The sequence below is a fragment of the Bolinopsis microptera genome, chromosome 10 (assembly GCF_026151205.1).
Source record: "Bolinopsis microptera isolate Bmic1 chromosome 10, MBARI_Bmic_1.0, whole genome shotgun sequence".
NCBI classification, from domain to species: domain Eukaryota; kingdom Metazoa; phylum Ctenophora; class Tentaculata; order Lobata; family Bolinopsidae; genus Bolinopsis; species Bolinopsis microptera.
Window position 1 is genome coordinate 2,117,275 of NC_087081.1, and position 113,728 is coordinate 2,231,002.

The 113,728-nt window shown below is 37.5% G+C and overlaps 3 protein-coding genes and 2 long non-coding RNA genes across 6 annotated transcripts; 3 read left to right on the top strand and 2 right to left on the bottom strand.

Annotated features, from left to right (window-relative positions):
• The first annotated feature begins 2,980 nt into the window (after positions 1-2,980).
• On the top strand, positions 2,981-16,800 carry LOC134821977 (carbohydrate sulfotransferase 15-like). The gene is made up of 13 exons (XM_063832812.1): positions 2,981-3,049; positions 6,212-6,284; positions 6,505-6,701; positions 8,633-8,792; positions 12,904-12,991; positions 13,203-13,366; positions 13,501-13,629; positions 13,971-14,069; positions 14,228-14,387; positions 14,597-14,771; positions 14,952-15,099; positions 15,233-15,371; positions 15,550-16,800. The coding sequence occupies exons 1-13, from the start codon at positions 3,026-3,028 to the stop codon at positions 15,602-15,604; spliced, it is 1,611 nt and encodes a 536-aa protein (XP_063688882.1). The 5' UTR covers positions 2,981-3,025; the 3' UTR covers positions 15,605-16,800.
• A 12,528-nt stretch (positions 16,801-29,328) lies between these two features.
• LOC134821772 (uncharacterized) lies at positions 29,329-81,306 on the top strand. The gene is made up of 11 exons (XM_063832538.1): positions 29,329-29,460; positions 29,606-29,700; positions 29,890-30,020; positions 30,309-30,444; positions 30,657-30,824; positions 67,432-67,506; positions 72,723-72,761; positions 74,002-74,108; positions 79,101-79,194; positions 79,609-79,750; positions 79,926-81,306. Exons 1-11 carry the CDS (start codon positions 29,334-29,336, stop codon positions 79,991-79,993), a joined length of 1,182 nt encoding a protein of 393 aa, XP_063688608.1. The 5' UTR covers positions 29,329-29,333; the 3' UTR covers positions 79,994-81,306.
• LOC134822293 (uncharacterized) lies at positions 58,097-59,089 on the bottom strand. Its single transcript, XR_010161164.1, has 3 exons — positions 58,776-59,089; positions 58,400-58,562; positions 58,097-58,145 (listed from the first exon to the last, which is right to left on the bottom strand). It is a non-coding gene; the product is annotated as an uncharacterized LOC134822293 (long non-coding RNA).
• LOC134821773 (uncharacterized) lies at positions 59,988-90,604 on the bottom strand. 2 transcript variants are annotated; one of them, XR_010161050.1, is made up of 4 exons: positions 90,581-90,604; positions 60,956-61,022; positions 60,595-60,800; positions 59,988-60,393 (listed from the first exon to the last, which is right to left on the bottom strand). It is a non-coding gene; the product is annotated as an uncharacterized LOC134821773 (long non-coding RNA). The 2 variants fall into 2 exon arrangements; XR_010161049.1 differs by having other exon boundaries at positions 60,595-61,022.
• Positions 90,605-94,331: 3,727 nt separating this feature from the next.
• Positions 94,332-99,108, top strand: LOC134821848 (uncharacterized). Its single transcript, XM_063832662.1, has 4 exons — positions 94,332-94,500; positions 94,834-94,946; positions 97,197-97,323; positions 97,851-99,108. Exons 1-4 carry the CDS (start codon positions 94,332-94,334, stop codon positions 97,985-97,987), a joined length of 546 nt encoding a protein of 181 aa, XP_063688732.1. The 3' UTR covers positions 97,988-99,108.
• The last annotated feature ends 14,620 nt before the right edge of the window (positions 99,109-113,728 follow it).

Here is a 113,728-nt window from a genome sequence, read left to right on the forward strand (position 1 = left end):
GCATAAATTTTACTAAAATTAAATATTAATACATATTATAAAGCAGTTTTGCCTCATTAAATATTATGTAATATGTTTTCTGATATAATTTATTAACATTATTTTAATCTGCTAGTTGATACTCGTGGGTTTAAAGCCAAAAGTCCAAAACTAGTTTAGTACGCCTCACGAGATACAGTAAAACCCCGATTTACCGCGCCCTATTTAGAGGGAAGAAGATGTCTGCGGTAAATCGGGGCGTGGTAAATTGGGGTTTTACTGTACGTTGTTTCATGATCACCCTCAATCTTAAGATCCTACACAGGTTTATCTTGGGGTGACAGCAGCTTAATACCATCATTACTGACTTGTAGACTTCATACTTAACGTCAGCTAAGTACGCTCATCATAATTATAAATATATAAAGCAGTATAAGACATAAATTCATCACATAATGTTAACCTTACACCTGCTTTCAACCGCAGTATAAATCTATGCTTATTTTAGCGAATAAATAGTTAGAATTTAGCGAATATTTCATCTACACTGACGTCTGACAGTGAAATGTGATGCTTTACTGAGCGTTACTGGTACTATTTCATGATTTCATTCTTATATTCGATGATTCTATTCAAAACTTTACATTCCTATCCAGTACTTGATTTTGAAACTCGTCTCTTAATCGATCTGAATGTAAAACTTCAGTTTTGCCGCCCTCCATGAATTCATATATATAATATGCGTCTCGTTCCTTACTGAGTTACTGTTTCTCTACTTGTACAACATCTGTGCGATCTGTGATTTTAAATTGTGTACGAATGACTCTATAAATAGGGGGACTCTACAAAAAGGGACTCTATGACAGATGGAGTTGTAGTCGAGGAGGGCCCAATTATCACGTGCATGTCCCCCATTATCACGTGCATGTCCCCCATTATCACGTGCATGTCCCCCATTATCACGTGCATGTCCCCCATTATCACGTGCATGTCCCCCATTATCAAACATACTTCTTTCCTACCACCCACTACGGCCGCCGTAACACTGCCATTATACTATAAGGTTTCATTTCATTATTATATTCGCGATCGCTCAGTTGTACTTGTATGTGGTGTATTAATAGAATATTACTTTAGGTTGTGGTATATATGCATGGAATTTTTATTACTTTGGTAGGTTTGAAAGTGCCTCACCCGTTTCATTAATTGTACGGTATAGTTGTAGTGGTATATATGTGCTGAAAGTGCTTTCAGTCTCACCTCCTGTCTGGCTAATTCAGCTCTGGTTTTGTTTTAAAGAAAGGTTGTTTTTAATAATATTGACGTGTTAAAATTCAGACCCTAAGAATTTCCCCAGTAATATTAATAATTCTCAGCTAGTGTGGTGACAGATTATATCACGACCGTAATATTTGTTGAGAGCTGAAAAAAGTAGGGCCGAGCTTCTGTACGGTATTTTCGCTACCACATTGTGGGAGGGGAAATCTTCCATTTGTATTTTGTTGATAAAACATTCGACAAAAGACCCGTATTTCTTGCCTAATTTTCGCGAACAATGGTTTTTGATAGCTTTTTAAACAATCTTGATGCGATTATATTTGTGATTTAATTTTAAACGTGGAAGAGCCACATTTTATATGTTTTAAAATGAAATGTCGTATATATAATGCTGGCGAGTAAGAATTATCAACTTATTGTTGTATTGGTGTCCATGTCTGAGTGGAAGTTTCCCTGGACATTAGCACTGCAGACGGTGGTATCAACACATAACACTTGTAGATTTGTACGACAAGTGCATTGTACGTGTGTTTGTTCAGCATACTAAAATAAACCGTTGGTATGCACTTTTTACAGTGATCTCTGTTATAAAGCAGCTTTGTTGTTTAATTTATCAAGACTTTCCAGACTGAAGCTTTAGTAAAGAGCGAGTAGTAAACCTTCTCGGACTTCATATCTTCATAAATTTTCCAAAATATGCATAAATTGCATCATTATAACGATTTCAGTAGAAACTGTCAGGATTAATGTAAACTTAGAGAGCTAAAGTTAAGCTAATCACAAGCATGGGTTCCTCTCACGTGACTTGTTGCCTAGCTCGCAATTGGTTCTTTTGGAACTCGCATAATCATAAATTGTTTCTGACTACTTTTGTGGCGTGCTGAAATAGTTCTGATTTGATCCATGTTTAATTATTGAAGTGCTAATATAGAATTATTTATAAAAATGTTGCAGATGGCATGTAAAGCGCAATAATCCTCTCTATCTTGAATCTTTCTATTTCGAGCATGTATAAGCTAATTGCAAAAATGAAATTTGTAATGAGAATTTTAAATATAAGTGGACATAATCTTTCGATAGTGTTTCGATTGTATTTCGTGCTCTGAAAGCAACAAAAGCTGGAAAAGACAAGCTCAAACCCGCTGTTATTCAGTTTTTAGCCCTGAAAAAACAGTACAAGGATTTGACAGGATTTGATGCACCTGCAGGAAGTTATCCAAAAATGGTTTGATACCCATATTAAAGCTATGGGTGTTACAAACTATTACTTCCCAATGTTCGTGTCCCATGCTGCACTTGAAAAAGAGAAGGCTCGCATTGCTGACTTTACCCCAGAGGTTGCCTTGGTTACGAAGTCTGGTGACAGCGAGCTGACTGAACCAATTGCAATTCCCAGTGAAACTACGATGTACCCATACTACGCTACCTAGGTGCAATCCCGCCGTTAACTACCCATCAAGCTCAACGTTGTGAGATGGGTATTCAAGCACCCCCCCCCTCCCCCAGTCCAGGGAGTTCCTCTGGCAGGAGGGTCACAGCGCTTTTGCTACTCAGAAGGAGGCTATAGTTACCATTTTTAACTATTTTTCGTGATTTAAATAATTCAATTTTATGAGTAATATTGTTTCACCATGGGAGTACTGTACAGAAATATAATGGTTTCTTTTTAAATCCACAAATTAACAATCAAACTAATTAATCTATTAAATTAATAATTAATTTTATAACTTATTTTAGTGCTCCAGGAGTTCGATGGTTGGTCTACCTAATGATACGCAGACCACGCAATGTTGTAAGTACTTACTTTACTTTTACTTGATTAGATACTTTAAACAATATTATATTTATTTTATATTTATGTTATATTTAACAATAAAATACTTTAAACAATATAACAATACAATATTTTATTCTATAATTTCCTTATGAATAAGAGATATGCATAAAGTCAAATTTTAAACAGCAATTTAATAAATATTTGTGTCAGTTATATAAGGAGCTATAGAAGGTCGCATTTCAAATTCGGCTGAATTGTAACAGTTGACCATGGCATGGAGGTGTTAATGCAAGCTGTTTCGGACAGTTTGTACGCGACATAGTTTGTTTGTTTGGGGCTGGCTTTTACACCAGTCAATGTTTACTCAAAATATATAATAGTTGTAATAATCAATGCACTGAAATTATATTAAATGTGCTATTCGTATCCAGTCGTATTTTTGTCGTATTATGTACGCGTATTTAGTAGAAAGAGCTGTCGTGCGGACCTAATATAAAATGATTTCCCATTTTGGTTTAAGGCATAACTTGTCAGCTACTAACATTCTATTTTGTGGCATAAAAAGTTGAAAAGCTAAGCTGTGGCCTGTGACAAAAATTTGTAGGCTTCAAAGGATGTCTCAGTAAGTCTTCTTGAGCCTTTTTGCAAAAACTCGAAAATCTGCATTTGGTATTTACCGTGATTGTGAGGATTCTTGGAATGTGAACCTCAGCTTTTTAAAGTAGAGACTTTATCGGTGGCACAGTCCGGCCAGTTTGCATTTCGTTAACTGAAATGGATAAACAGTGACGTCAATAAAAATTAACTGTATGTTTAATGGTGGCAGTCAAGCTTTTCTCCCTTCATTTGACAGGCACGTGCGTTGTGGATTTCTCGGAACACGTGCATATCTCGGAGCACGTGCTACTAAAACATTAGTTAACTGCTTTATAACCTTTTAGCTGAACATAGCGGGAACCACTCTGATCATCACCTGGTTGAACTTTTCTTTGCAAATTAATCAACGTAATATAACTCGTAAACTGTTTAATGGTAGTTTACTGGCTGAAAACGTCAAAATGGATCTCACATTTGATGGCCATGATATTTAAACGCGTGATCAGGTTCCCGTTCCGTTAATACACAATTTGAGGTGCTCACTCGGCAACTGCAATTTCTCTGGTTCAGCGTCTGACAATGTCAAACAGACGTGTTTTTATATCACTTGCATCGTTTTGAAATTAATTAATTTTGTTAAACTTGCAAAGTTTACCAAGCACCCTCTCTCCTGTCAACTAGATCTGATCGTTCCGATTTTTTTGCAAGCTCAGCTCTTATTGTTACACCATCTTAAAACTATGAAATGTTGACGAACTTTTTGCCTATCTGAATTTTAAAAAGTGTGGTTTCAGGGTGGTCTTAGATCTGGGTTATCCAGTGTAAGGGCAATACTTTTGATTGGATTTAGAACTCAGTGGATCGATGTTAAAACATCATTGTGGTGTGAACCAGTGGCGTAACGTTGCCTGTTGGCGCCCCCCGCCGAAAAGGCACCCCCCCTGTTGGCGCCCCCTCCCCTTTTGGTGCCCCTCCCTAAAATTGAACAAATTAGGTGATTTTAGAGGATACGCCGGTAAAATCTCTAAAAAAGTGTGTATCTAGAGCAAAACGCGCAGTTTTGCTAGTACTTTAGTTAAGTTTTCGAAATTGTCCCACATTCAAACGACGATTTGGCGCCCCCCTAAGACGGCGCCCCCCTACACAGCGGGGTCAGCTGGGCCCTTCGTTACGCCACTGGTATGAACATTTCTTTGAATCTCCAATTATAACAATTATCTAAGAATATATTCCAGCCTTCATCGTATTCAAGGAGGTGGTACCGTACTCAGTACACGCCTACATTGTGTACTGCCTACAACTTGTACTACTTAGCTTGTTTGCTCAACTGCTCATGCTGCCTCCCCACAAAGGACTTGTCCTCATGGAATAGTTTCCATTAAGCTAATCGAATTGCCACTCACGTTTCTGTTGTTACCTTTTTATACAAAGCTAATTAGCTTTGCATAAGATAAAGATATACTAGATAAGTTATCTAGTAGACCTGAATCAGAACAGTTCTAATCTTCGGTCTACAATTGTTTAAGTTGCTCCGCCTTCATTTGCTCCAGAACTTTCCATGGTGTCCAGTAGACGTTTTCTTCAGGTAAAATGTTAGAATGTACAAATATTTCATCTTCCCAATTTCTCGTTCGAATTCCTTAAAAGACCAATATTTAATTGTTCACGAATGATATACAGTAGTTCAGTTATATCCTTATATAAATAATATACAGTAGTTCAGTTATAGCCTTATATAAATAATATACAGTAGTTCAGTTATAGCCTTATATGAATAATATACAGTAGTTCAGTTATAGCCTTATATAAATAATATACAGTAGTTCAGTTATAGCCTTATATGAATAATATACAGTAGTTCAGTTATAACCTTAATATAAGAGGCGTGTTCAAACCATGCAAACTATAATCCACATGTACCTTCCACATATTAATCTAGAATCTAGATAATAAATATTACTGTTAGAGCTTCTGCCTCTTTCACACTAAGCCGTCCTTTCATCAGCTGTTCTTTTATCTAACCGTTTAAGTAAAAAGGACAGGCTCTCGGGCTGGACAAAAAGCTCATTGTTAGGGCCTATTGTTAGTCACCCATTGGCATGTAACGCAACACGGCCTCCCTCCAATAAGTACACTTTTTAGTTGTTCCATAGTTCCTTGTCCCCTTATTATGTTTTGTACAGTTTGGTTGGTTTAGTCTCTTTTTAATGCATTTACCGTTAGGAAAACTTTTGAACAAGGTAAGAACCATCTCCCAATCTTCAAGCTTTAGCTCGATATATTTAGGGTAATATATTTAGGGTAATATATTTACTATTTAGGGTAATTAACACCGACCTCTAATGATATAGTGTTTAGTAGCCATAGTGATGATTGTTTACCGGCTGTAAACAATGTTTTCAGCGAGTGTGCTGATATAGTCGGACGACTACAGCTTTGGGGCAATAATTCATCTTGTTAATCACACAAGGGACCATGATATTAAACCTTAAAATTAACATTTTGTGCGAAGGAGTATAACCCGATCATTTAGGTTGGTACTATTAGTATTAACTTTCTAACACATTTCCATATTTTCAGGTTATTCTTGTATTGGTTCTACTTGCAGGCTTCCATCTAATTCTCTTTGTATCTCAAAACTATCGTCTTACCAGTAAGTACAACTGTACAGTGTACATTATATTTTACTATTTTATACCTCTGCCTTCATACGAGCAGGTAACATGAGATGAATCTGCTGTTCAAAAGAATTTGTTTATAAAATTATTTTGGCTTCTCATCGTACGATTTGCCCATTTTATTTTAGGCAACAACTAAGTTAACACATTTTTCTCCAATTAATTTTCAAACTTAACGTGATTTTTTCTTTCTAGTTAGCACTGGAGATCAACAAGCCAGTCCTAAATGGGAAGACAACCTCTCCTTCCCCACCTTCACAGCACACGATGACAACGAGCACACTGTTCAGACTCTAACAGAGTACGAACAGGAGGCTGTCACTAGAGACAAGGTGTCTGGTACTTCTCCTGAAGATAAGGAGGAGGAGGAGGAGCCGTCTAGTGATTATCATGTAGGTTCCACTGTTAAATACATGTTGGTTCCATTGTTAAATACCTGTTGGTACCACTGTTAAATACATGTTGGTACTGATTAAATACCTGTTCAACTCGATAATATTAATGTTATCGAGTTGAAAACCTTAAAGATGAAATATTTACTATTATAATTTCAATGAAGCGCAATTACCGTAACAGTTAAGAACTTCTCAAGTAGAAATGTTATCTTGTAATCTAGCACATTCTCTTGTAATCTAGCACATTCTCTCTTGTAATCTAGCACATTCTTTCTTGTAATCTAGCACATTCTCTCTTGTAATCTAGCACATTCTCTCTTGTAATCTAGCACATTCCCTCTTGTAATCTAGCACATTCTCTCTTGTAATCTAGCACATTCCCTCTTGTAATCTAGCACATTCCCTCTTGTAATCTAGCACATTCTCTCTTGTAATCTAGCACATTCTCTCTTGTAATCTAGCACATTCTCTCTTGTAATATAGCACATTCTCTCTTGTAATATAGCACATTCCCTCTTGTAATCTAGCACATTCCCTCTTGTAATCTAGCACATTCCCTCTTGTAATCTAGCACATTCTCTCTTGTAATCTAGCACATTCTCTCTTGTAATCTAGCACATTCTCTCTTGTAATCTAGCACATTCTCTCTTGTAATCTAGCACATTCTCTCTTGTAATCTAGCACATTCTCTCTTGTAATCTAGCACATTCTCTCTTGTAATCTAGCACATTCTCTCTTGTAATCTAGCACATTCTCTCTTGTAATCTAGCACATTCCCTCTTGTAATCTAGCACATTCTCTCTTGTAATCTAGCACATTCTCTCTTGTAATCTAGCACATTCTCTCTTGTAATCTAGCACATTCTCTCTTGTAATCTAGCACATTCCCTCTTGTAATCTAGCACATTCCCTCTTGTAATCTAGCACATTCTCTCTTGTAATCTAGCACATTCTCTCTTGTAATCTAGCACATTCTCTCTTGTAATCTAGCACATTCTCTCTTGTAATCTAGCACATTCCCTCTTGTAATCTAGCACATTCTCTCTTGTAATCTAGCACATTCTCTCTTGTAATCTAGCACATTCTCTCTTGTAATCTAGCACATTCTCTCTTGTAATCTAGCACATTCTCTCTTGTAATCTAGCACATTCTCTCTTGTAATCTAGCACATTCCCTCTTGTAATCTAGCACATTCTCAGAGTTGAGACACAGTTAATAAACTGCGGAGTGACTAAAATGCTATACAGCAAAAACAGAAGGCTCCAACCAAACACTCCACCTACTGATCCTAACCACCCTAACAACTCTCAAGCTCTCTCTCTTCAACCCTCATTCCCTCACTCCTCTTGGTGCACAAAACCATTCTAACCTATGTATGTCCCCCTTACGGGTTCCACAAGCCCAACGGTACATAGTTAGACGAAAAACAGAGAAGCCTTGATTGCCAGATCAAGGACTGCATCAGTAGCAGCGAAATACGGATATACCTTCTCCCTTACAGTCAGCGAGCTGACAACTATCTGACTGTGTCTTTTAGGCCTTGCCACACCACCTTCGCTATTGCATCCGCTCGCCCGTATTCACTGACACATGCCACACCTGGGTTTAGTATGAAGATGTACGCATATTCACCCAAGATGCGGAGATGCCTCAGTTTAGCGAGTTGAGATACAACAGCAAACTCACAGGAGCATAGATCAGAATCATCAGTTACCAACCTGACACCGTTTCGGGGCTTTAATCGCAATACGGTTGTAATCTAGCACATTCTCTCTTGTAATCTAGCACATTCCCTCTTGTAATCTAGCACATTCTCTCTTGTAATCTAGCACATTCTCTCTTGTAATCTAGCACATTCTCTCTTGTAATCTAGCACATTCCCTCTTGTAATCTAGCACATTCCCTCTTGTAATCTAGCACATTTTTCAGGAGCATAAGTTCGAACGTCCTCCTGATAACACAGTTGAGGAAGTGTTCGGAAGCGATATAATTAAAGACGAAAAGAGCAACTATTTAATTCAGAAACCCTACCTCAAGAAAGGGGTTAACCCGTATGATGGTCGACCTGAACTTCTTCCCAGAAGCGAAGGTAAGAATTTTTCTTTATTATCATACTCTGTGTATAAAACTTTATTTCTTCTTCTTCGTTGAGTTCATCCGTGGAGCCGGAAGGGTCATCAGATATCTGACCACCTGGATGGCGAGTAGTCGACCAGTGAGTTTGACCAACTGCAGCTGTAGCCGGCGACCGGAGGGTTGTCCGGTATCAAAGCAAGAAAGTTCGACAAACTACACTTAAACATGTCAAAGGATGAATCAGCCTTTACTGTGTGAGGCACTTTGTTCCACAGCTTCGGTCCTTGAACTGCAAAAGACCTGTCGTACAGTGACTGGTTGCGTAAGGAACTTGACTTTGACAATGAGGGTATGACAGCTACATCCCCGTGTCTTGGGGTCACCTTGAATTTGATATCACAGCAGTTTGGTACCACATTATGGAGAATCTTCCACATCATCAGGATGATATGCCTCTCCCGTCTGCGCTGTAGAGACATCAATTTAAGCTGTACGAGTCTTTCCCAATAGTTGAGATGTTGAAGACCGCCAATACGACTGGTGAAAGTTCTTTGCACCCCCTCTATCAGCTGTATTTCAGTCACCTTGGTAGGGCTCCAGAGTGGGCAGCAATACTCTAGTAAGCTTCTTACTAGTGACTTGTAGAGAGTAGTCATTACGGTCTTGTCGCGAGTTTTGAACACACTGAATACCCAAGATAGTGTGCTCCTTGCTTTGGGTACCATGTTGCCGATGTGTGTCGACCAGCTAAGATCACTTGAAACCATAACTCCAAGATCTCGGACATTTTCGACAGGATAAAGTATGTCCTGACTGGATACTTTGTAACGCAGTGTTTCGGCAAAGAAGGGTAGTTCGGGGAATGAGCTCTTACTGTTATGGAGGTGATTTAACAGCTCGAACTTCTGCTCGTGAAGCTTCATGTTGTTGCTACGTGACCAGTCAAGAATCTTATAGATATCTTCTTGTAACAACTGACAGTCTTCAAAACAGCCAATCTGTTTGGAGACTCTAGTATCATCGGCGAAAAAACTCACCCTAGATGAGTCCACTACTTGTTCTAGATCATTGATGAACAAGATAAAGAGAAGCGGCCCCAAAACGCTTCCCTGGGGAACACAACTTAAAACCTTTGCGATAACCGAGTGAACTCCATTAAGCACCACGACTTGTTCGCGATCAAAGAGAAAGGACTTTATCCACTCTATGAGCTTGCCATGAAACCCATATTTTTTCAGCTTGTGGATGAGAAGATTTAAGTCGACTTTATCGAACGCCTTAGCGTAATCCAGATATATAGAATCTGTATCTTCACCACGAGTAAACCCTTCGTAGATGTCGTCAAAATGGCCGAGCATTTGAGTCAAGCAGCTCCTATTCGCTCTGAAACCATGCTGCTTATCGGTCAAGAGACTGTTGGCTTCCAAATACTCCACCATATGTTTTCTTATCACTCTTTCATACACTTTTACAACGTGGGAGGTCAAAGTGACAGGTCTGTAGTTTCCAGCTTCACATCTACTGCCTTTCTTGAAAAGTGGCGAAACATAACCCGTCTTGTAGAAGCTTGGCACTATACCAGATGACATGGACTCTGGCCACATAAGATAAATCGGGACACTAAGGCTGGTAGCACACCTTTTGAGAAGAATAGCTGGTATTCCATCGGGTCCAGGCGCAGAGTCTAGCTTAATTTCAGATATAGCTTCCATGATACTATCAGGTGTTAACACAATGTCATTGTCTCTACTGATAAGGGGTGGTACCGCAAATGTAGGGACTGCTGTGTCGGGACAGTTAGGGTCGCTGAAAACGGAGCAGAACTGTTGTTGAAGGATGTTGGCGAGTTCTTTCCGTTCAGTGACTAGTTCCTTATTGTCGTTCAGGAGGGTAGAAATGTTGTGTTTCACTTTGGAGAATGATTTGGCATAGGAGAAGAAATATTTGGGGTTACTTTTGATCCGCTCAACCGCTCTCCTCTCACCTTGGTCGAGATGGTTGACTATGGCCTCCTTTATCTCATTATATCACTCATCTTTTTAGAATTCAATCTAATCATCTATCATTATCAGCCAAAATTCACAATCTCACAAGAATCCTAAGCATGGAGCAGAACTTTTTGTTGGGGACTGGCCCGTGGTACCAGCCAATGTTTACTCAAAAAATATATATAATATCAATGGTAATAAGAAATTAATCCCCGTGGGGCACATGCTTAAATATAAAATGTAAAGGAAATCTCAAACTATTTAATTTAGACTCTACCGGTAAAGTATGCAATGAAGGTTTATAAGTATAACTTTAAGTTTTATTTTTTCAATGGTGAAAAAGTAAAACAAGACTGAGCACTTCAAAATTTGTAGAATTGAGATAATTTCAAGAATTTACTTAGTTTTCCAAATTATTGTTAAAATGGACGGAGTGTTTGTAACTTGATTTGAAATACGCGGCGATATTAAGGAATGTTCAATGTTGGCAGTGTAATTGATGAGATATGCAAGTTTATTGAGTGATGCTTAAGTGTGTGCATATAATAATACTGCATATAATAATACTGCATATAAGATGTTATAGAGACAAGGTTATTATCGGTATTTTGGTTTATGTTACGCTTTGATTTTCTTAGTCCTGTTATACAAAATAACATGAAATTAGGCCATTCGTCTTCGATGTTTTCATTTTGCTGATCGATGAGCATAGTTTTTATACAAGCTTTATAAATGTCCAGGTTAAATAGACTAGGTGGGGAAGTTGCTGCAACATTATATCGGTTTATTGCTAATAATGGACCTTTAAAAAATACTGAGTTGTTGTAAGGGTGTTGACCATACTTTTCTGACCATTGTGTAGTGAGAATAGAATCCGGGTTATTATTAAATAATGGTGCGCTTTTAGGAATTGTTTTCTTGAGAGACAATGGTACTAGATTTGGAAAGTTTTTCAATTTATGCATTAAAATGAGTGTGTTCTTTACAATGATACTGTGTAACTACTATCAATATTTTATGTGAATAAAAGCCAGACTTGGTACTTGCTGGGGGGATACCGTCCTTGTACCAGTGATTTACGAAACCAGGTAATACTGCTCGAAGGCCCATTTTCTGTTTTACAAAAAGTGATTCAATATGAGACTTGGCAGCAAAACCCCATACAAGGCTGCAATAATTAAGGTGTGACTGCACAAAACTTTGATAAATTTGAAGGCGTGCTTCGAGAGGCAGATATTTTTAAGTTTGTACATGACTCCTATGTATCTGGACATTTTCATTTTCATGGCAGAAATATGATAGGACCAGTTTAGTTTATCATCTATCATAACTCGTAACAAACGGGCTTCTGTTTTTCTCTCAATTGTGACACCAGATATTGCCACATCACGATAATTAAGATTTCTTTGTAGAGAGAAGATCATTATTATATGGTAACGGTAAGGATTGTCTGTGTATGTCATAATCATCTGCATGTTATCGTCTCGTTTTTTATTTGTATCCATATCATGTTCTGTGTACAATAATTTCAACAGCTGTTACAAAAATACCCATTCACTTTTCAGAATTCAATCAATCACTGTCAGCCAAAACTCACAATATCACAAGAATTCAAATCATGGCCATGCATGGGGCGCAAAGGTATGTCTCATATCATTACGTAGGTTAAACGCTAGTTTTGTACAAATCCCCTCAGTTTATTGCAGCTCATCATTAAATCAGGATTAAGTACACATTTAAATACCGGCCCAGTAACTTTCAACCTTATTTCTTTATTTGGAATTTTTGAGACGCTTCAAAGCGATTTTTCTGATCCAATTAATCTCGGTTAATCTTTGTAGCCGTGTTTCTCATGTCGAGAACTAGAGTTGTACAAGTTTTCATTTAAATTCTCAAGGAGATATTGCAACTTTTTAAGCCAAAGGTGCGAAATATTTAAGATTTTTTGATGTTTTGCCAGCTTTACATTTTTACCCTGACTGCAACTTTTTGAGGTCCCACTTCTCACTTAAACTTATCCTCATAAACACACACGCACTCATGTCCCATAATATAATATGAATTATGAAGGTATTCAAAGACCACCGCCACTATCTAAGTGCATATCAATTTTAAGGTGTAACATTTCATCTTCAGGTATCAACAAATACACCGCATTTGGAAACCCTGATAAGCTATACTGCGATGCTGAATACTGCTACGCTAATGAAAGAAAAATTAAAAAGTAAGATTTTTTAGAGATCAAATTATTTTTTATCAATTTAATTTGGATATGTTTGTTGAAACTTAAAATTGAAAATTGCGTACTTTCCCCATCGAATTCTGCGATGGTGATCGCTATCTAAATTTACTATTCAGCATTTTTCAACATGTCTAGTACATGATATTTATATCTCCCTTAAATTCAACTCTTAATAATCACGTAATTCCCTCAGAGAGATAATTAAAGAGACACCGGAAGATATGTTCACATTCCTACCTCCCCAGAAACAGTTCATGAAGGAGTTCCGTAACCCTTGCTGGAAAGGGAAAGACCTTCTGGGCGAAGATAAATTATTTTGTATTCCCTACTTCTATATTATCGGCTTCACTAAGTGTGGTTAGTGATTGAAATTTTTGTTTGACCGCATATTTTCCTCACTTTTTTAATCCTTCCAGCAATTTGGTGCGTTTAGTTCTCTTTGGATGTCAACTTATTCGGCCGATGGCTTAACAGTACAACTATAACACTAGGAACCACTGACCTATTTGCGATACTGAAAAACCACACTCACGTTTCCTCACGATCTGGAAAAGAGACCCACTACTTTGACAGACTCCGAAGAGGACGCATTATTAGGATGAACAGAAAACCAACCAGACGTGAGTAACATTTAAAATTCTTGAAGGAGCCTATTTAAATTTTTGAAGGAGCCTTTTTACATTTTTAAAGGAGCCTATTCACATTCCGTATTATCAGATCTGGACTTTGACGTTGATTTTCAAGAAACGCCCGTTTGATTAGATCTCTTCTAATTTGTAAATGTCACTTGTTGACAGGAATTTAATCACATTCTCACGGTTGCCTATCATAAATATTATTCTCGACCATCCGAGGAGATTGCAATCAATACATACGATACACCATAAAAATTGTCTTAAATATATACCGGATATCTCATATCTGGAGTCTGGGATGATTTGTAACATATCTCTTCCTCCAGTTCCCGTGTCGTTCCTTTCGTGGACAAACGGGGGAAAATTCAGACAGAACCTCCTTTCTACTTACAGAAAAGATAACGACAGTGACGTCCTGTTTCATGGTATGTAGTGACGTCATGGTGACGTCACAGACAATAAATGCCGCCGGGCGAGACAGCTGTAACTCCTCCACTGTTCATAATATAATGTTTGTTAAATCCTCCGCTTATCTTTTGATTTTCATTAATTTCAAAGTTTTAAAAGAAAATCTCCCCGCTAGGAATCACGATGGACGCAACCCCCTCAGCAGTTTGGGATAACGAGTTTTGGGAGGTGTTTCATCCTGGATACAGGGAACCTCCGGTTACTAACCCTGATGTTATTGCCACTATTAACCCTGACACTAGAATTATATTATCCCTCAGAAACCCAATTAGCAGGTACAGTTTATGGTTTGTTCTTGAATTATTAATTATTGTTCGTTCTATATGTCGTTCTGTCCTCCGTGTTTGAGTTGTTGATTTTTACATAATATATTTTCTAATTGCTGTTAAATTTTTTTCATTTTTTAATCTATTCGAACAAGAGAATATGATCTGTTATATTTGATCTCAATTTTTTAAACATCTTCACCAAATCACTATTTCAGAATGCAGTCCGCGTACCAGTTTTTCTGCGCGTTCCGTGTGTACGCATGTGACAAGCCGGTCACACCGGAGAAATTCCACAATTTAGTGGGAGAAGCAGTTAAAATGTTCCGCGATTGCCGGAAGACTAACACAGATCGAGGCTGCGTGTACAGCACCGAATCTCATCAACTTGCGGTAATTACATTTTTAGAATCATTCCTTAGCCAATAAATGATAATGGGAAAAATAAAGATACTAAGTATTACGTTACTCATCGCCATTAATTTAATTGTAGATATTTCAAAGATTTTGTGAAAAGTACTAGATGATCTTTATTACCAAAGTTCTCAAAATCTAATTCTGATAACTGTTCAGACTCATCTATACGCGAGTATTTACTCCGTGTACGTTGCTGACTGGCTGAAAGTCTTCCCACGGGAACAGATTCACGTTATGATGTTCGAGGAGCATATTAGTGACGAGATCGCTTCTATTAATGGCGTCTGTGATTTCTTAGGAATATGTAAGTTGAATTTTATTTTATTTTTGTTGAAGAAATGTACTAAAACAACCTTGTGTACGGAAAAATATGCCAACAATCGACTTGAATAATTAAGTTGTAAGTTATCTTTTTTTTAATTTTCCTTATTTTTCAGCACGGTTCCCAGTGGACTACATGAAGACCTACCTCGAGCAGCATAAAGTCAGAAATTCACTCCGCGACTCCGCTCGAATACCCTATATACTCCCTGAAACTAAAAATCTTCTCAAAGATTTCTTTAAGCCGTTCTTAGAGTAAGTTAATACAAATCGTTCAATCGTTATTTTAAAGATGAGCAAGATGGTTTCCTTTATAATCAGATACTCTAAGAATAATTTATATCTTGATATTACGTTGAACTGAAGCGTCTGACTTGGAGCCAGTAAATTGTTAAACTCCCACGAAACTTATCTGATAATATTAATCTCCCAGCGATCTGGTGGAAATGTTAGGAGATAAGAAATGGTACTGGAAACTCTACGAGTAACATTCCAGAACCTTCCACCACCACCAGCTCCCTTTTTATCACAGTCCAGCAACACAGTCTAACAGTCCGTATGACTGTATGAGTCCTGAAACCTGACTAGGATAGGTACCGCTGCAGTTATTGTTTTTTGCCGCTGGGCGGCTCAACTAAAGTTTTGGTTACCAAATAAGTGTGGACTTCACGACTGATGTCATCTCTCCTGGTGCATTGTGTGGTCGCCCTTAGTTGCCGTGGTAACATCTGTATCCCTTTGTTGACTACAAGAACAAGGCCCTCGTTCAGTTTATCAGATTAAATGTTAATCAAACTGGCCTATTGCTGTTTCGGGGATATATTATAATTATGTACTAAATGCTTTTTTTTCGATTCTTTAATCATTTCTGTTTATTTTTCTACGGGTTATTTCAGCCATATTTCAAACAAATTCCTTTTCTATAGCCGAGAAGGCGAGAAACACTCTATTTATTCTGAAAGCTAGAGATGTAAATAATTTGATAAGGTGACTTGATTTTAACCAACTTTGTTATTTAAGTCTAAAGCTAAAATTTCTTGATCGACGATTTGGGTGCATGCAATGATTAAACAAGAGTGAAGAGATTGGTGGTTGATTTCCGCTTTAGTTTGTTAACTTTTTGCGGTTATCTTTGTGCGAAAACGTAGGTCACGGGAAATATTTATCAATTTGAAAATTGATGCTTATTTAATTAACACTAATAAAAGGGACCGTTCACATAAATCGTCTGAATCCTAGCGGGTCAAGAGGTTCGAGTTGGCAGACATTTTGATGCTAATATAATTTTTACAGAACATGTAGGTGTACGCTTGCTGAAGGGCGGGAGTCTAAGATATTCAAAATCTCACTGAAGTAATACGTGAACGGTTTCTTATTGGAAAAACATAAACTTCATTATTTATCATTTATACTCCTAGTTTTAGTTTAGTTGTAACTGTTTCTGTAAATTTAAGCTGTACAACGATTTTTTTACAAAGTTAGTTGAAATGTGGAAGATTTTAAAATGCTGCTTTCTAGCTAACATTAAATTAGGTGTTAGGGGTGATTTCATTTCTTAATGCTAGGTTATGTTTCGCAATTCAGCCATTGAATAATGAATAATGGATGATGGAATAATTTTATTTCTATTTCAATTGCTGATTTGTGAAAAGCATAATATTTCAATTTGGTTTATACTTGAAGACGAATTTGTCGTTTCTTATACGATCTAACGAAATTTGGATCTGCATGGGCGAACTTAATTGTTGATCGTAATATTATATTGCGCAGCAGAGCTGTGTCATTCTTACCTGGGGATACCAGGCTTCAGAGATTTGGCGGAATGACAGACTGAGCGCCGCCCAGTTGCCAGTAATGTCATTCGTGATGTATGATCGAGCCAACATGTGCTCAGCTAATTAATCGTCATACGTTGTAAGACCCGCCGCGCACGGGTGCGCGGCTCCCCCTGTATCGTTAAAACTCTACAGTGAAGCGACAGTGGGGGTCACCACGTGATACAACTAATTAACGGGTGACACTCGTGAAATATATGTTCCAAGACCGTCGGCGGGTTCTGGTAGGTTATAAACTGACAGTCATCTAACAAATCTGAAAATATAAAATGAACTAAATATCTTGCTTGTAGCACGATGCGTTACTTTGCCGCGCCGCGCACTCAATGGGGCTTCTCACATCGACCTCGCTAGATCGGCGAGATGCGCTTCTGTGCTGCGCCGAGCTGCGATGAATTGACATCTTCAATTAAATATCTTGCATGCAATAATGAATAAATTTTTGCCTTCGCGTACTAATTACATGCAATAAATAAGTACGCAAAGGCAAAATTTCTTCCTATATCGAAGTTACGCAAGCGTGCGGCCGTGCGCCGGGACACTGGACAGCCCATTAACAATGGATAACACATTCATATAGTATTCAGTATTAGTCATGAGTCTAGGTCATAGGATGACACGATTAATCACTCTACACTCGACTGTCACGTGACTTTTTCAACTTGTTCTCTAGCTGGTCTTGAGCGACTTATCGAAATCTTAACCCTCTTATATATAAATCTGATCCCAACCCTAACCCTAACCAAATCCTTAACAAAAGCATTATAATTTATATGCTAAAATCCTAACCCTATAATTATATAACGATAAATTAGACTAACTTCCTTGTACGGTCACTGGTTTCAGCTCCCCCTGTGCACGTGATCAAGACAGTCTTTCGCCAATATCTCGTCAGGGGAGCATTTTAACTTTATGCCATGGGGGTGATTCGGAATCAGCGTCCGAAATTAAAATACATTGATCATCGATTGAAATAGGTTTCAACTTTTTTTTATTGAAATCTTTCAAATCGATCAATTACATACAAATTTACACAATGAATGAACAACATTAAATTTTCTCAAAAGTATAAGACTCCGATAAAATCAGATTTTCTAGGACAAAATGTATGTAATCAAAGGACCTGAGGGTCACCAAAACACAAATGTTGAGAGCAAAATGCACCTCCTGCACAAGTATGGGCCCACGAAAATCTTAAATTTTAAATAGAATTTCAAATAGAAACACACAAAAATATCAAAAGCAATCAAATCATATAATAAAGTGAAATCCATGATGTGATGACATGCACTAAAATGAGAAATGAGAAATACAGACAACAGGGATTTAAGCTCCTTATGAACATATTGTTAGCTTTAGGTAAACTGCTTCACATCTCTGTCTCGAGGGAAAACTCTAGATCATAATCAAAGTCCTCCGGCATAATTTTATCCCACATGTAGGAGGTCAATTTGCTTTTGAACTCAGAAATAGTCTCTATCTCACGTATATCTAGAGGAATATGATTCCATTTGGAATGGGTCCTAAAGTAAAAGTTCTTAGCAAAAGCGTTAGAGCTTGCTCGTGGTAAGATCGAGCTTACAAAACATAAGGGGTCCATGTGGCTATTTCTTAACCTTGAGTGGCCTTGATATGGTTGCAAATATGAGGGTAAAGTGACAGGAATATGTTGCTTCACAATTTTAAAGAAGAAAATAAGGTCAAGAAAGTCGAAGCGGTCTTCTATGGGCATAATCTTAAGCTGTCTGCATTTCTGAATGTATGTGGATGGTGGATAACTCATATACTCCTCGCGAAGAATCCACTTAATAGCACGCTTTTGGAGGCCCTCCAGCTTGCTTATCTGGGATTTTGTGACCGGTCTCCATATAACTGAGCAATGCTCAAATTGACTTCTCATTAAAGTGAGATACAGTACTCTACGACGATTTACATCTTGAACAAAATAGCAATTTCTCCTTACCATGCCTAATTTTTGGTTGGCCTTTGAGAGGACTTTAGAGCACTGGTCTTGCCAGTCGAGATTCTTGGTCACAAAAACACCCAAATCCTTTTCATGATCGACATAGTCAAGTGCGATTCTTCCCATGGAGTATACAAAGTTAAAGAGTGGTAGGACACTAAGGAGGGAAACTGTTTCGGATATCCTTCCTGCGACGGTGAGGACCTTACATTTGTCGGGATGAAATCTCATTTTATTAGAAAGTGACCAGTCATGGAGATAATCAATGTCCTTCTGCAGTCGCAGGATATCAGACTCCGAAACAATCTCACGCCAAATTTTAGTATCATCGGCATACAGTGACAGTTGTGTGCCAGGTGAAATCCCCACTGATATATCATCAATGAACATAATGAACAACAAAGGTCCCAAAATTGACCCTTGTGGTACACCAGATTGGGCGTTTCTCATGGAAGAAAACTTACCACTTATCAAGACCTGTTGTTGCCTGTCTCTTAGATAATCAGTGATGAATTTCAGTAGCCTCCCATCAATACCAAATTTGCTCTTTAGCTTAAATAATATAAGATCATGGTTAACTGAGTCGAAAGCTTTGGCAAAATCAAAGTAGACTACATCTGTTCTCATATTTTCATTCAGTGAGAGAGCTAGGCTGTCACATAGACCTACAAGATTAGTTGCACATGATCTTTCAGCTCGAAAACCGTGTTGTTTATCGTTGATCATGCCGTTAGTAAGTGCAAGTAACTCATCTTTAATTATGCGTTCAAGAACTTTGGTGATTAAGCATGTAAGGGATATTGGCCTATAATTTGAAACCTCGTGTTTATCACCTTTTTTATATATGGGTACAACGTGTCCCAGTTTCCACTCCCTAGGTAATGTCCCAATGTTGTAACATGAATGAAATAATAGTGATAATGGGTATGCAAGCCCAACAGCACAGTTTTTCAAAAGTTTCCCATGAATACCGTCAGGCCCATAAGCTTTGTTAGGGTTAATATTGGAAAGGATTTTTCGAACCCTTTGGTGGTCAAATGCAATATCAAAGCGCCAATCGTTTGAATAATCAATATCTATGTCGTATAATGATGCTTCAGAGAACTGCTCAAAGAAAAAGCCATTAAATAAGTTGGCCTGGTCCTCTGGGCAGTTGCGGACAATGCCTTTGTAGCTTACAAACTCAGGAATTCTTTGACTAGCTGTTTTTGATTTTACATATGACCAGAATTTTTTTGTTACAAGAGCGCTATCATCTGATTCATTTAATGTTTCTCGCATTTTTTGAGCAACCACATTTTTGAAGTTTTTCCTGGCAAGGGAGAATGCTATTTGGGCTCTATCGCTTTTATGTCTATCTTTATGAAGTTTTATTTTCTTGCGCCATGCATCATAGCACTCTGAGTCAAACCATGGATCTTGTCCATCTGTCTTAACTGAGCATTTCTTGATGAATTTGTCAGTGATATTAAAAAGTTTTTCTTTAATTTTTTTTTTTTTTTCGGGGGCCCTTTTAGAACAATCTCGGAGATCGACTTTTTCGGCGGGGGCGCCAATAGGCAACGTTACGCGACGGCACTGCTTGGATGGGCCTATTTTATTGACCATTGTTATAATGCTATAATTGTCTGGCCCGTCGTGTACTACTTCGTAGCATTTGCAGTCGGGCCATTTCGAGAAGAAAGCGGCGCGCGCTACTTAAAAAAGCGGCGCGCGCTAAGAAATCTAGACAAGTAGGCTTTTACTAAATCGCTCGCCCAAAAATTTCACGTGACTTAGGTTTTTTTGGTTTTGCAGCCGTACAAAACGGTTTTACGTAAACCCTAATCCCAACCCTAACCCTAAACATAACCCCGAAGCTATCCATAATCTTAACCGCAATCCTAACCCTAACCCGAGCCCTAAATAATCGAATTCACGTTTTACTAGCCTGTCACGTGACCAAAACGGGTTTTTGCCCATAACTCTCCAGGAAAGCATTTTAAGCCTACGTCATGGGGGGTGATTCGAAATCAGCATTCAAAAATACACCGCTCTAGATCACTTTCATGCCTAAAGGGCCTTTTCACAAGAATTTTCTTAAAATTTGGGCGAGCGATTTAGTAGGAGCGAGACGGGTAATATCCGTCATCCGTCAACCCATTTTAGTCCTTAGTGTTTATTGATTCACGATGTCAATCCTTCGCAGCTCGGTGAGGCACAGTGGTGCATTTTGCCGATCTACCGAAGTGGTCCGGTTGCGAGAAGCCTTATTTGATGCGCGCGCGACCCAGTAGTGCATCGCGCTACAATAGTGTTTACTGTCACCAATTAGCACGCGAATACTGAATAGGCCCATGGTTCGGCGAATGTTTTGTATATAAACCGGCGCATTCACCTAACCATTTAATTGACGATGTCAATTCATGGCAGCTCGGCGCGGCACAGTAACGGATCGCGCTACAACTAACCATAAGCTTTCTCGTCGCTGCGGGCGCGCTTGTTTCACAAGTAAGGCGGGCACGCGTTCTTGCAAGCGCTAGGGCTCTGGATAGAGGAATGCGGCGCAGCTCTTTGACGGATGTTACTCGTCTAAATTTCTTCGAAGTAGCGCGCACCGCTTTCTTTTCGAAAGAAGTAGCGCACGCCGGGCCAGACCATTAACAATGGTCAAGGCGCAGCTTAGTAATTCATCTCGCTTGCAATATTGGACATTTTATTGAGTGCATGAGGATCGGTGCCAACCCCTGTAAGAATTTCTTCGACAGGAAAGTTGGGATAGGGTCAATACTACAAATACAACTTCACCCCCTCATCTTCCTCAAAATCTAAGCTCTCCACCCAAATCAGTCATAACATGAGTAGTAGAGGCTCTTACGGGCAAAAAGACGTGTTTTCTGCTACGAGTTTAGAGACCTAACCGCTAATTGGACACAATAGTATGATGTCTAAGGATCGTTAATATGTTAAGAAGTATAAATTTGGCCTTATCAGTCACGTGCTATACCAATGCGCGTTTTAAACTTTGACAGTCTATTACTCTAAGGCAAATAGAGTAATTATATTCATATTTTGTCAGCAATAAGATCACATTATTTTCTATTTAGTGTGAAAATATGAGCTAGAACGGACATAATCTCGCTGAGTTATAGCTGTTTGAAATTTATGATGAACGCGCGGGTGCCAATTGATAACAACTAAATGCTTTTGCGCGTAGTGCGCGTCGAAAATTTGGCAAAAACGCTTGCGGAGTGAAAATATTCAAACTTCGATAAAGTATATGAAGTGGGTACTTCTCGGAAAGGAAAAATTTAGGCAAACACGATGTGACTATTTTTGGGTTGATTTAATACAACTGCAAAAAATTATTCAAACTTCAAGCAAAAAAGTCACAATTTTTACCACTTTTTTGGATTTTTACCTCAGAACAAATAGAGGGATTTGTTTTATTTTTATACAATCTTGTGCGGCTGTCTTTTAGCTATCTTTATGCAAGTTTTGCCGACATGCCAACAAAATTAACTTGCTCAAAATATCAAAAAACATGGTTTTTTGGCCTATTTTTGGCCCAAAAATCGGTTTTTTTGCGATTTTATCCCAGAACAATCAGTCCAATCATCTTGAAACCACTTTCAATCGATTCTACGGTCAAAAATACGTCTAGTAAGGTGTATCTGGGGTCCCTAACGTATCGAACAGACAATGCCCGTAAGAGCCTCTACTAGAGGGAAGAATTCGTGAATACCTGGAAAGCTGCCAAGGCCTCCTCGCCAAAACTAGAATTCTATAACTTAATTTCAAAAATTTATATACATATCACACATTTATGGAAGTTTTTAAAATACTAAAACTAAGGTGCCCAGCATCACTGCAACAGCATTATCAGTCATCTTTTAGAAAGGAAACCACTATCATTTCACAACTCCCATCTAATAACTTCATATCAAGATCCACCAAAATTTGGAACACAATTGCACCTAAACTTAAGCTCTTTGACTACTCCTTCAAGATTAGCCTTGCTAAAAGTCGCCTGAAAAAGGCACTTCTAAAGCTGCAACATGCTTATAATGATTCGGCATGGACCACAAGCGATTATGACATAATGCAGCTGTCATTTGAAAACAACCCCCTTCATCAAATTTAATCCAATGATCTCGGCCCGCAGGCTCCTCCTATTAAACAAATTTGATTTTGGTAAATGTGTGCTGACTCCACCACCTATGTATTGAACCTAATATTTAGTGTATTACAGGTAGAAATTTACTGGGCCGCGCTCAGCCTGTCATTCCGCCTAATCTCTATTGTTTATCAACATTAAAGCCTGGGGTCCTCAGGTAAGTAGAAATTGACTTAGGTAGGTATTTTTCTCTTAGGTAGATATTAAGAATTTGGTTAATTTCTTAATTGTATGACTATTTCCATTACTGAGACGTTTTTAATATTTAATTTAGGAGGGTTTTTGAAATTTTTATAGGACTGGTTCACAGAGTGAACAGATTCCAGATTTATATATTTTTAAACTGATATTTAATAAATGATTAAAAGAACAAATTTTAAAGTTGCCATTAGATCCAAAAATACACCCATTATGCTTACTTAAAAACAACTCTAAATCAGTAGGCTGTCACTCTATTAATTGCTAATGCACCACACCGCTACCTCCACTGCACTAATAGTTATACAATAAATTCTACAATCCTAATTTTGTATCGTGATGGAGACCGGTGTTCATACAAAACATTTACTAGGTTGCCGTTTGGTGTTCACCTAACCATGTGCTTTCGCGCCACTGCGGGCGCGCTTGTTTCACAAGTCAAGAGGCGGGGCGGGCGCGCGCTACTGCAAGCGCAAGGGCTCTGGATAGAGCAAGTTTGGTGTGAGCAATAGCGAACAGCACGCACACTCCTTTGCCCCGTCAACCTATATCTAATCTATTTAAAGAGTGACAACCATACTGCACATTGAATTAGGATTCCGTTAAATATCAAATTGATTTATTGTAAACTTGTTTAATCTGTAATAAATGGCATAAAATTGAAATTTTTGTTTAACTGAATTAAACATGATTTCGAACCAGAGGCATATCTACGAATTATCAAAATACCTGATGTTCGAAAAAGTCTGACAAGGTTTCGTATCAGCTGCCACAACCTCTACATCGAAAGGGGCAGATACGAAACCCCCTTTGTACCAAGAGAAGAACGTTGGTGCACTTACTGCTTTTTCAGCAAAGGGCTCAAGCCTATTGAGGACGAAAGTCACGTATTGATTGACTGTTTGCTCTACTCCTCAGTTAGGGAAAAATTCAATTTCCATCCCCTAAACATTACTGACCTAGTCGGTTTGCTCTCCAACAAAACTCTAGATCCTACCACACTCACTGCCACAGCAAGAGCAGTGAGTGAAACAAATTTAGTGAAACAAATTTAAAATTTTATCCTTTATTTTACAATCATAATATAATAATATTCATAAGCCTCCGTTTTGAAAGTTTTAAATTTTAATACATTCACATTTCTATTTTTTTTTGTAAAAGAAGAAGAGTGTGTCAAACAGTATATATATACATTCAATTAAATCAAGTGATGCAATTGGCAGAGCACAATCAAATTTTAAGTGTTGCAATTGGCAGAGCACAATTCATTGCTACCAATAATTTTTTCAAAAACATTTCAACAAAACACATGATCTACTCCATTATAGGGGCAGGGATGAGGTTGTATGAAACTTCTGATAGCTGAATCTCACGTTTGGTGTCCACCTTCTTTCCTCGGTACCCTCGTAGAGCAATAAGAGTTGTTCTCAACATTGCAAATCTTATCCTAGTTCTCACGTGTCTTACTACATCGCAGTACCTTTCCTTCCTTTTTCTTGCAATGAGGTCTGCTACTCTGTTGACGAACTGCTTACACTCTTTGGACATTCCTCCAGATGTGAGGAATACAATTTTATGTACAAGTCAATAACTGGCCGCCAAAGCCGCGCATTCTTGAAAACAGGATTAACTTGATTATAGTTATACGACTATGTAAATTTAAAACTATCCGTGGTTTTTTCTTTAAAATAAATAAGCAATCCATTCAATTCTCTCTGTGAACGAAAATTATACAGCCTATTATGAGAGCCCAGATTTCCACTCAAATACTGGCAAGTGCATAATGCTATAGGACCTTAAAATAAGATTGAACCATACAAACTCGATTTATCTATTTTTCTAAAACTAGCATTATATAACATTTCTAAATTATCCCTACACACTTGTAAATAATTAGAATTGTGTAACTTAAATTATTTCAGAATTACAACTATTGTGTACTCAATAAAGTAATTATCACTTTTGTATCCTTGTATCCTTGTATCCTTGTATCCTTGTACTACACAACTTGAAACTTGTCTGACATTTTCTTGCCAAGCACAGCTCACAGTCCATAAATTCCGGGCACAACGTTACTAAATGGCGTAACATTACGAAATGGCGATAAAAACACCTCAATCACGTTTTCGATCATTTAACTGAGTCGACCAAGGAGACATTACATAGATTTGCGGGGAGGGGCCGTCTTAGGGGGCGCCAAATCGTCGTTTGAATGTGGGACAATTTCGAAAACCGAACTAAAGTATTAGCAAAACTGTGCGTTTTGCTCTAGATACACACTTTTTTAGAGATTTTACCGGCGTATTCTCTAAAATCACCTAATTTGTTCAATTTTAGCGAGGGGCACTAAAAGGGGAGGGGCGCCAACAGGGGGGCGCTTTTTTGGCGGGGGGCGCCAACAGGCAACGTTACGCCACTGGTAGACAGCATTGGAATTCAAACCCTACCACATGGTCTAGTATTTCTCTTTGATTGTAAGTTCTCTACAGTGTTACACATAAAAAAAGGGGGGGGGGGGGGGGGGGGGGGGGGGGAGGGAGACCCCAACCCATGTAGCTGAGACACCTCACATGAGCAAGTAGACCAAATTGGCTCTTCTACTGCTACCGCCGAAGCAGTGGATTTGGAGTCCTCCCTGGGATCATTTCGTCTGTAAAATTTTACACAATGTAAAAGCTACAATAAATTATCTACAAAATTTACATTATAAACAAATTTAGAAGACCTCATAGCTCATCTTCTGAGGGATGAGATTTAAGGATACATCATTCAGTCCAAGATGCTGAGCTGTTTGTCCTCCTCTGATTCTCCTGAGTGCTATGATGTACTTCGTAGCTGATCAAACCTGAATCGTGTTATGATGTGATTTTTGACATGGTTATTGGCTTATTTTTGTTGTTGTCAGCTTTCATCTCAGAGATACGAACACAGTGCAGAGTGGTCCCATACCTTCAGATGGTGTAAATACTAGTGGGACAAAGGAACCTTTCTCTGACTGAAGTACTCTCTCCTCACAGAGATCTCTATAGTGTTACACATCGAATTAGACCAAACTGATTTAGGTCTTTGGAACCCCCTCTGATTATCAGGGGGTTCATGGCTTACCTTATTAATTTTTCTCAGAAATGGCACTCAGTGTACCTTTTAGTGTAAGATGGTCTATACACATCAATAAGTATGATCATCCCACTGTTAGTTTCACATGTACAACTTCACCTGTACAATCTCTTGTATGTTGCCCAGATAATTTGACATGACTGTATTGGATTTTCTGTAACGTCAGTTACTGTTCTGCAGTAAGCTTTTTTTAATAATTTTGTATTGTATATTGATTGATTGATTGAAATAAATTTTCGTGCACATACAGAATGAATGGTTAATAATTTAATATATATGTAGACCAAGCTCTGTGCACGGGATGCTTCCTGGAAGAATCCAGTTCTTTTAGCAGGGCACCCTACCTAAAGCCAAATTGAGATATAATAATCATATTCCTAGGGAAATAATCAGAAATCGAATACCAATCAAATAATATGATATATAGGAGTAGTAACCATATTTACTATGCAAAATGCCCCAACCTCATAGTGTAAATTTATATAAAATTCAAATTCCATACCACCACTAAACCCCAACAGTCAACACAACAGCCCAAGCAAAATTAAATAACTTCTTATATACTGTCATACTACAAATATTGAAGTATTCATATTGTTTGTATATTTAGAGTTCTATATATATTCTTATAGTCTATCCGGCTGTCTGTTCACCCTTGTCTTGGCTGGTGCTTTGAATGAACTTAGATGGACTATAACAATCAGTTTAGATAGGCCGATCCCCCCGATTACTATTGCTGGCCTTCCACTTGACACTGAATATGCTGATGATGTTGACTTCAATGATTAAGAGAAAGACAACTTGAGAGCTATTTTGCCCCAGGCAACAGCTATACTCGAGAAATGGAACCTCTTTGTCAATGAAGACAAAACGGACTTCACTCATGTTTATTTAGCTAGTACGGGTGAAGTCGACAGAGATGGAAAATTAGTGTCGGGGAATGAAGCATGGAGGAAAAGTATCACTCTAGGGTCCGTCTTGTGTAGCAAAGCTGATATTCAGCGTCGCATAAACCTGGGATATGCTGCCTTTAACAATTACAAGAAGGCCTGGAGTGATAAACTGCCCCTAAACAAACGTCTAATACTGTATAATGCTTTAGTCGTATCGGTTCTTATGTACAACTCATCCTGTTGGGCCGTCCCCAAAATATTCCTTGAAAAACTAGATGTTGTTCACTGCAGACATCTTTGCACTATTTTGAATATAAAGTACCCAGGAGTCATCTCCAACAAAAACTTGTATAAACGCTGCAATGCTGAACCATTGTCAGAAAAAGTGGCCCGTAGTCGGTGGAGAATGTTAGGACATGTTTTGCGGGGTCCTATTGACGGACCAGCGTTTTCTTTCCTCATTTTTGCCATCAATACACTGGAATTACCAGGGAGAAGAGGAAGACCCCAAAGCAATCTATTCTCGCTGATTGTGCATGATTTATGTAAAAGAAATCTTTATTTGAATAATATCTTTGACCTGCATTATCTCCGTAATTTGAGTTATGACAAGAGATATTGGCGGAAATTGCAATGAAGTTTTTAATTTTTAGTTTTTGTTTAAGGGAAAGATTAGACTTGGGCGTTGTTTTTTAACTATCCCTTGTTTAGAACTTTGATTTAATAATATATAGAAATTTTAATATTTTATGATTTTTCATCTTTATTATCTTACATATATCATTTTGTTAGTCTGATGAGTCTCATACATAGATTTCTTTTGGTCATCATCTATGTTTTGTTAGAAAACCTGCTAACCTTTCTTGGATATCTTCTTGTTAGGTGTATCTGCCTTATTTAGTCAGGATTTTACTTGCAGCTATAAACTTCCGTTTTTACTCCTGTCCAAGGCTAGATGCACGATCTCTACTGTCATTTAGGTATCATTTACAGCTGAGCATAAGGGTTAAATTTAAATTATTTAACCTATTGGTGCTGTATAAAAATAACATTAATTTATTATTATTATTATTATTATAAGACTTGTACTCCTTGACGCTACTTGAATTGCTTTTCAACTTGAGATTCTCATTGAAGATCATTTCTATCCCACTGACACAACAATTTGTATTTTCGAAGGTATCTAACTCTATATAATTATGTACCATAGACAACAACAATTGGGGACCGGGGGAATAATATTTTTCCTAGCCGAAATTATCGCTGGTCAAGGGTCAGCGCTCATGTGTAATTGTATTGCGCGATCTATTTTCAATCGCGCGTCCTGAAAATCGAGTCTAAAAATCTATCTTCTACTACATTTTTTGAGCAATCACCCTGATACTTTCAGGATATGTTCTAAGGATCATTCATGTTCTTGGACCTCATTTTTTGACGATTTTTCCAGGTCCAGAAATGTAGGAGAAGATAGATTTTTAGACTTGCTTTTCAGGATGCGCGATTGAAAATTGCTTGCGCAATACAATTACACATAAGCGCTGACCTTAGACCAACGATAATTTCGGATCGGAACAATATTTTTTCATCGGACCAAAAGCAGCTGATAGATATCCCTCCCTTCTATCAGAAACAACTATAAAATCAATTTCGAGAGAATTTTGACGAAAACCCCCCTGGCCCCCTAGCCTTAATGTATCAATGTGTATTTTTTGAATAATTTTCTAATCTTCAGCAAACCCCTTTTTTTCATTATCACATTTTACCAAATTTAGACCCTTGAATTATAATCGGGCTCCATTAGATGGAAGTTGAAAGTCATGATTTTACAAATCACTATCAATTGCTATTGATTTGAGTTTTTAAGGCATTTGACTTAAATATTCAGATTTGACTTAAATATTCAAATTTTTAAGGCATTTGACTTTTAAATGACTAATATTGCCCAATATCATACTCATGGTATGATTATTATATGATTATTTTAATTGTAAATTATAAGATATTTTATTTTGATATCCCAATTTTCCACTTTTAACCTGCTTTTACCTAGTTATTATGAGTTTATTGACACTGAGTGGACTCTTTGTGATTCTTGCGGAATGTTTGGGGGCCAGTGAATTAACTAAAAAACTGGTGATTACTGTTGGAGAAAATGACAGGTTTACTGCCAGTCTACCAGATGGTATGTATAATGTCTATATTCAAACGAAATTTATCATTTTTTATTCACTTTAAAATGTCGTTAGGTACTGAGAGTTAATGCAACAACCTATCTGCCAGTGGAACGTTTGTGAACATATAGTTTTTATCATAAATTTAATTTTCAGGGTATGATAAGTTAGATGACAACTTCAGAGGATATTTTGTTAAACTAGATGATTCCACTGGATGCAAAAAGAACCTTACAATCCATGGCTTGGAGGTATTATTGTTATTTCAACTCATGTGTTCTCGAAAACATTAAATTGAACTTGAATCGCAGTCTCTAGCTCTAGTAGTTTCATAGCTCTGCAGCTTCTTTTTTGCTATTAATTGACAATATTCGTCTCTATTTTAACTAGAAGTAAGTAGGTATAACTATTAAACTCTAATTAATTATATAATTCTTCAGAAGAGTGGTGATAACATTAACAAATTCATTACCTTCATCGACTGGCCTGGTGATTCAGATTGTCAATTTCTAAATGTCATTAAAAACCTTAAGAGTATCTCAATCAGCCATTTTGTTTTAGTGTTAAACAGGTATGTGAATGTATTCAAATTTTAATGCTATTTCAAATATTATATTATCATCATTGTGGATAGAATTTTTGGGGAATCAAAATTACCTTTTATGTCTGTATGTGATTTTTCGTCGTTTAATTCAACGTTATCAAATTTAGTTTACATCTATAATTTAACATGACTTTAATATGATTATTTTCGTTGGAAAACTTGACTTGTGGAGATTACACGTCCAGTAATCAGTTTATTTTGCTACGGAATACTGATAGTACAACACTACAACATCCTAACTTCGTTAAATTTCAGGGACGAAGAACCTATCCGTAAAGTTGATGGTGCAAATTTTGTTCTACTGGACTATAATGGACGTAAAGAAGATTCTCAAACTGTACTTAATTTCAAAAAACTAGTCAGCAATAATGGGACTTTGCGCAAGATCGAAGTAAGTGCCATGTCAGTACCGATGCAGTATTACAGTGCTGTCATCAATTCAGCTACATTTGTAAAATTCCCAAATGCCCGAAATTGTTGGGTGACTTTTGCAGACTGTTCTCCTTTTCAAAGGAATGATATGATTGAAAAGGGTTTTGTCTTTAATTCGCCTTATTGGAACACATAATTATTTGACAGGTGGAACAAATAAATTTTTATCAGGTGGAAACACAGAGGGACACAGAAAACAATTCAACCATCCCCATGTCCAGTATGGCTATTCTGTTTGTCACAGTGGCCTTTGTCACCCTCATGACTGTCAGTATAGGATGGCTGGTGTTTTACTACGCGCAGCGCTGCAGACAACGCAACATGCGTGAGAGAATGCAGGTTAGAATATACGTTTATATAGTATCCTTAGATAGGTATAAATTGGTAGATGTAATTGTATCTATTGAGGAGGATATGGGGGGGGGGGGGGGGGGGGCTGTTCCGCTGTGTTGGATTGTGCAACAGAAATCTACAGTACGTGATAATGTGATTTGGGTGAGGACGAGTTACTCACACTATCGAAATGTTCTCTTGAGTTCTAGAAGCATGAATTCGGTAAAATTCCTTCCGACTTCCACACAATTATTATGAATTATGACAAATGTTGCGCCATATTATCAAAATTAATTTGCAAGATTCGTTGTATTTCAAATTCACGATAAAAATATGTTTCACCGGTGCTATCAGTATTTTGCAACATAAAATTAACAACAACGAAATTGGCCTGGGACCCTAGCCAATTTCGTTGATTACATTTTATGATTAGCACCTCACTTGGTAAGATCAGGACTTCAGGTATAACAGCCTAGATGGTTTATTACTAGGTAATTAAAAGGTAAGAATTTATCGGAACCCTGTAACCATTAATTTAAGATTAGCGGGGATTAATTATTCGTTACATATATAATCAAGTATTTGCCGAAAATTCCAGTTCCGTATCGATTTCGCATTTTAAGTGGCTTTATTTCGTCTCTGTATAGAATCAAGTTAGCTTCTTAATTAATATGTGATATTAATTAATATTGTATATGTATATATTAATTAATATTGATAATATGTAGCTTGCTTTCGATTCCATGATCGATCAGGCTGTTGGTTAGGTGTTTGTTGGATGTTTGTTGGGTGTTTATTTTAGTCTTTTTCTTTCCTTTTTTCTCTTGTTTTCGAGTATTGTCTGATCCATGACTTTCACCAAACGAAGGAAGGAGAGTATACCATAGTTTCTATAAGATTCTAATGGATTAATGGCGATAATTCACATGACAATGTTAATTACATAATAACAATTTTAATCATAATATTATGTGACTCTTGTTACTTTTTAAATATTATATAGAACCCTCCCTAAATGTTCTAGAACCTCAACGAATTATCCGAAAGTGCAGAAGTATCTGTAAATCCAAAGTAAGTGATATTTTAACCCATTAGGGACGACGAGTTTTAAAGTTTGCCGATTTTGATGCCGTTTAACACACTAGGTCACATTACAGCAAAAATGAGGTATCCAAAAAAGCTAATCTGTATCTCGTTTACTTTAAAAGATACAACTATGGTCGCATACGACCCACTCGTCCGGGTCGCAAACGACCCATCACGGTTTTTTGGCTTTAACTTCTGAAACAAAGACGTTAGGATAAAATAAAAACTGTAGCATAAGTTTAAAAAATATGGTCAATACTGTGTGACTCCAACTTTTTAAAAATAAAGAATTTGGGTCATTAACGACCCACTCGGCTCACTCGCTTATTACTACATATGTCCATGTTACTTCTTGAATTCAGCTTAAAACATGACATCATAAGTGCAAAATCGCCTCTCAGCAAGTGATAATCATCATAAACTACGAAAAATCGGTAAAATGGGTCATTAGCGACCCACTAGGACCACAAAATTTATTAATCAAATATAATGTTGTCAAACTTTTACAAATATTAGTATGTTATAATACTATAATACCTCCGCCACTGAGTGCTGCGCGCTATAATTCCCGACAGCTTGCTGGAGGGAATTTGCGGGCACGAAGTTGCGGAGGTATTATATTTTATAATACGTTCCGGTTCCGATTGCAGAAGGGGTGTAATCCGATACGTGCGCATCATACAATATAGTGTCTAATATATAGAACGCCAGTGTTATTTGTTTTGAAACTTGCCGCCAGCCAGTCTGAGTCTGGGCTGATAATACCCTCGCTTCTCTTGCGGGAAAAATGAGCAAATTATCAGCCCTCGGTGTCCCCGAGTTTTAGTGGATATAATTCCCGGAAGGTATTATAAGTTAAAACATGTTATATCTTGGTCATTACTCCCGTACGTTGATTTAACTTTTAAAATCGATCAACTGGGTCAATAACGACCCACTCGGAAGTTAAACCACGTCATTAATTATTAGTATCATGCTATTCCACCATCAAGAAATACACTCGTCGGTCTTAATTCCACGCAAACCACGGTTGGTTGACCACTAGCCCTCCTGAGATTTGGAGTCTCACGGTGATCTGCAGATCACGTCACCCAATCACTGACAAATATAATAATGGGCAGAATTGGATTGATAGGTAGGCGAGTTAATTAGCTGTTAGAACACGACCGTAATGTCGCGAGACAGCAAACAACATGCCTATCTTTTCCCGATTCCTAGAATGTCCAAGAAGAACTATACAACTGCTGGATTCAGATTTCAGATGGCTGCATCTACTCTCTTCGCAGCTTCATTTCTTTACTTCTTAGAGGCCGTTCATATATTACGTAATCACTTATTGGACAATTTTTACGCCCCCCCCCCACCACATAGCTATTATGTCAAAATTACACAGGCGTAATCATATGGAAACCCCCCTTGACCCCTTCCCTCTCGGCCGATTACGTGATACTTCTTTTCGTTTTTTAAAAGCTGCTTCGTTGTTGCGGGGTTTGTTACCCACAACGAGGTCTGAGAGATTGCAGGTTGCAGCACCGCCAGCCAGATGGGGGGGGGGGGGGGGCTTTTTCCCTGTCCTTCACAGAGCTGTAGATGTAGCAATCTGAATGCATCAGTTGTTTAGTTATTCTCGTACTTTCTAGGAACCTCAAACAGTTTGGCATGTTGGATTAGATTATGCAATTTGACCACTCGTCTTTCAGTATTTACCCAAGGTTACAGCATATCTCGTATACTTCGTTCAGGGGATTTTTCTTGAGTGACATGATCTGATCACCGTGGGACCCTGGGTCTCAAGCGGTGGGTTGTAGCAGGTCGTTTACCAAGATTCGAAATTGACGAAAAAGGTAACAGAATCTAATAAGCAACAACAACAGCATGGCTAACCTAGCAAGTTAGGAAGGAGGGCCGATTTCCTTTTCTTTTGCGGCACGGCCACGGTCCTTTCGGTACAGATTTCCACGCACCATAGTCAGGACGCAACTCCAGGCATATGCAGTAGTGTTATTCTCGCAGCTCTTTGATGAGTGATGACGGCCCTTCAGTTGGCCCTGGATATCAGAAGGGCTAGTTGTCAGCCACCGTGGTTTGCGTGGAATTAAGACCGACGTGTGTCTTTCTTGATGGTGGAGCAGCATGATACTGATAATTGATGACGTGGTTCAACTTCCAAGTGGGTCGTTATTGACCCAGTTGATCGATTTTAAAAGGTAAATCAACGTACAGGAGTAATGACCAAGATATAACATGTTTTTATACTAATATTTGTAAAAGTTTGACAACATTATATTTAATTAATAAATTTTGTGGTCCTAGTGGGTCGCTAATGACCCATTTTACCGATTTTTCGTAGTTTATGATGATTATCACTTGCTGAGAGGCGATTTTGCACTTATGATGTCATGTTTTAAGCTGAATTCAAGAAGTAACATGGACATATGTAGTAATAAGCAAGTGAGCCGAGTGGGTCGTTCATGACCCAAATTCGTTATTTTTTAAAAGTTAGAGTCACACAGTATTGACCATATTTTTTAAACTTATGCTACAGTTTTTATTTTATCCTAACGTCTTTGTTTCAGAAGTTTAAGCCGAAAAACCGTGATGGGTCGTTTGCGACCCGGACGAGTGGGTCGTATGCGACCGCAGTTAGTAAACAGCGTCTAGCTCTGTTTGTGAACATCTTATTATCACGGGCTTTTCATATGTCTCAAGGGAATCGTTGCCCGCAACTATTTTGTCGTCAACAAAATAAGCCTACATAAAGTTTAAATGTCCCAATCAAGGCAAGAAGTTAAGTGAAATATTTTCCAATTATGGCGACTAATTAGCCTAATTATTTAGTTGTTAGTGATTAATTGGGTCTCGACTGGAAAGTCAATAATGTAGCCCAATAAATTTTGAGCATATGTGCGAAAGATTCGCGGCATTTAGTATTTTGGTTTGTCCTCTATAGCCTCTAGAAAAGGTGGGTCGTAAACGACCCTATCGTCCCTAATGGGTTAAGATATCCTTTCTTGGCAAGAGATTGCCTCAAGTAAGAAAATGAGTAACTTACTAGTTTTTTTAAATAACGCTATTTTTTTTAAGTTTTCAGTATTTTTCAGATAATTGTCCAAATCAGATTTATGCAAAACTGTGATCAAATTATGGGTATTAAATATTAAATAGGAGACAGTTTTGAGACATTGCCAGGCATTTGTATTTTGTAGGTTTCTTATTTTGTTTGTAGGATTTCAAGGTATTTGCAGGCATTTCAAGGATTTTGAAAGTATTTACAATTATTTTTCGAATGTTGATGCTTGCAGGTGATAGATCTAAAATCTTAAACACTGGAACAAGGTGTTCAATCATGTTCTTTTCGACACGTGACATTGCATCAACCAGTCAGCTTCCAGCATTAACCGATCAAAACCCTGAATCACGTGTCAAATCACGTGCCAAAACAAATATGGTGCTCCCTATAATAGCAATCGACTTGGTAATGGTTTAATAAAGAATAGTTTTAACCAATTAAAATCACACCGATGAATCTAGAATTGCAGCAATAGAATGACTGGAAAATCAAATATAACTGATTATATAATTTAACTTCGTCACCGGCCTTGAACGAATCATCATTTATGGGGTTTATGGGTCTAATATGATCTCATCAATTTATAATTTGTTGCAATTATATTATATGAAGTGGAACGAACCAGTTTGAATCGAAACTTTTCGTGATTTTGTCGGAAAGGTATTGTTACATATGCGTAATCCAATCAAAGTTTTGTCATCCGTAAATTAAGATTACAGAGAAATCCCGATTTGCTGCGCCCGATTTACTTGTGGGTAATTCCTTTCTCCAGAATTTTTATTTTTTGAAATTTGATTTTTTTCCCAAAAATTTTCATATTTTTTCTGTCAGATGTTTCGGATTCTTTAACGGCAATTTCTTTCTTCTTTATGTCTCGAGCAGTTGTTCTTCCGATTCCAAATTGTAGAGAAGCCGCTTTCCAGCATGTTTAATGTTTAGATAAGATTCGAGTAAGGGTTTAAAAAGTAAGCTTAATTAACAAAAAGAAGAGCGTTTGTTCGGGAATTTTCTGTGACTAAGATAAAAAACCATGCCATGGTCTCTATCAAGTTTATTTCTCATTTTTTCGTTCTGTTTAAACCACGTATCTAAACATTTAACATACCATTATAAGGTAGTGCTCCTCAATCAATCAATCAATCTTAGAATGAAACCGAATTGTTTAAGATCTGATCCCATCATGATAGAATCCATATTGTTTGAAATTAAGCGGATTGCATGCAATTTTTAAGACGGTTTCGAATCAAGTTGTTAACTTTCCTCCACACCTGATTGATGGCTTAAAAATCTAAAGCATCATAAGCTTTAAGTTATAAAATGACCAACGACTGGTCAATCACGTGGTCCCCACATGGTCTCCACGTGTCCCGGTCATTGGTCACTGGTCAGTCACATGGTCCCCACGTGTCCCGGTCATTGGTCACTGGTCAGTTACATGGTCTCCACGTGTCCCGGTCATTGGTCACTGGTCAGTTACATGGTCCCCACGTGTCCCGGTCATTGGTCACTGGTCAGTTACATGGTCTCCACGTGTCCCGGTCATTGGTCACTGGTCAGTTACATGGTCTCCACGTGTCCCGGTCATTGGTCACTGGTCAGTCACATGGTCTCCACGTGTCCCGGTCATTGGTCACTGGTCAGTTACATGGTCTCCACGTGTCCCGGTCATTGGTCACTGGTCAGTCACATGGTCTCCACGTGTCCCGGTCATTGGTCACTGGTCAGTTACATGGTCTCCACGTGTCCCGGTCATTGGTCACTGGTCAGTTACATGGTCTCCACGTGTCCCGGTCATTGGTCACTGGTCAGTCACAATATGGTCTCCACGTGTCCCGGTCATTGGTCACTGGTCAGTCACATGGTCTCCACGTGTCCCAGTCATTGGTCACTGGTCAGTTACATGGTCTCCACGTGTCCCGGTCATTGGTCACTGGTCAGTTACATGGTCTCCACGTGTCCCGGTCATTGGTCACTGGTCAGTCACAATATGGTCTCCACGTGTCCCGGTCATTCAGAGGCACATATTAGGTGCGATGGGTGCGGGATCGCACAATTTACCGTTTTCCGCACATTTCCGCATAATTAATTGTTTTCCGCACATTTCCGCACATTTTGTAATTTTCTGCATATTTCTGCATAATCTAGCATTTTCCGCGTAATTTCGCATAATTTTGAAATTTTCGCGTTGCGTTAAGATTTTCGAGTGTAAAAACCAAAATATGTTAAAAGTCGGGCCCTTTTAGGACCGTGACTCAGGCCCTTTCGGGACCCTGACCCAGGCCCTTTCGGGACCGTGACCCAGGCCCTTTTGGAACTCATACCTAGGCCACGTGACCCAGTTACCACGTGACCGAGGCCCTTTCGGGACCCTGACCCAGGCCCTTTCAGGACCGTGACCCAGGCCCTTTTGGAACTCGTGCCTAGGCCACGTGACCCGGTTACCACGTGACCCAGGCCCTTTCGGGACCGTGACCCAGGCCCTTTCGGGACCGTTACCCAGGCCCTTTCGGGACCGTGACCCAGGCCCTTTCGGGACCGTGACCCAGGCCGTTATGGAACCCTCGTCGTTACCGTACTTCGATTATAGTGTATCAGTTATCATTCGTAACTTCACCACATCATCTGATTACTCTATATCACATCACAACGTCATGGACCGTTTAATTGGTAAAAATTTACCGCACCTTACCGCACATTTTACCTTTATAGTCGGGTGCGGTACCGCATAATTTCGATTTTTTTACCGCACCTAATATGTGCCTCTGCGGTCATTGGTCACTGGTCAGTCACATGGTCTCCACGTGTCCCAGTCATTGGTCACTGGTCAGTTACATGGTCTCCACGTGTCCCGGTCATTGGTCACTGGTCAGTCACATGGTCTCCACGTGTCCCGGTCATTGGTCACTGGTCAGTCACAATATGGTCTCCACGTGTCCCGGTCATTGGTCACTGGTCAGTTACATGGTCTCCACGTGTCCCGGTCATTGGTCACTGGTCAGTTACATGGTCTCCACGTGTCCCGGTCATTGGTCACTGGTCAGTTACATGGTCCCCACGTGTCCCGGTCATTGGTCACTGGTCAGTTACATGGTCTCCACGTGTCCCGGTCATTGGTCACTGGTCAGTCACATGGTCTCCACGTGTCCCGGTCATTGGTCACTGGTCAGTTACATGGTCCCCACGTGTCCCGGTCATTGGTCACTGGTCAGTTACATGGTCTCCACGTGTCCCGGTCATTGGTCACTGGTCAGTTACATGGTCCCCACGTGTCCCGGTCATTGGTCACTGGTCAGTTACATGGTCTCCACGTGTCCCGGTCATTGGTCACTGGTCAGTCACATGGTCTCCACGAGTCCCGGTCATTGGTCACTGGTCAGTCACAATATGGTCTCCACGTGTCCCGGTCATTGGTCACTGGTCAGTCACAATATGGTCTCCACGTGTCCCGGTCATTGGTCACTGGTCAGTTACATGGTCTCCACGTGTCCCGGTCATTGGTCACTGGTCAGTCACATGGTCTCCACGTGTCCCGGTCATTGGTCACTGGTCAGTCACATGGTCTCCACGTGTCCCGGTCATTGGTCACTGGTCAGTCACATGGTCTCCACGTGTCCCGGTCATTGGTCACTGGTCAGTCACATGGACTTCTTTCAAGAAAATATAACTATTGTATTATTAGCTGATAAAGCCGATACAACAGCTGTTGATCTCGGACACCAAAGGGGCCCCCTTACACAGAAAAACAAATAATATCAGTTCAGTTAGATGCCCCTGCTTGTGGAGATTGGGGTGCCTCCACAAGATGCATTATGTCATTTCTCAAGAAAATATTATCTTAATAGCTACCCGATGTAAGTATGAACTTGAATTTGAACACATTTAAGCCGATTAGCGACAAGTTGCATTCAGTAACATTATGTCATCTTTCAAGAAAATATAACTATCGTACTATTATTAGCTAATAACGCCGATATTACAATAGCTGTTGATCTCGGACACCAAAGGGGCCCCCTTAAAAACAGAAAAACAAATAATATCAGTTCAGTTAGATGCCCCTGCTTGTGGAGATTGGGGTGCCTCAACGAGATGCATTATGTCATTTCTCAAGGAAACGTCTTAATAGCTACCCGATATAAGTATTTAACTGAACTTGAATTTGAACACATTTAAGCCGGTTAACTATCTAGTTATACAGCATTGTGATGTCACCCTAATTGTGGTACAGAATGTTGAATTACCTGTAGTGCTTAACGTTGAGGTTAAGAACAAGAAACTTCTAGCGTCACTTAAACTATGCTATACTAACCTATGCTAGCTGAAGGTGATTTACACAAGTTTTTTGAGAGCTCCTGCTAATAAAATCCTTTCGTATCACTTATATGTTTTGAATACCCCCCTCCATGTATGCTATGCTATTTCTTCAGACATGATCAATGTTATGGTTTGTTATCGTAACCAATAATCAAGTAGGAAATAACCATGTCACACTTAGCTTTGCTTCAAGGTGACGTGTCGGGTGATGTATGTGGTACAATGCATGTATTTCCCACGTCCCACACGTCGTACTTTTACTGTTGCTGAAAACAAAATTAACTCCCAAATTTTGGCATTGAATCCTTGAATACAAACTGTTCTGAAAGTATCCAAATTCCAAGTTTGGGTTTAAGTTTGTACCCCTTCATTCCTCAAATTTCACTTAAAAGTGACACCACACACTTAATATCACATTCCATTCCACATGGTTTGTTCTCAGTATTGAAATTGAGATAACAGTGTTGAGTCCTTTAGAAGGATTTAGTTTGTTCCAGAACACATACATCAGTTTATTGAAGATCAGTTAACTGTGTCGTCTCTCTTCAGTTGCAGTTCTCTTGTCGAACTTTAGTACGTGTCGAACTAGAGTCCTAGAAGCGCACTCTAGTTCTACAGAGTCGAACTTTAGGGTTTGGCGAACTACAGTACGTGTCGAGTACGTGTACTTTATTACAGTATGGCGCTAGATGAAGTAGAGAAATTAGAACATACTGGATTTTTCATTTCCTCGAATATAGCTTTCGACTAGCGGGTTTCTAGTAGTATTTAATATATTATGTATTTATTAAAGTTTACTAGAAACCCGCTAGTCGAAAGCTAGCACTTTTATTCTGACGTATATTTTCCCTCACTTCCGACGTTATTTACAAGCAATTTAATTTTTCCCATCCATTTGCGAAATTATTTTATGTTTTGTATGCATGTTTGTATATTATATAGCTTATGTATGTAATTATGTATGTATAACTTATATTATAATTCGAACAATTGAAACAAATCAAATTGGCGGGCAAACGATCCGTTTCATGATATGTATAAAAACAATACCAATCATCAGTGATTTGTTTCAATTGTTCGAATTATAATGCTCCTGCTTAACTGCAGTCGAGCACTCTCTTTGGGAAACCAAACAACAACTATTTATTAACTTATATTATATGTTTTTAACAGGGGGTCATTTTTGGTCAATCTTTTGTGTTTTTATGTGGTTGTCGGGGATATTTCATCTAGTTTAAAGTATAGTCTAGACATGAAGTATTACGTAATAAATATTATGTGGGGCTAGCTGAGCTGGTAATAAGTAAATTGAGGCATAGTATTGAATATTATAAATTTACCTGGATCAGTAATCATCCGAAACAAAGGATCCCGCTCGTCACAACACTTACAACTGAATATAATCAACACCAGATATATATTATAATGAGCATAATACACCACTCCGTGTGTGTATAAAACGCGTTGTGTTCTATTAATAATAATAGCCGTGATGACCACGGTCAGTGACCACCTCATCAGAGGTCTCAACTATCCCGCTCACAAAGGGACAAGTTCTGTGTGTTGTAGACTGTTAGCTGTTAGTGAGCTGCTGCACGTTTGTTATATTGTTTTATAATTCACCGTGTGTTATAGACTGTTAGCTGTTAGTGAGCTGCTGCACGTTTGTTATATTGTTTTATAATTCACCGTGTGTTGTGTTCTGTGCGTTGTAGACTGTTAGCTGTTAGTGAGCTGTTGTCAGTTTGTTATATTGTTTTATAATTCACCGTGTGTTGTGTTCTGTGCGTTGTAGACTGTTAGCTGTTAGTGAGCTGCTGCACGTTGTAGACTGTTAGCTGTTAGTGAGCTGTTGTCAGTTTGTTATATTGTTTTATAATTCACCGTGTGTTGTGTTCTGTGCGTTGTAGACTGTTAGCTGTTAGTGAGCTGTTGTCAGTTTGTTATATTGTTTTATAATTCACCGTGTGTTGTGTTCTGTGCGTTGTAGACTGTTAGCTGTTAGTGAGCTGCTGCACGTTGTAGACTGTTAGCTGTTAGTGAGCTGTTGTCAGTTTGTTATATTGTTTTATAATTCACCGTGTGTTGTGTTCTGTGCGTTGTAGACTGTTAGCTGTTAGTGAGCTGTTGTCAGTTTGTTATATTGTTTTATAATTCACCGTGTGTTGTGTTCTGTGCGTTGTAGACTGTTAGCTGTTAGTGAGCTGTTGTCAGTTTGTTATATTGTTTTATAATTCACCGTGTCTTGTGTTCTGTGCGTTGTAGACTGTTAGCTGTTAGTGAGCTGCTGCACGTTTGTTATATTGTTTTATAATTCACCGTGTGTTGTAGACTGTTAGCTGTTAGTGAGCTGTTGTCAGTTTGTTATATTGTTTTATAATTCACCGTGTGTTGTGTTCTGTGCGTTGTAGACTGTTAGCTGTTAGTGAGCTGTTGTCAGTTTGTTATATTGTTTTATAATTCACCGTGTGTTGTGTTCTGTGCGTTGTAGACTGTTAGCTGTTAGTGAGCTGCTGCACGTTTGTTATATTGTTTTATAATTCACCGTGTGTTGTGTAGACTGTTAGCTGTTAGTGAGCTGTTGTCAGTTTGTTATATTGTTTTATAATTCACCGTGTGTTGTAGACTGTTAGCTGTTAGTGAGCTGCTGCACGTTTGTTATATTGTTTTATAATTCACCGTGTGTTGTAGACTGTTAGCTGTTAGTGAGCTGCTGCACGTTTGTTATATTGTTTTATAATTCACCGTGTGTTGTAGACTGTTAGCTGTTAGTGAGCTGCTGCACGTTTGTTATATTGTTTTATAATTCACCGTGTGTTGTGTTCTGTGCGTTGTAGACTGTTAGCTGTTAGTGAGCTGTTGTCAGTTTGTTATATTGTTTTATAATTCACCGTGTGTTGTGTTCTGTGCGTTGTATACTGTTAGCTGTTAGTGAGCTGTTGTCAGTTTGTTATATTGTTTTATAATTCACCGTGTGTTGTAGACTGTTAGCTGTCAGTGAGCTGTTGTCAGTTTGTTATATTGTTTTATAATTCACCGTGTCTTGTGTTCTGTGCGTTGTAGACTGTTAGCTGTTAGTGAGCTGTTGTCAGTTTGTTATATTGTTTTATAATTCACCGTGTGTTGTAGACTGTTAGCTGTCAGTGAGCTGTTGTCAGTTTGTTATATTGTTTTATAATTCACCGTGTGTTGTAGACTGTTAGCTGTTAGTGAGCTGTTGTCAGTTTGTTATATTGTTTTATAATTCACCGTGTGTTGTGTTCTGTGCGTTGTAGACTGTTAGCTGTTAGTGAGCTGCTGCACGTTTGTTATATTGATTTATAATTCACTGTGCGTTGTAGACTGTTAGCTGTTAGTGAGCTGCTGCACGTTTGTTATATTGTTTTATAATTCACCGTGTGTTGTGTTCTGTGCGTTGTAGACTGTTAGCTGTTAGTGAGCTGTTGTCAGTTTGTTATATTGTTTTATAATTCACCGTACGTTGTAGACTGTTAGCTGTTAGTGAGCTGCTGCACGTTTGTTATATTGTTTTATAATTCACTGTGCGTTGTAGACTGTTAGCTGTTAGTGAGCTGTTGTCAGTTTGTTATATTGTTTTATAATTCACCGTGTGTTGTGTTCTGTGCGTTGTAGACTGTTAGCTGTTAGTGAGCTGCTGCACGTTTTTTATATTGTTTTATAATTCACTGTGCGTTGTAGACTGTTAGCTGTTAGTGAGCTGCTGTCAGTTTGTTATATTCTTTTATAATTCACCGTGTGTTGTGTTCTGTGCGTTGTAGACTGTTAGCTGTTAGTGAGCTGTTGTCAGTTTGTTATATTGTTTTATAATTCACCGTGTCTTGTAGACTGTTAGCTGTTAGTGAGCTGTTGTCAGTTTGTTATATTGTTTTATAATTCACCGTGTCTTGTAGACTGTTAGCTGTTAGTGAGCTGTTGTCAGTTTGTTATATTGTTTTATAATTCACCGTGTGTTGTGTTCTGTGCGTTGTAGACTGTTAGCTGTTAGTGAGCTGTTGTCAGTTTGTTATATTGTTTTATAATTCACCGTGTCTTGTGTTCTGTGCGTTGTAGACTGTTAGCTGTTAGTGAGCTGCTGCACGTTTGTTATATTGTTTTATAATTCACCGTGTGTTGTAGACTGTTAGCTGTTAGTGAGCTGTTGTCAGTTTGTTATATTGTTTTATAATTCACCGTGTGTTGTAGACTGTTAGCTGTTAGTGAGCTGTTGTCAGTTTGTTATATTGTTTTATAATTCACCGTGTGTTGTGTTCTGTGCGTTGTAGACTGTTAGCTGTTAGTGAGCTGTTGTCAGTTTGTTATATTGTTTTATAATTCACCGTGTGTTGTGTTCTGTGCGTTGTAGACTGTTAGCTGTTAGTGAGCTGTTGTCAGTTTGTTATATTGTTTTATAATTCACCGTGCGTTGTAGACTGTTAGCTGTTAGTGAGCTGCTGCACGTTTGTTATATTGTTTTATAATTCACCGTGTGTTGTGTTCTGTGCGTTGTAGACTGTTAGCTGTTAGTGAGCTGTTGTCAGTTTGTTATATTGTTTTATAATTCACCGTGTGTTGTGTTCTGTGCGTTGTAGACTGTTAGCTGTTAGTGAGCTGTTGTCAGTTTGTTATATTGTTTTATAATTCACCGTGTGTTGTGTTCTGTGCGTTGTAGACTGTTAGCTGTTAGTGAGCTGTTGTCAGTTTGTTATATTGTTTTATAATTCACCGTGTCTTGTAGACTGTTAGCTGTTAGTGAGCTGTTGTCAGTTTGTTATATTGTTTTATAATTCACCGTGCGTTGTAGACTGTTAGCTGTTAGTGAGCTGCTGCACGTTTGTTATATTGTTTTATAATTCACCGTGCGTTGTAGACTGTTAGCTGTTAGTGAGCTGCTGCACGTTTGTTATATTGTTTTATAATTCACCGTGCGTTGTAGACTGTTAGCTGTTAGTGAGCTGCTGCACGTTTGTTATATTGTTTTATAATTCACTGTGCGTTGTAGACTGTTAGCTGTTAGTGAGCTGCTGCACGTTTGTTATATTGTTTTATAATTCACCGTGTGTTGTGTTCTGTGCGTTGTAGACTGTTAGCTGTTAGTGAGCTGTTGTCAGTTTGTTATATTGTTTTATAATTCACCGTGTGTTGTAGACTGTTAGCTGTTAGTGAGCTGTTGTCAGTTTGTTATATTGTTTTATAATTCACCGTGTGTTGTGTTCTGTGCGTTGTAGACTGTTAGCTGTTAGTGAGCTGCTGCACGTTTGTTATATTGTTTTATAATTCACCGTGTGTTATAGACTGTTAGCTGTTAGTGAGCTGTTGTCAGTTTGTTATATTGTTTTATAATTCACCGTGTGTTGTGTTCTGTGCGTTGTAGACTGTTAGCTGTTAGTGAGCTGCTGTCAGTTTGTTATATTGTTTTATAATTCACCGTGTGTTGTAGACTGTTAGCTGTTAGTGAGCTGTTGTCAGTTTGTTATATTGTTTTATAATACCTTCCGGGAATTATATCCACTAAAACTCGGGGACACCGAGGGCTGATAATTTGCTCATTTTTCCCGCAAGAGAAGCGAGGGTATTATCAGCCCAGACTCAGACTGGCTGGCGGCAAGTTTCAAAACAAATAACACTGGCGTTCTATATATTAGACACTATATTGTATGATGCGCACGTATCGGATTACACCCCTTCTGCAATCGGAACCGGAACGTATTATAAAATATAATACCTCCGCAACTTCGTGCCCGCAAATTCCCTCCAGCAAGCTGTCGGGAATTATAGCGCGCAGCACTCAGTGGCGGAGGTATTATAGTATTATAATTCACCGTGTGTTGTAGACTGTTAGCTGTTAGTGAGCTGCTGCACGTTTGTTATATTGTTTTATAATTCACCGTTCTGTGCGTTGTAGACTGTTAGCTGTTAGTGAGCTGTTGTCAGTTTGTTATATTGTTTTATAATTCACCGTGTGTTGTAGACTGTTAGCTGTTAGTGAGCTGTTGCACGTTTGTTATATTGTTTTATAATTCACCGTTCTGTGCGTTGTAGACTGTTAGCTGTTAGTGAGCTGCTGTCAGTTTGTTATATTGTTTTATAATTCACCGTGCGTTGTAGACTGTTAGCTGTTAGTGAGCTGTTGCACGTTTGTTATATTGTTTTATAATTCACCGTTCTGTGCGTTGTAGACTGTTAGCTGTTAGTGAGCTGTTGTCAGTTTGTTATATTGTTTTATAATTCACCGTGTGTTGTAGACTGTTAGCTGTTAGTGAGCTGTTGCACGTTTGTTATATTGTTTTATAATTCACCGTTCTGTGCGTTGTAGACTGTTAGCTGTTAGTGAGCTGTTGTCAGTTTGTTATATTCTGTGCGTTGTAGACTGTTAGCTGTTAGTGAGCTGTTGTCAGTTTGTTATATTCTGTGCGTTGTAGACTGTTAGCTGTTAGTGAGCTGTTGTCAGTTTGTTATATTCTGTGCGTTGTAGACTGTTAGCTGTTAGTGAGCTGTTGTCAGTTTGTTATATTGTTTTATAATTCACCGTGCGTTGTAGACTGTTAGCTGTTAGTGAGCTGTTGTCAGTTTGTTATATTGTTTTATAATTCACCGTGCGTTGTAGACTGTTAGCTGTTAGTGAGCTGTTGCACGTTTGTTATATTGTTTTATAATTCACCGTTCTGTGCGTTGTAGACTGTTAGCTGTTAGTGAGCTGTTGTCAGTTTGTTATATTGTTTTATAATTCACCGTGTGTTGTAGACTGTTAGCTGTTAGTGAGCTGCTGTCAGTTTGTTATATTGTTTTATAATTCACCGTGTGTTGTAGACTGTTAGCTGTTAGTGAGCTGCTGTCAGTTTGTTATATTGTTTTATAATTCACCGTGTGTTGTGTTCTGTGCGTTGTAGACTGTTAGCTGTTAGTGAGCTGCTGCACGTTTGTTATATTGTTTTATAATTCACCGTGTGTTGTAGACTGTTAGCTGTTAGTGAGCTGCTGTCAGTTTGTTATATTGTTTTATAATTCACCGTTCTGTGCGTTGTAGACTGTTAGCTGTTAGTGAGCTGTTGCACGTTTGTTATATTGTTTTATAATTCACCGTGCGTTGTAGACTGTTAGCTGTTAGTGAGCTGTTGTCAGTTTGTTATATTGTTTTATAATTCACCGTGTGTTGTAGACTGTTAGCTGTTAGTGAGCTGTTGTCAGTTTGTTATATTGTTTTATAATTCACCGTGTGTTGTAGACTGTTAGCTGTTAGTGAGCTGCTGTCAGTTTGTTATATTGTTTTATAATTCACCGTGCGTTGTAGACTGTTAGCTGTTAGTGAGCTGTTGCACGTTTGTTATATTGTTTTATAATTCACCGTTCTGTGCGTTGTAGACTGTTAGCTGTTAGTGAGCTGCTGTCAGTTTGTTATATTGTTTTATAATTCACCGTGTGTTGTAGACTGTTAGCTGTTAGTGAGCTGCTGTCAGTTTGTTATATTGTTTTATAATTCACCGTGTGTTGTAGACTGTTAGCTGTTAGTGAGCTGTTGCACGTTTGTTATATTGTTTTATAATTCACCGTGTGTTGTAGACTGTTAGCTGTTAGTGAGCTGCTGTCAGTTTGTTATATTGTTTTATAATTCACCGTGTGTTGTAGACTGTTAGCTGTTAGTGAGCTGTTGCACGTTTGTTATATTGTTTTATAATTCACCGTTCTGTGCGTTGTAGACTGTTAGCTGTTAGTGAGCTGCTGTCAGTTTGTTATATTGTTTTATAATTCACCGTGCGTTGTAGACTGTTAGCTGTTAGTGAGCTGTTGCACGTTTGTTATATTGTTTTATAATTCACCGTTCTGTGCGTTGTAGACTGTTAGCTGTTAGTGAGCTGTTGTCAGTTTGTTATATTGTTTTATAATTCACCGTGTGTTGTGTTTCGATCTTTCCGTGATAAATTGAGAATTTTTCTTCTTTGTTTTAGATTTTTGTTCAGGTTTAGTTTAGTTTTGATGTAGATATATTGTATCGCGAAGTTAATTAGTTGTTGTCATTGTGGATGGTCAGTTTAATTTTCACTTAATTTCACTAAACTGAGCATATTTTAAACTTTTAGCTGCCCTCCTTCTTGTATAAAACTGTTTTGAACAGTTTGATGCTGTCTAATCAACTTCTGGACAGTTTGATGGAAGTTGAAATTGTATGGAACCCGTCTCAATTCTTGACCAATCAGCTTGTAAATTCGGTCAATCATGTGATATACCATTTAAGTGCACACTGTATAGTGTATAACCAATGGCGATAAATAGGAAATAATAAGATTCTACAATTTGGCATCACAAGAAGGCGAAATGTAATCAAAGTTGTAATAACCTAGCCTGCATTTAACTGTATGTTACACACTACGATATGTTAACTGAACTATCGTAGCTAGACAACGTGCAAATTCCATTTACGCTCCGTAATTGGAAGTTCTGGTTTGATATACACGAGATTGACAAACAGCAGTTATGTGTTAATAACTAATGTTTGGTGATCAAGCCCTGTTTCACTATTATAATGGCAATAACTCTGTTGTATTGAGCAATAAAATGCGTTGGTTTGCAAATTATTTGTTACTTGCATCCATTTACTTAAACTTCCATTTAACCGGAATGGTCGTTTATTTTTCAGTTTCCAAGAAACATTTCAAATCGTTTAAATAGCTTGGCATCCAGTTCGTTTAAAATCCAGGTATTTTCAATTAAGAACTCATTTCAAATTTGAAGCAATTCTCCGCAGGGGTGTAGGAAGCGGGAGGGGGGGGGGGGGGGGGGGGGGGGGGCATGTTTCACGCTACCATGATCATCATGAGCCGAAATCATATACTTTGGCGTGATATTTGGCCCGCAGATTTGAAGGAAAATACGCGAATTTGGTCTTTAGTTTTAAAAGAAAATGCGCAATTTGTCACGGAGAACTGAAAAAAAATCGTGATTTGTCGCGAGGCCAGGATCTGGCGAAGGTTAAAAATCGCGATCCCCCCCCCCCCCCCCCCCTTAACTGAGTTTCCTGATAATTCAAGATGTATACACATTACACCTACAATTTTCCTCATGGAGGGTTCAACTTGAGCTGCAGGTCATGTGCAAAATGGAACTAAGGAATTCAATATTGTAGCTTTATAACTTTAAACAATATAAGATCCCGGGCAGGATTCCAACACATTGTATTTGTGTGTATAAGCGACTAACTATAACCAAAGTGACTCAATTCCAGTCTGTTGAGGGGTTGTGGTTCAGCAATTCTAGTTTCCGATGTTTTTAATGTTGCGTCATGAAAAACGTTTGACCCTAACCATATGCATTGTAATTGTGGGCATGTCGATTTTATCTCATTGTACACAGCGATACCAAGTTAAAGTACACAAATTTGATAGAACGAATAACGGCCGATGGTGCAAAAAAGTGCGGTGATAGATCAAAAGTGCGATTGTACGTTGCCTCTGACGTGCAAATTCCATTTGCGCTCCGTAATTGTAACTTCTTGTTTGATATACACGAGATTGACCAGTTGTGTGTTAATACTTTAATAGCATAAAACCAGTTATATATTGTGTTGAAACCAGTTGTGTTGAGCAGTAAAATGCGTTTGTTTTCAAATTATTTGTTTCTTGCATCAATTTACTTCCATTAAACAGAAGTGGTTGTTTATTTTAGAGTTTTCAAGAATCATTTCAAATAGTTTAGATAGCATATAGGTATATGGACACGTTCATTTGAGTTTGAGGATATAGGTAAACAAAAATGATAGCGTTTTCGACGATAGTGGCTTAATTTTGACATATATTAACCTAGCACGTTCAGAAGTTCTGAACATTAGCCACGTAACCCATACTCCTATATGCACTGCTCAGAAAGAAAATCTATTGTTGTTAGGCACTATAATGGTTCAAATGTCACATTTTGTGTGACTTAGTTAACTGCAGTTGTCTAATTATCATTCCTTGGTCTGAAATATAGTAGATTAGGTCAATCTAACAATTACGATACAACATTGGTTAAAGGGCACGGATCGAACGGTTACAATAGGCAATATTTGGGTAACTTTGTCACACTCAGAATACCATACCTCTATTCTACTGTGAGGTGTCCTCAAAACCCTTTTTACTCATTATTTGATGGTTGATCTACCAAGTACGGAGTACCAATCATAGCCCTAAAATATGTTGCTTTGAATAGTAAGCTAATACAGGCACAATGAGGTTAATTCTGTCACAATATATGGAATTTAAAATTTTGGGCGAATTATTTATATCTGATTTTGGTTTGAAAGGCGGGAAAACTTTACATGATGACAATGTAGTTGATGCAAGTTAAGATCAGTTGATGTTTACATTGTCACAAAAAATTATACGAAATCGTTACAATGATTATATAATGAAATAGTCTCTTATAATAAGTAATAACTCTTATAATAACTGATGTGACAAAGTAAACATGTCTTGCCCCTATTTTGAAGATCTATATATTCTATAACTCTATTAGAATTTAACATTCTTTCAGAAAAAATTGGTAGAATATTGTCCAGAACATCAGAGCTCAAGTTTAACAATTTTAGGTTAAATTTGTCAAAGTCACTAAAAATGTGACAAAATTAACTTTTCCTGCCCCAACAATTTCAAGATAGTGTGTAAAAATTAGCATAGGCTGCCTTATCACCTGCTTATTACCTAAATAAATCAATCCAAACTACAAAAAAATATATGTTAATGTGATGACGATTACCTAACTCTTATAATAACTGATGTGACAAAGTAAACATGTCTTGCCCCTATTTTGAAGATCTATACCTCTATTAGAATACTATGTAATTTTATCATCAAAAAAATTTCGATAAACTAACTAGTTATTTTGCCAGCAAGGAGCTGACAGAGTTATAATAATTTTTTTGTGACGAAATTACCCTATTTTTGACCATGTTGTGGTAGTTTAATTGTGACACTGTTAACATATTACCACACGTTAATGATTTATGTGACTGGTGCATGGTACTAGCAGTGTTGTTTGATCCATAGTACGTAATACAAAGGGTTTAAGCTGGTATATCATTATTTGTTCAATTTCACACATGTTCAGATATCATCAAGATTATGTGACAAAGTAAACTTGTCTGTGCCTTCTGTGTTTTAATTCCTTGCGACTATATGATATAATAACAATTCCTAGCACTTCCAGGCCATTAAATAAACCTACACTACTCAGCATTGCTTATCAGGGTTCCCTAAACATTGTTCACATATTTTCTTAAATGTGTGACAGAGTAAACCTGAGTGCACCATCTAACGAAAAAAGTCGTCAAATATGTAGGTAATGGTCATATGTACACATCCAATCAACTGGACACTCAAAATTTTGGTCGAAAACGGCAGCAAGGGGTCTGTCACATGTTTATAGTGTGACAATGTAACCATTTCCGTGCCGGCCGTATTTAAGCGATATCTTATCACCTGATTAAGATATCGTTATGTGACAAAGTTAGCCTAGAGGATGAGACGATTATCCTAACCATCAAGGGTTTGTGTAATTTCATAGTGTGACAAAGTCAACTACACTGTGCCTTTTAATAGGGTCACTTATATTTACCAATATCCTCAAACTCAAATGAACGTGTCCATATAGTTCATTTAAAGCCTTAGAGCTATTTCCAACTAACAACTTATTTGAAATTTAAGCAAGTCTCTGCCTTCAGTTTTTAGTTTAGTCAGACAGTGGTGTATCTGTGTATACTCGTGATCTAAACACTATCAGCTCACAATAGAGCTGACCACACAATGTGTTATAACCTTAAATTCATTAACTCCTTCCGAGTTAAAGGTTTCCAACGTTGACATCATGACCGGCTCTTCTTAAGTAAAGATGATAACGACAGAATATTCCAGGAAATCCGTGCGTGATTATATCATACCATTACCGTGACCTAGAATTTACTAACTTATTTATGGATCATTGTGGAATGTGTGGTTGAATTGGAAACAAATCTGACCCTTCATTTAAGTTCTAGTATTTTGGTATATTTACCGTACCAGGAAAGATGCAGTAAATTTAACTTTAATTTGCGACTTTAAAAATTAAAACGCTCATGCTAAAAAATCGTTTAATCGAACTATTTTTAGCACCATATTTGGTGAGTTGTATTTTGCATATTCTAATATGCGTCGCCCATCTCAAACTCATAACGGCGCACAAAATGTACGATATCATTAGTATTAATCCTTTTATTCGTATGATTCGTATGGTTTGACATCCTCCAAAATCGCTGACGATAGAAATACTATTATAAGGGGAGCAAGGTTGAATCTGTAATGCTCTTCTGAAGTTAGGTTCGTAGTCAAACTTAGGTTCGTAGTCAAACTAAGCAGTGTTTCACACGCTGTTGACATCTCTTTATTAGGGAGATTTTTGGACTTTCTAGTTTTCTTAGGGACAGGGTCAGTAGTTGTAGGGGACACCACTAATTATCAAGAGTTAGAAGAGTTACATATTATAATTTTTGAATTACAACTATGAAGAACTGAGTAAAGATTCTAAGGGAATATTTGAACGTTCCATAATCCATATTGAACCAGATTTACTAAAATATTGAACCAGATTTACTAAAATATTGAACCAGATTTACTAAAATATTGAACCAGATTTACAAAAATCATTACATTACATTTTCAGAGAAGACCCGTCGGCCCTCTTATTATTACCTCCCGCCGCGCCCCTTATTATCATACTCATAGCTTGTAATGTAAAAAGTTATATAAAAACTATATAAGTTTTATTAACAATCAGTCTCTATAATCTAGGAAACATTTTTTTCCGGAAACTTATCGAACGTGTTTTTAAATAGGCCATTATAAAGAAGGTTATAATAATGTTAATAGCATACAGTGTATACAAGTATACTTCACTCAGCGGTAGCCGGTAACTCCATTAGCGACCACGACTTAATGTGTACAATCATTGAGCCCAGATGATGAGTCATTGTTAACGTTCATCACCATTTTAGGAATCTGGTAGTCTGACTGTGATGTTGCACTTGTACACAACTTGATTTTATGTAACATACAACGATTTGTTATATGAAATGAAATATATATTCCGAAAAAAGATCGCCCGAACTAAAAGGAAGCACATTAAATGATATCGTAAATTTGATTTACGCCGTTCTTAAAATGAGCGCGGTGCAGTTAATTAGAATATGTAAAACACAAATTATAAATTTCATTCATTTCAATATTGTATTAGTTAATAGTTTATATATTAGAATTATTATAAATAAATTAATAAACGTACCATAATTTTAGAGTCCTGTACAACACTCACGATATTTAATTCATGAACTTTAAAATGAAATACAGCATCTCCATGTCGCCCTCCCCGGCATTGTTCTAGAAATAATAATTATACATTGCATATAACGATTAACAGGGTATAATAATTAATAACTGAAACACGTAATGAACTAACGCATAATTGAGCTTAACAAATAATGTACTTAAACTCACTTAAATGTACTGCTATTTAAATGTATTACTATTTAAGCATGATTTCTGATGCAGATAATGTGTCTAATTACTTTACAAATATGGTTCGTCTCAGATGATAATATACACTAAACAGCTCACTCGACACCCGAGCACTGTAGTGTTACCATGTAATACAACTTACCTATCCCTCTTATGTGTTTAGACGCTATACTGGGAAAATCCCGAAAATGCTGTATTTGGAAAAATACTTACTAGGAAAATAGTTAAAAATATATTTTGGACTTGGTTGAATTTATTTCCTCCCAGATTCTTATTTTCCTTTGTTTTAAGTTTAACTCTCCTGCTATATAATATATTTGAAGCTGTAAAAGAAGTTTTAGCTCCATTTGACCAGCTAATGCTCTAATGTTAAATTGATATTATCAGACGTTTTAAAAATCGCCTCTAGATGATGATTATATTGTTCAAGTATTATCTAAATTCAGTAGTATTAGAGCAGTCGATAAAAGTAAAATCATCGCTTTTTGATTATAATATCATTTCATGATGAATGAACATCTCTCTCATTAGACAATGGCACAGTTTTTGGTCGGTTAAATTGGACAATAGCAGTATCTGAATTTTTTTTTCTCTTTTTGCGTCACGTTTTTGTTAAAATGTTTTCGTGATAAAAGGTACTTTCGGTCGAAGCAAACGTTCTCAATACTCCGCAAACTTTTTCAGTACTCCACCTAAAGATCAATTTACGTAAATCTTCAATGTTGAACGACAATTGTAATAGTTACAACATTTAAGCTTTTGCCGGTTACATTTTCTTGATATTATAACGTAAATAAAATCGTTAACAAAAATCCCGTTTTCATTAAATAATCCTAAATACCGCTTCTTCTCTCACCGAGCCGACTCCAATAAAGAACTCGTTCCAACAGTTATTATACCAGATGCAACTCCAGAACTATTTGTTGTTGAAAACAATTTAAGATATCTTGATTATTTTTTCATAGCTTGATAATCTCGTGACCAAAGTGTAACCTTCACCTCACCGCATATAATTACATACCCGGTACATAGTAATTGTATAGCCGTAATATGCGGTTATATAGCCGTTATGTAGCCGTTGTATGCGGTTATATGCGGTTATATGCGGTGGTTAACTGTTCTCCACGTTGGTTAATCCTACGTGTCACGTGACAGGAATGGTCGAACCTCTGCTGATTATAGTCACTGGTCTATGGGCGGCGGCAATTTCTTGCCATTTCGGAGGCTGGCTGATCGGCCACATTTGCGAGTGCTATAACGAGGTGAGTTACAAAGTGGTTATTTTGTGGTTATTATGTGGTTATAGTTAGGGCATTAGGAATATTATCTGGGAAATTATTCGTCAAACAAAATTTTTGTGCAGGAAAGAGTTTCCATAGTCCCAGAAACTAGCACATTTATATACAACTTATGTAAGCAACATATGCCCTAATAATGTTGCCTCTCTCCCTCTCTCTCTCCCTCTCGCTAGAAGTATGTAAGAGAGTGAGGGAGTATTTCGCAACAATCCCCCTCAGATTATTACTGCCCAGCTGTCACTATTGACAGGATGGCTGTGAACTTTGACACGTGAAACTGTTGCTAAAAGCCTGGAACCTTCCTTGAAGTTGTCAAGTTGTAATCTACCAAAGTTTAATGATCTACTCAGAAAGGAGAAGGAGTTACCTTCCGAATGGAACTTTCAATAATTCTTTTCATGCCATAACTTACAATTTTACATTTTATTATAATAAGATCATCTCGTGCTATTTGATGACAATACAAAATACGAGCACGAAGATAGACTATAGAGCCATTATATATGACAAATTGATCTTTATTAAAGATCAGAGCTCAATAAATGAGCCATCAGATTATAGCAAAATTACTGGATCATTGCCAAGATTCTTTACCATGGTTGTAAGTTGTAACGAGAAAAGTGCGTTAATAGCACCATTGAAGTGGAGGAGATCTAGCTGACCCACCAGCAGGGACGGGGGTTGTAGCTGTGTAGCTGGTGGACTTCTTCACCAAATTAACACTAGAGCTCCACTGATCACCATGGCAATTAGTAAATTAACACTTGAGAGCTCCACTGATCACCATGGCAATTAGTAAATTAACACTTGAGAGCTCCACTGATCACCATGGCAATTACCCTTGTTCAGCTGGTACTGCCTGTCTGCCAATATTTCAGGGATCACTCAATATTTTATTTATGTAAACATTAATATGGATGAAAAATCTAAAATAGAATAAGTATAATTTCTGTAAATCTCTCACAAAACTTTATGCACTCCAAAGCTTTTGGTTACTGTTTGGTTACTGTTTTGTTACTGTTTCTCCGTTTCGAAACAGGACAAAGTCCCACAGCGCCACGATCAAGGTGAAAATCAGTCATCACCTGTTGAGCTCCCAAATTGCTCGGACACCCTTACAACCATATCATATTTAATAGCTCGCCATGAAAATTACATGATGTCACATCTTATTTAATCTTATATTCATTTCAAATCATTATCACTACTGGTCATTGGGTGTATGGTAAGGTTTTAGTGTGTTCCCGTGTACTGCCCGTCTTGTGAATAGTTATATAATATAACTAGTGTAACCCGGCCTTTGGCCGGGATTTCACTGCCGCAGTTAAAAAGGGGAAGGAGTAATTATCCGCTGAGTCAAAACCCGCATTAAGTGAGCAATTCCATTCGGAGTTCCCTCACGTATCCAATAGTATCTGTACCACGACTATTACACCTCATCACTCCCGTCTTAAACCGCTTTAAATCGTTTTAGAAATTAACCCTTATTAACTCCGCACCACACCCGCCTTATATTTGAAAACATGTATTACATTGTCGTATGAAAGTAAACAAACTGACCGCAATATGTGCCTCCCCCCCCCCCCCCCCCCCCCCTGATATGCATAAACATTGTCGTATGAAAGTATGAACTCTCTCTACAGTTTAAAAAGACCACAATCAGTGCCCAAGTACACTCCTAATATCACTTGAGGAGCTAACCTAATTACCAACGCTACAAAGAGAGCGAATAGGAAGAAAAAGTGAGCCATTTTAGTGGCTCACTCCATAATGTTGCATTAATAGTACAAAACCATCAATTAAGCCACTTACCACCGGCCGATTTTTATAAAATTTGCTTATTGGCTTCGTCAGAGTTTTGTCGGCACTATACCGGAAAAATCAGTCCCGTAACTCTTACCGTTTTTTTTGTATAACCGACCGGAAATTACACACGGACACACAGACGATCAGACAGACACACATTCTGGTGTTATTAAGGTGATAATAGTTATAATATATATATATATAATAATATATTATTAAACTGAATCTTACCGCTGGGGTAAAAACCTATCCAAATAGTTAATATTTATTGGTTAAACTATATAATCATAAAACTGAGGTCTACCCTCACCACTGGAGTAATGATAAAACTAGCTGTAGTAATATTCTTGACTACTGCGTTACATCTGAGCTGACAGATAGGAAAGTTGATAGTTAAATCATAAAACCGACCCTTAGTTTCAGAGCTAATCACAAATCTACCAGTGGTACAGCTAGATTTGTGATACTAGCACTATCCTTAACTTGACTAATGGCATATAAAGATTGGCATTAAAACGTGACATGATATTATTGTGGTACTACAATATCAGGATCGTGCGTAGCTTATATAATAGTTAATATAAATCGTGCACAGCTTATAAGTATAGTATCTAAATGTTCTATCTTTAAAAAAAGATTTTACATTGTGAATGCAACCTCCTGTAGTTTTAAGTTAAATTTAAAATATTTGTAAAATGGCGTCCACAAAATTTGAAACTTTTTCAGTCTCCACGCCTCATCGCAAGAAAATTGTATTCAATCTGCCATGCTTATTCTATTGGGGCTAACTTCAAACACAAGAGAATATTTTATTTTGAAGTTTTACTATGTATCCGACAACAGATCTTGTTTACCATTCGTAACCTTTTACTTAAAGGTAATTTATGTAGTGGGTCCGTGTAGTGGCGCAGCCACTGGTACCCTCAGAAATTGAAATCTTGCTCTAGTTAATATTAAACACTTGTTTAAGTCCAACTCGTAGCCTCACGATTGGGGCAATCATAAAACTAGCTGTAGTATTATTCTTGACAAGTTAATAACTACATACCGTAATCATTAAACCAACTCTTTAAGTTTATCACAAAACTAGCTGTTGTATTATCCTTGACAGGTTAATCACCCTACGCGCGTGGGGTGGACTCCTGGGGTGGACTTTTATTCAGCGCGTATTTTGTAGCCTGTTCAACTTGACGTTTTGAATCGTTACTATCTCAATGTCACAGATACACAGAATGTGAGGTGATCATCTTAAAGAGAAACGTCTCAGCTTTCACCTGGTGTAAAGTTTATCTTTGTTCTCAAAATATAGCTCGCTCAGTGTGCAACAGAAGTTGACATTACAATAACCACGTCCGCGACCGGTCGTCAGATACCGGAGTCTTACACAAAATTGGGTCCCTAAATTAAAATTTTATGACACAGTTACGATGAACTAGTGTCTAGGGAAACATTTGGTGAAAATTTTAAGGGTCTACTGTTAATATTGCAAAAGTTATTGAAAACAAACTAGCTTAGTCAGAAGTTTTTGGGAAAATTTCAAATTTTGTACGTAGTGGGGTCTACTGGGGTGGACTCTCGTGACGCGCATCTGATGGCGTGGCTTTTTCAACAGCAGTCAGTACGGCCAATATCAGAGCACAAATTATTGTGAGTAAGACCTTAATGGTCAGCTATGAACCCCTCACTAGAATAGTAACCGTATCTAAAAACAAGGAAATGTTATTCCGTCAAAGCTCAAATTTTTTACTCTTCTCAGTGCAGTTACTTATATGAATGTACTAGCTAAGTATCGTTGATCGTAGCTGCATTACACAGTAGAAGGTAACCAAGGAAGACTGCTGATTAACGAAGCAATTTCAACGTGAACAGTTCCAAAATACATAATCATGGCGACGATAGTTCAACTTGAACCTTTATAGTTTTTACAGTCTAAGATCACAATAAAATCACGTGAACTGCGAATCACAAAATCAAATCACTCAAATCTGATACAGTCCCGTTACAGTACGCTTTCGTGACAACCTCAACGCTTAAAAAAATAAATATTCTGCAGTCTTGTGACCACCGATGGCCCTAACTCTCCCTTGTCCGCGAGGAGCATCGTTGCGACCATGGGTTTCAGTTCTTTGTTCTTCCCACTCGGCTTCGATAGATCGAATTGGCTGGAAGTCAATCTATCAGAAAGACCTAAATGTCGATCTCAGGGGCGTGGTAAATTGTGGATGTCGGAGTATAAAGCTTCCTGAAAAGATTGAGACATTCACTCGGTATGTTGTAAATATCGAATAGTCCTTGTAGGCCGAGATTTAATTTATGTTCCAGGTTTGATAACTAGAGAAGGCGATTTGATATTCATTGATAGTATAAGAGTATAAGCATATAAGCATAAGTGATAAGTTTATATACCCTTTTTATGGTACCTCGATATCAGTATTGAGTAATCATCACTCAAAATCTACTTATTAAATTTATTAACTAAACAAGTTAATGTATTACCGTCCTAGAGAGGTTTTCCTGAGAATTTGAAGTCTCTGTAGGTTGCTGACATGTCTACTAAGCTCTTCGATTGAGGAGTTTTGGACCCCTCGGCGGTCCAAATGATTTATAATGCTGTGGGCATTTTCAACATCTATCGAGCTAAACGCCCTCGCAGCATAACCTGTAGAGAATGAACATGTCATCAATGCAAAGTTCAATGATAAAAATCAGAGTGGCCGATTTTAACGGGCAGAATTCGAATATCATGGCCTTGGGGAATGGACTATTTTTTGTCGATTTTACTAACCAAACTGGCAAACGATTGTTGATTTTCGTCACTAGTCTAAAATGAAAGCAAACGTTCGGCCGAACATTTACATGATTAAAAACTTACCGGTTTCTTTCGTTATTATGTACAGACATAGCCGGGCTTGGGTTCCGCATACGATATCTTCTATCAGATTAAAGTTGAACCCACACTTTGTACTGCTCGTGGGAGGAGAAAAGCAAACTGATACCTTTTCCATGAGCATCTCGTGTAGTACCATCATCATTTCGATTCTGATATCAGCTGCAAAATTCGTCTATTACTAAATGCTAGCTTTTCGAACTTCGTATCTTGGAAATAACAACTTCTATGAAAGAACACACACACACACACACACACACACACACACACACACACACACACACACACACACACACACACACACACACACACACACACACACACACACACACACACACACACACACACACACACACACACACACACACACACACACACACACACACACACACACACACACACACACACACACACACACACACACACACACACACACACACACACACACACACACACACACACACACACACACACACACACACACACACACACACACACACACACACACACACACACACACACACACACACACACACACACACACACACACACACACACACACACACACACACACACACACACACACACACACACACACACACACACACACACACACACACACACACACACACACACACACAGACGCACAGAGACACACACACACACACACAGACGCACAGAGACACACACTCACTCACACACACACAGACAGACAGACAGACAGACAGACAGACAGACAGACAGACAGACAGACAGACAGATACACACACCCACAAACACATACAGACATAGACACACAGACACAGCATAAACACAGACACACACAGCCACAGACGGACACACAGACAGACACAGTCTATACACACAGACATACACACACACCCACAAACACACCCACAAACACACACAGACACATACACACACAGACACATACACACACAGACACATACACACACAGACACATACACACACAGACACACACACATAAACACACATAGTTCACTTCAGTACACTACATTACAATTACAGACACACGCAGTACAATCAGAGACACACACTCGATACAAAGACAGACACATGCACAAACACACAGAGTACACTTCAGTACAATCACAGACGCAGGCACAAAGACATATACAAGAAGAGCAGATTGAAGTACCTTCATTTGCAGATGTTGACGCATTGATCTGTGGGATATGTTCTTCAGTCTGTGACTGATCATCTGCTAGAACTGTCTCATTTGGATCAACCAGAGGAGTATCTTCCGGCAGGAGTCTGAGTGGGTCTATCGGGACAGCCATGGATCGCTCTCCGTACCTTGCTGAAATAAAGACAAAGGTCAACGACGGATGTCGCATGTCAGTCCTGTAACTAAATGTAATGCAAAATAGTGAATAAATAATTTTTACATCTGAACGATTGTTCATTGATTCTTTGAATCTGTTCATTGATTCAAAGAATCAATGAACAAAAGTTCAGGATTTTACCTTCTGTTAAGCTGTTAGCACTGACTCTAGCCCCCTCTCCCTACAAAACGACCATATCTCGGGCTGGAGCTTTCAACCGTCTTGCCTCAGCAGCCATCTAGCACAGTCGACCTGTCCTGTTAATTATGTGATCATCAAGTTACCAAATTTAATCCTTCAATATTCAAATAATTGATTATCAGACAAAACAGAGTTTAGAGCTCGACGTATGCTTCAGGGTTTCACACTGTGCTGTAATCAAACGCATGACTAAAACCTCTTGCTACTATTACCAATGTTAGATAAACCCATATTGTTAAGGCGGTCAAATGATTTACCTGAGTTGATCGCGTCCATGAAAGGGTTCAACTGCGCTCTGTCCAGCTTGTTAATGTCCGCTCCAGCAGCCAGCAGTGCCTCCGCCTCCGTCACTCTCCCTGCTTTGCATGGCCAGTGAAGCGTAGAGCTCCCCTCTAAGGCTCTGTGACGATCCGACGAAGGATCCAGATTCCCTTCTTTTCTCTTGAGATTGCTTCAATTCTTCCTGGAGTATGCGGATTACCATTTTTATACTTCCATACAGGGCGCGTGAACAATCAGCAATGAATTATCAATTAATCAATCTAGTTTTTGAGTAAAAAGTCCACAGATTGTGATACATTGGATTTGATATTGGAAAAGACATGGCTTACCAAGTACCTTTTCATGTGCTTTTTGGAGGACAGGGATGACTTATTCCTGCGTGCCATTTCACCATAACTATCTGCTGTAACAGCAAAAATTAGAATTATGTCGGACATAATTCTAAAAAATTGGAACATTGTAGTTAATCAGTGTGGTGCTAACAACAGAGAGCGATTTGAACGGTAGGCAATTTCATAAATTTCATTAACTCGATATAAGGATGATTGGAACAGGCTAAAATCTACAATGTGGCATTAATAACTGGCTATATCGCTGCATTAAACGATTAAAGTATTGCTAACTATGGATATTCTAAGTGATCTAGGCAGAGGGGAACCGGCACAGCCAGATGGCGTTGTTTTCACTTTCAGTGACTAAGTTTCACGATAGAAAAATTGACCTTATGTATTTTAAAAAAAGGATGCACAGTTCAAGCAATAAATCGATCGGCTGCTCATATGATATTTGCATTTAAAGGAGGGCCCAGTGCAGTGACCAGTAAGTCTGTTAAGGCAACATTTAGATCTGAGATAAGCTGAGTCTTGACAAAGATAAGTGAGTTTCGAGAAAGTGCACACGGATAAAGTTATCAAGTGACAATGATAAGACTAAGTTAGGGTCAAGTCAACAGAATGGCAGCTGTAACAGAAACAGTTCATTGGATAGGGGAGTAGGGGATTATGACGGAGTGAAATTTATTTAGCAGGGCAAACAAAAAACAACTGACAGCACTGAGCAAGTGAACTGGAAAATTGAGGAACGAAAATAACAGTGGTTGTCAGCCCTTTCCGTAGCAATCAGGATTTCCCAGGAGATCGATCAGGCAATCAGGATTTCCCACGAGAATGCTCGAGCCAACGCGCGCACTTGTGTCACGTGACGGCCACGTGACGCTCTAATCGTTGTCACGTGGTACAGAAGGGAGGTTCCTAGAGCGTCGATCTCGACAAGAGGAATTTTCTCACGGTTTATCTTCAATAACTATAGCTATTTTTATAGTAGAGAGTTGAAACTTTCACCAAATGTTTCCCTAGACACTAGTTCATCGTAACTGTGTCATAAAATTTTAATTTAGGGACCCAATTTTGTGCAAGACTCCGGTATCTGACGACCGGTCGCGGACGTGGTTATTGTAATGTCAACTTCTGTTGCACACTGAGCGAGCTATATTTTGAGAACAAAGATAAACTTTACACCAGGTGAAAGCTGAGACGTTTCTCTTTAAGATGATCACCTCACATTCTATGTATCTGTGACATTGAGATAGTAACGATTCAAAACGTCAAGTTGAACAGGCTACAAAATACGCGCTGAATAAAAGTCCACCCCAGGAGTCCACCCCACGCGCGTAGGGTGTTAATAGTAACATACCGTAATCATAATACCAACTCTTTGAGTTAATCATAAAACTAGCTGTAGCACTATCCTTAACTTGACTGATGGCAGCTAAGCAGTAATTGCGTTGGGATTGAAATGTGACATTATAATGATATTATGGTAGCGGAATATCAGAATAGTGCACAGATTATTATATAGTATCTAAATGAATCTTATTAATTGTACAGTACGAAGTGGCAATCTCAGCTCTGTAGTTTAGTTATATTTAAAATATTTGTAAAATGGCATCCACAAATTTTAAAACTGTTTCAGTCTCCACGCCTCATCACAATAAAATAAAATAAAATAAAATTTTCCATGAAAATTCTATTGGGGCTAACTTCAAACACGAGAGAATATTTTATTCTGAAGTTTCAATGTGTATCTGAAATCAAATCAAGTTTACCATTCGTAACCTTTCAACCACCGGAGTGTGGGAGGTAATTTGTGTAGTGGGTCGGTGTAATGGCGCAGCCACTGGTACCCTCACAGACATTATTCTCCTCCTGGTGGTTACTGATTCTATAGTACGTGTTATAATGGCATGACCGCACCTGTCACGTATCTTACGCCGTAAATCATTATAAAGTCAGGTACTCAGCGTCGAGTTCAGCCTAACAATATAAGTGCAAATCAAAACTTTAGGATTTAATTATGAAATGTTGCTACACGAATGATATACGACAGGATGATACCCCTCGTTTATTAGGACTTGTGCAGTACCACCGAGCAGTTTCGAGAAATCGGGTGTATTCCGAGCAACAGATAGTGTTACCATAGTTACAGACTAGATAGTGTTACCATAGTAACACAACATGGTGACTCTAGTACGTGACTCTGGTAGACACATCAGACAACTTTCTAGACTGGACAAGTGGACACGTCACTTGGCCAGACTATTTACACCAGACTGTGAGGTCTGGTGGTATCCAGTAAATTAGAGAATTTCCAGGTTTTCTTTAACTCGTTTCTAAGTTTTTATGTGTGATTGAAGTCAGTATTTTTCAAATCAAACCACGGAGGGTATAAAAATAATCTGCAACATTTAGAAACTTATCATGACCATGAATCATGTAGTTTTGAATATACCGACAGATTCATCAGCAGCTAGTACATTACGAGATGTCCATGATAACGTTCAATATATCTTGAATCCATTGAAACTACTACACATGCTACATTCTTGCTACATATCCGCAATAAATACCTATACAAAATACTGTTACACCGTGTGTAGTATCCCATACATCTCAATAATCTCACTGTACTCACGTGCAGTAACAGTACTGTACTCACGTGCAGTAACAGTACTGTACTCACGTGCAGTAACAGTACTGTACTCACGTGCAGTAACAGTACTGTACTCACGTGCAGTAACAGTACTGTACTCACGTGCAGTAACAGTACTGTACTCACTGCAGTAACAGTACTGTACTCACGTGCAGTAACAGTACTGTACTCACGTGCAGTAACAGTACTGTACTCACGTGCAGTAACAGTACTGTACTCACGTGCAGTAACAGTACTGTACTCACGTGCAGTAACAGTACTGTACTCACGTGCAGTAACAGTACTGTACTCACGTGCAGTAACAGTACTGTACTCACGTGCAGTAACAGTACTGTACTCACATGCAGTAACAGTACTGTACTCACGTGCAGTAACAGTACTGTACTCACGTGCAGTAACAGTACTGTACTCACGTGCAGTAACAGTACTGTACTCACGTGCAGTAACAGTACTGTACTCACGTGCAGTAACAGTACTGTACTCACGTGCAGTAACAGTACTGTACTCACGTGCAGTAACAGTACTGTACTCACGTGCAGTAACAGTACTGTACTCACGTGCAGTAACAGTACTGTACTCACGTGCAGTAACAGTACTGTACTCACGTGCAGTAACAGTACTGTACTCACTGCAGTAACAGTACTGTACTCACGTGCAGTAACAGTACTGTACTCACGTGCAGTAACAGTAAGTTGTACTCACGTGCAGTAACAGTAAGTTGTACTCACGTGCAGTAACAGTACTGTACTCACGTGCAGTAACAGTACTGTACTCACGTGCAGTAACAGTACTGTACTCACGTGCAGTAACAGTACTGTACTCACGTGCAGTAACAGTACTGTACTCACGTGCAGTAACAGTACTGTACTCACGTGCAGTAACAGTACTGTACTCACGTGCAGTAACAGTACTGTACTCACGTGCAGTAACAGTACTGTACTCACGTGCAGTAACAGTACTGTACTCACGTGCAGTAACAGTACTGTACTCACGTGCAGTAACAGTACTGTACTCACGTGCAGTAACAGTACTGTACTCACTGCAGTAACAGTACTGTACTCACGTGCAGTAACAGTACTGTACTCACGTGCAGTAACAGTAAGTTGTACTCACGTGCAGTAACAGTACTGTACTCACGTGCAGTAACAGTACTGTACTCACGTGCAGTAACAGTACTGTACTCACGTGCAGTAACAGTACTGTACTCACGTGCAGTAACAGTACTGTACTCACGTGCAGTAACAGTACTGTACTCACGTGCAGTAACAGTACTGTACTCACGTGCAGTAACAGTACTGTACTCACGTGCAGTAACAGTACTGTACTCACGTGCAGTAACAGTACTGTACTCACGTGCAGTAACAGTACTGTACTCACGTGCAGTAACAGTACTGTACTCACGTGCAGTAACAGTACTGTACTCACGTGCAGTAACAGTACTGTACTCACGTGCAGTAACAGTACTGTACTCACGTGCAGTAACAGTACTGTACTCACGTGCAGTAACAGTACTGTACTCACGTGCAGTAACAGTACTGTACTCACGTGCAGTAACAGTACTGTACTCACGTGCAGTAACAGTACTGTTACTCTCTTAGTCTTACAATGTACTGGACACATTGGCATGCATACAATAAAAACAAGATCTCTTGAATATTCTTCTTATCAAGTATGTAAGTATTGAAATACGTAGTATAAATTGCATCATGAACATAAAAATAAATTAACCAGTCTGACCTTTAGAGTATTCCCCTAAAAGAAGAGGAAGAAGAGGAGCCGTAATTCTTGTTACAGTGGTTATCATTAGTATCTCCTGAAGCCGCCTAAAGGTGACTTTAATTATCAGTGTCTCATCAACTCGTACAGTACAGTACAGTACAGTACAGTACAGTGCAGTACAGTACAGTACAGTACAGTGCAGTACAGTGCAGTACAGTGCAGTACAGTGCAGTACAGTACAGTACAGTACAGTACAGTACAGTACAGTACAGTACAGTACAGTACAGTACAGTACAGTACAGTACAGTACAGTGCAGCAGTACTGGCCAGTTAGTAAGAAAGGGAGACTCAGAGTTAACGGTCTCTTGAGAGATATGTCTACGGTAGCCTCACTGATTGTGTTACTAATCAGTTACTAAGTTGATCACAGTCTAGTTGATGACGGCTATCACAGTCTAGTTGATGACGGCTGACCACAGTCTAGTTGATGACGGCTGATCACAGAGTACCTCTTGTCCTTGACTGTTGACTGTTGACTGTTGACCATACTCTGACTAAACTCTGACTAAAACTCTAAGCAAAACATTACAACAGAAGGCTTTTTTGGGCACCTCCATATTACTCTATCATACTCCAGAGTTCTACTTAGTTTTCCAAAGGGCACTCTTGGTTCCTGCCCTCCAAATCTCGCACATACCCAGAGTACTACTATTGCTTGCCTGCCAGATCCCCCAAGTTAGCATGACGTTAGTAACATATCAGATCTGAGTAACATGATGTCTGGTCTCCACGCTACGCTCTATTTAAAGATCACGGCACTTTCAAATGTGCCATTTTTACATTTACGTGTCATTTGATCGCATATTATACTGTATTGTTCTATTGTTGTTCTGGAGTAAGTGTTAGTGTGTGGGTGGTGGGTGGTATTGTTGTTCTGGAGTGAGTGTTAGTGTGGTGACGTACATTGCAAGCTGTAATGGTATAATAAAAGCTGTGCTGCTGACTGTTACTACCAAGGGGTGTGTTCCAGAACCAGTCTCGTAATTTAGCTGTTCTGTACAAATAGTTTGAATTTAGGTTGTTCCACTTCCAGAACTAAAGTCGTTCCAGAACCTAAATCATTATGATTTTGGCTGTATTGTTCGAATATGTTTATTGTTTAATCAAATAAGCACGGTTTCAGGGGAAGATTATAACGTTATTTGATGTAACATCTAAATGTGGTATCGTAACGTTAACATCCCTTTTTTATTTAACATCATCATAACTGATCAGAAACAAATTGGGTTTAGAGTAAGCTTTAATAAAAGCTTTGCTGCAGTTTACTGCAGAATAAGTCATATTCCAGAACCTGCGTCAAAGTTGATGGGTCCCTACCAGCACTAACGTCATAAACAATATTATAGATCATATTATATCTACAAAATACGATATATTATTATTAGTAGGAAATATTTATTATTCCAAGACAAATATCATCATACTAATGTTAATTATAATCATAATAATGTCAAGAATAATATGGAATACGACATATTCATAATTCACCTGAATAAATATTATGATATAAACCCTAATGTTAGAAAAACATTAGTATTATCGTGTGTAAGCTTCTCATAAGTCTTCGTATAGTCTGACAAGATGATGAACACACAATACGACAGTCAAGTTAAAACTATCTCTCGGTCACTTGTATGTTTTTCTGAGGAAAATTCTGACGTTTTTTAACACTGTTTGAAGTGATGCATTTCAAGTGAGACAACGATAATTCTTCTACTCTCTTACTTGGCACAGTGTCTTGTGCTAAGTGCTTGTTAAGATAGGAGGATGTAGCCGCCGCTTATATGGCATAGTTACTATTATGAAACAAGTGGTACCGCTCCCCCCCCCCCGCCCCCCCCCCGCCCCCCCTTTCACCTTTTGTAGAATGATAGAATGTTTTTATTAAACATTATTAATAAATGAATAATTTAGTTATGAATGAATTATTTAGTAATGAATGAATTATTTAGTAATGAATTATTATTAAGTAATGAATTATTAACTAATTAATTAATGAACTAAATAACTAATTAACTAATTAACTAACGAACGCTTTGTTTCAGAGTCGGTTATGTGTAGCAGCAAAAAGAGCGGTCAGTAAACTCCCCACCAAGACCGTACCAGATCTACCTAAAACTGTAAGTTTGCTAATTTCTCCTTAACAATTAGTAAATTAATCATTAATTGCTTACCTTACTCGGGAATATTATAGCGGGTTAATTTATGACTGGGAAAATTACTGTAATGACCGGGAAAATATGGCGGAATGTTCCAAAACCCACCAAGCATCAAAATGTATTACTATTAGTTTACCTTACTCGGGAACATTATAGCGGGTTAATTTATGACTGGGAAAATTAATAACCGGGAAAAATATGGCGGAATTTTCCAAAACCCACCACTTTATCCCAGTCATAATATTCCCGAGTGAGGTAATTAAGTAATAGTCATATCGATTTACTGAGAATGTATCATGTGTTAGGTAATCATTTTGATGTATTATTACCCCTAGTACTATTTAAACTTGTCTCCATATCTTTTCAATGTATAATATTGTATAATGTACAATGTATAATATCTCTAACTGTAAAAACACGGAAGAAGTAGCAATCATGCGATGTTATGTATTTTGATTAATACAGTAATTAGTAGGGTAATTAGCAAAGTTCATTGATGTACGTGTCGCTCGTACGGTACGTGTGGTTACTAACGATGATGAAACGGAAATTGAGAGCAATTAAGTATTTATTACTCTCGTTATGTAACTATGACGCAATCTCGTTGTTACTTACTTGTTATTGTTATTTTACTCCATGCAGTCAGTCACCACGTATATCTTAACAATAGATAGCGTGTGAGCTTGCTAAGAAACAATAAAATCTGACCGCATAATACATACTTAATTACGACAATTATACCACCGACTACTTAAGGTAATTGGGATAATCACGAATTATAATCTATAATTATTCCCTGTGATATATTTTTTCTTCTTATAAGAAGCTAAAACTGCTGGCCCTCTTAGAACTAGCATCAGGTTACAAAACGCTGCCAAGTTTCCTTTTATCTAATGAAATTGTCTGATTACGTCATGTGAAACTTCGAAACTTTTCTTTTGGAATTTTGAAGTATCAGCATTCTAAGAATCGGAAAGGTAAAAGGGCTGAAGTGGGAAAAAACTGATAACCGTTAAAATATTGGTATCATGCCATACTACCTAATAACTTATCAGCAATACACTGTGGGAAAAATCAGACCTGGTATCCAAGATAGAAAGATGAGATAATGAATTTAGAAGAATAGTGTCTAGTAGGGTATGGTTATCTCTAGCAGGTGCTAGACTCTCAGCCACCCAATAATGGTACTCTAAAACCTGCTAAAACCTGCTATACACCGCCTTTACTTGTAGGAGCAACCCCGGTTATTACGGACTCAACCCGTCCAGGAATAACCATTACCATTACCTTGGTACTTTAAATCAATAAGATAATTAAGCGCCGTGAAAATCACCTACTGTCTAAGTTTTACTAAGTTTTACTCACTGGTTGGACCACAATCTAACAATATATTACCACGATCAGATTATGGAATGTATATCATGTATATGATTCTTGGTTGAACCAGTAACCACGTACGCTTTCAACATGCTTCTACGGTGTCGCAGTACAATGATTCGTTACACCCAGCTTCACTATTATAATACATCCTGCATGCTTGGTGGCAGTGGAATCCCTGTGTGTCCCTAATTAAAATATGTCCGTGTTTCCTTGTGTTGTTTCCCTGTGTGACGCATATCACATGACACGTGACATTATATTACACAATACACACGGTGAGAGAGAGAGCGTCGGAGATCTCCTTTGAAACATGCTGGAGATCATTAGATAACGTTAGGTTGTATGGTTTGGGAGATTAATTGTTGGGTGTTTCTGTCAAGGTGACGTCATGATGTTAGTGTTCTACTTTATTAAGGGCTGATCTAAGTTCTTAAGAAGGATGTAGTGCTACTTCATTACTACGTCACTGCTTCTTCATGTAGTGTTCCTCACCACTGGTTACGAATTTAGCGAGCATAACGACCAGTGTAATAATGATCTAGGGGTCTCTTTTCGCTACGTAATTGAAACTACAGTAAGTTCGCTTTTAAAACATAGTTACATGTTTTTTGTAGCTATTTAATCTCAGCTTGGTGGCTGCCCTAGCCCCTTACAATAGAGTAGAGTAAGCTCATTAGGGCCAGTAGAAATTAAACAGTGGTGTTCTGATAAATATCAGCTCGCTTTGAAACTGTATAAATTGAGACATTTTACATATTTCTTTACTCAAGTTCAAGCAGGCCCAAATTTAGTTATATTATTATAATATCATAGCAGGGTGCTGTTCACAGAACGAATTAAGCTAAATGAGTAGAAATAATAAGAAATGCGGCCGCTTTTGTTTATTATGAGATAAAAATAAGGCTAAGAAATTGCAGCCCAGCTTACAAAACTCCGGACGCTCTCACATTAATGGGGGGGGGGGGGGGGGGGGGGGGAGCGACTTACAATCTACATATTATTGTTATTTGTAGCGTATCATTTATTAAAGATTTTGTGATCCTTTTGTTACGCTATTGTAAAGCTAATGTTACGCTAATGTTACGTTAATATTACGTTAATGTTACGTTAATGTAACGCTATTGTGCAACATGTTGTGTTCTGCATCACATACAGTCACAAAGGTAAGTTAATATGAGACTGCGGCGTCACACGGCCTTTTATATTCTAATATTTTCTGTTTTCGTGTCGTCCTCTTGAATGGGTACAGTTGTTTAAATAATATAACTATTGTGAGGCAATGTATGTAATATGTTATAACATAATATGCATGTAATATTATGCAGGGATATTATCATATTATGCGTGTATTATGACTTTATGATTTTTATTTGAATTCGATTTTCTGGTCTTGTATAGAGCTAGGTATAGTAGCCAATATAGTATAGAGTATAGAGTACTCTAGAGTATACCTTAGTCGTTAATATTATGGGGGGTCTAATTTGGTCCTTTTCGGGCCAAAGAACCATATTTATAACAGTCCATATTTTTACCCCCCATAATTTTACTAGTATAGAATTTACTATAGTATAATAGAGGTCAGTCTTTATAATGTTTACCTCGAGGTTTTGCAACGGAATAAAAACCAAAGTTTCAAATTTCTTCCCGTACCACTGATCTGTAGCTCTGTGGGAAAGTTAAAAATAACTTTGTCCTTGCTCCAGACAGGTATTAAGGTAGTGAGTTCTGTAGTATGATAACACTGTAATTATATAGGGGAAGCTGAAGGTAAAACAGTGTATTATATAATACTGATTTTACTTCCCCGAATGAAATACCTCACTTGGTTTGATCACAGACAATTGATTTGTAACTTTCATCAAATAATACAGCTTTACGGAACATGGAAACTTGAATAAAATGGAATGGTGACAAAGAATGTTTAGGCTGGGAAAATGCTCGGACCGATTAGGGCAGTCAAGTAGAATTTAACTGTATATGATTGGGGAAACCAGTAACATCCATGTTAGAACACGTCATCTGCTCTGAACTCTTACTCTGGACATGAAATGGAATTCAAACTCCCTGCTTTCCTTCAAGAACTGACCTTGTTTACATTATGCATGTTAAGCTAACTTGGAGGAAGGAGATGGCCGTGGCCGTAGTAAATCAGGGCGCGTTATATCAGGTATTCACACTCAGAACTGAGTTTATTCATTTTCCGATACGAGATTGGGACGGGTTCTATAATCAAACAAACAAACAAACATATCATGTTTTTACTGTTGGTGGGTATCAGTTTGTAGCTATGGCCTATGATATCTCACTTAGAAGATGAAATTAATTCTATTTGTATATAACACTCAGCACTCCACTCTGCACTCCACTCTGCACTGTGTACATACCTTATACTACAGTCTACAGCTATATTGAGAGATTTTTTAGATATCATTGAGCATGAGCAGTGATAGATTGAGAGATTGGGAGAGATATACAGTAGTATCGGTATATAGATACAGATTACAGAGTAGTGAGTACCACTCTCACATAGAATACGTGGTCTCTGTGAAACATACCCAATGAGTTGGTTCATTCCAGGTATTAAGATAGGTCAGATTAATGTGTATTGTAATATTATTATCTCGTTAACTAGATTTAACAACAACCACAACAACAACGGTATGTGATTAAAAAAAGTTAGGGCGTGATTTAACTAGATTTAACAACAACAACAACAACAACGGTATGTGATTAAATAAAGTTAGGGCGTGATTTAACTAGATTTAACAACAACAACAACAACAGTATGTGATTAAATAAAGTTAGGGCGTGATTTAACTAGATTTAACAACAACAACAACAACGGTATGTGATTAAATAAAGTTAGGGCGTGATTTAACTAGATTTAACAACAACAACAACAACAACAGTATGTGATTAAATAAAGTTAGGGCGTGATTTGGATTAATGATCTGTGTTTTTTTACTTCGTAAAAACAGCAAGAGACAGTAAGACTTTCACAGCTGTGTAGGTTTTGAGACTTGAGTTCTAATCAGTAGTCTGTGGGGAGATGTTATCAATGTTGAAGAATAATAATTGTTGTTGGGTGTTTGTTTGTACCGATACAGTAGTAGTACCGTAGTCCTCTGTAGAACTCTGCACTTTGTGAATTATGTTGTCCTCCAGTTCACACCTTCACAGTTCACATTGTATGCATAGTTCACATAATCCTTTTAAGCGATTTCACGGCGTATTTTTCAGCTACTAATATGGTCTAATTAAATATGTTAAATATGTCGAATTTTTCGGATCCCTCTTTTCGGTTTCACTCAATTATTTGAGCCAAAAAATCATTAACATGTTGACGTGTAAAATTTGATCACTCAAATTATACGATCGCTGTGGTCTTAATTGATAATATTGCGTTGCTATGCAGGACCCAGGAATTTTGTTCCGTCTTAAGTGGTCTGTCTTCATATCGGCTGTATATTATATAATAATATGCTGTATAATGTATACAAGTATACACTACCCTGACTAATTCGATACGGGTATCAATACTGGGAGGTAAATTAATAGGCCGGGGAACAGGTTACCATGATAAATATCTTTTTATATAATAAATTGTCCAACTTATTTTTTTCGGAAAATTGCCCTTGGAACTATAAGGCTCCCCAACTAACCCTTTAGTTCTAAATTGAATGAAATCGAAAGGAGGGAGCCAAAATATTGGACATATTAATATGGTGAACAATGTGCCGTGGAACTTAAAGTTAAAGAGTTAGTCATATAATTGACAATAATATTTCCTATTTCAGACAAAGAAAATTAAAAAGTCGGCACCCCCAATTCCTGATGTGAGTAATACATTTTATATTCTATTTTAGTTAAATTAAAATCTATATTTTACATCACTCTATTATTTTATATTGTTTAATTAAGGCAGGTTAGCACACAATCAAATATATTCAAGGTACATGAAATGAGAAAGTTTGAAACCCCGCTCATTTAAACTCTAGAGTCTACAGCTTGCAACTAGTTCTCAAAGTGCTCAACTACTAAGTACTAAGTACTTCCTCGGAATAAAACGTTTCCAAGTTCTGCCACAGAAACTGCCTACTTTTTAAGTAATCGTCTAGAAACTTCCTACTTTTTATAATCAACATGTTGGTAGTTAAGTGGTATTAACCAATCACCTTGATTGGTTAATTGATTGATCACCTTCAGAGCTACAGGCGGTGATAAATCGGCCTGAAAGTCGCCGTCACGTCCAGACAAACATATTATGTTTGTTTCATTATTTAATTTTCAGTTTCTTGTAATAAATTTGAGGGAGAAGTTTTTTAGTTAGTTTTAATTTCAATCTTATCGAGTTATCGAAAGATTCGGAAACCTTTAAAGTTTAATTACGAGCTAGGCTGTAAGACTCCCTGTGTTATGCAATGCAAATGATGATAGCTAGTGACTAGACTTTCTATTGCACAGCGACAGCAAATTTTAACAGAAATATTTTTGGATCATGAATACGATGTTGTAACATTGAACTATTGAAATGCAGAGAAATTCCTTTCCTGATAAGAGCATTTTTCCTTGTCGCAACAAACGGGATCAATACAAATTTACACAAGAATACATTGCAACCATGCGACTCATAAACAATGTTCCAATCCGGATTTTACATAAAACGACAGCTATTAATTAAATTATCTTTGACTAATGACTATATCACTTAGCAGTGAACTATCGACGTTAAAAACCACTGAGGTCGCTTATTGGCATCGCGACAGCACATAACGGTCGTAAAATAATCAGTGGCTGATACCTAATTAGCCAATTAGCGCGCAATTAGCTAATTAGCCAATTAGCGCGCGCCGTCGTTACCTCATTAGACGTACCAACTACCAATTATCAGGGTGTAGTGTATGAATCTCAATTTTAGATGATACCGCATTAATTAAATTTATAATCAGACAATTCCTCGTCCAACATATATTCAACTACCTATCTAATTACTTGGTTAATTAACCAATTATAGTTTCAGAACGACATCACATGTAATACTTGTTCAAGTAATTAATTAACCAATTATAATTTCAGAACGACAGTACTTGCAGTAGTTGTTCAAGTAATGAGGATGCTGACTTTTGTCCTGTTTGTTTGGACTTATATAAACCTAGAGAAGTGATCAGAATATTACCTTGCAAGTAAGTGTAATATTACCAGTTTTATTTTATCATTAAATAAATTATAATATTTATCTTATATAAATAATAAATAAATCCTAGTACATTTATAACACGCTTCAACGATAAAACATACCCCAACAGATATTTAAAGGAAGCCATTCAAGATCAGTGCGAATTTTTGCCAATATCGCAATTATATCAGTTGACTATTTTATGCATGGCGAATTTCAATAATAATGTGCATTCTGTTAAAAAGTCATCTGGGTGTGAGGGTGTCGGCTATCATGTAATATAAGAACAGGGCCATAATAAAGTAATAATCATCGCATGTCAGTCAGATATTCATTCAAAACACACCTTCTTTATGTAGCGATTAACATATTTAAAGGTTGATAAATAGCTTCGTGTACACGTTGATGAAACAATAGATTCTGCGCTATCGGCTAACGCCCGTGATCCATATTTAATTCAAGTTGGTAAAGAAATTTATACTCGTCCAGTTTCTAAATATAGCTCATCTTAAACAGCTTTAAAGAATTTCCAATGAATCGATTTTAGCTCGCGATTCTATTGGCTACTAAATTACTAATATTAAGATGGAACATTGATTCGCGATGTTGAGTCCCAAACTAAGCGATATAATAATATAACAGCTTGGTTATCTTGACTATTCATGTTGATATATTATTAGAGTTATTATAGATAGTATGATCGCAGGCTGGTCTCATGACTAAATGTTAAAGATTTGAATTTTTTAGTAGAATTCTGTGGAAAAAGAATTCAGCTATTTTACTATATATAAAGCGAGACGATATATATGTGTTTATCCGTGCCATTTTACTGACACCACGGCATCAACTTTAACGAATTAACGCGACTTTCCGCAAAAACCGTAAAAGATATACAACTGAAACTTTTTTGACTGGGTCAAATGCTTTAATGGCCTCCAAATCAGCATGAAAAAATAAAAATCGGCCAAGGAATAGGAATTTTAGAGCCCAAAATTTGGACCCCCAAGTGGTGTCAAAAACGCGAATTTAATAGGTAATAATTATTTTAGTCTCTTGAGTCTTGACACCATTTTAGGGTTATAAGGGTTCCTCCTAGTATATATACTAGGATATATATATATATAATTTACTAACACGCTTCAAGCTAGCATGTTTACATCATGCTGACGCATAAGTTGGTTACATTAAAAAGCCCATTCGCTGTCTGTTTGCCCATAGCATTGCTTACTCTAAACAGTTCCACCATGTTGCACAGTTGCACAGTTGCACCTCGAAAACTGCAAAGCATTTGATTAAAAGCTACAATATTATATCGATATTGGCTGAGTCATGTACCTCTATTACGTCAAACTGTAATTATTTAGCCTTGACAGTTGCCTGTGATTGGCTCGTTTATTCAGCGTACTCTGCATCTTCTTGGACTATAATGCTTAAAATTGCTGCTGTAAATAAATAAAGTTGCTTTCTAAAATTTGTCGCGCCCTTGACTGAAAGTGAAAGAATTAAGAAAATCGGAGTTATGTAAAACAAATCTGTTTGTGATGGGTTTAACCCTGACTTAAGGTATGGGAACAGGAAATGGGAAATTGGAAATGGGAAACGGGTGCTGAACCTCTCGCTCACAACTCCGCACCCCTCATCATATAATTTCTGTTAGCTAAGCAAGAACGACCACCCCCCCCCCCCCCCCGGCAAGAAGCGGACAAAAATGCAATTCTGGGCTTACAGCGTGTATGAGTTTTTTTAAACAATTCAGTTGATTTTATCTTAATGTCAGGTAATGCGTGGCATTCTTGGAATCTAATTAATTGTCTTAGGCAGAAGTCCAGTAACGTAATAGCCAAATAAGTGCAATTCTGCCGAAATGTTACTTTGTAATAGTTTTAAAACGAGTTACGCTATAAGTTATGTTCAGATTTTGTAAGGAGCTCTAAATAATTGTGCCTATTCTTCGAGCACACTGTCCTAAGTACAGTTTTTAGATTCTGAAGTTTAAAGTTAAAACTTCTTGAGTTTTTACTATAAATTACTATAATATGAAAGTTTACATATTGTAAATGAAAGGGCATGGATTCCTCGGGCCATTCCTCGAAATCCCTTCAAATCTTCAACTTGTATCGACCATATAACCGGATAGAAGCCCCCTCAAATACGAGAGTACGGGGAGTATCAATGGTAGATGGTGCGAACGTTAATTCCATCTAACTCTCATCATACAGTAGTTATAAGATCATTCGAAAATTCGGAGATCGAATTTTAAAATGAAGCTCCGTGCGTGCTCTAGAGAAATAAGAATATATGCGTACTCTCTTATCTTATATTTTATAGGTATATTATATATATATTATATTTAATATAAATAATATTAGGTGATTGAAACATTTCTATAAATTCATCATAAATATCACTACCATATTTACCCCAAATATTTAATCTTGATTTATAAAACTTGACAAACTTATTGCGCAATGCAGCTAACTTAAATCCTTGCGCAACCAATTCATCTAAAAGTTATATACATATAAATAATATATACTTAATACTTAAAAGTAATAAGCCGTCTGAGGGAGAGGTGGATGATATGGCAACATGTTCAACATGTTATACCGCGCTCAGTAAACTAAAAGGATACTTAAGTGGTAAGGGGCATGGTAACATTGGTAAGCTGACTAACTACTTAAATACAGTCCTTCCTAGAATTCTGGCAGCTCGCCAGTCCACTTATTGTGGCAGCGTTAAACCCCATCTATCGCCCAAAGTAGTGCCTCCGTAACTCTGTAACCGGTTATGGGAGGCCTGTCACAAGTTTTAATCTCGGTATTTAAGTTTAAGACTTCTTACCATTAAACTCGGTTTCTGCAAAATTTATTCTACGAGTATGCTTGGGGAGGAAGAATCAACAGCTAAAGATGTTTGATTCATTAAAAACGGATGAAACAGCAATATAACCGATCAGATGGCAGGATTGAACCGATAAATAACCGTGGTGTTAAGAACGTTTACTCTTACTCCCCAGCCGAACTAAAGTCTATGAAAATGTAGTACTAATAACAGAAACTAGCACAGTTGTCAGCAGCCCAGTTGCGTTTAGTTTTTCTACGTATTTTCACTCGAGATTACCACTTTATTAATACTCTAGCTGTGTTAAGTTGCTGTGTGAGTCACGTGATATGAGTCTCGTGTGAGTGACAGATTTCGGTAAAATAGTTGACGTTCTTCAACGATTTAAATGTTTTTTTGTAACGGTTAAAGTTTAAGTTGATTCTTACATTAGGTCATAAATAGCGGTTTAGGAGGCGACAAATTTATCGAGGAATGAAATTTTTCGTTTAAACTTTAAAATTATTGCTTATTACCCGGTTAATGGTTTTGCTGGTTTAAGAAGTTTAACTTCGATATAATAGTGTCCTTAAAATTTAATATCGAGCATCAAACATATTTTAAAGGGTCTGGCTAAGGTCTGATATTTAACGTCATCGGCAGTTAAGTCGAAATTAAAAGCGCAGAATCCTGACGTATAAAAGCAAAAAGTCATGATTAGATGCAAAAAAACGTCGTGGACAGACAACCTTGACGTCGCTTCTTACAGCTAAACTTCAAGAGCTTGCATAGGAGATTTTGTAATTCTGGTATTAACTGAAGGAAGATCTTTGATACTATCTTGTTATATCAGAGCATGCTTAACTAAGTCATGAAATATTGAATATTTTAGTTTTGGTAAGTCAGTAAGTGGTATCATTGAAAAACCTATCCCTAAAATATTGGTTTCTTATCAAATCAGTAGTGTTCTTGACAGAAACTGATCAAATGTTAAATACAATTCAATCTTAAGTTTAAGTTTCCGTTTACGACTGTAAAATATTTACGATTATATTAAATACTTCCCCTGAATTAATAATTAATCGTTAATAATTGGCGGACCCATTACTCTCTAAAATATACCATGTCAGTTAGTATCACAACATCTAAAACCAGTGATAATAAAACCATAAAATCTCACCGAATGACTTGTTGCTTTTTTATTAAAAGTACGATGGTTGAATTCGCTGTTTTGTAAAAATCTTATTCGGAAGTTTTAAAATACACTCATGAGTCATGCTTCATCGTGTTCACAAACTTCGGCATTCATCTTAGAGTAGTTTTAAATGTAATAAAGGATCGTGTTTGATGCATGCGTCATATGGGAACATGTTTTGGCCAGAATCCATAAAACAATATATCGTACTGGTGCCTATATATTATGATTGTGGGGTGGATAAAGTCATAAGATATGTCATATGTGTTGTGAGGTAGGTGCGAAAATATGTTGCAGTACGTGATAGCCAACGACCGTGGGAATATGACGAAATAATCTCATGATCGTGCCCAATGTCTTCCAATGATCTTACTCGTGTCATTGCTCAACTTTGCAACTTCCGGTGTACTATTTTACACTTTAGTAAGCAAGGAAACGCAGCTCTTTCCTTATGTTCTGGGGACACTAAATGTCAAATTCCTGCTAATCGCGTTGCGCGCGGACTAATATTTATGTACCAAGTTCGTTTTTTGTTGTGTTCAGTGCATCATATCCGAAAATAGCAAGTTAAGCGCGCGCGCGTGCGCTGCTGCACTTCATGCAAACTGCAACCAACCGGCGACTATCTTAATTTATTCAATTATGAAAATTGATTAACATATTTTACTCTTATCAGTGTTTACATTCTAAAAGCCCTTAAATTGTACGATTCTTTTGTTCATAAAATAAAGGATCCAAATGCGCGCCATCATCAAAATTTGCCTTCATTGTCCGCTAGCTACATTCCGAAACACTGTCGGATCACAAATATCTTAATTTTCATTCTCAACTCACTAGTCAAATATTTGATTACAGACGTACTGTATGTTACTATGTGTCTTTTATTAGCTCGATCTGTTCACGTAGTGAATTGATTCGAATATTTACGTTTGAGATTTTCCAACTATTATTGATCTTGAATATCTAATCCTATTTCTTTTTCAGGCACGAATTTCACAAGAATTGTGTCGATCCGTGGCTTTTCGACCATCGAACATGTCCAATGTGCAAGCTGGACATATTAGAACATCTCGGAATGGTTAGTTAATTCTGCCACCAATTGTCCTAATCAAATCTAATAAAAGTGAATATATCCTGTGATTCTGATTAATTTCTCACCTGCCATCGACTCTCCAAATCATTTATTAAGAAAATTAAAACGTGAGTTACAGGGTTAACAAACCAGAATCACGCCCGGATTTAAACTTTATATGTAAGTGATTCTGGTCAGTTGTAATCTCTTTAATTCGTTAGTACACATACACACGGCCTCTGTACCAACATTCGAGCCTCTAGCAGACTGTAATTAAATTATGATTAAATATTGTCCTATGGTCAAATTTTAATTATTCATTATTATATACACACCTACATGGACTGACCGTAACATTTAAAAAATAATAAACTAATAATTACCCCAAAACTTCCCATATAAAACTAATAAAATTTGCAGCCCTCGGGGGGTGACACGCTGAACCAGCCGCCACCACCAGCGGTGGAACAGAGCGAGAATGTGTCTACTAGGGTGGACCAGGAGGTCCAGACAGACTTTGTTAATCCACCTTCTCCGCAACAACAACACACATCATCATCAGGTATCACTCGATTAGTTAATTAGTTGGTTAATTAGTTGATTTGTTTATTTACGTTAGAAAAGCTACGATGACGGGAACTATACCTGTATATCTCATATTCAATTGATTGACCACTAATTAATAGACTAATTAATCAGAATAATTAGCACGATACTAATCACCCCTCTCTTTACAGTTGCTGTGCGGATAACAGGTGAAGATGAGATAGAGCCCGCCCCTATATCCCCTGTACCTGCAGTGTGATTAAACTTCCCTGGTCGAGATCATCACCTTCTTGAAGTTGCGCCAATAGCCATCGCCGTGTACTTAGCACCACGTGACGTCACAAAGAAACCACGTGACTGCTTTAAATACCACGTGACCTCTTCAAACTACCACGTGACGTCATAAAACTACCACATGACGTCAGCAAAGGGCGACGATTCGTCGCGAGATAGGAATACTTCAACACAGTTTTACGCCACTGGGATTTGGTCAACCACTGCGATGCACGGCTATGATTGAAACTAAATTGACCGAATCTGTAATCTGTATGCTTCGGACGGTTAATGAGTATTGTCTATAAACTTAAAATTCCGATGAAGCGCAAAAATATGTTGCGGACTGTGTACATACTTTGTCCCGAATATCATTCTGTTGCAACAGAAATGGAGGTTTTTAACTTAAAGGTTGTTTATTTATATTTTGATTAAATTAATTTTAACTTTCGTTAAACAGGATACATCAGTTTCAGCAGAAATTTCGCATTAAACGTCGTTTTCTGTAGTTTTGGAGTCGAAATTTCAATATTTTGCGCCGTCACTATTTTTTTAATAAAATACAAAATAATGTAGCCCAGTGACGCCGAAGACCAAAAATGAGTCTAACACATTTCCTGTGTTTGTTTAATCGCGAACCATAAAATTATCAGATGTTTGGCTGGGGTGATATTGTCAATGTTGTTTTAACTGTGCTGAAAAAGTAGCCTTATTTCCACTGAATATGTTGCTTTGATATTGGGAGGGTAGGATTGATGTTTTGTGAGCGTAAAAACGTTCCCAGTTTCTAGTCTGTACATTATGAAAGATGGGCGGGCCAAAAATTGTAGATTAATGCTGGAAAATCTTAAGAATGTACGTTTTTGTTTTATAACGGGCTAAGCCCCTTCCTTTTTTCAACAAATGTCTACAAAATCTGGCGGACCCCGTTATGGTGGCTCATGGGATACGCGTCTTAGTGTTATTTGTACAAAGAGTATGTTAATACGCGTCTTTAATCTTGCCATAGGAGGATCTTTATCATTGGATGTTGGGTAATAGGGAGCCTTTCGACTGGTTGATTGATTAATTGAATACTTAATCAATCGATTAGAAGGTATGTGTCCTCCATACGAAATTATACAAACTTTCTGGAAATAAGATGGCTAAAATTTTATATCTAACTGATTTTAAATCTCGATAACTTTTGAGTTTAAGATTATTTAACTGCTTTATACCCTGAAAAATGTCGACAGGCATTTTCTTTATTAATGAGTGTGTTATTTCTTTCATTGTAATGTTTATTTGTTTAATAGATTATATTCCCCGTTTTATTTGGTACATTTATTCAACAAGAAATATGAAATTATTAGGATTAAGGGGCAGGCCGCATGGCTAGGGGGCCTTTATCGAAATCGAATTTTTAGTTGTATCAGCTGCTCAAAAATATTGTTCCTTGTCGAATTTATCGCTGGTCAAAGGTCAGCGCTTATATGAGCAGTTTAGTTTTACGACATTCAGCTTGAGAGAGCACGATTGTAAATATTCGGTTATATTTACTGTCAGAAAATTAATTAATAATACAGGGAAGTCGTTTATCGGAACGAAGACTATTAAGCTTAACTTAAAATTGATGATTGAAAATGAATGTTCAACTTTAAAACAAGGGTAGTTGAGGGAACCCTAGAAATGCTAAGTTCATTTTCTTTCACCAGTACCACTACCAGTTTATGTGCTCTATATAACGTCTGTCTACCTCAAACACCACCCTAATCTTTCCCTCCGTTAATAATATTATTCTCCGTTAATATTCTTAAATTCTTTCCCTCCGTTAATAATCTTTCCCTCCGTTAATAATATTATTCTCCGTTAATATTCTTAAATTCTTTCCCTCCGTTAATAATATTTCCCTCCGTTAATAATATTATTCTCCGTTAATATTCTTAAATTCTTTCCCTCCGTTAATAATATTATTCTCCGTTAATATTCTTAAATTCTTTCCCTCCGTTAATAATCTTTCCCTCCGTTAATAATATTATTCTCCGTTAATAATCTTTCCCTCCGTTAATAATATTATTCTCCGTTAATATTCTTAAATTCTTTCCCTCCGTTAATAATCTTTCCCTCCGTTAATAATATTATTCTCTGTTAATAATCTTTCCCTCCGTTAATAATATTATTCTCCGTTAATATTCTTAAATTCTTTCCCTCCGTTAATAATCTTTCCCTCCGTTAATAATATTATTCTCCGTTAATAATCTTTCCCTCCGTTAATAATATTATTCTCCGTTAATAATCTTTCCCTCCGTTAATAATATTATTCTCCGTTAATATTCTTAAATTCTTTCCCTCCGTTAATAATATTATTCTCAGTTAATATTCTTAAATTCTTTCCCTCCACCCTAATCTTTCCCTCCGTTAATAATATTATTCTCAGTTAATAATATTTCACTCCGTTACGGTTAATAATCTTTCCCTCCGTTAATAATATTATTCTCCGTTAATATTCTTAAATTCTTTCCCTCCGTTAATAATCTTTCCCTCCGTTAATAATATTATTCTCCGTTAATAATCTTTCCCTCCGTTAATAATATTTCACTCCGTTACGGTTAATAATCTTTCCCTCCGTTAATAATCTTATTCTCAGTTAATAATATTTCCCTCCGTTAATAATCTTTCCCTCCGTTAATAATATTTCCCTCTGTTAATAATATTTCCCTCCGTTAATAATATTTCCCTCCGTTAATCATATTTCCCTCCGTTAATAATCGTTCCCTCCGTTAATGATATTTCCCTCCAATAATAATATTTCCCTCCTTCCTCCGTTAATAATATTTCCCTCCGTTAATAATCTTTCCCTTCGTTAATAATATTTCCCTCCGTTAATAATATTTCCCTCCGTGAATAATATTTCCCTCCGTGAATAATATTTCCATCCGTTAATAATCTTTCCCTCTGTTAATAATATTTCCCTCCGTTAATAATATTTCCCTCCGTTAATAATATTTCCCTCTGTTAATAATATTTCCCTCTGTTAATAATATTTTCCTCCGTTTATAATATTTCCCTCCGTTAATAATCTTAACATCTGTTACACTTACAGTTAGTAATCTTACCCTCTGTTATTGTTAATAATCGTTCCCTCCGGATTAATAATCTTTCCCTCTATTAATAATCTTTCCCTCTATTAATAATCTTTCCCTCCGTTGATAATATTTCCCTCCGTTAATAATATTTCCCTCCGTTAATAATATTTCCCTCCGTTAATAATATTTCCCTCCGTTAATAATATTTCCCTCCGTTAATAATATTTCCCTCCGTTAATAATATTTCCCTCCGTTAATAATATTTCCCTCCGTTTATAATATTTCCCTCCGTTAATAATCTTAACCTCTGTTACAGTTAATAATCTTACCCTCTGTTATTGTTAATAATCGTTCCCTCCGGGTTAATAATCTTTCCCTCTATTAATAATCTTTCCCTCTGTTAATAATCTTTCCCTCCGTTAATAAGCTTTCCCTCCGTTAATAATCTTTCCCTCCGTTAATAATCTTATTCTCAGTTAATAATATTTCACTCCGTTACGGTTAATAATCTTTCCCTCCGTTAATAATCTTATTCTCAGTTAATAATATTTCCTTCCGTTACGGTTAATAATATTTCCCTCTGTTAATAATATTTCCCTCTGTTAATAATATTTTCCTCCGTTTATAATATTTCCCTCCGTTAATAATCTTAACATCTGTTACACTTACAGTTGGTAATCTTACCCTCTGTTATTGTTAATAATCGTTCCCTCCGGATTAATAATCTTTCCCTCTATTAATAATCTTTCCCTCTATTAATAATCTTTCCCTCCGTTGATAATATTTCCCTCCGTTAATAATATTTCCCTCCGTTAATAATATTTCCCTCCGTTAATAATATTTCCCTCCGTTAATAATATTTCCCTCCGTTAATAATATTTCCCTCCGTTAATAATATTTCCCTCCGTTAATAATATTTCCCTCCGTTTATAATATTTCCCTCCGTTAATAATCTTAACCTCTGTTACAGTTAATAATCTTACCCTCTGTTATTGTTAATAATCGTTCCCTCCGGGTTAATAATCTTTCCCTCTATTAATAATCTTTCCCTCTGTTAATAATCTTTCCCTCCGTTAATAATCTTTCCCTCCGTTAATAATCTTATTCTCAGTTAATAATATTTCACTCCGTTACGGTTAATAATCTTTCCCTCCGTTAATAATCTTATTCTCAGTTAATAATATTTCCCTCCGTTAATAATCTTTCCCTCCGTTAATAATATTTCCCTCTGTTAATAATATTTCCCTCCGTTAATAATATTTCCCTCCGTTAGTCATATTTCCCTCCGTTAATAATCGTTCCCTCCGTTAATGATATTTCCCTCCAATAATAATATTTCCCTCCTTCCTCCGTTAATAATATTTCCCTCCGTTAATAATCTTTCCCTTCGTTAATAATATTTCCCTCCGTTAATAATATTTCCCTCCGTGAATAATATTTCCCTCCGTGAATAATATTTCCATCCGTTAATAATCTTTCCCTCTGTTAATAATATTTCCCTCCGTTAATAATATTTCCCTCCGTTAATAATATTTCCCTCTGTTAATAATATTTCCCTCTGTTAATAATATTTTCCTCCGTTTATAATATTTCCCTCCGTTAATAATCTTAACATCTGTTACACTTACAGTTAGTAATCTTACCCTCTGTTATTGTTAATAATCGTTCCCTCCGGATTAATAATCTTTCCCTCTATTAATAATCTTTCCCTCTATTAATAATCTTTCCCTCCGTTGATAATATTTCCCTCCGTTAATAATATTTCCCTCCGTTAATAATATTTCCCTCCGTTAATAATATTTCCCTCCGTTAATAATATTTCCCTCCGTTAATAATATTTCCCTCCGTTAATAATATTTCCCTCCGTTAATAATCTTAACATCTGTTACACTTACAGTTAGTAATCTTACCCTCTGTTATTGTTAATAATCGTTCCCTCCGGATTAATAATCTTTCCCTCTATTAATAATCTTTCCCTCTATTAATAATCTTTCCCTCCGTTGATAATATTTCCCTCCGTTAATAATATTTCCCTCCGTTAATAATATTTCCCTCCGTTAATAATATTTCCCTCCGTTAATAATATTTCCCTCCGTTAATAATATTTCCCTCCGTTAATAATATTTCCCTCCGTTAATAATATTTCCCTCCGTTTATAATATTTCCCTCCGTTAATAATCTTAACCTCTGTTACAGTTAATAATCTTACCCTCTGTTATTGTTAATAATCGTTCCCTCCGGGTTAATAATCTTTCCCTCTATTAATAATCTTTCCCTCTGTTAATAATCTTTCTCTCCGTTAATAATCTTTCCCTCCGTTAATAATCGTTCCCTCTATTAATAATATTTCCCTCCGTTAATAATATTTCCCTCCGTTAATAATATTTCCCTCCGCTAACAATCTTATTCTTCCCTCCGGTTTATGATAACTAGGGCATAGGGGCCGGGTTACGCTACGACTGATAATTATATATTGACTGAGAAAAATAAGTGGAACTGGAAAACTGTCTATTACAATCATAATAAGTCATTGAATGTAATGAAATGAAATGAAATGAAATGAAATGAGGTATTTATATCCCGCTCATATGATTAACCAACAACACAAGGAAGGTGATTAACCATGTCAGAGCGGCTGACTGTGAGTGATCTGAGCAAAAGTGTAAAAAATGAACTAAAGTATAACTCAGCATAAGGCAAAGACAAAATTAAAACATCTTTTATTGTAAACCACACTAAACTAAATAGAAGCAGAAACCATACAGTACATGTAGGTATAATAAAGGTTAGTACAGTGACATAATCAATCAAGAAAGAATCAGATCCAAGTAAGTAAGAGATCAAGGCATAAAATGGAGTGCGGTAAAAAATAAAAGCCAATGTGTCTTGCAAAGTGAAGACAATGGAAAGAAAAACATCAGAACTGATTATATAAATGATTCTTTAACATTCGCTTGAAACAGTTGGTATCAGTGATACATCTCAACATCAGGGGAAGAGAGTTCCATGCAATCGGTGCATGGCTTGAGAAACGTCTGTCATCAACTTTGGATCTTTTATTCTTTGGTACCTTGAGCATGAGATGGTCATCAGGTCTCTTCGACCTGGTCATGGTCATGGTGTTTGAGAGTTCTTTATCCACTACATCCACATCCAGTAGTGCTTTGAGGTAATCAGGTGCAGTACCGTGAACTGATTTGTGGGTTAAAAGACAAACTTTAAAGAAGATTCGTTGGTCTATAGGGAGTATGTGGGCCTTCTTATAGAAGGGAACCAAGTCCGTGGTCCTCTCTTCTATGTTATAGATGAAACGAACTGCCCCATTAAGGGTTGATCTAAGTTTGTTCAATCTGGTCTTGGGTAGATTCATGTAAAGAGAATTACAGTAGTCTAATTTAGATATGACCAGTTGTTTCACCAGCATCAATTTAATGCCTTCATCAAGGTAACGACCAATGGTTCTTAGATTCATCATTGTCCAGCTGCATTTCCTTTTGACATTATTGATCTGTCTTTCCATATTTAGAGTTTCATCAAATTTGACACCCAGACTCTTCCAGCTGTCTCCTTTACACTCCGTAGGCAGAATTTCAGTGCTTCCAAATTGCAGTCTGACACTGAGTTCACACTTTTTTAGAACATGGCTCTTTCCTAACACCAGTAGTTCTGTCTTTGTTTCGTTCAGTTTCATGTAGTTGTTCACCATCCATGCTTTTATCTCTGCAAGACATTTGTTTGTTCTGTCTTGGACATCAATGAACTGTACCACACGGTTTGGTTTAAATGAGATGTACAGTTGAGAATCATCTGCATAGAGCTGTATATCAAGACCATATTTGGCCGCAATTTTCTGGAGAGCTTTGATATAAAGGATGAATAGAATAGGCCCCAAGAGTGATCCCTGGGGAACTCCAAACAGCAGCTCCAAGAAAGATGAAAGAGTATCATCAATCTTAACACAGAAGTGTCTTTTCTCAAGGTAGGACTTTATCCATTGCAGTGCACTTCCAGTAATTCCATAGTCCTTCATAAGCTTTTCCAATAAGACTGTGTGGTCAATGGTATCAAATGCTGCACTTAAGTCGAGAAGTACAACTATAACAACATTCCCAGCTTCAATTTCTTTGTTTAGATCATCACACATTCTAACAAGTAATGTTTCACAGCTATGATTAGGGCGATATCCAGATTGGACTTTTGAGTAAAGGGTATGGTTCGTTAGATGGACATTAAGCTGGTTTAGTACAATTCTTTCTAGGATCTTAGAGAAGGCAGAAAGGTTAGACACTGGTCGATAGTTACTGAGAATATCAACATCAGCATTTTCCTTCTTCAAAGTCGGTTTGATGACTGCTTTCTTCATATCTGAGGGAAAGACTCCAGTCTTCAAGGATGAGTTCAATACATGAAGTAAAAAAGGTGTTAGTTCATCGACACAGTTTTTTAAGAGAAATGCTGGGATCGGATCCAAGCAGCAGAACTTGTTGGACATCTTTGATACCAGGTCTTTGAGTTCATCAGCTGTTATCTCAGAGAAATTATCAAAGATGCAGTCTTTATCAAGAACAGGATCTTTGTCTTTGTCTTTGTCTTTGTCTTTGTCTTTGTCTGTGTCTTTGTCTTTGTCTTTGTCTTTGTCTTTGTCTATATCTTTGTCTTTGTCTTTATCTTTGTCTTTGTCTTTGTCTTTGTCTTTGTCTTTGTCTTTGTCTTTGTCTTTGTCTTTGTCTTTGTCTTTGTCTTTGTCTTTGTCTTTGTCTTTGTCTTTGTTTACATCTTTGTCTTTGTCTTTGTTTATATCTTTGTCTTTGTCTTTGTCTTTGTCTTTGTCTTTGTCTTTGTCTTTGTCTTTGTCTTTGTCTTTGTCTTTGTCTTTGTCTTTGTCTTTGTCTTTTCCTTCCTTCTCAATGGCTTGTCTGATGGTTGCAACCTTTTCAGCGAAGAAATCTTTGAAATCTTCTGACAGTTTCACAGGATCCTTGTAGTTTGGAAGGTTTTGGGTGTCATTTCCTAAAAGCCTGTTGACTTTTTTGTACAACGCTTTAGTATCCCCTGAAGAGGACCTAAGAGAGGTTTTGTGGTGAGCGCATCTTTTGACAAACTCTAGTCGGGAAAACTCATCTCTTAGCTTAACATAATCCGATCTCAGGTACTCAGATCTTGCACTGTCTATATCATCAACTTTATCTTTTCTCCACGCACGTTCAGCAGTTCTTCTCTTTCGCCTGAGAATACGAAGTTCCAGGTCTAACCAAGGCATTGGCTTCTTAGTAATCTTCTTCTTTATGTAAGGATAGTGTTTATCCATTAACTGAGTGAGCACGGTGTTGTAAAGGACAACAGCATCATTCGGAGACATGTCTTTAGGGAAGTTTGTCAGTTTTGAAATTAAAATATCTTCTTTAAACTGTTCTGTATCAATTAAATTAAAGTTTCTGTAGTTCATGAATTTTGCGTCTTCTTTGGTCTTTGTCTTGATGTCTGCATCGAAGAGGACAAGGAAGTGGTCAGATTTGGTTCTAGAGGGACAGATTTCGAATGAAGTCAGTTTTTCCTTGAAGGATCGGTTAGTCACTACAAGATCTAGGGTTCCACCTTGGTCATGGGTTGGTTCAAGGGGAACGTGTTGGTATAGATCATACTCCTCCAGGAGTTGGTAGAGCTTCTTTGGGTAGTGTTCTTCAGGCTTTTCCATGTGAAAGTTGAAATCTCCAGTAATGATGGGGAAGCCAGGTTTGACTGTGAGGTCTTTAAGGTAGTCTTCGAATTCTTCTAAAAAGGCACACTCCGTGTACCGAGCCTTCTTGGTATAAGGAGGCCGATACAAGTTCACAAGTCTCACAATATCTTGTTGAGATTGTAGCAGTGCTTCCATCACTTGGAAGGATTTGTACTTCATGACCTTACTATTACACTTTAACTGGAGCACATCACGAAATAGCATAGCTATACCTCCTCCTCCTCTGTGTTTTCTTGGATCCGAGAGTATATTCCAACCAAGGTCTTTGATCTCCTTTATCTTAGCTGTGTTTCCATCACGAAAGAAGGTTTCTTGTACAAAACAGATGTCACAATCAACTTCTTGAAGATGCTCTAACACTCCGACTGTTTTGTTCACTAGGGATCTAACATTGAACGTTCCAATCCTTAAACTCTTCCTAGGCGTAGTTTGGTCTCCTTTGTCTTCTGTATGTACCAGTTTTTTGCATTCTCACATCCTGCTGTCCTATTCATTATTCCAGTCCGTTCTCTTACATACGAGGGACATAGGTTATCAGAGGCTTTATGGGTCTTTGCTGAGTTCTTCTCCGAGTGTTTACTACTTTTGGCGCAGTTAGAGCACTTTATCTTTTTTACATTATTTTCACTCTTGTTATTACAATCTTTCGACTTGTGGCTTCCTGCACAGAAGAAACATGTTGGGTCTTTATCTTTGGCTTTACAGTACATGGAATTGGCCATGTGACCAAATTCCTGGCAATGATAACATTGAATGACATGAATTCGGTCTGTGACATGGTGTTCCCTGAGGTCAATGTGTATATAGTCTCTGTTTTGTCTGATTAACTCACGCATTGCTGCAGTGACACGGATGACAGCCGATTTCTCAATCTCATCGAAGAAAACCACTTTTACTGCATCGTCTTTTCCAGAAGAGGACTTCAGTATTTCATTCTTTTCCAAAAGTTTCTCTAGCAATGTCTCCTTGTTTGTGATGTCAGAGGGAATATTCCGAATAGACAATTTGGGGTCCAACTTCTTTCCTGGTTCGGATTTTGATGATACTTTGTATTTATCTTGAGATTTAAATACTGTCTCGGCTTTCTGGAGTTGATCCCTGGTCACAAACTTGAAAGTTGCAGTATTTCCGGACACTGTGTAGTTCTTCACTGGGTTGACTTTAAGGGAACCTTTCATTTCCTTTTCATCCTCCTTTGTAATGGGTTCTTCAGAACTCCCAGTCTTTTTCTCCACTGTGAGAATGTGTTTTTCTGTGAGCTTCGTTTCTTCTTGAGTCTTCTTTTCTTTGGGTAGTGTTGCCACCACTGAAGTCAATAAATCGGGTAGTATTGTAGGGAGTACTTCTGCTAGTACCTCTTTGAGCTGTGTCTTTATAATTTCTTTGAAATTTGGTGATTCCTGTTTAGTAGAAGTTGTGGCTTGTTTTGTTCCTAGAACAGTTTTTGTTAGTTGAAGAGCATTTTTGGAGAAAGTGTAAATATCCTGGATAACGACAAGCATGTCTGGTTTGGAAAATGAACCTAAAAGGTCCCCACTAGACGCGGATTCAATAGTAATCTTAATCTTATTATCTTTATCATCTTTCTTACCTTTAAACTTCAGTGAAGTGCAGTTTATCTTTTCCAATTGTTCCTCCATCTTTTTCAGGTCCAACTCCATCTTTTCCATGTTAAACACCCTGCTACAAAGATCAAGGACCGAAAGACAAAATGACAAATTGTCAGTTCTTAAAAAAACTAAACAACTGCTTTGTAATAATTCGATACCTCAAATTATTTGTTATATAGTAGTGTTGAAAGTATTAAAACATTAACAAAATTTGATAAGTGTATGTAATTGTACTTTAAACTTTAAAGTGTACGTGTCTGATCAAGATGATCATATACTATAATATTATATAACTACTACTACTACTATGTCGGAGCTAAGTCCGATCTACGCCAGAAAACCCCCTCCATATATCCCTGTCCCGCATCAGGGTTCGCAGTTCCTCTTTAGAGTTTGTCCCAACTTCCTTCAGTAACATAGACAAGTAGCTTTGTCTTGGTCGGCCTTGCTGTGCTCTACCGTGCGTAGGTTCCCATAAGACTAAATCACTGGCAAGTAGCTCAGGATGTCGGATGCAGTGTCCCGCCATTTTTAATCTCCTGCTTCGTAACTTGTTTGACAGCCTTGGGAGGCTACCATACAAAGTTATATTGCTGACCTTGTCCTTCCATGAGATACCCAGCACCATACGCAACATCTTTGTGTATGTCCCGTCCAAACTTTTCTCTTGAGCCTTTGTCAGTGTCCAGGTTTCTGATCCGTAGAGCAGTACTGATTCACAAGCCGCTATGAACAATCTAATCTTTAGGCTCTTTGACAGTTTGGATTTCCAGATATCCTTCAGTCTATGTAGGGCACCCCACGCTTTTCCCTTTCTAACCCTTATCTCCCTATCTGTGCTCTCAATCCAGGAGCCTAAGTAGATGAAATCATCTACATTTTCTATGGCTTCCCCGGATCGACTTTGTAGGTCGCTAGATCGATCCTCCATATTCAGTGTCATGACCTTGGTCTTGCCTTCGTTTATGTGTAGTCCCACGCTTGCTGCCGCCGATTCTACTCTGAGCAGGAACTCGTTAGCCTTGTCCATGTCCTCAGATATAAGTGCTATATCATCTGCAAAGTCCACATCGGTGATGATCTTGGGCCCCACTCTTCTGCTTTTTCTACGTTCGAGGGTGAGTCCAAGTCGCTCCGCATCATCGCCTATGGCTTGCCTCATACAGTAGTCGATGACTATTGCAAAGAGGTAAGGTGCTAAGGTATCACCCTGTAACACACCTGCAAGTATCTCGAACAATTCAGTTTCTCCGTCTGGAGTTAGGACTTTGGCCATTGTCTTCTCGTACATGAGCCGTATAAGCTGCACGATTTTGACTGGAATGCCGTAAGCTTCTAGAATCTTTAGCATTTTCCCACGATGTACACTGTCGAAAGCCTTCTTAAAGTCTATAAATGTCAGAACAGCTGGCAGTTTCCGACTCTTGACACCCTCTATAAGACGTCTCAGTACCAATATCTGTTGAGTTGTTGACCTTCCTGGTCTGAATCCATTCTGGTTTCTACGCAGAATTGTCTCGATTTCTGGCTTCAACCGGTTTAGAACCATCTTGTTTAGAGACTTGGCAACTAGGGATGACAAGCTTATTCCCCGATAGTTCATTGGTTCGCTAAGGTCGCCCTTCTTTGGAATTGGTATGATGTTGGCAGTTGACCATTGGTCTGGTTTCTCACCTTTCAATAGAGCATTGTTACAGAAGTCTAAGACAATTAGATCAAGGTCGCATCGTTTTAAGACTTCTGGGGCTATGTTGTCGTCACCCCATGCTTTCCCTTCCTTTATGCTGGACTTTGCTTTCCTGTACTCATCCAACGTAAACGGTTCTGTTCCGATATTCAGAGGTGGGTGGACTGGATCAATATCCTCTTCCGCGTTCTCTACCGTCGGTGGTGAGCCGAGAAGAGTAGCAAAATAGTCCTTCCATTTCTGAACCCTTTCCGTTGGTGAGTTTCCCTTGATTTTGCCAGTATATGATGGAGCTTTACCTGTGATCTTGTTGATCATGGTCCAGCTTTTAGCATGTCTGCCCTGCCAACTTGCTTCCTCCAGTTCCCGGACCTGCCCCTCCAGCAGGTGCTCTTTGGCTGCTTGATAAGCATCGCCTAGCTTCTGTTTGCCCTCTTGAACAGCTATTCGGTTGTCTTCTGTAGCATCTGAGTGGTATTTTATGCTACATTCCCTCAGCTTCAGCCTGGCAATCTCAACACTTGGAGTCGCTGAGATTTTACATCTTTTCTTTTTCTCCTTTTCAGGTAGTAAAAGTCGAGAAGTTGTCCTATTAAGTATTATATAAGTATTATATAAGTATAAACTATAAAGGGGTCGTTCAAAGATTGCGTAATCACTGAGGGGAGGGAAGGGGTATCTAAATGATTACGATCGCGTAATTTTTACACACTATCAGTATCATTATAAATTAATATTAGCTGTGTAAAATTGATTACGAAGGGCGAGGGGTTAGAAATTGGTCAAAAAGTGATTACGCAATATGTGTTGCTACTGTGGAGTCAATACTTGTTTATGGTTCTGAAACATGGACGTTGACACTGACAGAGCAATTGAAGAAACGCATTGATGGCTGCTACACTAGAATGCTAAGGATGGCACTAAATGTGGATTGGAAGCAAACGCAAAACCAACAAAGAAGTCTATGGCAACCTACCGAGAGCAACCATGAAGATCCAAGAGCGCAGGATGCGACTAGCAGGCCATATCCACCGGCACCAGGGACAAAAGGATTTCGCGATTATTTTGGCCAAAAATCGCGGTACCGCGAAATTTAACAGGCTATACATTAAACTATACATAAAATTTATCGCGGAGAATGGGAAATTTCGCGATTTCGTACATGCCGCGAAATCCTTTTGTCCCTGACCGGCACCCAGAACTAGTCGCAAACCGCTTGCTACTCTGGGAACCAACTCATGGGGTGCGGAGTAGGGGGAGATCCCAGCCATGACTTATGTTGATAGCCTACGAGCTGACACGGGTCTCAACGACACTGGAGAAATGGGCGGACTTATGGCGGATAGAGTTATATGGAGACAGCGCATCAATACTCGGACGCTGAAGCCGCCTTAAGTCAAGTAAGTCAGTAATATGTGAACGACCCCTAAAAAGGCAAAAACACTTTCACCAATTTGTCATAGTCAAAGTTAATTTCCATGTTCACGTCACATACGGTACCGAGAATTACTTAAGTAATAAAAATTGCGAATTGTCATCAGTATTAACTTAGCCGGGAAGATGGCACAGATTCAGACCTAGAGGAGTTTGTACGAAGACGTTAGACTAAAACATGATTACAGCTTTACAGGATTACAACATTACATGGATTACCAAATGGGTTCTAAATCAAATCAGGAAAAAATATATAAATCACGGGGGGACAAATTATGAATCTAATTATGAGTGACCTGATTGTGCGGTATGTTTAACCTTCACGGATGATTTCTTGATTCGTCTTACCATGTTTAGCCTATCTCCTGCATACAGGGCCTGTGTTAACCGGAAATATATGCTGTTTATTGATTGTGTTCCAAATCAGGATTTGTAGTTTGACGTACAACGTACTTCCTAAATCTGTTCGATGTTGCCCAATTTTATTTGTCATGTTAGAACTTGTAGTTGTATCCACATCCATTGTGTGATTATTCCTTTTAGGGCTGATACATTTTCATCTCTACATGTACCTTTCCATTTCCAAAGCTGTATGATTTATGGTGCTGTTAAATTCTTAAACGTATAACGTTTTCAGGATTTTGACAACTCGTTTTTTTACTGTTGAAAACAGGTTACACTTATCATATTCTTCAAAACACGAATCATGATCGGACATAAGTCGGGAAACCTGTCATGCGATCTCAAACCAATAATAGTTCACATACAAAACATTTATACCAACAGATATGATACAGTTACCTCGACATGTCATTTTAACCTGCCTATTTTTGGGTCTGGGTGTTAGTGAGTACGAATATGGTGGCAACTCCATCCCCGATGACGTGCCCCCTCTTGAGGGAGTTTACTGCATGTCTGCTCCCGGTGACAACTGTCTCAATACTTGCTTCGATGCCGGTATAAAAAACTTGGATTGCAGGGAATTCTAGGAATTGCATATCATGATATTAGTATTAGTTGATATTAGTAATCGTTGATATTAGATCGCAATTCGGATTGATTCGATCAGGCATCTAAGATTAATACGTTGACTTTTGAAAATTATCAAACTTTAGCTGCATCACATAAACACTCATATATTAATTGCGAGATTCATGTTTACATTTTCTGTATATTGCACTAATATTATAGCATACTGCAATTAGTGCATATTGATATGGCTATGCCAGCCCAATCTTTATTAGATATAAATGTAATTTCAATAAAGAGCTCTTAGTCTTATATCTTCAGGTCACGATTCCTGTATGACGACTATGGAGGAATCCCTATACGACGCTGCAAACGCCCTCTACGAGCTGGTTCCAGAAGGACATTACTCAATCTGGGAGGGTATTTGGTCTGAGGTTTGATCACTTACAATTATATTTGGTCCCCCTCCTTTGAGCAGCTTTATGACTCCAATGACGTAATAACTTAATAACTTGTAGTGGAGTCGGCAAACTTCGCTAATAGGGGAACATTTAATACCTTATCAGACCTTATTTGGACGGACATTATATGGAAGGACATAATTATGAACGGACATTAATATAAACGCTAGAGCCTAGAAGGCACTCAAAACCATCAAAAATCCGAATTTTTTTCATTTTTTTAAACATTTTTTTATTTCAGAAAATGATTTTTAGCAGTAAAAATGTTAAAGAAGTGTACATGATCAGTGTTTAATATCGCATATCATCTTCATCAAATGGGTTTTCGTGCATGAAATAATTCAACGTTAAAAATTAACCTTTAAAATTAACCAACGATGGCCTATAAAACGTTTAAGAACTTCCAGTTCCATATACAATCTAAAATTAAATACAACGTTAAAACGCTGTTCAATTTTAAACGTTGCTCATATCAATTGGTTCATCTTTTTGGGCGTTCGTGTAATGTTTTTTATCCCAGTTTCAACTTCTTTTCAGTTTCAATGAGTCAGCTAGAAACTTGATCTCTATTTCCAGACTTTCATAATGATCATTAGGCTCACAACAGCTGGAATAAAATAAGTTAACCTCCTTTCTGGCTCACTTGTGGGCTGCTTCAGAAGGCTATACTATATATAACTGTATAATTGAATAATTGGAAAAGAACTCCATCAGGCCTAGCTGAACCAAGCGGGGAGTTGATACACCTTTCACAAGCAAGAGCCACTTTGGTCTACTTGCTGTGAGGTGTCTCAGCTACGCCTACATGGGTTGGGGGTCCCCCCTTTTCTTTTTTTTGGCTTTGCTGTTTGGTCTGCACTGATCACCATTATTTAGGACTCGACATGATTTAGTGTTTTACAGTGTGGAAGCTTGGGAGTATAACTCTTAAAGGGAATATCTTCGATCAGATTTGCAAGGGTTTTGCTTGACCGTCCTTTTTCCAGTTCCCGCTCTCATTAGCGATTCATCAAGAGCGCTTTTTCCATGGGATTTATTTTCGTTGAATTACATATTGCGTAGTCTGAACTGCGATATCATTGTGGTAATATAATTTCCCGGAGCTGTAAGATTTTGCAGTTTTTAATTCCAGGGTGCAGATAATTATATAGACTTAAAATAAAATTAAAGTCGATGTACCAAGCGCTTAAGGACCGTTGCAATCTATAATAAATCAATTTTATATTGGAGAAACTCTTTAGTCTCATCTAATAGACAATATCCTTGGCAACACGATTTACCGTAATATAGAGGCTGGAACAAGTTTGTAATGTTGGCGGGGACTAGCTCATGAACTATGTTGTTGAGTGCCATAATTTCGTTGACTTTTTCCGCAAAGTGCCCCTTGAAAACATCATATTATACAAGTAGAGTTTTCTGTGCCTCCGGCAGACCAAGGAGAACCTTTCCGTCGTTAACTTACGGCACAATAAAGTTCTCATAGTTGTCATATTCTGGACAAAAAGTTCGAATTTTTGAAAAAAATTCAACGGACTTTAACTTGGACGGATCACGGACCTTAAATGAACGGACTTTATTTGAACGGACATTAAGATGAACGTTAAGGCCTCCATGAGCGTTCAATAAATGTCCGTCCAAATAAGGTTCGATAAGGTAGCCGACTGCCAGGTAGCGTAGTTGGTTGATCATCGGATTTGTAATCGTAAGATTGCGAGTTCGAATCCCACTGCCTGCCTAGTCGTGGGGTGAGCGTCGTTGACGCTCTGCTAAGGATCCCGAGTGGTCTATGTAGCCCCACGGTTCACTCAGCCGAATGCTCGAGAAATCGGGTGTGAGGGTTAAATGAGGAGCTGTGCTTGATCAACACAGCGAAGCCTCGGGCGAAGAAAGTGTGGCATAGTGCCTTAACCGTTGCTGGCCTTAGGAACGATCCTTCGGCTTCTTGTAAAGCTCTTCCTTGAAAGTGCTGGCTTACATTGTAATGCTGGTAATGCCGAAGTAAAATAACAAAGGTGGTCGACTCATTCGATGGCCTTGTTGCGTCGCAACGAATCCACATAAGATAAGATAAGATAAGATAAGACTGTACCATGAATGAATTGCGTTTTTAACCGCAAATGTTTGCGCCATTGTATGAAAATCTGCAGATGATTATGATGATTGTGATGGTATCAATTTATAATAATTCGTTAAATTACTCGATAACTATAACTTGACTTTCAGCCGTACCACCCGATAGTTGAAGCTGACGGAACTTATATTGGGTGGGATTCAGTGCCGTCATATGGTGGCTCTTGCACAGCGTTTCCTCCAGATTTCACCCAGAGACGGCTTTGTAGATGTGGAACATGTAAGTAATAGTTTGGCGAGCTGGTCATCACCATTAAATAACGGCCTGATTTACGTGCTGTAGTTTGACAACTAAATTTGCCAGATACCACCAGTGTACCTAACCATCTAGAACTACTTTGAATTCCCCGAATTCAAGATCAATTCTTAAAAAAGGGTTATTAAGGTTAATTTCTTACAATTTAGCAACGTTCAATGATGTAATAGAGTAATAGGTTGAACACCCACGACCTCAAAGGCATTATCTCAAATTGATCAAACCATCGTCCATAAATGCTTATAGTTATACTTAAAAATATGATATTCGTCTGCATTACGTTCGTCTTCATTACGTCCATTGGACGCGCACAGTCACGTGCGGGCAGTCACGTGCAGCGTGACTGCCAATCAGATTTTGTTATTATTTTGAGTTGTCCGACTATTTTGAATCTATTTTGATTTGAACAGAGGTCCTTATTTTACTTCCTACTTGTGGGGCCAATTATAATATATATATATATATAAAATATATTATATCCTCTCACTCAGTTTCATGTGAGGACACGTTCAAGTTTTGTCGGGCTCTTACCTGGGTGTGTCACAAGTACCCTTACACCCAACGGAGCTGCCCCAAAACCTGCAAGATGTGCGCAAACAGTGCCCGTGACGACTTCTTTGTTCCTTAAACACATATTCAGATATTGGTGGATTGGTTGCTGATTTGATAATGCAGCATTGCAGTATTGGAAATAGACTACTATTTAAATTGACAATATTTAACGCTTTACCAGGTTACCTGTTAATGTTATATTTGAATATACCATTACCACTACCAGCGCATTGCCATTTAGTAATAGTATATGAATCGACGGATGATTTGATTTGTTGATCGCCTCCAGTTAAACATTACATGAATTAAGGAATTAACTTTGTGATATTTTAATTAACTGCACCACTGTCGCGTTCATTCACTCAAATTATTTAATTTTTTGTACTGTAGTTTTTGAGTTATGATAATTTTAATACTACTATACTATTACCTTACAAAATCATTTGAGAGGATGACTACGAATGTGTTGATTTCACATATTTTCACTATGTTCAATATGAGAAAGTTAACAGATCAAACCAGTGACTACGAGAGTCGAGAACCCCAACACTACGTGATATTTTAAATCTTATGATCGCTTAACCTGTTCAGTTGACAGGATCTCATCGTCTGGTACCGCGGTAACGATACCGCGGTACCAGTTTATATGCTAGGTAGTCGATTTTATCTTTCACAATTTTCTGCAAATTTGAATCGATTGGTCAAAACGAGTAAACTCGTAAATTTACATACCAAGTATTCAATATTTTATTATTATCTTTTACAATTTTCTGCGGATTTAAATCGATTGGTCAAAACCAGTTTAAATTCCAAGTATTAGATATTTGAAAATTTAGTAAATCTTTCAAATGGATATGAAATTGAATTGTTGGCTGACACGATATTAAATGTATGACTATGATTTGCCAAAATTGCACGCATGTAAACATGTGATTTTTATTTTTATAAGCCAGTCCGCCACATTTCACTTTTGGTCTTTTCGTTTCTTAGTCCGAAAAAATATTTTATGCTCCAATGAGTTCACGAATGATTGTAGTCGTTATTCCTAAACAGGTTTTGGGATTGTATGAGATATTGTGATCAAAGATAAACTATTTTAATCGTGATTAATATGCTGATTTCATCATTTCCAGTCCAGTATAATTAATATCATAACCCAATACAAAAGAATTAATGCCGGTTTATATTTTAATTTTATTCTTTTCGTTATTTTGTCCATTCTATTAATCAGAGTGAGACTTACAAGTTACAACCTAAGTCGTTTTTTCTGACGAATTCTTCATTCGAAATCTTGGATTGTGGATGATGATTAATCACTCTACACTCGACTGTCAGGTGACTTTTTTAACACGTTCTCTAGGTGACCCTGAATGACTTTTCGAAACCCTAACCATCTGGCCTCTACAGTTACACTGACCCCAACCCTAACCCTATAAACCGGAACCCAATCCCTAACTAGGTAGCATATGCTAAATATAAACCCTAACCACTAACGAGAAATTATACCAACTTCCTTATAATTATATATGGTCATATCACGTGATCGAGACAGTTTTTCGCCGATATCTCACTGCACACCAGAGGAGCATTTTAATCCTATGTCAATGTCATGTGTGTTACTGGGCCGCGCTCAGCCTGTCATTCCGCCTAATCTCTATTCGGCTATTATGTTCATGAACATAATAGCCTGAGGTCCCCAGGTAACATGTGTGGTGATTCGGAATCATCGTTCAAAAATACATGGATTCAAATTTTGAATGAGAGCAGAGTTGATAATACTGGGCGGCGCTGAGCCTGCCATTCCGTTGAAACATTATAATTATAATGTTTATTACGGGTCCCTGCAGGTATAAAGAATAAAGATGCTCAGTCCACTCCCAGATAAATGAAGTTGATGAACCATGTTCAATTTGCGATTAGGATCTATTCAAATCAAATTACTTATGTTGAGTTATATAAAGCCAAACTTAGATTAAACTTGACTATAACTATAAAATTAATATTAACGAACATGTTTTGGATTTAGGAAGTTATGGAAAGTTTTCATGACTAATATAATAGGCAGGCCAATATGAGATAGGTCATTTAGTGTCTCATTCAGCTGCGCTTGGGTGCAATAGAGGCAAACCATGAGCATTGAATCCATTGGCGCGGGCGATTGATCTTCTATCATCTATTCTTTGGTTATCAATGATAAATGCTGGTTTGGTCTGTCTCTTCTTCTTAATTAGTTCGTTAATAATTTGCCAGGTTTTCTTGCTGTTTTCAGAGTTTTTAAGGATTTAGTTGCAGTAATACTGATGCCAACGTTTGGCAGCTTTAAATAATTAATGATACTGATAGCTTTGAGTATCCCATAAAAACGCTAAATACTTGGTAGAGCAAATTATCACCACCGTCCAAGGTTCTTGTTGGTAATCTTTTGGGTTCTCGAAACTGCGCCGGATCGAGTTTTTGACTAGACATGACGTCATTCGTCAATTTATATGCAATTTTAATGCATTTTGACAATCAAATGTCGCAATTTTGCGTCGTAAATTACAAGGAGGAATTTAATTTTGTTTAAACTGTATAAATGTAATGTTTTTGCCGCATTATAGTTTCACATAGCCATGTGTAATGTGTATACGCGTACTGCGTGAAGCTACTGCAAGCGAGAGGGCTCTAGTTAGAGCAACCGCATAGTTAATATTGTTTTTAATTTCATTTAGTTTCGTTTCAAAGTTTATTTACACATTTTCTATTCATGTAATCGGGTGATGACGATGGAATTAAACAGGAATTAAACAGAAATTAAACAGGAATTAAACAGGAATTAAACAGGAATTAAACAGGAATTAAACAGGAATTAAACAGGAATTAAACAGGAATTAAACAGGAATTAAACAGGAATTAAACAGGAATTAAAAAGGAATTAAACAGGAATTAAATATGAATTAAACAGTAATCAAACATAAAATGAACAAGGAGAACACTAACGAACTCGTTTTGGTAATTCATTAATTCATAAAGATGATCAAAACTCTAATAAATCGAGAGGAAGCTATACAAAACAAAATTTTTTAAATTAGCCACGTTACAATTTCACGAAAGAGAAACAAAATAGAATATAACAATTTAAAACGAGTATTAAAAAATGGAGGCTGTGCAATGTGTTCTAGGAATGCCAATAAAAAGGAAACAAGTCATGGAGATGAATTAATAAGTATGAGTAGGACTAGGAGACGGGAAGTGATGACTAGGAATTCTTTTTAGGAGGATTTCGAAGGTGTGAGGATTCTGTGAGGTACTTTCCAAATTCTTTTGCATGGAATGAGTTCATGATGGCCCCATATTCTTTGAGTATTATGAGGCTTTTAAGGTTGTCTGAGAGGTTGGACCGGAGGGAGTCCTGGTAGCTGGGATATTCATGGACATTTAGAAATCAGAAGTTTGCTTCTTTTAAATGTTTCGACGCTATAATTATAAAGCTATAACACCCTTTTCGAATCATAAGCTTCATTATCTTACATAAAGAGGCAGCTTTGGCAATTGGCATTGAGACTGTTTAGGAAGAGGTCTCATTCGTTTTCTGCATGGGTTTCTCCTTATCGCTTCAAGGTCTTTGGCGTACTTTTCGCTTCGGTCATGGTTTGGTAAAACTGATTATATTGTTCTGAGATACAACAAATGTCTTTTGGAACAATCCAACTTGACCCATATGACGGTATGTCTAGTCAGAAACTGCTTTCAAATGTGCAAGCATTTTCCATCTTCCAAGCTCTGTCACATTTTTGCAGACGCCCCTTTCGAGGTGACATTCAGCCGAGAGCTGTATATATGACCACATTCTAATCATCGATCATTCCGCCAATGAGAGGCCCTATACTCTTACAGCTTGCTGAGAGCTGAACTATAAGAATAATAAAATCGTTAAAGACGACTGATTTTATAATGCCAAAATATGGTCAATGCAGTCATTTTAAAATATAGCAGTTGCTAAAGTCAATTATTATTCCTTTAACAGATTTACCGCATATATTTTAAAATGAGCTCCAATCGTTTGATAACCGGAACTGCGAAATAGTTTCAGTAAGGTAGAAGTAACAGTATCTCGAATCAGACACCAGTAGTTAACTATTCATAGTATTCAATCAAATTTTGTGTTAAAAATCAAAATGACACTTAAATCGATTTAACACCGCAATTCCAGTCGCAAGCCTGGGACCACTATAACTAGCATAGTCACAACATCTACAAAGCTGCCATATAGCCTGACTGACAATTTTCTCGACTGACTGACAATGTTTCTTCTTTTTCCCCATTTAGAATACAAAGATTAGTACATTTTAGCTTATGATTAATATTATATTTTTACCTATAGTTTACCTAGATTTCAGTAAATTGAAAAAAATCAGTATCGTTCTCCCGCTTGGACATGAGTTTTTAGATAAATATCTAAAGCTTAGCCTTAATGGCATTTGCCCAAAATATAAATCTACCATACTAGGCAGCATTTGTGTCTGGCAAGGTAGACTTCTATTTTTTAATTTAACCAGAAACACTTTTCTTGAAAGCGTTCCATTTGTCGATTTCATCGATCGATTGGTATATCTTACTATATATAAAGCGAGACGATATATATATATTTATCCGTGCCATTTTACTGACACCATGGCATCAACTTTAACGCGAATTTCTGCAAAAACCGTCAAAGATATACAACTGAAACTTTTTTGACTGGGTCAAATGCTTTAATGGCCTCCAAATCAGCATGAAAAAATAAAAAATTGGCCAAGAAATAGGAGTTTTAGAGCCCAAAATTTGGTACCACAAGTGGTGTCAAAAACGCGAATTAAATAGGTAATAATTGTTTTAGTCTCTTGAGTCTTGACACCATTTTAGGGTTGGACGGGTTCCTGCTAGTAACTATAATATTGTAGCCTTTTGGTAATCTTCCCATGTTTGGTATCCAGTAATTATGGCTAGAGTCGAGCCTGATCCGTACATTGAGCCTTTCTATAATTACACCGGGTTCCACGATATAATACCGGACCTATTCTTTAGCTAATAATATAATATAACCCGTGTTTTGATATTAAATATAATGTGATTTTTCTGTGCTCACATCGCATTTGGTGAGGACTTAATCAGCACATAAGAATATTTCATTGTAATTGTGAAGTTGGATTCTGATTTAATATCTGGCTATTATTTGAGGTTATGATATATGTTATTGTTAAAGCGATGCGGGTTGGGGATTTCGGACTACCCATGATGTCAGTAATAATTTGTTGTGCCTTGCTTGGGTTATCTTCTGCTACCTACTGTGAATCTAAAACCAATTGGTAAGTATGGTAATTTCGATTTATCTTAACTATTATTATGTTTTAACAACTTCACCTTTTGTTCTTTTAAATTTAATATTGTCGGGGAAAATAAAGAAATTATATCATGACCTTTCTGAAAACACTTGATCATGATGTCGGTGCTTTGTTCGATTGTGCATGAATGCACGATTTGAGGGCGAAGCATAAATATGCAATTTAAGAGGTATCCCTAAAATTTATTTCTTGTAGGACAAGTGTTCGTGGGTGGGCAACCGCAAAGCACAGCTTACTAGTATTATAACTGTGTTATCATTTCAAATATACTTTTCCCTTATCTGAAGTAAATAGTGCAACAGTTCATACTTTTCAGGGGTCGTTACGCTTACTGCAGCGACGACAAAAGGTGTTGCCCGGGTCACGGATGTTGCGACGTTCAAAGCACATGCTGTAATGCTCCATACACCAGCGATTCTCTGGGTTGCTGTGGTTTCGGCAAGAGTTGCTGTGTCCAAGACGCATCTTATTTTTCGTAGGTTAAATCCTATTGTTTAGTATTTGGTACTGAAACTCAACATTTTGACTAACCATGTTGTAAAAAACTGATAGATGTGGATTCTGGTGGGAGGTGAAGCACGTGACAGCAGTAAACCAATCAGATTTCATAATTGACATATCACACCCGGAATCGCTGTCATCGTGTCAAAAATGCTTCATTTCCCCGCACCAGAATTTACACCTATTGGCCATCAAGGACAAAAGAAAATAGCGATTATTTAGGCCAAAAATCGCGGCGTGGAGCCGCTCCAAGCCAATCTAGGCGAATTCGCGGCGAAAGATAATATATTTGCAGAGCTAAGTTAGATGTCGTATATTCGTTAAACTAGCCAGCGTTAGTCTAGTTAGATTAGGGAGCAATAAGCAAAACATAATTATCTTGAATATATTATTGCTATGAAACAGCATACCTTACGAGACTCATTTAAATGGTACGAAATTCGGTGGTTTTTTCGAAAAAACACCATATTTTTGGACCAAAATTTAGGTCACCATCATTGTTTTCCCCGTAATTATTTTTCAAGCATTTTCTTTAATTATGAATTTATCGATCTACTATCAACTTATCAATTATAGTAAGTTATAAATATGATTCATCAAACAATTAATGAGCACTAGTATTCGATCATGAATTAATTTAAAAATGATTTTGGACACGTTTCATTAAAAATAAGCATGAGCTCTGTCACTACTTTATTATACCATGGCGACAGCGTTGATATTTCGGGATTAGTGGAAGATAACAAACACTGTCGGTCTCCTATACCCTCTGGAGGATTATTATAAATAAAGTTGAGGCCAACTTTCAAAGGTTCCGGAAAAATTGTTTACAAGATGGAACAGCTAATCAGAGAAGATTTTTGTATTTAATTTTTTCAAATATTAGGTTTCATTTTTGTAAAATAAGGAAATGAAAAAAATCGGTTTTCGGTAAAAAATTCCCAAATCATTTAGGTCACTGGAACATAAATATGTCTTGTAAGGTAACTCCTTCATTAATTAATCTAGTCTACAGATGTTTGAAACTGTTCCGATGCATTTTGAAGTTATGGGTGGGCGACAATTGACCCCCCGACAATTGACCCCCGACAATTGACCCCCGAAAATTGACCCCCCCCCTACCATTGACCAGCGTGCCTTAAGGAATCTTTAATATATCCAGGTATATGCGAATCGATAAAACGGAGTACGACAGAGACTTGAGGCCTTCGATCAGCGCGCCTTAACTTTTATCTACATTGCCATTTTTCACCACTTATTTTTAGATTTATAAGAAGTTTGATTTGCTCGTTAGATACCTAGGTAGAGCAAAAATGAGTCTGACAACTCGCTCGAAAGCATTTCGGAATTGAAGCAACAAGTTTTGTTGTACAATTTTATACAAATTTCGCACCTTATAAATATTTTTCGTACGTAATATCGTTTATTTTTAGGGTTAGCAATTAAAACGACATATTTTAGTTTCATCAGTAAATATGCACTATGCAAAGCGCATTAATCGATATTCGATAAAATATGTGAAAATGTACGCGTAACTCATTTTTTATGTCATTTTACATGCTGAAATAAAAATCTCACAATAAATTTTCATATAAGAACTACAAATTTCAATAAAGTATTCAGTGTTCTTCATGTGTGTGATAACATGGTAACAGCTACAATTTTGGTCGATTATTTACAACCTACTAAATCTAGCATATCCTTGTACATGCAAAGGAACGCTTCACCAGCACTTAATTTCTGAGCTTAAGCGCAACCATTTCCTCCAATGCATGGGTTTGCCAGGACCCCAATACAGTCGCCATCAGTGCTACATGTGGCGTGATCGTTAACAGAACCACTGGCACCGATCCAACACCACGTCGTGCAGTCTGAGCAGAATCCTGCGTCCGGGTGAGGACACGAGGCCCCTGTGAGATATTATACTTAATGTTATGAGGAAACGAGGCCCCTGAGGGGGAATACAGTTAGATATTATACTTAATGTTATGAGGACACGAGGCCCCTGAGGGGGAGTACAGTTAGATATTATACTTAATGTTATGAGGACACGAGGCCCCTGAGGGGGAATACAGTTAATACATTATACTTAATGTTATGAGGACACGAGGATCTTGATGTTTTATTTATTTAATATTTAATCTGCGCTACAGGAATAAAACAATTTTTCCTGAGCAACAATTTCATGACCTTGTAGTGTGATTTGGTAACTTATAACACCGCAAACAGTAAACTTATACAGTAGTGAGATGCGTGAACTAGAAATATAATTTGTAGAGGGTAGTAGATATAATATAAGTAAAGTCCTCGTCACTTGTTTGGTATGATATAAGTAAAGTTCTCGTCACTTAATTAAACCAGTAGCGGTCGCCGTTCCGCAAGTGCTGTGGGTAATTTGAGTACGTTGAGTACGTTGAGTGCTAAATTTTGTACAGTTCCCCAGGTTTATAATATAACGAATAATTTATTTGGGTGTTCAAGAATCGTTCAGAGCATGATACATGTGTTTGTAAGATAGATATTACCCATTGAAAGTAATAGCTTTCAAAGTTCTTTTTGTATGAAATTATATATGTAGATCCACCACTCGAATTTACAGTTCGTACATAGTCACACTTCGTGTTTCCGATGTCTCTTAGGTCAACAGAATCATCATCAATTTTAATCTATTCAATTTGATCGATGAGATATTTCAACTGCAACTCATCAAAACTGTATAATTCCTTTACCCGATCAACAGGTTTCGATCTGTCATCCTTAGTATCCATACAGATGCAATCATGACTCGGGTTAGTTTTCAACTTGGACTTTACCCTGATCCAGAAGATCATACATTGCTACTAAGGTTCAAGAGTTGCATCTCGAAAACATTCTTGATAGTGCCAGTTATTATAGGTCCAGGTTGGGTGCTATATTATCTTAACCTCTCTCGTAGTTCACGGTCTGCTAACTTATAAATATCTCCGGAGGTTAACATCAGTCCTTATTATAGAGCTATAAGGTAATAAGTTAAGAAAATTTATAAATAACTCTCCCGAGACAGTAAAACAATAAAATAACTTTCATGAAATATTTTGATTTAGAAACAGAATATTGAACATCAATATCAGACTTAAAACTTGATAATTTACAGCATCAGCTATTTTGTTGTGACAGATTGGATTTCCCTATTGTAAATTATAATACTATTTTATTAATGAAACTTGTACAGTTAAGAAGAAAAATATTTTTTTAAAGTACCTTCAACGATAAAACAATATGAAGTGAAGTTATAATATTATTATATTTTAGTTAAAGAATCACCCTCTTCCATCCCGAGAGCTTGGTTACAATCAAGTTCTCTGCTTACATACAAATTGTTATCAGATGACTGTATAAGTTGTTTGAATATGCTAAACCCCTTTGTTTTAGATTCAAGTAAAATTCCTGCTGCAAACGTTAAAAGGAAAAAATACCAGTAATTTACATCTCTTTCCAAATTGTAAACAGGCATGGTAGGAGATTTTATTTCTAAAATACTGACTATCGGAGAAACAAAAGTAAAGTGTTCAAATTTAGTGTGTTGAATATCTCCATTAGATCTTTGTAGCAGCATATCCACTCCATCTACCTTGAATCCTTTCCAGGAAAACAGAAAAGTTCCCCTTTTTATAGTTGTGTTGAAAAATGAGAACATCTTACCATGGTTGTGATTCAAATGTAAAAACAGTGTTTTGTTTTCACGGTAAAGATGTGCTGTTTGGTTATTTCCTTCAAAGAAAAAGTAGTCCTGTGTGTTGTTTGAATTGACTGGAAATTCGATGACAAAGGACAGTGCAGAAACTGCACTAAATAAAAAATTGAAATTCATTTTTTAAAAGACTGAGAGGTGCTAGATTTCATTGCTTTTATACCTTTACGAAACGATGCCATATCGATTATACGAATCTCGAGCTAGTTTAATCGAATCCTTGATTATGGTAAACAGGTTGACAATTTCAGAGTGTTTCTCCTTAAGAATTCTCTTGGCTGAAGCACCTGAGGCAGACTGGATTTTTTCTACTACTCTCCTTTGATCATCGGTAACCTGCTCACGCTGAGGTTGACATATTGGCAACACGCCATAAGACAAACTAAGGAACAGATTCTGCAAGGTTGGAAGATGATTCTGCACCACGATATCCAACTGATGGTTTTTGATTAGTTTTTGAATTTCAAAAATCTCCTCCATAGTTGTACAATTAAATATTGCCTTTGATAAACTACTCAGATCTTCATCATCTTTCTGTATAGCTTTTATTTGATCATTTAATGTGCGAAGTTTTCTTTCACAATCTTCTTCATTTTCATCCAATTGTCTTTTATGATCATTTGCCATATTCTGTATTAGCTCATTGTGAGCTGCCCTCAGAGCTTGTATCTTATCACTACACTCACCCTTCATCAACTCATCAAGATCAGACATTTGACGTCGATGAAAGTTTTTGATTTTCTCAATTTCGTCATAGCACTCCTTTCGATATTCCCTCTTTTTACGCTCAAGGTTGTTTTTATGAGAAACTTCCATTCTATCAATCTTTTTCAAAAACTTAGATTTCTGTTTTTTGTGGGCTTCGAGACAGTCCAGATATTTTTTCTTATAATCAACACTAGGTTTAATTCTAGCCTGATCTCTATCATCATATTCATCAATAACTGTTAAACCTCCATCGGATCGCCCATCATCATCATAGCTATCAACAATACTAAGCTGATCATCGCTTTCATCATCTGCTGTGTATTCATCAACTATTTTCAACCCGTCATCACTTTGTGGATTAATTTTTGGAGACTTTGGAGGATCAGAATCTTTTGCTTTCTCCCCAAGATCCTGATACCTGTCAACAATTTCTAGTCCATCATCTGATTGTGAATCATAATTCGGATGTTTGCGTGGATCAGAATCTTTTGGTTTTTCTCCTGGATCTTTATACTGATCAATGTCCACTAACCCATCATCATATTGTGGATCTTTTGTCGGTAATTTTTTATTATCACTTCTAGGTCTGTTGTTATTCCTAGACCTTTTTGGAGGCAATCTCACTGCATTCGGATCATCGGGAGGGTAAACCCTCTTTTTTGGATTGCTATTCATATCCTTATGATTGTGACTAACTAGTACTAAACTAGATTTATTATGCTCTCTATACTTATGCTTGTATAAGGAGGCATTTGTCGGAAAAGTTTTTTGACAGTGATCACACAAAAGAGCCATGTCTAAGATATGCTTTTAGGAGCTCTATTTATACTCATCTAACAACGCTAAACTGAAATGGATTTGAAGCAGCTGTATGAAAATCCTAAATTTCCAGCATCTTTCGCTGGACAAGAACGATTTTTTCGTGCATTGCAACAAGATAACCAACGCGTGAGCAGGAGAGCAGTAAACACAAAACTAAAGTCTATAGACAGTTATACCTTACACAAGCCAACCAGGAAGCCTACCTTGTACAGAAGAGTTTATACCAAAAGGATAAAATATCTTTATCAAGCGGATCTTGTAGACCTTTCAAGTCTCCAACATGACAATGATGGATACAAGTGGATAATAGTCATCATAGACACTTTTAGTAAAAAAGCATGGGGTTTCAAGATGAAAAACAAGAGTGCAAACTCAATAGTTGGAGTTATGAAACCATTTTTTCGCCTACACACCCCTGAAAAGTTTCAATTCGATCAAGGTTCTGAGTTTTACAATGCTGCCTTTCTCAAACTGCTTAAGAAGCATAAAATCAAACACTACAGTGTCTATAGTGAACAAAAAGCTGCAATCATTGAGCGATTTTGCAGAACTCTAAAAACTCGAATGTTTAGATATTTCACTGCTTGAGGGTCTCACAGGTGGATTGACATTTTACAGGATCTTATCGATGGTTATAACAAAACCAAACATAGCTCCACATTATTCGCTCCAAACAATGTAAGTCTAGCTAATGAGAGGGAAGTTAGGCAGAATCTTTTTCCCAGAGTTGTAAAGGAGAAAAAGCACACCAAAGCATTATTAAAAGTGGGCGACTCTGTTAGAATAACTAGAAAGAAGGGTATCTTTCAAAAAGGTTATGAAATGACATTTTCATATGAAATCTTTGAAGTAAGTAAAGTGAAAACTACATATCCTGTTACATATGGATTGAAGGACTATAAAGGCGAGGAAATTAAGGGTTCATTTTACACCAGTGAAATTCAATTGGTTGACAAATCTGATGGTATATGGCCAATAGAGAGGATTGTTAGCACTCGTAAAAGAAACGGACAGAGTGAATACCTTGTGAAATTTCTAGGATATCCTAGCGAAGCAAACAGTTGGATAGCCCAGCAAGATCTCTTCAACACATAAATCATGCCTGTGAAATTCCTTGCTTCCCACAACTGCATCATTTTCGGACCCTCTCGGGCAGGGAAAACACAGTTCATGCTAGAGGTAATAAGACAAAAGCTAGTACATCCGATGCCTAAAAATATATATTACATGTATAGCATTGAACAAGACTTTATGAAAACATGGAATGAAACTGAAGAACAAGCAATTACTTTTATCCAAGGTCTTGATTTTGATAAAATGAACACTTCAGAACCCAGTCTCCTTGTGGTGGATGACTTGATCTTAAGCGGAGATAACAAGGAAATGGCGAACTGCTTCATTCTCGGTTCTCATCACCATTCAATCTCCACTTTCTTCATAACGCAGAACTTATTTCCAAACTGTCCATTGTTCAGGATGATGAGCTCAAATGCACATTATTTTGTGCTTTTCAATAGTCAGCGTCATTTCAGACAAGTGAACACGTTGGCAAGGCAGATTTTCTGTGGAAAGGATTTAAAGAGAACAACCAATGCCTATTTAAGGAGTTCAAAGCAACCCAGAGGATTTATTGTTTTGAGTTTTGCCCCTGAACTTCCCGAAGAATTAACAGTGCTAACAGACTTTTTTTTTATTTTTTTTTTTTTTTTTTTTTTATTGAAATCTTTCAAATCAGTCAATTACATACAAGTTTACACAATGAATTAGTTAAATATAATATTGTCCTCTAAGCATGGATTGTCAAAGTTGAAATTGTCTCGGACAAAATGTATGTAACCAAAGGACCTGAGGGTCACCAAAACACAGATATTGAGTGCAAATGCAGCTCCTGCACAAGCATGGGCCCTTATAAAATTGTAATAAGTTACTTTAAACAAAATCACACACCCATTCAATCAATTCATAAAATATTGTGCTGTGAGATGAAATTGAGAAATATGTGAATGCAGACAGCAAGAATAGATAATCTTGAATAAACTATTTTACGGATTTGTTTCTATTGAATAGTCAAGTTCAGAGTCCGAATCCACCGGGATAATTTTCCCCCACATGTAAGTGGAAAGTTTACTTTTAAAATCAGTGATACTCTCTATCTCACGGATATCTAGAGGAATGTGATTCCACTTAGTGTGGGTCCTATAGAAGAAATTCTTGGCAAAAGCGTTGGAGCTTGCTCGAGGTGAGATAGAGCTTACAAAACATAGAGAGTCCATGTGACTATTTCTGAGCCTTGAGTGGCCTTGAAATGGTTGCAAATATGAGGGTAAAGTGACAGGTATATGTTGCTTCACAATTTTAAAGAAGAAGATGAGATCCAAGAAGTCAAAGCGGTCTTCAATCGGCATAATCTTCAGCTGTCTGCATTTTTGAATGTATGTGGATGGTGGATAACTCATATACTCCTCGTGAAGAATCCACTTAATAGCACGCTTTTGGAGGCCCTCCAGCTTGCTTATCTGGGATTTTGTGACTGGTCTCCATATAACCGAGCAATGCTCAAATAGGCTCCTCACTAAAGTGAGATACAGTACTCTACGACGATTTACGTCTTGGACAAAATAACAATTTCTTCTCGCCATGCCTAATTTTTGGTTTGCCTTAGAAAGGACTTTGGAGCACTGATCTTTCCAATCGAGATTTGATGTCACAATTACACCCAGATCCTTTTCATGATCAACATAGTCAAGTGTGATTCTTCCCATGGAGTATACAAAGTTAAAGAGTGGTAGGACACTAAGGAGGGAAACTGTTTCGGATATCCTTCCTGCGACGGTGAGGACCTTACATTTGTCGGGATGAAATCTCATTTTATTAGAAAGTGACCAGTCATGGAGATAATCAATGTCCTTCTGCAGTCGCAGGATATCAGACTCCGAAACAATCTTACGCCAAATTTTAGTATCATCGGCATACAGTGACAGTTGTGTGCCTGGTGAAATCCCCACTGATATATCATCAATGAACATAATGAACAGCAATGGTCCCAAAATTGACCCTTGAGGTACACCAGACTGGGCGTTTCTCATAGAAGAAAACTTGCCACTTATCAAGACCTGTTGTTGCCTGTCTCTTAGATAATCAGTGATGAATTTCAGTAGCCTCCCATCAATACCAAATTTGCTCTTTAGCTTAAATAATATAAGATCATGGTTAACCGAGTCAAATGCTTTGGCAAAATCAAAGTAGACTACATCTGTTCTCATATTTTCATTCAGTGAGAGCGCTAGGCTGTCGCACAGTCCTACAAGATTAGTTGCACAAGATCTCTCAGCTCGGAAACCATGCTGTTTGTCATTGATCATGCCATTAGTAAGTGCCAATAACTCATCTCTTATTATGCGTTCAAGAACTTTTGTGATTAAGCATGTAAGAGAAATTGGCCTATAATTTGAAACCTCATGTTTATCCCCTTTCTTGAATATTGGTACAATGTGCCCCAGTTTCCACTCCCTTGGTAGTGTCCCAATGTTGTAGCATGAATGAAAAAGTATTGATATAGGGTATGCGAGCCCAACCGCACAGTTTTTCAAAAGTTTCCCATGGATACCATCAGGTCCATAAGCTTTATTAGCATTAATATTGGAAAGGATTTTGCGAACCCTTCTGTGGTCAAATTCAATATCAAAGCGCCAATCATTAGAGTAATCTATATCTATGTCATAAGTTGATGCCTCAGAGAACTGCTCGAAGAAAAAGTCATTAAATAGGTTGGCCTGGTCTTCAGGGCAGTTGCGGACAGTGCCTTTGTGGCTTACAAACTCAACGCTGGTGGCAATGGTTTCCAAGCGTTTATCTGTGAAACAAGCCAATTCATTGAGACAACACCGCTACATTTTAGAAAAACTATCATCAAGTAGTAGAAAAAACAGACTCAAGATTTTACAGAATGCTCCATCTGAATTATTTAAAGTTCTCAATATGATATTCAAACTTCTAGCTGATGAAAAGTTACACCTTTCAAGTCACCAAGTCAAACAATGGTGAAGATGTATTTGTGCTCCTTCCAACAGAAGGACTCAGTGAGCCAAATAAAAGTATTGAACTACCATCGGGTCTTGTTCCAAGATTAGACAATGTTCATAATGCAGAGTCAAAGAAGATTTTGGACAAACTTATGATGAAAATTGCCAAAGCCAACATTGCACGGAACAAGGATGGGTTGGTAACGGTTGGAAGTAGAGTAATGGACACTAATTTTGATGATTTTGTTTTAGATTGTTGTAATGGAGAGTTTTCTAAATGTTATGAAGAAATGTATTGTTTACTTCGTAAAAATGGTATTACATTTTAAACACCCGAGTATCAATTGTCTATAAAAGCAGTAAAATTTGTGTGCATCCAATGAATAAGATGGAGAGTATACGCAAGATTGTTATTATTGGAGGCCAAGATGGGAATCCATCACGCTTTATTTCGCAACTTGAGCCTGTCAAACTTACTGAAGACTGTGAAATGGCTTTAACTTCTTTATACCATGGTGAGGTGTACAACATTCACGATGGAAATAATAAAGTTTATTTTTATCATACATCTCGTGAGCTCTCTATGGAGGCATTGAAACATAAAAAGGGGAAATCTGAAACTCTAATACCTAGCGCAATGTCTAATACATTGACGGATTTGCAATTACCTG

Excerpts from the sequence above, each read along its gene's own strand:
- LOC134821977 (XM_063832812.1), top strand. The coding sequence starts at position 3,026 with ATGATACGCAGACCACGCAATGTT. Across the intron at positions 6,285-6,504 it reads TCAAAACTATCGTCTTACCA|TTAGCACTGGAGATCAACAA; the intron begins GTAAGTACAACT and ends TTTTCTTTCTAG. Across the intron at positions 14,388-14,596 it reads CTCAGAAACCCAATTAGCAG|AATGCAGTCCGCGTACCAGT; the intron begins GTACAGTTTATG and ends TCACTATTTCAG.
- LOC134821772 (XM_063832538.1), top strand. The coding sequence starts at position 29,334 with ATGAGTTTATTGACACTGAGTGGACTCTTTGTGATTCTTGCGGAATGT. Across the intron at positions 67,507-72,722 it reads TACCAGATCTACCTAAAACT|ACAAAGAAAATTAAAAAGTC; the intron begins GTAAGTTTGCTA and ends TTCCTATTTCAG. Across the intron at positions 72,762-74,001 it reads CGGCACCCCCAATTCCTGAT|AACGACAGTACTTGCAGTAG; the intron begins GTGAGTAATACA and ends TTATAATTTCAG.
- LOC134821848 (XM_063832662.1), top strand. The coding sequence starts at position 94,332 with ATGATACAGTTACCTCGACATGTCATTTTAACCTGCCTATTTTTGGGT. Across the intron at positions 94,947-97,196 it reads GGGAGGGTATTTGGTCTGAG|CCGTACCACCCGATAGTTGA; the intron begins GTTTGATCACTT and ends CTTGACTTTCAG. Across the intron at positions 97,324-97,850 it reads GCTTTGTAGATGTGGAACAT|TTTCATGTGAGGACACGTTC; the intron begins GTAAGTAATAGT and ends CCTCTCACTCAG.